This window comes from Chenopodium quinoa, unplaced genomic scaffold, assembly GCF_001683475.1.
Source record: "Chenopodium quinoa cultivar QQ74 unplaced genomic scaffold, ASM168347v1, whole genome shotgun sequence".
NCBI lineage: Eukaryota > Viridiplantae > Streptophyta > Magnoliopsida > Caryophyllales > Amaranthaceae > Chenopodium > Chenopodium quinoa.
In genome coordinates, this window is record NW_018742455.1 from 354,678 (window position 1) to 489,948 (window position 135,271).

A 135,271-nucleotide genomic window follows, 5' to 3' on the forward strand; every position below is an offset into this window, starting at 1 on the left:
GTTCAATTATTCATTTTTTAATTAATAATTAATTGGACCACAAATATTTTTGTTTCTTTTGGGAGTGACTAATGTCATTTTCTAACTTATATTATGTATTTATGGGCGAATTTTTAAGAGCAAGTTTGAAAAGATTATAAATAAGGGATTGTTCTCATACGTTTATTTTCAGTTCAATTCAGTTCAGCTTTTAATTTCCTTCTCTTATAAAATATTCATTTCACCTCAGTTCAGTTCAGTTCAGCTAAGTTCAGTCTATGAGAACAGACCCTAAGAGTAATGCTATTTGTAGCCATTAGGGTTGTGAATAAGCAATTCAAATCTTTTCTAATTTGGTATTCGTATTAAGTTAGGATTGCATGATGATGACAAAATCACGCCAAATCACTGTAATTAATGTTATATTTTTTCATTTTTTTCTTAAAAAATTCTTACATACAGCCCTAAGAAATATGTATAGCATTTTTCTATTAATTATTAGGAAAACGCGCGTGATTGAATACGGGTTGTTAATGGATTGAAGATTTTATAAATATTTGATAGTATAAGTTTACACCTTTTTTATTTAGGAGTGTCGACTTTATTTTCTAATTTTTTTGTCGATATCTTTAATGTTATCTTATGGTGTTGTACATTAATAAGAGTAAAAAGAAATTTTAATTAGGAAACGAGAGAATTTGATTTCTGGATCTCCATGTCAACAATCATCACTTCCATATTTAGAGCCTATTCTGTTCAGCTTAATTTCAACTTAGTTTAATTCAGCTCCAATCAGTTCAACTCAGTTCAGTTCAGTTCCTAATTTCCTTTTCTCATAAACAATTCATTTCAACTCTATTCACTTCAGTTCAACCCCAATCGGTTCAGTTCAGTCCAGTTCAGTCGTTTTCAGTTTATCGAAACAGACCTTTAATGTCACGAAAATTGTATAAAATTGTTATTCATAGGTTTTGGTTTTCGTTTAAACTTTCCTCTTCAATAAATGAACGAGTCTTTGTCAAAAATAAATAAATAAATAAATAAATAAATAAAAGAATGAGTCACTGCCCCATTTGTTTTTTTTTGAGGTGTCGAAAGGTGGAACACTTCATGACCAATAGCTTGGCTAATTAAACAACCCAATCCAATAGTTGTTGAGTGAGTAAACTCTTATGGAGTAATTATACTATGAGTAACCCAATCCAATCCAATACAATGGTTGTATATGTATCAGCTCTCCTCATAAATGAATTTTTTTTATTACTATCGTAGTTGAATTTTAATTATGATTATTAAAACGTTAAATCAATTTCAAATTCATCATTTAGTGTGTACTCCATATTTGTTAATGTATTTAATTTTAGGAAATTTTAGAAAATAACACCACAAAAAAACCCAAATTTTGATTAAAACACCACAACAACAAAAAAAAAAAAACTTTTGTAATAACACCACAAAAAACCTCGAATTTTTTATTTCACCACCTATTACTAACGCAATCCAGAAAACTGTTAATGGACCCCACATTATACACGTGGCAGTAATCTATTGGATTAAAAAAATGAAAAAATTAAAAAAAAAAATTAAAACCCAAAAACCCTAACCCAGCCACCACCTTCACCACCGGCGCCGATTCCCCCTATCCCACCACCGTCACCCTAACCCCCACTGCCGGCTCCCTCATACGACCACTCTCGACTGACGAAATCCGCCAAGCCGACCACCTGAACATAGACGCACCACACTGTACCCAACCCTAGCCTAGCCACCAAGCCCACCACTGACGTTCACCCCCATCCTCCTTAACCAACCCCAAAAGTCTATCGTCCACCAGACGTACCGATTAACCCAGCCCGCAACTCCCCTTACCCTAGCTACCACTGAAAACGACCACTTCCAGTTGAAATCGGCCGGTTTAGGGCCGAAGTGGTCAAAATCGACCCTAAAGTAGCCAATCTCAACCGCTAATAGCTATTCCGGTGGCTGGGAAGTGCGAATTCGACTTGGTGTTGTTGGAGCCGTGAGGCAAGGCGAAGCTACGGTGGTTTTTGGGGAGGGGCAGGAGAGGGTTTCGCCGGTTTAGGTGGGGCAGGGGTGCCGACGGCTGGTGTTAGGCTGTTGGTGGTGGGGGACGTACAGGTGCAGAGGTGCTGCCGATAGGGATGGCAATGGGGCGGGTCGGATGCGGATGATGGTACTTCCATACCCATACCCGCCTAAAAATCTTATACCCATCCCCACCCCAACACCCGTGGCGGGTACAATATCCACATCCATACTCGCCCCATCGGGTACAAGATAAGATCCATCCCCGCCCCATCACCCACTTGGATATTCTTACCCACCTCATACCCGCCCCAAAATCGTCCCAAACCCTTTGCCATGGTGCTCTATTGTATCACATTAATGACGATTATATCAAATTAGGTAGAGAAAATTGGGACTATCACTATTCAAGCTTATTGGGTTTTAGGGGATATCAAGTTTCATAAATTCTCAACTCTTGTAAAAGAAATATGGTGCGGGTATAAGGTGGGTACGGGGCGGGGTGGATATGGGGCGGGTCTACTCTAAAATCCATACCCGTCCCATCACTCATGGCGGGTACACATTTTATACCCATCCCCGCCCCATCACCCGCCAAACCTTCCTCTATCCCCGCCCCACTTGGGCGGGGATGGGGCGGGTCTCCCATTTAACCCGACCCACTGCCATCCCTAGCTGTCGGTGGTGCAGTGGGCTGGGTTAGGTTGTTTAGGGTTTTTTATTTTTAATTTTTCTTTATTTTTAATTATAATTTTTTAAAAACCAATAAGTTATTGACACGTGTCTGTTATGGGCTCCACTAACGGATTTCATCTACGAATCTGTTAAGTGGTGGTGAAATCAAATTTTAGGATTTTTATGTGGTGTTATAATTAAAAAAAAAAAATTTGTTGTGGTGTTATAATAATAAAAAAAAATTGTTGTGGTGTTATAATCAAAATTAAATTTGGGTTTTTTTGTGGTGTTATTTTCTAAAATTTCCTTAATTTTATTATAATGAACGCACAAGTAATTAAAGAAACAAGTAAGAATTCATAATTTATTAGTGTACTCCATATAATGAACCCACAAATAATTAAAGAAATCAACAAGTAAGAATTCTTATTAATCTTGAGGTAAATACATATTACAAGAGTGCATCTAGACGCATAGGGGCTATGTATTTGGCATGGACATAGGAAGACAATCTGGGGTTTTGTGGTACATTTTCTCTCTTGTTTTATTACAGTGGTACATTTTTGTGTATTACTATACATGTATAATATACTATTAAAATACAGGTTGTTTGAATAGTATTTTTAATGTACTATTATGCTTATAGTGATACTTTTTGTCATCATATTTTTCACCTTCAGGTTCCCATTATATACAAAAATGTCATCCTTTTTTTCATTTTTAATACATAGAGCCTATCCGCCAAGAGTTTTCCCATATTAGAATTTACTCCATCTTTGGGTTAAGGTCTAGCGCATAGCTCTTATATGCAAACATTGCATATTGGATGACAATGTAGTAATAAAGTTGAAGTAATAAAATCACCTAAGCTTATATCATACATATTTGAAGTTGCAGTGGAAGTATAAAGTACCATTTAATAGATAAACTAGTGTTTAGCCCGGGCGATGCCCCGGATCTATACGTTAAATATTTTTTACTTGGAATTATAGTTTTCTTGTATTATAATAATCTTAAATACTTTTATTATAGATTTAGATTAAGAAAATAATTTGTATAAAACAAAAATCTCATGCCATACACTAACTATATTCAAGAAGAATAAATAAAACAAAAGTATTAGATAGTAAAGATGGTATGACTTTTTATCTATTTTCTAATGAACTTGAGTTCACATAAGCATTTTCTAAGTTGATATGTTCCAATTCTCCTTGGTGACGTGGCATGTTCTTAGTATAAAATATTACTCTGTATACTACTGTGAGATATAATAGTATTATTAAGATATACATGGTACATTGGTACATTATACATGTATAAATGTATAATAGTTTAAAATTATACCACTGAAATAATAAAAAATATCATTCTGAATGCGCTTTTCCACTTTTGCCCTCCTATATGCAACAAATGCATATAGGGACTGCGACAAGATGCACTTGGAAAAATAGTATACTCACCAAAGTTATGCCACACTTTTGGAATAGGTTACATTGCATCCTATGAAGTTTCCATAGTGGGTGTACGACAGTATGAGAACAAAATGCGTCGGTTTAAGGGATTAATAATTGGTTTTCAATGCACATTTCGTGATCATAAGCTTTACTTCAATAATAAGGGTTGTAGTGTTGGTAAACAAATTGATAAGTGAAAGAACGATCGGAAATAAACCCAACATTTTAAGACTCACACATTGAATTACTAGAGTATAAACATTACATCATGTGACAAACAAAGTACAAAAATACTAGAATGCATTAAGAAAAAGTAAAAATTACTCATATTTTAAATATGTACGTAATCTATGCATATATATATATATATATATATATATATATATATATATATATATATATATATTCAAAGATAAGATGAAAGACCCTACTGAACCAGCATCTCTCATAGGTTTAGCCAGCCTAACTCCGGCGCTCCACAGGTCGATGCTTAAGATTAGAGGGGGCATGTAAAGGAAATCCCTCTACTTCCAAGCATTTAGTAGATAAATGGGTTTAAATTTATGACCTTAAATTCACAACGTGAGTTTTCCACGAAATCCGCCAAGCTTTGCTTGATATCTACGTATAATTTGAATGAAAACGGAACGTAAATACAACTTTAAACGCGCCTTCACTAAACTACACTGATATAATAATATAAGAAATGATAATCGTACTAACTTCCACGTAAACCAAACAATTCTCACACTTGAGTCTCTCCAGTCGGTACATTGTTTGCTGGTCTTCGTCATTTAGCACATTATACCCAAACCAAACCCTTCATTTTCTCTCTCCTCCACTTTCTGTAAAAAATTTAACTACACTATTCAACTCTTCTTCTTCTAGTTAAATTCAAATTTGTTTTTTTAAAAAAAAAACCCAGAAAACCACATGTACTTTAGCTCTCCCACAAGATCTGTCCCTCCTCTTATTCTCTCTTCAACTTTTTGTTTTTCTGTCTAATTTAACCGGATTTTCCCAGGTACCCTTTTTTTTTCAGTTTTATTTTCCATTTTCAGACACTTAAATTGCTGAAAACAATCCCAATTTTATTGGGTATCTTCCCAATTTGCTTATGAATTGAAATACTCTTTTTGGTTTTTGTTGAAGCATTTGAGTCTTTTCAATGAATTTAGCAAAAATACCCATTTCATGAATTTGAGTGATTTTGAATTTTTAGTAGCATTTCCTTTTTTGGGAGTTGAGTGTTTATTAGATCTGGGATTTTATCTTCAGTTGTTACCAATTTTAGAATTTGATTTTTTAATAAAATACCCAAAAAAATGAAGAAATTTATTTAAATTTTGTTTGAATTTGTTGCACTAACAATGCATTTATTTGATACCCATTTCAGTTTTTTTTGGCGGTGTTGATATCTAAACTTCTTCAAATCGTTGAAAAATGGATTATGTCACATTTCGAATTTTGCCAGAAAACAGGTCAGATTTGTTCATCAATTTTCTGCTTCAAATTTGATTGTTGTATATTGTAAATTAGTTGAATTAGTAGAAAAGTTAATCCATATGCTTAATTGGGTTTTTTTTTAATTAGTGTATTTTTTTAATTAGTGTATTTTTCATCATTACAATGATAAGATTATAGATTTTGGGTAGTGGGGTCACTGAATTTATTTGAATAAGTAGCTTTATGATCTGGAAAAACTTTGGTTTCAATCAAATGTTTGTCTTTGGTTCGAGTTAGTGGGTGTCAAAAAAGCTAATGTTGCATTCAAAATTCAAAAAAAATGAGGAAATTAAAGTGGATTGTTTATGATTAATTGATTATGTGTCGGCAGTTAAACTACTGTTTTAATGACTGTGACATTGATGATTAAGCCGAATGTTTTAATTCGAGTTTTTATGACTGCGAAACTGATCTTCGATTCGAGTCGAGTAGTGTTGTAGGTTGTGAGTTGATGGTACAAAATGTGCATAAATTTGTGAAGTGAACATTCATAGAATTAGATCTGTAGTTCTTACTTAATGATAAATTCATGAATAGAAGAGTAGATGGTTTGTGTTTGATTTTTCAGGCCATGTGTTAAGTATGAAACTTTGAAGCAATAGCTGGAATTTATTGACTTTGGTTTTTTTGGGTTATAATTATTGGCGATTTTGATCTGTGATTGACTGATAACTGCATTCAAATTCCAGTGAGATGTTTGACTTGGTCATTTGTTTGTTTTTTTGTTATTAATTGTTACTATAGTATTTATCTGACTACTTTGTAGATTTTCATCTAGTATTAGTTGCCTGTGCTTAGAGGGTGCTTCATGTTGTTGTCCTAAACTCTGAATTTAAAGTGCCTGAAAGCCGAATATATATCTTTCATTGCAGGTATGGTGCATGTGTATGTAGCGAAGAGGAAGAGGAAATGGTTGCAGATGGTCCTCTTGATCAACTCTTGGAACATCTACCCAGCATAAAGGATCAAATTGTGAAAGGATCTTGTGATAACTTCATACTAGAGTTGCCAAATTCCGTTGGTGACAGGGGTTGGTTCACAAAAACCACTTTAACCAGGTCTTGATCTATGAAGTTGCTTGTTTACCCTTTTTTGCGCTCTTTGCTCGTGCACTGAGTCCAGTCCAGGGGCTTTGTTTAAAGAATTTATTTTTGTGCAGGTTTCTTCAAATAATCAATTCACCTCATGCCCTTAAGAAATCAATCTCTATCTGTAATGAGTTGTCCCAGTTAGAGGAAACGAGGAAGTTTCATCTTTCATTATACACCCAGGTAATGTATACTGCTTACTTTTTGTCTTTTACCTTGTGGCTGCCACTTGATTCTGATATTAACGTGTGTTGCAATGGCATTGTTTGCCTACAGGCTGATCGGGTTACATCATCAGATAACTCAAAGTAATTAATCTTGACCCCTACTTTTTATTCAGTGTATAATTTTTGCAAATTTGAGTCTGGATTCGGATTATGTTTACTGAAGCATGTATGTGAATGCTACTGCTAGGAATGAATTACTTCGGGCAATGGACTCCAGAATTGCAGCTTTGACAGAAGAATTGGTTTCAACTTTTAATGTAGCAGCTGGAGCTGCATTATCCTATCAAGAGATGAATTGTCTCCAAGAATTTTGTCAATACTTTGGTGATGTAGATGTCAAGTATGTCATATCCCTCTTTAATTATTGCCTCAATAGTGAAAATGCATAAAAATATTTAATTCTCATTTTACTTTGTTTCTGAATATATATTTTTTCAGAACTCTGTTGTTAAAATTGTCAGAGAGAAGCCAAAAAGGTCAGAATGTCCCTGTGAACAATAAGAAGTCTCCTGTCCCAACGATATCAAAGAGTGATTATGAAAACAAGATTAATGCATTTATCCAAACAGCGGGACAAACAAATTCGTTGAAACCTGTACAGTACAATGCATCACCAGCCAAAGCTGCTGAACTTGAGAGGCAAAGTTCAACAGGGAGTGACGACTCGTCTTTCTCAAGTGAGGATGATCGGCCTTCTGCTACTGAAAGAAGTCGAACTCTTGTAAGATCTGCATCTCCGCGAAGATCAGCATCTCCGATGCGAAAGGTCCAAATAGGTAGATCAGGATCTCGTCGGACTCCTGCCCTAACTATTAAGAGCCTTACACACTTTCCTGCCAGAGATAAAACCTCATCTTACAGGGACACTTGTGAAGAGTCTGATGAACCAACTAAAAAGACTGAGATCAACGTGACTAGGATGAGTGTTCAAGATGCTATCAGTTTATTTGAAAGAAAACAGAGAGATCAAACAGATGAGAGTCAGAAAAAAACAGCAACTGATAACTCTACAAACCCAAACAAGGCAGTGTTGAGGAGATGGAGTTCTGGGATGAGTGAGTCTCAAAAGTCCACGACTCAGGACACAATGGAGCATAATGCTTCAGAGAATAATACTGAAGATGAGAATGTTCAAAGGAGTGCAGAAGTGGAATTGGATGCAGTTCTTGATACTGAGGATCAGAATTTGGAGGAGAATATGGGATTAGAGGGGGGCAAAACTATTGCTCTGAGTCCAAGTGAAGATGAAGGCCTAGTGTGTCAGACAGAGGAGACTTTTGAAAAAGTAGATTCAGCTGAATGGAATAGGCAAAAAGAGGAGGAATTGAACAGGATGCTGATGAAATTTGCAGAGTATAGCATGAGCAACCGTAAAATGACAGAGCCAGATAACAAAAAGAATCGTGTATCTCGCTTGGGGCAAAGCGATGGAGCTAACAGTGATCACAAGGGGAAAAAAGATGAAAAAATGACTAGGGAGAAGTCCGGAAAGAGAGTAGAGAAGCAGACTGGCATTAGACCTAAGCAAAGAGTTCCAGAGAAGCCTAAGCCAGAAAAATCCACTGCTAAGGCTAGTGATATAGGAAAGAAACTCCCTGCTAGCAGAACTCTGAGTGCTAACAAAAATTCGCCTGTTTCTTCGAATTCCAAAAAGGAGTCTATAAAACCAGCTGTGCCGAAGAAGGTTGCATCTAGATCATCTTCCTTGCCTGCCACTAGGAAATCATGGCCATCAACGCCGTCACCAAGAATGACTGAAACATTGCCAACTAAAAGTCCGACAATAACAACTTCAGTACCTCGTCAAAAATCCCAATCTCTAGCACCTCGTCAGAAACCCCAATCTCCTGTTCCAGTATCACGTCCTAGCCCAAAGTTGGAAAAGCCTCAATTGCAACAGAAAGATGTCAAGAAACAACAGATTGATACTAAAAAAAACTTGAAGAAAGTGGATGACAGTAAAAGCCGTATGGTGCCAAAAAGCGGGAGATCAATGATAAAAACAATGGCTCCTGAAGAGGATGCTGCTGCTGTCAATCCAGCTAAAGCAGTCGTGCGTAAGAAGGTGACCAAGAAGAGTAGTGTGGTCCCACTTGAGGTGAAGCCATCTGTTCGCAAAGTTTCGGAAAAAAGCCCTGCAAAAATTTTGGAAAAAAGTCCTGCAAAATTTTCGGAAAAAAGCCCTGCAAAATTTTCGGAAAAAAGTCCTACCAAAATTTTGGAAAAAAGCCCTGCAAAAAATTCAGCTAGTCGAAAGAGAGAGATTCTCCCTCAAGCAGAAGAAACTTTGAGCAAATCTGAAGATCCTCTTAATATTGCGGATAATGTTGGGAATGTTACTTTAGATACAGTTCATCTGGAGTCTGAAGATTTGCAGACTCAATATGATCATCTTGAACTTGAAATAGAAACAGAGGCAGAAAAACCTGAAGATGGCGACGAAAAAGAGATTATTGTTGAAGCCCCTCCTCAAGAAGATGGAGTTGTTGACAGAATGTCGGAGTCACCAGCTATAAGTCAGATTCCGTCTGCACAAGAATCACTAATTTCACCAGCTGCATGGGAGGAAAGCAACCCGTCAGATGCGGCTGGCCCAAGTACTGACAGCACTGCTTCATCTCTTCCCAATCCTGATACTGTGGATTCGGGAACCAGAGTTCGTCATTCACTCTCACAGATGCTTCTGGAAGAAACCAGTGAACCTGACATAATTGAGTGGGGAAATGCTGAACATCCACCTTCCATGGTTTACCAAAAAGATGCTCCTAAAGGCTTTAAGAGACTTTTGAAGTTTGCTCGAAAGAATAAAGAAGCTAATGGAGGTACTTGGGCAAGTCCATATACATCTGAAGGAGAGGATGATGGAGATGAATACAAAAACCTTGGTAAGAGAAACTCAGACAATTTGCTGAAGGTTGCTCTCCACTCAAAGAACTACGCAGAAGGATTTTTGTCTGATTCTGAACCACATTCTGGTAGGTCTGCAGTCAAATTATAATTGTCAACAATTTATTTCTCAGTTAAACCTCACAAATGATAGCAATCTCAGTATCTCATGCTTTTAATGGTTTATATCGACAACAAGCTTGGTATACTACTGTTTCTGAAACATTGCTGTTAGTAATTACAATTTTTTTTTTTCTTGTATGTAGCTCGATCAAACACAAGCAACAGCTCTGCTAGAAGTTCAAATAAGTTTCAAGACGGTCATGCCTCTTCGAGAGGTAAGTCATAATCATACTAAAATAATTACTGCTCCTAAGCTGCTTCAACTTTTTGCTAATTTGTCTTTGCTGTTATTTTATTAGGTACAAGATCTTTCTTCTCTCTGTCTGCATTCCGTGGAAAAAATTGAGACATTGCCTTGTGGACTCGAGGGAGACGCCTAATTTTGGGACAATCATTCATTGTGTGGTTTACTCCCCTTTGTATGCTAAATATTTACCTTGTGCAGTTTATTAATTTGTATCAAGCAATGCAGTGTAATGTTTTGATTCAGTGGCATTCTTTGGGGATCTGGATAGGTCCAGGATGTATATGTAAAATGTAGAGCAAGCAACAAGAGCGATTTTCTAGGACATAGAACAGTCTGTGTAGAAATTACATGTTTTCAGTTCAAAGTAACTACCTGAATAGTTTACCCCTTATTCTCATGCAAGGTAATATGTTGCATGTTACAGACCGTATTCTTCGTTTATTATTTTGACTACAACTGATGTTTTTTTAAACCGAAAAGTGTCCTGGCCGAACAGAACAATGCATTGCTCAATCTTGAAAGATGACAGTACTCAAGAGGTAATATGACTAATACCCTGACTTGTGAGGTGCTTGTCCCAGGGGTGGAGCAAGTCCTGAGAACACCATCAACTGGCTCAATCCTCATCCTCTTTATCCTCTCTTCATTTAGACAACTTTCATACCGTGATAATTTTATACTAGTACATAAAAAAGGAATAGCAAAAAAGGAAAAGGAGGAACTTTAATGGCCATTCAAATTTTATAAAATACGTTAAGAGGGATCCTACTAAAATTTATTAAGTGGGTTAATACTTTGTTGGTAATGATATTATTTGGTAGGATTCAAATCCCAAATCTCTACGGTTACTCGGTTAGAGGGTAAAAAACTTAAGTGAGCTAACACTTTGTTGGTAATGATATAAATAAAATAATTACTCCGTTTTTTAAGTGTTCCATAGTGACATGACACGCATGTCAATGCAAAACTTTAACTAATACGGAGTAATATAATATCTTTAACTATAATTAATTATAAATTATAACAATAGAATATTACTCATTGAGATAATTCTAACAAGTATTCATAAAACTGTATTATTCTTATGTATAATTCACAAATAGTCAAATATTGGTCATTATGTTTAGTAAATAGTGCAAAAATTCTCGATAAAACACTAAAAAAACGAAGGGAGTAATTTTGTCAATACTCTTCACAATCTATATTTTATTCTTTTTAGAAAAAAAAAAAAATACTCCTTGCACTATTTTTTCTAAGAATGACCCCACTAATGTACTTTCTCTATTTTTTTTTTTTATAACAATATATATATTTTTAGTTTCATAATCTAGTGGCTACCAACATGAAATTCCTTAATGGCTACCTTCGTAATTTTTGGTTCTATTGTGCCCACCCAAAATGGACATTGGCGCCTTGCTCTTATGCGCATCTTTTTCTGCCTGCCAGTCCTTTCCCTGTACTAGCAAGAAGCAACCCCCTCACCAACATATGTTTATTCTCATTATAAAAAATGTTCGAAAATTACGAATATACCGTGTTAGGGGAAATATATTCCATTCCACTATCAGGTATGTGCCTTAGCTTATCCCACCTTAGTGTAGCTCAAGTTAAAACACTTTGTTAACTCAAATTTTGGGAGATTTGTCTGTCAGATTGTGACAATCTATCACCATCCCGCATTCGATATTCCCAAACCATTTCCTCCCCCATTACCATAGCTGATGCGTTGTGTACTACAGAGTTAAACAATCATCCTACAGCAATTTTAGTTTGTCTGGTGCTTTACAGGCCTACGTAATTCATAGTGTACTATTCACAAATTTACACAAAACTTTAAGTATGCAGATTGCAGACTGCACCGCAATTTAAAAGAAACAGTTTGGATTACTCAACTGATATTCCCATATGAACTAAGGTCATATGCACCAATCTTATCCACGTCTCTCCCCATCTCCGCCCCCAGCATGGGAGAAAAAAAAAAAAAAAAAAAAAAAAAAAAAGATAGCAGGAGCATAAACTGAGTAATCCAGTACTTTCCTATGAGTATGCAATTTGATGTATCACGACTTTCTTCCATCAGCAAGCTTGTGAACCACCTCCCCTTTAAGGTATTTCAGATATGGAAACATCAGCACTGCCTGCTTCCCACAGTAGTTCGAGAATATTGTATCCATCTGACGTACAGTATCTACAGCAGCAGCAGCATCACCCAAAGCTAGCTGAAGTGATGATAGCTTTACAAGCTCATTTCCAACAGCAATGTGACCAGGACTGTAAAGCTTCTTTAGAATCTGTGGGAAGAAAAGTACAGAGGTCAGTTTATTAGAGCTTAGATGATATTCTGATGTCAGGAGCAATTTTATTTTTATGAACACAGTATGAAAAGTAATTTTCACATCGTTCACAAAAACCAAAACTGACAATTACCAAATAGGCCCTAAATCTGTTCCCTCTTGGTCCAATATATGCGCTTTACTTTGCTTAATATAAAATACAAAAACTTTCTACTCAGTATAACATATAGAGCTTCCCAAGGAATTTGCAAACTTCTCAATTGCTTTAGACTATAAAACATTTTGCGAGAAACCTAAGTGGAATAAAAGGTCAAACAAAGTGGCAAGGAAATGTTATATTTACTCTCCGCAGGAAGGAGATTGAGGAGTTATGCAAAAAATGACATTCATGATATTTTATGTTGCAAACCAAGTGATGATTGTCTGCTTGGCCACTAAGTTATTCAAACTCAAAATCACAAGCATGTAAAGGCGCATATAGCTATTCAGCAGAAACAAATACAATAAATACACGAGTGCGCATAGAAAAAGCCTGATAAAAGCAAATTCACCTGAATGGATATTGTACAGTGATCAATTGCTTGTTGCATCTCCCCAACTGAACAAAATGCCTCAGCAAGAATATCTTCAGCCTACAAAAAATCATTTATATAAATTATGTATGACTTTGATGCTGTTGTATTCGCAGCAAACTATATACAAGCAAATTTCCTATTTATCTGCAAATATCCTTATTGCACAAACTAAGCATGAGTTGTAATGGGCAAGAGGTGAAGTAAATGATTCTCTATTAATATTTAATCCTACCGTATCCCCCCTTTAATCAGGATTCCAAAACAGTAAGGTCAGGTCAGGCCAGAATGGTTTCTAAATCAAACCATGCAATTTAGTAGTAGAGAGACCCTTAGTACAAGGGCAGGATCAGTTGAGGCATTCTCTAGAGATAAAGCAGTAAATCTTACCTCCGCAAGTTTCTTGTTATATGAATGAAGCGCAGATTTCAGATCATTAAGGGAACTCAAAGCATTTGACAAGAGACCAGCAGAAACATCATTTGAATTAACAGCTTCCTGCAAACTAGAAACCCACACCCCAAAGATTACATTTGTGGATAGTCAGAAAAAAGCGGATAGTTTTAAAACTTGTACTACAAGCCTACAAGGCATCGCTTCCCTCTCACTTAAGGTTATACCTTCGAAAATATGTATCAGCTTCATCAGCTGTTGCACGCAGATACTTCAGGTCATTAGGGGAACCACATTTCAGGCAACATCCAGACTGAATCTCAGGGCAGTGATTACTATGTTCAAATATGAGGCAAGCAACGTTCTTAATCTCATCATGCATCAACTTTTCAACCTTCATATAAAGGTCAAACAAAAGAATTAGAAATTCTGCAAGCAACTAGTAATAGTAGCATGGTCCAATGTATAGCATATCAAACTGTCAGAGAAAGTGATGACAATATTCCCTAAGAAGTGAAGCACACTATACGACATTGGTATTTTGATCCATAAGATACCATTAAGTTACAATTTTACTAAATCTTGAAAAAAATTACACAAACTGTGAAGAAGTTGAAACTACAGGCTTTCCTACTTAAGAACTTAATTGGGCCCACAGGTGATGATGAACATATACTTGGTTAATTTGTTGAATGAGGACAGTTTTTTTGTCTCAGTTTCCAGAAATCTCCATGTTAAACAAAGGGCTAATTGTTTTTTTTTACGAAGTCAACATGATTCCAAGCCTTTGAGTTCAAATTCCAGACTAGTCCATTCTGTAACTTTGAACTACAAGTTTGGCAGTACATCAAGCTGGTCAACACCTTTTGGACATTTTTGTGTTTTATTCTCATCGACATTTAATTGCATAGATAATTTTCATCATTCAACAAGACAACATTCAATGTTTCATACTTTTATGGATCTTCCACATACCTCTCGTTGATGCTCCGTACTGTGATCTTTAGGCGTCTCTTGTAAATGATAATATTTATGTTTTTCATACTCCACCATAGTGTCATCAAGAACCACACCAAAGCAATTAACTTTAGCACACCGGAAAGCATTTAAGACAAGATCTGGAAGATTAGCTCTAGTACAACCATTGCATTGACACTTAAATGTATATCTGTCAAGTAAAAATTGCTGTCGGTTTCTGTAATCCCACTGCCCAACCTGCAAACATGTGTTGCAATCAGTTATTACAAAAAGAGGTAAATATTGAAAGAATATATATCTCTATAAGCAGAGAAACCACAAGCTTTTGCAATACTGCATGAAAGAAAACAAGAACCTAGAGTTTCTAAGAGGACATATAAATCAAAGCATAATGTCAACAAGCAGTCTGAGTGTATCCAAAAAAGGATGAGAAAAATAGTACCTGTGGTCCATAAGACATCTCCAATGGACATCCACTGGGCACATATTCTGTGGCCCTAATCAAAAGTGTACGAGAAATGAAGTACGCATGGACATTAGGCATGCAGGAATGGTTGAACACACTGCCAGATAGGTATATTCCTTGCCCAACTCTCGCCTAAGATTTAAGAACGAATGGTACAGCCAGATTAGTATCAAATTCATTAGTTTCATATAAATAAAGAATGAATTTGGTTTTGCGTGGATAGTGTACTCCAATATACACAAACGATAAAAAAAACACATAGAAAATGGTCTCTCCTCATACAACCCTCTTCCTCAAATATTTACCATTGTATGGGGAAGGTTATACATGATATACCCAGCCAAAAAAAAAAAAACCTGTTATTGATTTGTTAAGTGCTTTTATATGAAAAAATTCCTAAACTTCAAATTGGTGAAAGAAAATTAGACAAAAGATTGTGCCTATAAATACCTATGAACATTATTACCTATTCACAATAGTTATTCAACTATTTTAAAATTGTTGTACATTTGATCTATAAAATAACAGCGACTAAATGGGTCAAAGGAGAGTCAGATTCCAGCTATAAACTCGATTAGGATTAGGGTTTTAATTCCTACCTGTTAAATAAATGAAATTGGAGGCTTTCCATCCTTGTTTACTATTGACACGCACAGGAACACAAACCTCACTTAACAACTGACACAAGTTATTTGCCAGCTCTATCTTTCTGCTTTGCATAAATACTTTAACTCTACACGACTACAAGCCTACAGCCCTACATTACCAAAGTTGGCAATATAGTTACAGTCAAAAGAAAAATGCTTGACAGGTGGAAATGAAACTATGAAAGTAAGATGAGATTAGATGTAAAATAATATATAAGCCTCAAAATTTACATGATTGATCCTTGCAGCATTCAAAATATTGGCCACAACCCATAAAATTAAGTGTTGACACTTGACACCCCATTTTTAAATTTCTGAATCTTCCATAGTTATCAATATCTTCAATGTTCAAATCAAATGATGGAACATGTCAGGTAACTTAAAATATACTTGTGAAAATGAAAACAACACCTGCTCAAAATTGCTTGTCATGCTATCTCCAGGTAAGGACAAATTTCCTGATTGCTTCGATGGATTAGATACATCTGAAGATTTCATACGAACAATTGCCATGGAATTGACTTTTATTTGAGAAATAAGAATGATGACCTGCAAAAGCATTGGGGCTGTTAAAGTCTTTGACTACGCATACAACAAAGAAAATATAAAGAAATTCAAATCCGTTCAGACAAACAATTGACTTGCATTGATATTGCTATCATTCCATTATCACATTTCAAATTTTCCAAGTAAACAAAGATATGGCTTCAGTTCAAAGAGAAATTAAAATAAATTCCACTTTTATGTTCATTCAACTATTCAAGACAGAAAGCTTATGTTGTCAAATTTCAGAATTCTCATTCTCGGTATTCCAAGGATCAATGAAGGTTCAAAAACAAGGATAGAAATGGTGTTAATCCTAATTACAAGTAGACATGATCTTTCTCAGCAACTCGTAATTCTTGCCACATTCACAAAATAAGTAATCAACCGATACATAGAAGCTTATGCGTTAAGGCAACACACAACTTATATGGCTTTAAGTTCATGCATATACATAGTTTCTTAGCAGTTGGGGAAGGAAGGGGTGGGGTTGCTTTAAGAGATAGATACAGACCTTTGCAAAAATAGCTCCTTGCAGCTTGAATTTAGATCTATAATACGAGTGAAGGCAGTAAAGCAGCACGATTGAGTATACATGCAACTCCACTTTGCTTTCTGGAGGGAGATGTACATAATGATGAAAAAGGTCCTGTTTAAAAGGTGAGCTGACATCACATACCAAACCTTTTATCATGCAGGTTAAACAAGAATAAATCAAAGAAATAAAGCGTTTACAAGACAAGTTGAGTGGATACCAAATCTTTTGAATCCTCTTTTAGTTCTACCAACTTCATCATAATCCGACCAGCTAATACCACCTGGGTTGGCAACACAACAGGCCAATTCACACCACGACATTCATGTCCATGTTCAGTAAAGCACTCTATGCCTGGATCCAAATGACTATCTGAAGTCACCTTTAGGAAGTATTTGAAAGAGTCACCAGAAAGAATATCATCACTTTCATTGTTTGTTACACGTTTCCTTAATACCTGTCCTCCTGACTGAAGTTGGCAACGATCAGAGCAGTACAGTGGTATTGAGCATGATGTACAGGGAATATTGTCTGCTGGTAGTTCACTGAAACAAAAATGACAATGTGTCTCTGAAGTTCTTCAATATGATCTGTGAAACGTGCATATCAGACAATTTTTAACAGAATATAAACAGCAACCCCTTCCCATCGTACTCCAATCCTACATACATAAATAAGTGAAACGTTTTGACTTTTTGCGCTATACATCTAATTCACTTTGACGAATGTTTGTGATTTATACGTAAGAATAAATATAGTCTTGAGGGTAATTGTTGGAATCGTCACAATGAAAAATTTATTAATATTCAATTGTTATACTTTTTACTTATTGATAATTAAAGATATTATCAGCCAAAGTTTTGCATTCGCATACGTGCACAAGAGAAACATTCACTAATTTAGATACGGAGGGAGTATACATTAACAATTAAGTATTAAGTGGTAACAGGAATCAACAATGAAAAAATCTTAATGGTTATCTATTAGGATGAAAAAATTCTTCATCATTCCTTCTACTGATGATTTTGTATCAAACGAGACCTAGAGCCATGAGGAGTTGGATAGGTAAAAAATTTATTAAAAAAATAACAAGAAAAAAAAAAGAGCTTTGCATTTACACATGTCGCAATAAAAATGTTTGAGACATAACAAAAAAGGAGGCTAAAAGAACCTTCTAATGCAAAACAGATCTATACCGCAGCATAAGGCTCTTCCTTATGAACTAAAGTAGCCGGAGATATCTCAAACAGTGAAGTCATGCCTCTCCCTTTGGTTGGAGTAGATACACGTTGCAACTTCACCGGCGGCATCTCATCTATAGAGAAAAAAAATGGCCTCACAACTCAAGAGATGACAAATTCTAAATTGACAAATCAATAAAATGAAACATGCTAGCTTGAAGCAGTAAATTCAGAACAAAAAAATATGAGAAGCATAACTCGAAATTCCTAGCTCGAGAAGATCAAACTTTATAATCCCAAGAAAGTATGTTATGGGGTGTTAGGCTACTTTTATATTTTTAATAAGAAATTTATATTACACCTACTTTTATAGGACAAGAATACAAGATGTCCTACTAGACTAGCAAATAATTCTGGATAAACCTATTTCCTTAATATTTCAGATATTATAATTAGTCCCTATAAAGAACGAATACATTCAAAGAACTGAAAAAAGTCTCATGATAAAATACACAAATTCTGCTCTAACCAAGTGTGGAGCACATTATAAATTTACCAAGCTAATCTTGGTCTAGTGGAAAGGATAGCACCTTCCAACCTTGAGGCTGGAGGTTCAATCCCCACCAGGGGCACTTTGAAGGTGGGAATCCCTTACCTTTCCCAGTCACTTTCAAAGTGTAACCAGCAAATACTGGAGAAAAAAACACGTGAGGTTTGAGGCCTGGTCAGCTTAAAAAAAAAAAAAAAAAAAGGTACATGGGAAATGTAACATGAAAACTACCCGTCAACATTCCTTATCTTTGGACCCTAGTCCCTGCAATGGAAAAGAGGTATACCAAGACTCCTTACACAACCAGTGTCTGAAAAGGCACCAGGCACACTAAATCACTTAGGCAAAGGAGTGAAAATGTTTACTGGCTATACTTCGAATCACTTATCTATACAAGCTTTAATGTGCCAGTCATGCACAATACTGATTTCTGAAAGATAAATGCCAATTAAAAGCTTAAAAAACAGAAAACAGAAGTAAAACAAATGGAAATGTGAATGGCATTAGAAACCCTCACCAATAACAAGCTGCTCTTGCCTGCTGAGCTCTTGAAAGGGATTTTCAGCCTCCTTTTTGTTTTCCTTTTCCATTAACTTCAGATCATTTTGTATTTGTCTCTTTCCACTTAAAGTTCCTTCAAAGTCCAAGGCTACCTTCAAGTCACAGATCGCATCTTCATAATTTAACAAAGAAGTGTTGACCTTGCCTCTCCTGTACCAAGCCTACAAATATTCAGATATAACTATAATCAATGAAGTGAATCTGATTCCAGGTCCACCATTGATTAAGGCCTTCAAGCCTCATGCCTATGCAAATGAAGGACTAAAAGAAGAGTGCAAACACAGAAGAACACAAAACCAAATGCGATTTTGTCATAGATTTCCAGCTTATCATCATTTTGAAAAGTATATTAATTAAATGCTATCCATAAGCCTTAGGGCAACGATTAGAAAAATCCAATAAACAAAAAAAAAAAAAAACATAACTACAACTTCAGCAAACTTACAAAAGGTGTTGGGTAGGAGAGATAAGCAGTCTAGAATAACATCAGATCTTTGACCGCAGAGAGAAAGGATTGTTAATTATCAATTATTTCTTCTCATTTACATAGTCTAACATAAAAATATTTTTCACGAAATTATTCTAACCGCTAAATTGTAATATCTCTTGTCTAACAAAATTCAAGCAAAACACTTTGTAATATTAAAATTAGGGGGAAAGAACAGGCATCAATAAAAATAGGCTGAAAACTCCAGTAGCTATACAACAACAAAGCCTTAGTCCCAAAATGATTTGGGGTCGGCTAACATGAATCGTCATAAGGAATCGTATGATACAAAGAAAAAGACATAACAAAATCATCATTTAAAAGAGTTTGTAAAAAGTTGAGTAAAGTGAGTAAAAGAATGAGCATTTCAGAAAAAAAAATTAAGGGAGTTATAAAGAGAACCAAAAATAAAATTCAAGAAAGATTTAAAAGAGTGGTTTAAACGTTGAAGTAGAAAATATACAGGTTTGAGAAAACTTTAGTAAAGGAAAACAATACAGTTCATAAAACATTGGTGGGCTAAAAATAAAATTAAATACAAAAAAAAAATTAGAAAGTATATATAATCATGACACATCGTTGACGCAAACTTTCTCCCTCCACACCGCCATATCCAGCACCATATTTTCTTTAATCCCCAAAGCACTCATGTCACTCTCAATCACGCTCCTCCAAGTTTTCTTAGGTCTTCCCCTACCTCTCACGATCCCAACACTTTGCAATTATTCAAGCCTCCTTACAGAATCGTCACTTGGTCTTCTTTTTACATGGTCAAACCATCTTAAGCGATTCTCCCTAATCTTGTACTCAATCAATGTAACCCCTACTTTCTTCCTTATTATCTCATTACTGAACTGATCCTTTTTGTATGACCACACATCCATCGCAACATGCACATCTACGCCACATTCATCTTATGCACGTGGCAAGCTTTATAGCCCAACATTTTGTATCATATAGCAAAGCAGGCTTTATTGCCGTTCGATAGAATTTTTCCTTTAATCTATGGGGTACGCCTAGATCACATAAAAAACCCGTCATACTCTTCCACTTCAACTTACCTGCTTTGATCCTATGAGCTACATCTTTGTCCAATTCTCCATCCTTTTGAATAATAGATCCCAGATATATGAAGTACTCACAACTTTAAACACTCTTCCCATCCAAGGTGATCACCCCAACCTCATTGTTTCTCAGTTCTCACATCGCTAAACTTACATCCTAAATACTCCGTCTTACTTCTGCTCACCTTCAATCCACGAGACTCCAAAGTTCGTCTCCATAATTCCAACTTACTTTCCACGCTTATTTCGTCTCGTTAATCAACACAATATTATCAGCAAACATCATGCACCATGGTATATCATCTTGAATTGAACTCGTCAATTCATCCATGACTATAGCAAAAAGAAAATGACCAAGTGTAGAACCTTGATGAACTGCAATAGTAATTGGGAAGACTCACACTTGTGTTAACTCCCTCATACATGTCCTTAATGATGACAATATATTTCCGCGAAAAGCCTTTCTTTGTTAAAACCCACCAAAGAATCTCCCTTTGTAGTTTATCATAAGTCTTCTTCAAATCAATAAAAACCATATGTAAATCCTTCTTCTTATCATGATAAATCTCCATTAGATGTCTTATAAGATGGATTGCCTCTACAGTCAATCCAGGCATAAATCCAAATTGGTTTTCCAAGATCTTCACACTTTAAGGCATAAAAACTCTAATAGCTATATGAAAGCAAATTTATGCTCTACCCAAAAAGGAATTTATGTTTGCAAGGGAACACTTTTGAAGTTGCATAAGCAAGGCAAGAAACTAATTAGCAAGATGTAAAACATAAATCCAGGGGCATACATCTCATAGAAAATTAAACTTTATAACCATACACTTGCAAATAATAAAATATGGTAAGTGCAGACTCACTTCTCATAAACAAACAACTTCTCCCACCCTTTCTCTCCCCAAGGCCTTAACTCCAAAGTATACACAGGAAAAAATTATAAGAATAATCAAATAAGCACTCACTTCCATTTATAAGTAAACTTTGCAAACATGCTAATGCTAAATTGAAAGTATCCTCTTTCCATTTTGTTCTCTTATAAGTTTTGATTACTTACGTAACATGGAAGCAGAGGAGGATCATAGTCTAATTCATCGAGGATGATAATGACGAGGATTGTACGATCTTAGTATATATTCTATTCAGATAATGACAAGAATGTATCACAATCACTGCATAATTACTCATTTCACATTACAGCAAACTTCCTGTGAAGCACTACCTAGTTTGTGTTATGCCTGAACCTCACACTAAGCCAATAATTAATTCTAAATGAAGCAATTTCTCTGTTTAAGCAATCCATTAATTAACTTACTCTTTTATGTGTAGCAGATTAAGCAACTTGAATTAATGGATTGCTTAATCAGAGAAATTGCAAATTGAAGAATGTTAGCAATTCCAAACGGTACAGAATGAATTGAAGAATGTATAGCAATATATAACTTCATCTTTCACAACCATATAAAAGTAAAATTTAACTCTAAGTTAACATCCCAGAAAACATTCTATGAAGGTGTCTGTATGAAATATATACACAGAAAGAGAAGTTGTTCCTATTGAGATTATTTATAAAACAGAACTTGTGTAATTAATTACAGATGGCATAATTGCATCACTCATGTGCTACAAAATTGACAATAAACACTGAAATAAATTCGAAGTGAATAAACAGTCAATCATGCTGAACTCTTCAAAAACATGAGAAAAAAAACAAAGGCTTTCAAGTGAGATATCTAGAGACAGCAAGCATAACAAAGGTAAAAGTTTTCACCTTGGCGTATCTTTGACTAATTGAAAGAGCTCGATTGCAATCTCGTAGGGACTCCTCCAAAAGACTCATTTTCTGGGGATAACAGGCAAATTCAAAAAATTTATTGTTTGCATAATTGACAGTATTTTCAGAAATAAGAAAATATATATTGTAGAAGGAAAAGGAAGGGCAAAAATAGAGCAAGCAATGACGTTATGTTACATTAACCTTTCTCTATCTGGCTATTGAGACATCCTTGTCCCAATTCCATTAATTGTTTAACCACCTCCCTCGGCCTCCCACAAAAGAAAGGCATAGGAGTTTCTTACTGCAAAATAGATAAGCGTTGACTTAGTACCATGTTGCACACTCCTTCAGTCAAAAACAATTTTCTAAAATATTCCCCCTTAGTGGGAAACAGGGAAGCATAAGCTATATAGGTTCAGCAATTGATGATTCTGAACAAGACAGCTTAGACTCAACTAAACTACTTAGTTCTTCAATGCTGACGTGAAATTCTACCGATGAAGGGCCCATTGGTAGCCCAATTGGTATGATTGGTCATGGTTGCTGGAAGGGACAAGGTTAAAAATAGAAGTTTTGGGAGTTCTTTTCCTAATTTCTTTCAAAATTTCAATTTACCTTATTATCTTGTAGATATTCTATCTTAATTTGCTTTAGAATGGAGGCAATAATAATTCTTAAACTCCATTTCAAATGGTTCAAGTATCGCTTCTCACTAAAGCTGACTTAATACCACTAGAAACTTCTTCCGTTCCTTTAGCATTGCAACAATTAAGTTTTTATGCATCCCAACGCACAACTTTATTACCCGTTAATATCTTTGTTACCTATGAGTAATAAATATAAAAAAAATTAGATAAATTTAAGTGAATACATCAAAACAAATCCAAAAAACCTCACATGACTTTTTCTTCCCTGACGTTAATTTACAATCAATGATCAAAGAGTAGTAAGTAAATGTGTAAATACTCAATTTTTGCAATAATGTAAGAATGAAGGAAGCAGTTGCCAGGATTGAAATCAAATGTAATCTTTTGTAGGTAGTTCAAAGCAATGAACAATTAAACATAGTATATCCATCTTAAAAACATGATTAAGAGCACACTAACACTATCAGTAACTAAAAAACATCTTTTGTACGTAGCATATGCCAGGATTGAAATCAAATGTAAGCTCCAAGGAACTGCAATGCACTCAGTTCTCATGAAAATGATAACTTATCAAGGAATGAAACACGGAAAAGTATAATCAGTTACACTCACATGAAAAGAAGAAGCCCGATTCACAAACAAAGCTGCAACCAACTCGTTGCCTTTGTCTAAAACATCAACTGGAGCAACACGTAAAGCCTATAATTCACATTAACAAAAAAATTGAGTTAACAATACACAAACTATAGAAGCTATCAGCGATTTAAAAAAAAAAAAAAAAAAAAAAAACCTAGCTTTTCACTCAGATACTTTCTCCATATAAAGTATTAAATTTTCAAGAAAGAGGATTCCAGCATAATTACGCTTGGTTTAACTTCTGAAATACAATGTCGCATACTCATATTTAACCATACTGAATCCATACTCCTATTCATAAATAAGTAAATTTTTTTATTATCACGTCAATCTTTGACCACTAATCAAATGAAAAAAATTAACTCAATGAATGACATGAAAATATCAACAATGAAGTGTTTAACTTTTACGTACGCAATGTACATAAAAATAATGCATAACCAACAATCAATTTGACATTGTCATACAATTAAAAAGAGGGGCTAGTATAGTAGTAGCCACACACAAAACATTTTTGTCCAGTCAGTTCACTGATTTACAATTCAAAGTCTCACATAAATGCATATATGTAATCAATTCCAACATCAAGATCCAATCAATCTTGGGAGGGTTTGGCATGTCCATGGGTAGGGTCTAAAAACATTGGACCTAGATCTTTACCCAACCGAATACCACATAGACCCTTACCTTACCCAGATCCATTGGGTCTAAGACCCATATCCTTATTTTGGGGTAGAGTTCTAGGTCCACTGCCTTTTAGTCCCTTGTTTCTATAAATGTGAATTCATTTTTTTTTTCCCCACTATCTCCAAGATAAACCTTTGGTTATTTATATCTTTAATGATACATTAACAAAATAACTTTTAAAAAAATTTACTAAAATCCGAAAATCATTGATGCCCTTCTATAACATTTTGCATGTAAAATGCTACATACAAGTACTAATTAGAAACCCTCAATTTATAGCTTCTAGTTCATTTAAACTTTGCTAATGAAATAACTTCACTGCAATCTAAACTCAAGATCAAAGCTAGCTTCAACACTCATCAAAATCAAGCAATCAAGCACACCCCCAACTTAAATGTCTGAAAATTCTTATGCACACCCAAATGTATCTAAAAATAGGTGCACCCAAGAGTTTGTTTTTTCTATCTGATGATTTTTGCTCATACTAAAAATTTCAAATGAGCCTAGCAAAGTTAGTCATGGTTTATGGTGTATCTACTAGCTAGTGGCTACCTCTATGTGCACTACATAAGACAGATACTATAATAATTATGATCAAAGGGTATGATAAATTTAATTTCCTAAAAACAAAAACAAAAAGGGAAAAAAATTGTTACTTGAGAATAGAAATGAGCAGCTTGGGAGTAATCTGAGCAAGAAAAGCAAGCATTTCCCTTATTCTTCAACTCCAAAGCAGTCTCCTTGTTCTTGGCACAAAACCCCAGTTCAGGATTTGTCAAATCCTCAACCATCTTCAACAACATTTCAAACCCAATATAAATTTCGGTTATAAATGGCAGAAATAATAATGAATTTATATATTAAAATCAATTAACATTTCATAAGAAGCACTTAATAATACAGAAAAAAGAGGGATGAAGAATTCTTACTGAGTGAAAAAGGGAAGAATTAGCGAAGAAATCATGAAGGGATGAAGTAGTTGAAGGAAGATCTTTGGTAGTACTTTGTTCTATCTTTCTCTTAATCTCCAATGGTATTATTGACTTCAATTTTTCCATGGATTCTGCTCTCTTTCTCTCTGATTCCCTGAAAGTTACTACGGTTTTTTTTTTCTTGGTTTCAGTTATCAGGGGAGCAAAGAATTTCGGGGCCGGTGTGAATTTTTTAGGAAAAATTGTAGTATTTGTTACCTGCAGGAGAACTGTGTCACATGTGCTCTGTTTATTTTATTTTTTGTTTTTTATTTCATTTTTTTTAAAAAAAATTTGCCACCACCCAAATCTCTAAAGTATTTCACTACCAATTGACTTACATTGTTACTATTTTCGTTATTTGGGTTTAGTCACCGTTCAACCACCTTGCAGCCACCCCTCCCCCTCACTACCACCCACTCTCCCCCCTGCCGGCCTTCCCTTTCCCCCACCCTACGCAGCCAACCCCTCTTCCCTTTTCCCGTTCTTGCTGCCCCAACCCCCACCCCGAACCAAAACCACCCCCTTTCCCCTTCCCCCGACCAAAATCCGCCCCCCACCGAAATCGACCCCCCTCCCCTTCCCCTACCCTTTACAGCCTTCCCTAACCCTTAAACACCACCCCCAAAATCACCCAAAACAAATTTAGGGTTTCGCTTATGGTGATTTTGGGGTGGTGGTTTAGAATTAGGGATGGCCGAAAAGGGTAGGGGAATGGTAGGGGGTCTATTTCGGTGGGGGGAATGGGGTTGGGGGCGGATTTCGGTGGGGGAATGGGAAAGGGGAGTGGTTTTGGTACGGGGTGGGGGTTGGGGAAGCAAGAACGGGGAAAGGGAAGGGGGGGCTGCGTAGGGTGGGGGAAAGGGAGGGGGGTGGGTTCACGCCGATGCCGCCCAACGCTCTGGGCGTTGGCCGCCGGCAGGGGGAAGGGGTGGCTGGGTTACTTTTTTTTTTTTAATAAACTTAACGAATTCCGTTAAGTGGTAACGAAATTTTAATTATTTGATTTTAGGTGGTAGCAAAATAAAATAACAAAATTAAACAGGTAGCGAACAAATGTAACACAAGGTACTTTCGCCGGTAATTAATGTCAATTTTTTCATTTTTTTTAAATTGGACATTTTTTATTATTCAAAGATTTAAAAAATAAAATTAAATCTTCATATATCATTCTTCAAAAATAAAAAACTTGTCAATATATCATGAATCTCATTATACGTAATATGTAAGTATAAATTAACATATTTATTAATAAAAAAAAAGCTTCGCAAATTTAACATGTTTTGACCAAAATTCATCATTCAAAATGACTGGTAGTGTTTTTTTTTTTTTTTTTTGGGGCATAATGTTCCGTACTGAATTTTGGAAAATAGATATTGAATTATTTTGTGGAAGAAGAAAAAAAAAAGATTATATGAGGATGAAAAAAGAACTAGTACTTCTAATGTCCTACGCATGAGATTAAAGAGGAGAGAGAGACAAAGAATAAATTGAACTAAGCATTTATTATTAAAAAAAAAAAAAGTTTCATAACAAGAATTGAACTCCCGACTTTCTTTAAAAAGCCCAACTGTCTTTACCACTAAACCAGAGAAAAACTTACTTAATAACTTATTCACAGTAACTTTATTATATTTTGGGGCCCTGTTATTTTAGGGCCCCTGTGTAGTCGCCCAAGTTGCGCCGTGCCAGTGTTGCCCCTGTTGATTATCAATGAGAAAGTATTTCCTAGTTACTAACCAAATAGAGATTTTTCAAAGAACTTCACTTCTGCTAATAAAGAACTAATAGAAGTGAGTATGTTGCAATTAAAAGCTAACGGAATAATTATGTGACTTGACTGGCTGACTCTGAGTAGAAATAGGAGGGTATTGTACCATTTAATTATCAAGTAGATAAATCAAGTCTTTCTCGGATATTAAGGGTTTGTGTGGCTTGAAACAAAAATAAAAAATAAAAAGTTAGGGGAATTGGTTTAATGAATAATTTACTCAAAAAGAGCTAGTCATGGGTTAGGCCATGGCTAAAAAAGTTGGTCTATTGCCAAGGCTTTGTGTCGTATCTAAGTTCGGGTTAAAAACTGTGTTTAAACTTGCTATTTCGGGCCGAAATTCAGTCTAAACTATATTTTTAACTAAAAGTTAAATTTTGAGCGGCTCAAAACCCCAAAAAAAAAAATCGGAACTAGAAAGGCTGCCCAAAGTTACCAATTTTCAAGGAAGGCTACATTTGATCATGTTTGACTCAAAAAGTAATAATGGAGAAAGTAAATTACTAAGAGATAGGAAATAAATTACCAAAACCCCTTGATTAATCAAATTTCATTGTTGACTAAATAAGTTAAATAAATTCCTAAGAATTTTGTGATGGAAACCAAGCTACTTTCCTAAATACAGCTTCATAGGAATTTAATTTCCATATTAACCAAACAAGCATTGAAATAGATCTAGGGAAGAAGGGTTAATTGTGAATTTTTGAGTTATTTTGAATAATCTTCACGGCACATTTTATTTCGGTAAAAGAATAATTCTAACGTTCTTTGGGTTGATAGACAGAAAATTGATAATTGTGGAAAAGTAAACTATCGAACTATATTTAGTTAAGAAGTATGGAGTATGTGTTACTAGAAATTACTAAAATCCATTGTTTGGATGTTTTCAGAAGAGAGTTCAGTTTTTCTCGGGTTTAGGACCAACTTGGAAAGAAAACTATGAAAAATAAAGGTAACAATGTATGTATGTGGATATTCTTTGGGGAAAGAAAAATACTTTTCCCACTGTCTCCTCTATTAAATGAATGAACACAACAAAATTAAGGAATCCATGTGTATGGAATTAACCACTAGCATATGGCCGAATAAACATGATGGAATCCATTTGAATTGGCACTTTGGTTCTTACTCTCACTTCTCAATATATTTGACTAGATACTAACTGTAGGAAATAATTTCAAGCTTTAATCCCACTAGCTTAAACCCCACTGTGATCATAAACTAAAGTACGGTGGCGTCCAAAAGGGAAGAAGATAGAGCAAAAGAGTCGCCAACAAGATTTAGGAACTTGTAAACCGTTCACGAGGTGAAGGTTACACCCCTTAATGATCCAAGAGATCGTCAACTCCATAAGGTCTAGAACCAAATAAGGGTTCGGGGATGAAGGTACAAATCCAACCTAAAAGAGATTGAACCTGCCCTAATAATAGGTCTCTACTTTATTCTGATCGTATTCATGTGCGCTTTCTGACTAACATGCAATCAATAGGATTAACCCTAAACCTGTTTATCTATGTTGGTTGAATATAATGCACAAATAAATCTATTATTGGCGATCACTTGAAATTATAATCATAATTAACCCTAAATAAGATTATTAATTATCTTATTAAGCGTGATTACAAGTACAAATTCCCTTTAAGCATGCAATAAAAAGCGTGATCAAGCAATAAAAATAAATAGCATCAAGCAACATAATAATAAACAATATCATGAATAATTATAATAATCATAATAATAATAATAACATCATAGATAAAATAATCATCATCAAAATAATAATCATCATAAATTATAATCACGTTCATGTTAATATTAAAGCATAATAAAAATAGCACTAGTAGAAAAAAAGCATTAGGCACCCCCCATATGGCACCGGTTCAGCCTAAACCGGTGCCCAAAACCGGTCTAGAATTGGGCGGGTTTTTACCAAAAGAGAAAAGGCACCGGTTCAGCCTGAACCGGTGCCAAAAATAAAAAAGGCACCGGTTTGAACCGGTGCCATTCAAACCGGTGCCAAATTCAAAAAAAAAAAAAAACTGCGTCTTTTCCTCTTTTCTTCCTCTCTTTCTCTTTCCTTCCCTTCATTCATTCATCCCTTCTTTCGTTCTCACTTAGAGTATTTGAAGTCGTGCCTCCACCTTTTCCCTCCACCACAGCCGCCACCTTCACCGGCGCTTTCAGGTGTCGAAAACCACCGCCATGAATTCTCCCTGCCCTGCCCTTCTCTGTCTTCCACGGCCGGCCTCCACCGCCTTTCTCTGTGCGAAACAAATAACAACAGCAGCAGCGCGCACCGCCTCCACCTCCTGTCGACCTCCACCGGCGAGGGTCTTTTCATTCTCTCATCCCCTTAGCTTCTTCCACCTCCAACTAATTTAGGGTAAGTTCGTCTTTTCAAGTTAATGGGTTCATCTTATTTTAGATTAAAATTGTGCTTAGATTGTATATGAAATGCGAAGAAAATTAATGGGTTCATCTTATTTTAGATTAAAATTGTGCTACATTGTTGGGATTAAAATTGTATGTTTGTGCTACATTGTTGGCTGTGAAATTTGTTTATGATGCCTTGTTTTGGGGAGTTTGGTTTTTGATAATTGAATCAGTTTAAGGATTTATTACTGAATTTTGTTGCTTGGATTCGATTTCAGCTGAATTCTGGCAAAGTTCTTGCTGTTGGACCTGGCCTTCGTGACATGACGGGGAATCATATTCCTGTTGCTGTCAAAGAAGGGGATACCGTGAATACGGAGGAACTACAGTGAAGCTTGGTGAAAAAGAGTGAGTTTATTTTTCTCCATGCACTTTTCTTTTTGTTCCAGATGGTGATTTCTTAGTCAAATTATTGTGATTGAATGCTTTGACTCTTGATCCTCGATTGAATATATTAGTAATTTTGCATTACCTTGTTCCTTAGTTGAGTTTTTGTATGTTTTAATGTGTATATTAGTGACCTTGCTTCTAACTAGTTGTGAATAAATTAGAAAATTGTGAATAAATTAGAGAATTGTGATTACATTATAGATTTGTGAATAATTTAGAGAATTGTGATTAAATTAGAGAATTGTGCATAAATTAGAGAAATAGTGATATTGCCACTTAATTAGTTGTGAATAAATTAGAGAATTGCATATTACTTGCCTATTTTCTTCATTTCTCAACTTATAAACTCCTTGCATCTCAAAACAACTCATAATCACATATTTATAAGTGATTGTCATTTCAAATTACATAAAAATCGCCAAGTTCTAAGTTTTTGGGTCCAATTCATCAAAATAAAGCCATTTTGAGCCGAAATGGCTACTCACTTGACTATTTTCTTCATTTTTCAACTTATAAACTCCTTGCATCTCAAAACAACTCATAATCACATATTTATAAGTGTTTGTCATTTGAAATTACATAAAAATCGCCAAGTTCTAAGTTTTTGGGTCCAATTCATCAAAATAAAGCCATTTTGAGCCGAAATGGCTACTCACTCGACTATTTTCTTCATTTCTCAACTTATAAACTCCTAGCATCTCAAAAAAACTCATAATCACATATTTATAAGTGTTTGTCATTTGAAATTACATAAAAATCGCCAAGTTCTAAGTTTTTGGGTCCAATTCATGAAAATAAAGCCATTTTGAGCCGAAATGGCTACTCACTTGACTATTTTCTTCATTTCTCAACTTATAAACTCCTTGCATCTCAAAACAACTCATAATCACATATTTATAAGTGTTTGTCATTTGAAATTACATAAAAATCGCCAAGTTATAAGTTTTTGGGTCCAATTCATCAAAATAAAGCCATTTTGAGCCGAAATGGCTACTCACTTGACTATTTTCTTCATTTCTCAACTTATAAACTCCTTGCATCAAAATAAAATGCTCTCCTATACAATTTTAGGGCTTACTCACTTGACTATTTTCTTCATTTCTCAACTTATTTTCTTCAAGTTCTAAGTTTTTGGGTCCAATTCATCAAAATAAAATGCTCTCCTATACAATTTTAGGGCTTACACACATACAACTACCCAACATTGACATGTTATGAGAAAGAAATAGTTCATTTGATAAGTAATGTAGAAAATGAGCTACATAGAAGTCATATAAGCCCTATTTGGGCCATGTTGAGTAAAATGCGTTGTTAAACTTCTTGAAATGCTATATTGATGTGATTTCTAGCCTTAGACACCTAATATTATCCGATAATGACATGTTATGAGAAACAAAAAAGGCTATTTCACAAGAAAGGTAGAAAATGGGCTGAATAGAAGTCATATGGGCCATATTAGGGCCATTTTGTGTTAATATGCTCTTTTGATGTGATTTCTTTCCTTATACACCTATAACTAGATAATATTGACATGTTATGAGATAAATAAAGTTCATTTAATAAGAAATGTAGGAAATGGGCAAAGTAAGGTCATATAGGCCATATTCGGGCCATTTTGAGTAAAAAGCGTCATAAACCTTAACAAAATGCTTTCCTATACAATTTTAGGGCTTACACACATACAACTATCCAATATTGACATGTTATGAGAAAGAAATAGTTCATTTGATAAGTAATGTAGTAAATGGGCTATATAGAAGTCATATAGATAATATTTGATAAAATACATATTGTTTGCCTAATTAATTATTTTTAAAATAATGTTTTTGTATTTCAAGTTTTGCAAGGTCCAAAAGGATGGTCCGCTGACAATCAAGGAGCTTAATGAAATTCGTGACATGTTGGCGTCTTTTATCACCTTCAACATGTAAATGGCATTGTAATTGTAAATTATTTATGTTAACTTTTGAACTATATAACTTATTATTCATTATATATGCACTTACTATTATTTGTATATGTAAACAACTTTTTTTTTTTTTGTATTGCGTTTGGGAATATTTATATCTATATATATAATTGAATTCTTGTTTCTAATATTATTTTTGTATCTAGCTTATTGTAATAATTAATAATATTATTATTATTAGTTATTATAATAATAAAATTATTAATTATTATATTTAATATAATTGCTGGAATTACAGGTTATTATTATTGCAGGTTTTTTTTTAAAATATTATTGCACGATGGAAAAAAAACGAAAAAAAAAAAAATTGGTTAATAGGCACCGGTTAGGCAGCAACCGGTGCCTAAACTATCTACCACCAAAAAAAAATGGCGGGAGAGCAGTTTTAGGCACCGGTTAACCGGTGCCTATTTCACCCTATGGCACCGGTGCCAAAAACCATGTTTTTGGCACCCCTCACATAGGCAGCGGTTCAAACCGGTGCCTTAGACCGGGTTTGAACCGCTGCCAATTGCCTTTTTTCACCTAGTGTAGCAAGATCCTAGGCATGATACTAACAAGATTAATAACAAACCCTAACATGTCACTAAGCAATAAAAATCAAATCTTTAACCCTAACATGATACTAACAATCATAAATATTAGGAAGAATATAGGAAGCATCGCAACAATCATATCAAATGTTAAAATTACCCTAGACATGATAATAGGAATATCATAATAACAATATAAACATGATTTCTACATCATAATAAACATTAAAGCACTTACTTTGATGCCTCGTACCTCTTTCTAATAACAAAATACACACGTTAGTAACTTCAAGGAAAATAATAAACAAACAATTAAATTAAATAATTGAAATAGAGATTTGGGACCAAACCCTCAGAAATTAAAACCTTTCACGTCTAGGGCGAAGACAACTTCGAATATGGCTAGGTGTTTCTAGATCTTGTGAATGCGGAATTTTGTATGAAAAACAAAGTTTAGAAAAAGAGAGAGAGAGAGAGAGAGAATAATCAAGAAAATCTTGATGAGAGTTGGTGAATGATTAAGAGAGAATTAGAGAATTAATGATTGCGAATGAAAACTGATTGTTGGTGAAAATTCGTGAGAATTGGTGAATGAAAACGGAGTTTTTAATACGTTATTTATAAAGAAAATCAGCCAAAAAGATAAAATAAACAAAACAGAGTCTGACGCACAAAAAACAGAGCTGGCGCCAGGCATCAACACTAGCGCCAGGCGCCAGGCCTGGTTCCAGGCGCCAATGCCTGGAGTCAGGCGCCAAGCCTGGTTTTAACGCGTTTTCGAAAATCAGATAAGTTTGCCGTACTGGAGGATAAAATCATATAATTTCCTCGAAAATGCTATTTGATTTTGATTAAAACTCTGAAAAGTCAACAAAAGTCAATTTATCAATGCTAATTGCATTAGAAATGAAAAGAACCTTCTAGAAGAATCTAGAAGACTAAAACCATTCCTAATTGCATTAGGAATGATAAATCATATTAGGCCCTCCCCTACATCATTGGGCCGCATATAAGGCTCAAATCGGGCCCAGTTTAGTAAATTGGCCATAACTTCCTTAATATTCATCGGAATTGAGCTTATAATATATCGTTCGAAAGGTCTTTGCAAGCCCCATCCAACTACACTACTATTAAACCCATATCATGGACCAACCAAACTGGATTAGCTGTTTTTTTAAAATAAGTTTTCAAAAACAGAGAGAAGAGAAAAGAAATTAAAACTATCCGCAACACTAGACTTTCCATGCTTTCACTTCATTCGATTATGATTCGACGTGAAAGGTACTCATCACTGGGTTTGGTTTTGGGGAGACACAAATGGATGTCTACACTAACTTTAGCATCAAAGGGGATTTCCTCAATTTTAACCCTCGAGCAGGGGCGGATCATTGTAGGGGCTATACTAGGCTTGACCCCTAATAACTTTCAAAAAAAAAAAAAAAAAAAAAAAAAAAAAAAAAAAAAAAAATTGTAAAGACCCAATTTAATTTAATTTTTTTTTAAAAAAAAAAAAGCTAATTGCTTTATTATTTCTACCTAAGAAACTATGGAGTAAGGCAAAAGAAAAGCTTCTCAATTCCTAAAAAGTTAAAAAGTACTGACAATAGTCACAAACCCAAACCCTTTAATTTTCCCTCTACTTTTTTCAAGGTATCAATTCAATTGATACTTCCAAGAACAAATTACAATATCACTATATCAGGTACAAAGTATTGTACTCGTATTACTCGACTACTTTTTCAATTTTTTGTTTTAAAGTTTTTGGTTTTAATTTTTTTTTTTTATATTTTGCAATTAATTTTTTTTATGTTAATTACGTATTGATTAGTTTAAGCACTAACAAATAAATTAATAATAATTTTAGGCAACAAGACGTTATCAAAGTCAATAAATTACTTAGTGAAAAATATAGAGCACGTTTTGCTTTTGGTATGTCGTTCTTTATTTCTTTATTAATATTTATCAATTGGTAAGTTATTTTAAAATTTTGATTTATACTTGTGATTTGTGAGTTGTAATGCGTTGATAATAAACAAATTAGTCACTAATGAATGTATGCTTAAAGTTAATATCTTGTTTTCATTGATATTATATTTTTTAATTGGTTGCTACTTGTTAGAGTTATAGAATCAATTAAAACATAACAACTTTTTTCAAGAAATATGTAGATGTACAAATGTACAATTACAAAATAAATTAACTTTATAATTAATTTCGGGTAAACAAATATGAACAAACAAAATCTATTACCTCCTTTTTCAAAATAAAAGAGTTAGAAAATGACACAACACCCAACAAAAATAATCTAATTAATGAAAACATTTATTATAATTAGCTATATTCTTATACTCCGTGGTATTTATAATATAATCTCTCATTGATTTTTTAAATAATTTTCGTATGCTTATGTTATTATAATTTTTTTGACGTACACTTATACTAGAATTTATTGGCCCCTGAAAGAAAAGGTTTCAAAATCCGCCACTACCTGGAGAGCATCTAATATTTGTCCTTTGAGCATAGAGCATCCTAAACCTTCATCATAGAGTCTGAAACTAGAAAGAATTCATTTTCATACATACGTTAAAGATCAAAGGAAAATTATTCATCACATTTAGAAATATACATTTTTTCATGCATGTTTGATGCTCTTTACAATTGCTTTCCTTTTTTTGAATTTGGTACCCTAACATGTTCTATAGAAGTGGTTTCAAAAGATTGACTATCTTAAATTTAATAATTTTGTAATCTGTTACAATACTTCTCCAGGGAAAATTTATAATGCTTTGGGTCAATTATATTGAGATCTAATCATGCAAAGTGAAAAAAATCATTCATCAATACATTACACCTTCTTACTGTGGTAGATCCAGGAATTGTATCTAGGGGGTTCGAGCTTCATCAAACACCCGATATCCGAATACACGGATATAAATCGGGTACTCAAGTATAAAATAGAGTGTTCAAATAAATACCAATACACAAGCACACAACAAAATAAGTCCAAATTTCAGTAAAAATACAAAATAAAATGATCCAATACCAAGGTTACACGGTACGGAACGCGAAATGTAGGCTAAAGAATTTGCGGAACGTAGGCTAAAGAATTCCCGGAATGTATGACTGTAGAGTTCCCGATTTTTTCTAAATTGGAATTTTCTTTTTTTTTAATAGACTTTTAAATTTATTATAGTATTTACTTTCTTTGGACTTTAATTACAATTACCCATGTGTATCCTTTTCTCAATACAGAGAACTAAAGTTTTTAAGGTTTTTTTATAAAAAAAGAAAAATACACCGTTGTACACTACTTACTAATATATAGTAAATACTGGGCAGTAAGCACTTAAGTATTAAATAAAATAATAAAATATAGAAAAGGAAAGGTCCACCATTTTTTTTTAAAAAAAAAGGTTAGGATGTGTTGTTATTGGCAATTTACTTCTTCCTTCTACACACTAATTTCTTCATTTTCCCAATTAATGAAACTAGAAGCTTTAAGCCTTAAATTAAACCTAAAAAACTCGAGAAAATAGAAGATTCTTTCACTGCAAATAAGTACTCCATCAAACACAAACCAGATTTTTTCCATATCTAACGGGGTTCAATTGAACCCCTGAACCCCCGCTGGATCCGCCCCTGCCTTTTTGTACACATAAATATGTTTTTCCAAGCTCATTACTTCAATATGCTTGGTTATTTTAAATCTAATTGATTTTATTTAAAAGAGTAAATCTGATTGGTTTATTGAAATGTATTGAATTGATGACAAGACAAAAATCATCTACTCACATGTCTAATGTCAATATTATTATTCCTTTCCAAAAAAAAAAAAAAGAGAAAGAGAAAAAAAAAAAAAAACCAAACAAAAGCAGTTATGATTTGGATTGTACTTTAATGTAAGATTCCTCAGAGCATATATATCAAGGAAAATGGCTTACTCCTCCCATACGTTCTCTTTCCTTACCCTTTTTGTGACACCTCATACTCTATTTCATCCACCTCATTTTTCACTATCTCTTTTCTCTCTTCCATCCTTTTCATTTTATTTTCCCCACATCAAAGGGTATCCTCTTGATATATTTTATACTAACTTCGTTTCATATTTTTTGTAACTTTTACAAAAAATAAATGCTACATATTATTTGCAACTTACAAATTCTTAAATAAACCTGGTCCACATAAACTTATTGTGGACCAACTACCTCTCACGTGCGTGTGGAGGAGGCAACAAAATTTCAGACTTAATTCTATTTATTACTCCTCCTTCGTCCTTTTTACCCTTTTTTTCCCTCTTTTTAGGGCATCTTTAAGGGTGAACTATTTAATTGTTCACAATGAATAAACAAATAAAGTGGTGGCTTAATGACAAACCTTTAATGGTTCATGTTGAGTGGTCATGGGTTCGATTGCAGGAGCAAGCATTTCCATGAATTAATTCGCTGTGGGCCCCACCAATATTTTGGACTGGTATTATAGCAAAACGACGTCGTTTTGCTGTTTCATGGTGCAAAACGACGTCGTTTTGCTGTTGAAGCTCAGAAAAAAAAAATAGAAATCAGCGGCTGGGAGCGCGCCACTTGGCCCAGCCGCTGCTTGACACGTGTGCACTGTTTTAAATATATCCGTTGTAATTTTGCAACGGATATATTTTACAAAATACAAATCAAAAAAAAAAAAAAATTACCAACGACTCTATTTTTTCCCCCTCTATAAATAGACACCCATATTGATATATTTTTTTCAACTTTCAAAATTCATTTTTTTCTACTATATTTTTCTCTTCAAAAATCCCCTCTATAATTACCAATATTATTATTATTATTTATACCAATATTAATATTATTATTGTTATTATTATTTTTAATTATTATCATTAATATTATTATTAATATTATTATTATTATTATCATTATTGTTTTTATTATTATCGTTATTATTATTATTATTATTTTTATTATTATCGTTATTATTATTATTATCGTTATTATTATTATTATTATCGTTGTTATTATTATTATTATTATCATCGTTATTATTATTATTATTATTATTATTATCGTTATTATTATCGTTATTATTATTATTTCTATTATTATTATTGTTATTAATCACAAGAATTAATTTTTTAAAAAGCTGATAAAAAAACGCGATAATTTCTTAATTAGTAATCACGATTAAAATATTAAATACGTCAATTAATTAATTACATTGACATCGGTTAATAAATTATAATTATGAAACAAAAAGATTATATTTACAAAAATAAAATAAGGTGGGGTAGGGAGTATTGATGATGAACCATTGTTTAGTGTTTATTGTTAAGAGTGAATATTGTAAATGGTTTGTTGGGTTGATGTGGATGAGAGAGAAATGGTGATAGTGACCCATGAACCATTTTTTTTTTGTTCACCAATAATGGTGCTCTTAGCACCAACTAATTTCTCTCTCTTCAAACCTCCTCTTCTGCCACTTTCTCTCTCTTCATAGCTCAAATTCTCTTTCTTCAATTCACAACAATAGCTTCAATATTGCTCAATTTCTTCTTCAATGGCAAAAACAGAAGCGGTGGACCGTGTATGAGTAGAAGAGGCCTTCAATTATCAGACGCAATTCGCAATAATCAACCAACTCCTGGTACAATTTATGTTTCTGAGTTGATTTCTGTACTTTTATGCTGATTAATTGTTGTTTTTTTTTCAATTGAAGCTATTTGCATGATTTTTTGTTTGAATTTTGTTTCTTATTGAAGGTTTTGTGAAGATCTAGGGTTTCATTTTGTTCGATTTATGTGTTTATTTGTATTTAAGTTGAATTTTGTTACTCTTAGTTATGTCATTCTAATTTGATGTTGATTTCATAAATCAGTAATTGCTTACTCGTATTTGATTTCCAGATCTTCTATATGTGTGTGCATTTTGTTCAATTGTTGCTTAATTTCTTTTTAAGTTGATTTTTCGGCTTTTTTGAAGGTTTTTTTTTTTTTCCTTCAATTTCATTTAGTATATACAAATTGGGGTTTCAAAATTTTTTTTTTCAATTTGTGATTAAATGTAATTAATTTCAATTTCAATTTCAATGTTTATGAGAATTAGCTATATAATTAATTTATTTAAGATTTTGATTTCGTAGTTCAATGCATGCACTCTCGTATTTGGTTGAGGCAGAAAAAGGTGAAGAGAGGAAGGAAAAAGAAGTTGAGGAAAGAGGAAAAGGAAAGCTATAAAGGCACCTCAAGACAAGGCTACGTATGTGCATAAATGCTACGTTTCAGAACAAAAAATAGTAGTAAAAAGAGCTAGAGTTTTTTTTTTTTCTTTTTTTAAAAAAAAATAAAAATAAAAATAAAAGGTATCTATGTTATAAAAAAGGTGACTATGTTAAATTGTTAATAATAGGGTATCTATATTTACAGGTCATTATAATATCTTACAATTAAGGTCATTATGTTAATATCTTATGTTTCATTAGAAATGAATAATTGACAATAAGAAATTATTAAATATAGATTGTTATTTTGCATTTAAGATTTTATGATCAACATCGTTATAAAAAATAACAATAAAAATTAAGAAAAGGATATAGAGTAAATAAAGGTTATTATGTGATTATAAAGATAACTATATTAAATTAATCAGTTCTACTATGTAAAAAGGTAACCATGTACCATCTAAATTTTTGTTGAGAGAAGAGAGGAATTTTTTTTCGAAATTATGAAGATGATAATGCATTGTTCGTGATGTGTATAAAATTAAAAAAGATAAAGTCCCTAATTTCGTCAAGCAATATCAGGGGCAGAGGAGAGAGAAAATGCAGTGGTTGGTTTTTCATTTGATTTTTTTTTTGAGGAAATGCAGTAGGTGGGTTTGGGGTTTAGAAGGGGTTTATTTGCATGTGGGCTGTTTGTATGGGCTTTAGAGTGGGAATGGTTTTGTGAGCAAATTTTACCCTACACCCTAATGTATTTTGTAGCTAGTTAGGGTGCTAGGGGGTGTTCTACCTACACTCCCTCTTAAAATTAACAGCCTGATTTTTCCTTTTTTCTTCCGTTGTTAGTTTTCATTTTTTTTTCTTCCTTTTTTTTATTCTTTTCTTTACTTATCATTTATTTATCATATGTACTTCTTTTAGTGATATAATAATAGATTAATGTTCATTTTTAAAGTGACAAATGATCATTTGTGTATACAGTTTTGTTTTTGATAATATTATATTTTACAATTTTAAAATTTGATCATGTGCAGTTTTGTTATTTAATATTTTATGTATTGATGATTGTTCATTTTTAAACTTGTTTAAGTTCACTTACAATAATTGTAGATTATAAATTTATGCAGTAGAAATGATATGGTTTATGAAGAAGAAACTAATTAAGCCTGAAATTTACGGCAAAGAATTTAAATCTCAAGGAGAAGCTTATGAAATATATAGCGAATATTCTTTTAAGAAATATAATTGACAATTGTTTTAAAATGGTAATGCTCAATCACAACTTTAAGTTATTATGAACATTTAGTTTTTTGTTAATGAACAAATTTCTTTTTTGGTATGACCATTGTATATATAGTAGGCACTAGGTAGATCACTAGATATATATTTTTGAAGGATTTGGTTATAGTATGTAGTGCTCAAGGAAAAAGAAAAAGGATTGTTTCCTTCATTCTTAATAAAATCAAAGCTAAGTGAATTTGTATATCATCAAATATGATCATTATAGATATACTATCTACATGTTTTGTTTATGAACATCTTGTTTTTCTAATATGATCATTATATATATACTATCTAGATGTTTGCTTTTAAAGGATGTGATTTATATTAATACTCAATCAGGGAAAAAGAAAAGGTTTATTTCCTTCTTAATAAAATCAAAATAACATTGTATATCACCAAAGATTCAAAGATTAGATATTAAAATATATAATATAATTCCACACGTATAATCAAACAAAATAAATTAAACTTGCTTCACGATTCAAATTCGAATAATTCAAGCACGTATTGTTGTTTCATATTGCTTAGCCACTCCACGCCTTCTTGATTTTCTTAGTTATGTCGCCTTTCTTTTTTCCTTGCTATTGTGTGGTTTAACGAACTCACTATATCAATAGTTCATTGTTTAACTAATAGACAAAAATATATAAGTTACTGTATTAGATTTGAGCAAGAATAAGTATTAGAATAAACCAATTTTCATATGAATATGAACATGCATGAGTATAACGTACAATTGACATGATTGATATAGAAATGAACATCTATCAATATAAATGAACATATATATTAATATATAAATGAATTGAACATATATTAGTGTGGAAATGACCATCTAGTGATATGGAAATGAACAACTATTAATACATAAAAGAACATATTTACGTAATTCAACATAGAAATGAACAACTAGTAATACATAAATGAACATATTTACGTGATTCAACATGGAAATGAACAATTATTAATACATAATTAACATATTTACGTAATTCAACATGGAAATAAACATCTATTAATATATAATTGAACATTTATTAGTGTGAAAATGACCATGAAAGGTAATGATCAAAGAACATGAAATATATACATGAATAAACACTTGAAGCTATCAATATCTGATTTACCATACATCTACATAAAAAATGACATATATTGAAATTCAAAATTGAAATGAACATGAAATATCTGAAGAAAATGATTAAAATATGAATTTTATCAAAATTCTAAAAATCATATATTAATATGTGAAATTGTGAATGACCATATACTTTTATGTAAAAAATCATGTATTAATATCATAATGAACATCTATCAAAATGAAAATGAACATCTATCAAAATGAAAATGAACATTTCAAAGCGAAATAGCTGCGTTAAACTAAATTAAATCCTTATGATACGAGGAAATAGCTCAACGAATTAGAAAGTAGAGCCATTATATTCTTTATCAATTTTTTAAAGTAGCAACCAATTTAATTATGTGAAACTCTGAATACACATTATATATAATTTTATTTATTCAATACAAAACTAATTTAACTATATACACAACTCTAATCTAGCAGGCTATTTATTAATTTAGATTTCATTTGTAGATGCCGGATGGCTTTTTATTAATGAATTGATTTGTTTCAAAATATATATATATATATACACACACACAACTCTAATCTAGCAGGCTAGCACTAATATAACAACACACGAATCCCTTCTTTGCTTATTTCATACGAACTACAGAGTACTAAAATCCTCAACCAAATTATGCACACTTACAGTCAATTTGTAAATATGTACTGTCAAGTATGTATGAACACACAAATATTAATCATTGAATAATATTGCAAAATTTTAATGCAAAAACAGGAGATTAAAAAGACATCTTATAACATTGAATAATCAATACAATCCAAATTAAAATTGAATTATGACGGCGGTGTCTTTCGCAACGAAATTGTTTTCTATCGTCATCACCGAAATCTTCTTCGTCGTTTCGTCAGTGTTTAAAATTGAGAAACTAACAAATTAATTTTAGAAAAAGGATTTGAGATTTGTAGAGTGACGGAAGAGAAGATGTAGGTGAAAAAAGAAAAATGGCACTGTATTAAAACTCTAGTAGCAAATTTTTTTTAATAAAATAATAGAGGGGAACTGGGGTCTGGGGAATCAATCTAAACGTGTCGTTTAGATGGGGTGTAGGTACCCCTATCTACACTAGAGTTTAGGGCTCACTAACTAGGTTTTGTGGCACGTGAGACAGCTTGGTCCACAATAAATTTATTGTGGATCAAGTCCACCCAAGAATTTTAGTTTGCAACTAATGTTTTCTTTCCTTTTTAGGTTGTCATTTCTTTCTATCTTTCTCCTCATTACATGCATTCCTATTTTTCTCTATCTATCTTACACTTACAAACAAATTTGCCTATGAGTCTACACATCCTTCAAAGTTGCAAAATATGTAAAACAAAGGTAGTACTATAATATGACCCCACCTACAAATTTTATCTTTGTAAAATATTATTTTTTATCGATTCTCTTAATAATAAGGTCTAATAGTAATTATGTAACAAATACAACAAATAAAAAGGTGACACTTTGTCAAGCAATGGCAGGCCATTTCAAAAATGTGGTTATTGCAATAATCTTTTCCATTCCAATGTTTGTGACCTTTTGTCAAGTGCTTTTTATATATTTTTTTTATTTGACAAAATATTGTCGTTTTTCTTGCAAATTGCTGGAAACATTGAGTTTTTTGTTGCTTTGCTATATCCTCTTGGCACAAAAGACGAAGTGCTCAATCCTTCACCAGAAGAGGATTGTTCTTCTCCTTGATGATCCTCAACATTTCCCAACATCATAGGGGATGGGTCCATCTTAGCAAAAACCTCATATACGACTAATACGAGGGTAGATATCCTCCTTAATATTTATGGTCTTAGGGCATGAACAATAGAACAACTATCCTCTAAGAGGTTTGTGTACTTGCCACATCATCATCATACAAACCCCTCACTTAACAAACCTTTCTTCAACAATAGATAAACTCGTTCAAAGGCTTACAGGATACTGTCAATACAACTCATTAAAGTTATCCATGGGCCCTAACATTTTTTTTTTTTTTAAAAAAAAGGTGAAAGTGGGTCATTTGGAGCAAAATGAACCGGTTTGTGTAAGAGCTATCCCAACAATGAAAAAATTCTTCATACAAAGTTATTTTTTATCCAAAAATGTATTACAATAGTGAAAGTTCACCAAGAACCTCACAAACTTCTGAGAAAATAATCTCAGCGTGAGGAAGTTCATGGAAAACTTCATGTTGGCGTCACAACCAAAATGTTAGACAAATGTCAACTTTATTCCTTTTTGTTTTATTTTTTATTTTTAAAAGCTTTTATTTAATAAAATTAAAAAACAAAATAAGAGAGAGAAATATGGTGGGGTAGTGGGAAAAGTAAGAGAGAGATTGGTGAGGAAATTTTTGATTTATTGATTGATGGGATAAAAAAAATTCCCTCACAAAAAATCTAATGTGGAGGAGAGGGAAAGGTAGAGAGAGAGAGAGAGAGAGAGAGAGAGAGAGAGAGAGAGTGGTGAGGAAAAAAAAATTTCTCACCATTGTGTATGCTCTAAACAAATCTATTGCTCATTTTGCTCTTCCCACAATAAGAGGTTTGTCAACAAACCTTTAAACTCAACTGCTATTTGTCGCTCCCAAATTACCAGGTAACGCTCCCTTTTTGACTTGAATGGACCACTATGCCCTTTATGCAATTTGGGTTATAAAAAGGACCTTGTTCCCCATTTGGACACAATACATGAAACGGTCCCCTCACTTCACGACATTGCTGTCCCGAGCTTCCCAAAATCGGTCCCCATGACCTTGCAACCAAATCGGTCCCCACGACCACCTAAATTTTCTATTTTAAAAAATAGTTAAATTTTCCGACGGGTCTTGGGTCATGGACGGCGAGTGGAACATACGTACGCCGGAGAATGCGTCGGATCATTCTGTAAAATTTTTTTTATTTTTTTTATTTTCGGTAATTAGGACATCCGCCTAAAATTTCCGGATGTCCTAGGTACATCCGCCTAAAATTTCCGGATGTACCATGGAACATCTGGAAATTTCAAGCGGAAGATGGGATCCGCCTAAAAAATCCGGATGTTCCATGGTACATCCGGAAATTTCAGGCGGATGTACCTAGGGACATCCAAAAATTTTAGGCGGATGTCCCTATTAATTTTTTTTTTAAATGTTAAGTACGTTTATTTAATTTTTTTTTACGTTTATTAAGTTTTTTTTTATGTATTTTTTTTTCGTGGTCTTGTGATTATTGTTGTGATTTAGTATTTGATAATTAATGTAATTTTGTTGTATTAATATGATTATTAGTAATATGTTTATTTTTTGTTTCATTATTATTATTATTATTATTATTTATATTATTATTGTTATTATTAGTAATATGTTGATATTATTGTTGTTGTAGTTGATATTATTATTGTTGTTGTTGCTGTTATTTTTATTGTTGTTGTTGTTGTTGTTGATATTGTTATTATTAATTAGTAGAAATATAATTTTAATTTTAATATTAATATTATTATTATTATTATTATTGTTATTATTATTATTATTATTTATTAATTAATTAATGTTATGGTCTTATAAATTGTTTTGTAGTTGTTGTTATAATTTTTTATTATCAATAATATTGTTATTGTTTTGTATTTGTTGTTATTATTATTAGTATTATTATTAGTATTGTTATTATTATTATTATTATTATTATTATTATTATTATTATTATTAGTATTGTTTTTATTATTTTTATTATTTTAATTATAATTATTATTATTATTGTTTTTATTATTATTATTTTGACATAAAGCATGTTTTGTTTAATTTGTATAGGATATGGAATCTGAGGAAGGCGGTGACGGTGTGAATTATAGTGGGAATTTTGTCACCGATACGTTTTTTCCTACATTTGACGATGTTGTTACATGGGCTGATGGTGTTTCCATAAAATTGGGATTTATATTGGTGAAATCGTCTTATAACAAAACCAGAGATGGTCGGCCGTTTCGGTATTTGCGATGTGATCGGTCACGAAGGAGCAAGCCGAGAGATTTGGAGAACGCGATACAGAAGGACACCAAAACCAAAGCTAATGTTTGTCCATTCTACATCAAGATATATTATGATGTAAGCATCGAAAGTTGGAAGATCATTGCGAAAAATGATCACACCGGGACACATAACCACCCAATGATTGTGTACCCAGAGGGTCACCGTAAAGTGAGCGGATTGAGTCCGGGTGCAAAACAGGTTGTGCGGGACATGACAAAGTCCAAGGTTGCTCCCCGTAACATCATGTCCACTATTGCCGAGCAATTTCCTGATGATCATCCAAACATCCGACACATTTACAATTGCCGAAATGACTTCAGGATGGAGATGTCCGAAGGAAGAGGAGTTGTTCAACAATTTCTTCATCTGGCGAGAGAGAGTAAATACATTTACTGGTTCACGAACGATGATCACAACGTTTTGCAACATGCATTTATGGTGCACCCGATCATGGTCAACATACTCCGCACATACCCACATGTCATAGGTATGGATTCTACTTACAAGACCAATCGATATAACATGCCTTTCTTTGAGATAGTAGGCGTGACACCGACAAACCATAATTTTCTAGTTGGATATGTTTTCATGCGCGACGAGTGCACGGCTAGCTATCGGTGGGTGTTGCAGAGATTAAGGGAGTTGATTGGGTTTGATAAAGAGCCATCTGTATTTATTTCAGACCGTGATCTTGGGCTATGTGCGGCTTTGAGAGAAGTCTTTCCAGGGACGTCACATTTACTCTGTCTATGGCACATCAACAGAGATGTGGAGGCTAAGGTGACGAAGATGTTTGGAAACAAGACGGTTGGTGTCAGTTTTAGAGCTGGGAGATGGTTCAAAATCGTGAATGCAACAACACAGGCGGAGTATGATCGTGCTCTAACTGCCATGCAAGTGAGGTGGGGAAAATATCCGGAAGTGATTCAGTAAGTTCAGAGAACTTGGCTTTGTCATAAGGAGAAATTTGTGAAATTTTGGACGAACCAGGTTCTTCATTTTGGTAACACCACCAACTGCAGAGTTGAGAGCCAACATTCAGCAGTGAAAACTTGGTTAGAATCATCCACAGGTTAGTTGTATAATTTTATTAGTTGTTCTCGTTGTTACGTAATTGTAATTGTAATTGTATTAATTGTAATTGTATTTGAATTTACTCATTAGAATCATTGGCAGGTGCTTTGGATACCGTATGGGCCCGAGTCCATTGTCATATCGGTAATCGCATCATACAAATTCGTAATGACTTGGAGGCATCAAGGTCTAAAATTGGTCAGATGTACAGACAGTTGCCACTGTCACGTATAAATGGCAAAGTGTCTCAACATTGTTTGGAAGTTCTGGATAACGAGACGAAAAGGATGCGGGATTTGAGTTACCAGGTCCATGAACGGTGTGGATGTGCTATGCGTCTGACCCATGGTCTTCCATGTGCTTGCCAAATACATGATTCGATAGTTGCACAGACAGGATTGTATAGCAGCCAAGTTCATTCTTTCTGGAAGATACTGGTTATTGGTGATGGTGTTAACATTCCTGAAGTGGTAAATGATTCGACCGAGGAGGCTGCAAATTTTCGGTCCCTAATCGACGAAGTCATGGAAAGTGACCCGGCCGTACGTCGAAATGTAACGCGAATCATTGAAGAGGAGCTACATCCAGATCATTCACACCTTGAAGAACCACATATCAACCTTAACACTCGTGGTCGACCGAAAAGAAATAACACCAGGCGTGATCGTAGCTATTTCGAGCATGTGAACCGTCAACACACTCAACGTGGTGGTGACCCAGAACCAGGTAATACTAAAATTCCATATTTAATATAAAAATATGTAAACTTAATACTTGTAGCTTTACTAATAATTTATCTTTTAATTTTGTGTTGTAGATCCAAGTGACATTAGTCAATGCAGGTATTTGAACTTGCTTCCAGCCCCAATGTTGCCGTACATTTCGTCTTGGAAGGATGTCATTGGTGATGGGAACTATGGCTTTCGTTGTGTTGCCGACTTCTTCTTTGGCGATCAAAATAAGTGGTTTGACGCTCGGGAAACAATAGCGAACGAGGTCGCTGGTCAAGGTACCCTGCTGTGGCCGAAAGCACGGAAAGTACTCGTAAATCCACGCTTGCAGAAGCGTGAGACAACCAGCAATCGAATCAGCACCTTTCCGTGATGCCGTGCCCAGTTGCCGATACAAGTAGGCCAGTGCAGCTGTTCCCCAAGCATACTCGTTAATAGGGAAATCCGTGTGACATAGCTCGTGGAGGAAGGAAGGATGCGTACGGTTACCACTCTTGTCTACAAACAGTGTACCTCCAAGCACTAACCACAAGTATGCATCAAGCTGCTCACTAAAATCCCGGTCAACCGCCAATGTCGACTCAAAAATCTTATCAGTCAACACCCCACTACCCTACCAAATGGTCTTTGTGCCGCAAACCTCAGACAGATCATCTGGAGTCATATCCATGGTGACCGAGCACGCGTCCCGTAACACGTCCGTGCTAGGAGTAGTGGACACCATATTGCCTGCAACCCGTAACCCAAGTATGTTGTACACGTCGTGCAGCAAGATCGTAATCTCCCCAAATGGCATGTGAAAGGTGTTCGTATCTGGCTGCCACCTCTCAACAAAAGCAGAAATCAACGGCCAATCAAGTCTCTTAAACATCAGGCCGGGCAAGTGAGACAACCAACTAGCACCAATCGCCGCAATGTCCTCCACAGATTGACGACCTCGCCAAGTGAACAAGTCAGAACATAACTTTGTCCTACTCAAACAGCGCAAAACACTACGCTCCTGCTCCATCCAGATATACCGTGCCGCGTGACCGCCAAAACTAGGGATAACTGACCCATCCTCAGGCCCACTCGGCATCGGTTCCTGTACTAACCATGCCTCTGCAGAGCTGGAAGTAGGCTGACTCGACCCACTACCAACAAATCTCCCAAACTAACCCCTATATACCATATGGAAATCCTGAGGGTCCTGTTCTTCATCCCGGTCACCAGCATGACTAGCCGAACATTCGTCTTCCTCGTCAGATATGGGTGCTCCACTTGCAGAGTACAAGGGCCGACTACTACCAGACTGTTGGTCTCTCAACCAACCACTAGTAGACCCGTATTGCTGTTGCTCGGGCTGAACCGGTGAAGATCGAGATGTCTGTCTCCTAACAGACGCATTCAGACGTCGTGATATTGCATGTCGAGCACCAGAACCCTCGATCTACATAAAATAAAAAAATAATCCGATTTTAGTAATTACAATAACAATAACCATAATAACCATAATAACAATAACAACAATAATAACAACAACAACAACAACAACAACAAATACAAATTAACAATAACAAATAAACTTAACAACAACAATAACTAACAACAATAACAACAACAACAACAACAACAACAACAAATACAAATTAACAACAACAACAATAACCATAATAACAATAATAATAACACTAATATCAACAACTATAATACTAATCATAATTAAAAATATTAATAATAGTACTACTAATAACACTAATAATAATATTATTATAACAACAACAACAAAAAAAAAAAAAATTAAACAACAACATGCAATAACCATAAAAACCCTAATATCAAATTAGTTTAATAATAATACTAATCATATTTTTAAAAATAATAACACTAATAATAATAATAATAATAATAACAATAATAACAATAATAACAATAATAATAATAATAATAATAATAATAATAACAATAATAACAATAATAATAATAATAATAATATTAATAATAATAATAATAATAATAATAATATCAACAATAATAATAACAATAATAATAATAATAATAATACTAACCATAACACTTCAAAATAACAACAAAAATAACAAAATCCAAAAAAAAAAAACAAATTAACAACAACAACAATAACCTTAACATTAATAATAAAAACCTAATATCAACAAAATAATAAAAATTATCATATTTTTAAAAATAATTACATTACAAAATATAATAAGCACAAAAATAACAACAACAATAATAATAATATCAACAATAATCACCATAACACTTCAAAATAACAAAAAAAAAAATTAACAATTTTATTAACGCGCCAAAAAAAAATAAAAAAAATAAAAAAATTGGAACTTCCGCCCAAAATTTCCGGAAGTTCCATGGAGGATCTGGAAATTCCAGGCGGATCTTCCATGGAACTTCCGGAAATTTTGGGCGGAAGTTCCTGGGATCCGAAATTAAAAAAAAAAAATACCTCGTCTCCGCCATCGCCGCCGCCTCCGCCGCTGCCACCAGCGCCGCCAAAGGTCCTCCCTCCAAAACTCAACCTAATCCGCCTCGGATCACCCATTTTCTTTTGTGTTTATGATGATTGTTATTTTTTTAAAAAATGAAGAACAATTTTTGAATTTTTTTTCAAAAAAAAAAAAATTGTTTTAGAGAGTTAGAGAGTAAGAGAGTTAGAGAGAGAAGTAAAGAAGTGAGAAATGTTGGTCGGGAAGGAAAAAACCGTATTTATATATTAGGGGTAAAATTGGAATTTCAAGAAAAAAAGGGAGCGTTACCCGGTAAAATGGGAGCGACAAATAACAACACCCACCTTTAAATTGTTCCCACAAACCCAATGACAAACCTCTTATTGTGGATGCCCTTAAATACTTCTTTCTCTTATTTTACGTGATTGATTCCATATATAACTAACAAAGTAAAACGGAAAGAGTACCTAGAATTGATTTTTTTTTTTTTTACACAAAATACACTACATTATCTTGAATTGATTTGATCCATATTATAAAAACATCACAGTAGTAAATTCAGCTGTCCAAGCAGGCAAGCATGTAAATCAAGCAATTGACAGAAAGTTCCTCCTAATCAGTACCGCACCAGTAGTTTAAGACTTTGGTGTAACATTCATATATATGAAAAAAATACAGCAATCTACATACTTCGTATGTCACATAAGATCTTCTACAGAATTACAGAGTACAAAGTACTAAATAACAGAACAGAAGAAATCACTCCAATATGCCTTGCCTAGATCTGATGATGGTCATTCTGCTCAGAAACATATCACCACAGCGTATGTGGTATTACACCCACTGACGGCGAGAGATAGAGCTCCTGAGGGCTTGGAAAGGGTATAAATGATCAAAAGAGTTAGACATCTTCGTGATCTAACGGGGAAAAACTTTACCCTTTTACCTGTATTAAAAGACAAGAGAGAAAAAGTAACCGCATTGCAACCTTTTTGGATGTTGTCAGCTAACTAACTGTTAGATATCTAGCCTGAATCAAAGATTTAGCCAAGTCCAGTTATGTCTTACTGCATAATGAACTCTGAACTGAGCCCTATATATACTGGTGTCGGAGCTACTTGTCGATTTGGCAATGGTTTACTACAACAACCTTGTCATACACGGGTGCAAGCAAGTGTAGGAAATGCCGGAATGGTGGTCAACAAGTTCCACCGCCTTTGATTAGAAAAAACTGTTGCTGATTAACCTGCATCAGTATTACACACTAGTTAAGCTTAGCTTTAGAATGTGCAAAGTGCAAATCAAGCTCGCGCAAAAGAAAATATAAAAAATCAGAAAAAATATTTGACAAAGTAGAGGACTTCATAGTCATGGCTATTTTTCAGAATGTGTCCCAAAAAATCATATTTGACAGGCATGTTTGGAAATGTGACATTTATTTTGTACCAGTATTTTATTTGAAATGGTTACATTTCTAACTCTATAATAAGCAGCAAATTATATATATGTATATAGAGCTTATCTCATACTAGTTTAAGCTGTTTTTAGCTTCAGTGCCAATTGAAACTGCTAACTGTGCTCGTTCAGATATACTGTCGAAGTCTCCTCGAGCAACTGCTTCTTTTTGAAAAATGGCATCTGACAACACTACTGCTGATGCTCCTCGAGTGATGAAGTCTGCTACTAGACCTTCAGCATATGAACATTAAAATTTATTAATTAGGAAAGATAAGATTTTTACTATCATCCACTGATTATGTTGTAGTTTCAAAAACATACAGAAACAACAAAATACTACGGAGTACATACTGATCTTTGCAGGCCAAGAATACTACTCTCACAAATTAGTATAGCGATTATAAGATAATGAAATATGATTTTGGATGGATACCCATTTGAATTCCTTGAGAAGCAACCATTGGGATGTGATGAAAAGGCTTCTTAACTGCTGATATATACTCGACACCACCTAGTGCAGAAACAGGATAGACCTGATCAAGCCAAGAGCACAGCATCAGTTATGCGATTCTCCTACCCCATTCATTATTTAATACAAATGAATACAAAGAGAATGACAGAGACGCCAAGTAGATATATTCAGAACAAGAAACATGATAAACCCCACCTTGACAATCCTTGCACCGGCATTATAAGCAGACAATATCTGCAAATGGACAGCAGTGAAATTGGGTTTAATGTGGTAATGTTCAGAATCAGGAAGAATTATTTAGTGTTTCTAAGAAATGGAGACAGGATAATCATACTTCTGTTGGAGTCATGACACCAGGTATGTATAGAACTTCATGATCTTGGATTTCAGCAAGTATGTCCTGAAGATAGGAGGTCAGCTAATACAAACTTGAGTTAAGTGCTACATAAATTATCTTTTTAAATAAAAACAAACTTCTATAATCATGATTGGACGAATATTGTTTTGTGTCCTATGAGTCTATCTTGGACAGAACAAGCAAATATATTGACAAACAAAATGAAATTCAGAAAGTTGTTATAATCTATTAAAAATGTATGACAATGATATCTATCTCCCAAAAAAGAAAATGGTTATGGAGACTACTAAAGCTTTCAAATTAATACCTTGATCATTGCAGGACTCATAAGGAACTTAGCACCAACCTTCTTTGCAACTTTAGCATCTTCGACGTTTAGAACTGTTCCTACCTAAAAAAATAGATTTAAGTTTAATAATTACGCAACATAACTGTCAGAAATCTATGCATCAGAAAAACACTATCAAATTTTTTAAAGATATCTCTAAGAGCCAAGCAAATTAATCAGGAACACAATCCAAAGAGAGTGCAGACAAATAGACAATCTTGAACCAACCTCTAATGCTTACTTAAAGAAACAAACTTCAGTCAAGTTCGAAAATTAATTTACTGCAACATACATAAACACCCTAAAATAATGAGATAAGGAGATTGAAAGAAAAAGAGAAATAAGTTATCGAGGACATAATCTTACTCCTAAAGTCATTGTTGGATACTCCAGCACAAGCTGTTGCAAAACCTACAACAAAGAGGCATGAGCAATGAGAATGAAGTCAATTGGCAAGCTGAATTAGAGAAAGAAAAAAGAACTTTAACTGAACAACCTCAAACACACCTGGAGTGGACATCACAACCTCCAACTACACATTAGGAATTAAAACAAACGTGTCAGAAAAATCAAGAATTTACTTATAAAAGGTATAGGGTGATGTTCAAGCAAGGGGGGATCTGAATCAGAAGCGTTTAGAATTTGCCTAGATATCCGGCTGAATTCACACGCTTCCAGTAAGCATTAGCAGGAAAAAAATACAGTATGTATCTGTCAAACTGTTCATAGACATCTAGATTTATAGGAAAATAAGAAATCAAATTTTCTTGCTCCATGAGGGACAGATTTGTAGGCAGGTAATTCTTCGCAAATATTAAGAAGGCAAGTGACAATCAGATAGAAATGATGAATGCATTATCTTAGGGATCAGAATGGAGATCTTTTCATATTTTGTGTTTCTTCCAGGGTGTAAGAGAAAACGATGGAAGCTCAGACATATGAACAACAAGGACAGAAATCAAGGTATTCAATATGAAGGTCATGAATCCAATAACTAGAATTAGTTGCAATTAATAGAATGATATACTGTGTGTGATGGTAAAAAAAAAAACCACTTGACACAATATTTATGCTTGAAATCAAAAGCACTTACTACTTGGATACCACCACGTAGTGCAGCTCGTGCAGCTCCAAGCGCTAGCTCTGCACTGATATTTTCAAATATTCAGAATTGAAGACTGATTATAAGCTTCTTAAACTCTAGTACAGGCGTACAGCTACAGAAAGACAATGAAAACAAGACACTTGTTATCCAATCAGACTTGAACTCCCAAGCAATGTACTATGCAAAGATACTTGATCAGCTTGTTTACCAATTGGTAGACAAGAATATAGTTGTATTCAACTGTTTACATGAATATTGACTATACATAATAACATTAGCACAATTCGAGGTTTAACCATTATCCATGCAAGATTGCAAGTTAATTGTAACATTTCAGTGACGCGATATTCCATCCATGTAGCCATGACTTCATTTTATTAAGTACTACTCGTACATAGCTTCTACTTGGTCTAGGGACTTAGACTAGCTTAAGGGGTATAAGGAATCCTGTAGGGGGGGAAAAAATGATTCAAGAGATATAAGTCATACAACTCATATAAGTTGATTGGCTCAGTTCTAAACAGAAGCTGGAAACATAGGGAAAAGGGGAAACACAACTTCATACAATGATGAAACATGGAAACACAAAAATTAAAGCAACAAATTAGTAACTTTGCTTATATTGTTGTTCTTTATTATAAACAAAAATGCAAATAAATAGGATAATTAAGGATTTGTTCTGATTTACTGAACTGGACTGCGCTGAATTGAATTGTTTATGAGAGAAGGAAATTAGGAACTGAATTGATTGGAGCTGAACTGAACTGAACTAAAATTAAGCGGAAGAGGACAGACCCTAAGTTAGTTATGTTTATTTAAACAAATGCTAGAAAGAAAAGGTAAAATTGTATCACTAAAGTTCCTTAAGGAGGCATTGAAATATTTATCAAGTGGCAAGCTAAGTTCTTTATAAAATCGAAAAAAACATACCTTGAAATGATTTAATGAGAAAATGATAAAACCTCAAGTTGTTTTTTGACTATAAATTTGCATCTCTTGACTTCAATGCACAACTTTGACTAAAAATATCTTTAATTATACAAATATATGTTTTCATATATACTTTATCCAAAAATTAACAAAATAAAATAAAAGTGGAGTACGTCGATAATGCAAAAAGTCAAATTGATGCGACTAATCTAAGATGAGTAACTAACCACGTGAAAACCACCATATTCAATATTCAATAACAGGATAAGAATTCCTAGAGTTCCCAAGCAAATAACAAAATTCCAAGAACTAACTAAATCTTCAGAATTAAGCGATAACAAACACAATATCATTAAGAAATTCCAGAACAAAAAAAAAAAAAAATGTACCTAGGAGCACGAAGGCAAGCAATGATACCAGAACTATGAATGTCAGAAATGGTTTTGAGAAGTTGAGGAGAGAGAGAATTGCATGAAGATGATGATGATGAAGCTTTCAATTGAGATAAACATGGTGAACTCCTAAACATAGGAGAACTAGATAATAAGCCAATACTTCCAGCAGCTGCCATATCCACTCTACTCCTGAAACAGATTTTTTTTTTTTTAATTTTTTTCAAAGTTGCATTAACAAGCAGTCAAGCATTGTTGTGAAATTGTCCATTTACCGCATAGGCGGAGATTTCCTCCGGTTCTTTTTTATCGCTACGTTTAGAGTTGTGTTTATCAACTACTCCCTTATAAAGTGTATATAGGACAAGAAAAAACATATGTAAATATAGAAATGTTCTTAAACTAATAATTGTCATAATATTAGGGGAATAAATGAAATATTAATATAACATCACACTATGCAATAGATATCTATAATTCCAACTTCAAATGTTACTTTATCAAATTTGTGTTAACATGTTTCGCAATGCCTTTTTATTAGCTTTTTATATAATGACACAAATAGGTAGCCATGTATACACAGATCTTGTGCTAACTGACAAGTCCGCTGTTATAAGACCATATCAACCAAAAGCTTAAGCGGATGGTTAAAGCCCAAAAATATGTTTTTATATTGTATCACCTGATAATCCTGATATATATCATACATTAAGGTTGAACCTATAAATAAGGTTCAACTTCTTTTTAGATCGAGCCGAGCTTAAAGAATTGATTTCTAGCCGATATGAAATATTTAGTACGTCATTCATCAAGGGTAACGGACTGTAGTTGAGTTGACTTAGCATCAAGGGTAGAGCTGCAGGTTGACTGGCAAGGTCTCCCTTGGGCTAGTTAGCTTGTACTGAGGCTTTGGTGGGTGGAAGCCGAGCATCGATAAACTCCTTGATTCCTTCACAATGGCCAAGTTTTTCATTACATTCATACTAAACCGGCATTGTAATAAATGGTTAAATCAACCATCAAACATATTTAGTTAAAAGCCACTAGGATACCATAAAGCGAATGCTACAAGTATTCACTACCATTATTCGATTCAAGTAGCCCCCGGCAAACTTTTGCTTTTTATACAAATTTACTGAGTTTGGAGGCCGCTATCACAGGAGGATGGAAGAGAAATCCAACCCTAGAGTAATGAGACTCAAGCTCAGATCTTCCAGCAGTAGGATCTTGGATTTTGGGTAGTGTAACAATAGACAAATAAATACACTATATGAACAGTTATAGACTACCCTCAAAGGACTTGTTTGGCTTGCACATTCTATTCACAAACTTCAAGCTTTGGTCTAAGTCTCCTGCAACAAAATGATTTCCAAGTCTAGGGCTCTGGAAAATTTTAACCCAGGCTTGAACTTTGAAGGTATAGAAGATCAAGCAGCGCTTAAACAATTTTCCCAAGTTCCATACTTTGAACTGAAGGTCCCTCCACCATTCTGTTGTGCATACTCACAAATGACAGCCCGAGCACAATCATCCCATGTCCTTGCTATCGCCTTGAGAGACATTGGCTGAGAAAGACTACGAAGAGAGATGCTAAATCTTGACTTTGCCTTCACTGAAAGATCTTCATACTCATTACTACAAAACGACAATGGAACATTTTAATCTCAAATTACTGGATAACATTATTTTTTTTTTTTTTTTTTTTTTTTTTTTTTACCATAATGACTATTGAAAAGAGGTAAACATACCCAAAATGCATAATCTATTCACGAATTGTATTTCAGATAATTAGACCACAACTAAGTAGCTTGTCCACCACACAGGAACTATTATTGTCATTAAGGAGATATTAGTTACCGTCTTTTGTGCTTTATGCAATTGTTAATGGTGAAATAAATTGTTAAAAATCAAATACAAGACAACCGGCCAAGATGAATACGTTTAGTGAACCTATTGTATATTTGCCTCCTTAATTAATCCAATAGAAGAGATACTCATCAGCCTATATAGGTAAAGTGGTGAAAAGACACCAGAATACAAGAAAGTTAAGATCTGTTAAAGCTCACCTAACATCAACTGGTAACTTGTCCAACAAAATGGGGGAACAATTTGGATAATTTACAGGAACCAGCAATCTCAACGGTTGAATTGGTGACTGCATAAAAAATAAATAATAAAAAAAAGAGCAATAAAGTCACGAAGAGATAATGATAAAATTCCATAATGGTATATAATTGTTAAAAATGAGTTAAAAGAACTTACCATCTGGGCTGAAGTGTAGTGCGACTTCAAGTCTGGACTTAGAGATACAGCACTAAAAGAGCACCTGACAATGGTTCCTTCACTGCCTTCAGAAGCTGAAGCTGCTACCGAAGGATCCATATCTTCATCACTGACATCAACAATAGTATCTATAAGACGGTCATTAATTTCTCTGATTTCTTCCAAAAGGGCATGATTAACCTGCAAAACAAATCATAAATCTTAACTATAACAAATTGAAATAGCCATCGAGCTCTTAAATGGAGAGGCCTAAACAAATAGCCATATCAAAAATCTTCCAGTAGTCTCAATTTGCACTTTGCAGGTTAAACTATTAACGCAATCCTAATAACTCATATAAAAAGTCACAACTAACATAACAATAATTTACCAATCATTTATATCCAAAGAGACAGATGAATAGTGGGCATAACAGCATAAGTGCATCACACATGATCAGTTCATTAAGACAAAAAGAATGCACAGTTGGGAGGACTTGGTACTTCAATATACCATTTACCCACATAGCGTACTATCTTGAAACATTGTAGTCTCAAAATAAACATACTTGTTCAATTAGGAATCTACTCCACTCTGGATCCTGAAACTCTGAAAGCCTACATCACCTTTCCAACGAAAAATGTCCCAATGTTTAATACTTCCCTCATCCTTGGAAGAACGTCATATTTTCTTTTATAGAATGTCCCAAAATACTGGTCAATTATCTATACTCATAAAATTAAGCATTTAATTTAATTATGGTGGGAAACTGTGCTTTGTTGAAACACAAAAGAATACGGGGAAGCAATATAATAAATGATGTTTACTTAAAAATTTGGCTTTCACAGCAAATGACAAGTAAATAAAGATGGCGGAAGAATGATTAAGAAAGTGTGAAAAAACATCCCCATCCAATAACCATTTCGGCATATTTAGAACAAACAAAACCACACTATAATCGTCAATACAACACAAACATTACCTCAAGTCTGGCCTTCTTGACATTAGATGTTGCAGTTGACTCTAGATCAGATGTCTCAGATCCAGTGAATTGCTTGAAGTTATCATTCATGCTGCCAATAGTTGCTGTAACATTTAAGGGCATTGCACTAGTATAACGGCGCATTCTTTTTGTTCCCGTACTTCCTTCTTGGGTTTGAAAATTTCTAGCTTGCAAGCGACACTTTGTCATTGCCACTAAGTCCTCACCAACTGTAGCTCTAGAACCATTACCAGGAGCAGATCCAGCAATACGATCAATCATACTGACAACTGAACCAATGTCACAGACTGATGCATTTAATGCTTTAGGGGATATTGACTTTACCTGTTAAAAAAATTATAAACAAAAAATTAATTATCCATGAAAATCTTTTTTTTTCCTCCATAAACCAAGACATACTTCCTCCGCCTTTTTTTACTTGCAAAATAACACTTTGGCACGCACTTTAATGACGACATTAGACTAGGTAATCGGACAAATTAACTGAAATAAGTTTACCACCAATAAGAAGAAAGTGTAAAGTTGTTAAGGCTTAATTTTATTAATTTGTCCATTTACCTTTTCTAATCACTTTCTCAAATAGTGTGCCAAGGTCTGTTGCAAGTAATAAAAACAGAATAAGTATTTCCTTATTTGTGAGAAACAAATAAGCCATTCTACTTACAGCTTTCAACAAGCGATCAAGTGGTTGCTCTGTTAAACTGGATTTCCCAGAAACAACTGCAGAGTTATTACCATGAGCACCATCTGGCCCAGCACACTCGAACAAAGGAGACGGCGATATACCAGGAGTTCCAATTGAAAGAGATTGAGTAGCAGCAGGTGCACCACTTTGTTGATTTCCAATATTTGCAGCATTTGAGAGTGAGGAAACAGCAGGTTTCTCAGCATCACCAGGCATAGGAGATGGCGCCAAGGGGGTTGACGGCGAAGGAACATAGGGTGAGTTAGCTGATTGCAAAGGGGTTCCACCTTTAGAGATAGATTGCAGATTTTGCTGATCAATTTGCGGGGAATTCTGGTTGATTTGTGGCGACACTGCCTGAAACAATTGAGGTGAAGTAACAGAGAAAGAAGCCCCAGGCTTTAACTGCTGATGTGCAAACCGCTGAGCTGATGAGAGATGCTGAGGGAAAGCACCTGATCTTAACCCCTGTCTCATCTTGTCATTTACATCATTTTGATGCAGTAGAGGCATCTGATGAGCTGAAATTTGTGAAGCTTGTTGTTGTTGTTTTGCTTGTTGTAACTGCTGTTGCTGTTGGTACAGCTGCTGCTTTTGTATCAGCTGCTGTTGCATATGCCTATTCTGGAGCTGCTGTTTATATTGCTGGTTTTGCAGAATCTGCTGCTCCTGATGCTGCTTCAGTTGCTGGTTTTGGAGCATATTTGAATTTGATTGATGAGTGTTAATGTTCGGCTGTAACATACCGACTCCATTCTGTGATTGCAACGAATTAACATTCGCCTGCTGAGGAGCACTAACCGGATTCTGCTGCAAAGACACTATTGCAACTTGCTGCATAGAACTAGGAGCACTTCCCTGTCCAGAATCTATATTGGGATTGGCCTGTAATGAACTCGCCATGCTATGCAGCGAGGATGTGACACCAGATAAAGATGGGACTGAACCATGCTGCAAGCTCGGCACATTGTTCTGTTGCATTGTGGCAGCAGAACCTTGTAGATTCATAGACTGCATCTGTGGATTGACACCGACCCCATGTGATTGTGCTTGAGAAATTTGAGAATGAGGCTGCTGTGATGGTTGCAAATTCTGCATCTGAGGAGGGAGGATTTGCCCTGGTTGAATTGGCCTCCTAGGCCTGTTTGTACTAAGTAACCCAACAATCTGCTTCTCAAATGATGGCAATTTCTCTCTATGAGTTGGTAGAATACTGTTCTTTGCTACTTGTAAAACTTGCATTAACCTCTCCAACATATTTTTAAATATTCTAAGCTTCTCCACCTGGTCCATCTTTGGTTGTTGAGGGAGAGATTCATGCTGTTACAAGTGAAATGATTAGAATCAAATTAGCAAAAAGTAACAACAGCTGATAGACAATTCTTCGGCAAAAAAAGGAGAATATCCCTTAAAGTGCAATGCAACTTAATTTTGAAAAAAATAATAATACGTTAAGCAGAAAAAAGCCAAGAGTATAATGATCCTTAACAAGATGGGAAATGGACTAGTTAAATCTTGTGCACATATCATATCTTGATCAGGCTTTACATGGTAATAGGACACACATGGCAATAAGATTAGCAAAGATAAATTATATTAAAAAAACACACACACACACACACACACACACACACACACAACCTCAATTAGATTTCATAATTAGAAGGTCAGATACCTGTTGTAGTTTCATAGCAATTTTTTGGTGCATCTCATTAAGATCTGCAAAGTACATGTCCTTCATAGCTTTAATCTGTCGATCAAAACCCAAGAAGATAATGATCAGCACGTTATTTTAGTAACTATTCAAAAGCATCAGCCACAGAACAAACAAAGCAAGAAAAAAGTAAAAGCAAATACCAAGAAGAAACACTTTCATCATATTATCGTATATATTATGTTTTCGGCTTTTCGCACCTTCAAAAAATCATAAAAGCATATAGAACTCAGTGAGACAACCCTTTTTTTTTAATAAGGTTTTGCCAATCAAAAAAATATTACAAAACCACGGAGTAAAAATCTCTCATAACGAATTAACAAGGTAACTCCAACCCCACATTTTATAGACTTCCAAGTTTTAAGTATCGCCTCCATCCCAATATGAAATTCCAAATTATTTGTTGGGATGTCTTCTGTTTTTATTTAGGGTGCTTGCGGTAGGGATATTTGAAATGCAATGGCTTTCATTCCTTTATATTGTTAAGATGGAAAATTTGGCATTGGAATCTGATACTGTAGGGAGTCAAGCACTAAGCCCCCCACCACCATACTTCATTTCTAAGTAATTCCTACCAGTTCTTCTCAAGGTTCAAAACCCAATTTACTGCACAAGATAGGAAGAGAGAGGCAGAAAAGCAACGCAACACTCTTCTCTGATTCTGCTGACGCAAACTTAGGTGATGTACCTTTTTTTCCCAGCTCTATTATGGTTTTCTAGCATTAATATAGTATACAAGAGTTTGTAATTTCCAATGTTTTTTTTATTTCCTTCAACTTTAATTGGTTCCTGATTTTTCTAACATGGCATGCAACTTGATTTTAGTTCTGAGATTTTTTTTGTTCAACGTGCTTATGTAGAATTTTATAAGTGTCCTTGATGTTTTGGGTGTAACATCAACCCCCCCCCCCCTCTTCTGTCTACCTCCAATCGTAACACACAAACGTACACAGCTTTTCTATAATTGGACAATGGAATAATACATGACTTTTGCAAAGGCTATGTGAAGGGGAAATTGGTCCACTCACATCAAGTCACCTGACATTCTTAAAATCAGTGTAAACGTGAAGATGAACTTATTTCAGAATATAAGGAGTAAAGCATGCACAATATATATTTGAAAACCAAATTATAGCAGAAGATCAGCAGGGGGAGGTAAATAGTCACCTTTTGATAGACCTCTTCTTGCCAGTCACCAACACTTGTACTATCAGTCTGAGCAGTGGAATCCAAAGAACCTATTTAAAAGGCATTAGTGTTAGCTAATACACAAGAACTACAGAATTTAAATAAGTTGGATAGTGATGGAAAAGTGAAATTAATTAAACCCCAAAAACAGAGATATAGCATCAGAAGACAAGAACTATAAAAGATATGAAGCACTAATGTTTTCTCCTAAAGCATACATCCAAAGCATGGAAACATCAGCAAGTAAGGACCATTAAAATACTTACTAACCTACCTAACAACAGTGAGAACATTCAAAGACAACAACCAATACAACATGAAATTAAACTGTCTAGATGAAGAGGAAACACTAAAAGATTATTTGGTGAGAAACACTAAGATTATTTGGTAAGAAAACACTAAGATTATTTGGGTGAGAAAAAAGTATAGATACTATCCTTCAAAGTACTCAATGTAGAACAAAAATTAAATGCAGAAGAATATTGCACAAGCTGTAGAAGAGAAAATACAAGGCATTAATTTATCAATGCATAGTTCATGCATTAAAGCAAGAAGATAGCATATAGGGGAAAAAAATTACGATAAAAAACCATCACAGAAGATAATTAAGGTAAGAAGAAAAATACTTGATGGTGCCTCGGGAGGAGCTCTTTGTGGTTGGAACTGCTTTTGCTGATCAATGATATTTTGCTGCTGAAGCAAAGAATTTGGATTTTGCACCCGAGGCTGCATATTATGTTGAACGGAATTTGTCTGCTGCTGCAAACCCAGTTGCTGTTGTAGACCTGACTGAGATTGGAGCTGTGACATCAATTGCTGCTGTGACTGTGATTGTGGCTGTGCTGGCTGCCCACCACTTGGCAATAAAGGAGCATTTTGATTCTGTTGCGGAGCCGCAGCCTTGGGTTGTTGCATAATGTGAGCTGAGTGTTGATTTGACTGCATGTTAGCATTCCCCGACTGTGTTCCCATCAGTTGCTGCTGTGAAAGTCCCCCAGCATGACTTTGATGCCCTAATTGTTGCTGATGCATGTTTGAGAGATTGCTTTGTTGACTCATCATATGTTGCTGCTGCATGTTCTGATGTGATGGCATATTTTGAAGATTATTCTGCTGTCCCAACAGTCTCTGCTGTTGTTGCTGCTGCATATCAGAGATATTACTCTGTTGGCCAATCAGTTGATTTTGTTGCATATTGGCAGCGTTTGGCTGCTGTCCCATTAACTGCTGCTGCTGTTGGCCCTGGGATGTCATCATTGATTGCTGGGATAACTGCGTTTGCTGTTGCTGAATTATAGGAGTCTGTTGTGGCTGTTGCTGCGACTGTTGTTGCTGCCTGGCCACTGACTGTTGATGCTGCTGAAGCACAGACTGAGATGGCTGTTGAATAGAAGATTGTTGGTTTTGTTGTAACCCAGATATCATAGAAGGCTGCATAACAGATGAGGTTTGCATGATCGGTTGCTGATTAGCCTGTAGCAAGTTTTGCTGAGACTGTGATGGTGTTTGTTGTTGCTGTGATGGTGGTGGTTGTTGCTGTAATGATGTCTGCATGATTGGTTGTTGGATATTTCCCGGCTGTAACTTCTGCTTCATCATCTGTTGCTGCAATTGTTGCTGGTACATGTATTGTGAATTATTTTGGGACTGCTGCTGCTGCTGGGAAGCAACCTGTTGCTGTCGACCTTGCAACTGCCTTTGGGCATTTGTAAACATAGTGGATGAGACTGCCTGATTCATCGTATTTCCCATTGAGTTTTGTGAGATGCCAGAAATACTCTGCACGCTGGTATTCTGAGGAACATTTGGCATGTTCTGTGCCAATCCATTAACAGATGGCAAAGAATTTGGCAAGTTGGCAGTAGTTTGCATCCCTGTAGAACCTATGTTGTTTTGCATGTTCTGAGCTAAAATCTGCTGCCGGGCTTGAGACTGATTAGACGCCATCTGATGGGGAACAGATTGACTCTGATTCTGCACTTGGAACTGCATATTTTGAGAAGGTACTGAGAAAAGAAAAAAAAAAAACAGAAGTGGACAAGTGAGTGGGGTAAGTTATAAACACATTTGTCACTAATTTCAGAAGCTTTAGTGAGTTTGAATGACAAATTACAGAGAAGACAGTAACAGCCACAGTAGAGGATAACAGATTCCTACACTAGTAGCAGTAAGAATCAATGCAGCCATTATTCATTTATTCACTCTAGAATTTTTTGTTTTTTTTTTTTTTTGTAAATAGTAGAATTTAGTACAAACAAACACTAAGATATGATTTTAGCAGTGCGCAAACTACAAATATCCACTAGAATCACCTAAAACAGTCTAAACACTGTCATGACCTCACAAAAAGAACTTAGGTAGCATCAAGAATACATTGAACATTATCAGCTGGTAGTCTTATTACAGTTGCATATATGATACGATAAACCAGGGTATTACCAAATTACTCTGCAGACCACAAAAACAAGCAGATAATACAAGATTATGAAAGAATTAGCTTAACATTGAATATTATTGAATTACAGAAAGTATGGAACCCCTATGTTAGCCAAAGTAAGATATACTGAGTAACTGCATAGAGTGATTCTCAAATTCGTGAAGTGGCTTATGACCAGGTTTCACTGAAACAAAGAAGAGAAAGAGGACTTATATACATGGGAGACAGGGTAGAAAAGTTTAGGAGAACAAGACTATGAGTCTATTCTATAATATGCATGAAATTTTTGGCCATAGACGCATAACCTTGCTCTCCAAAACAAAGTAATCATGGCTTTCATAATTATTTCAACAGATGCTTGAGCCTTCAGAATTTTTTTTTTTTTTTTTTTTCAGAGGGGTGGGGGAATACCGGAACATGCTTAGTGTGGGAGGGCAATACACTAAGTTGTTCAGTTATCATTATTCAACGAGACATAAAAGGCCTTTGGTCTGATTTGAAAAGCAGAAGACAAGCCAAAAACAAGTTGAGTGAGTACAAGATTTACTTCATATGATCCACAGATGCAACTAATGAAATTATTGACTGTCAGTATATCCTTTTCCATCAATCGAAAAGCAACAAGTTCTGATCTTTATTATTCTACTAAGAAAAAAGAATTCAAAAAAAAAGTACATTAAAAGCTACCTTGGAGAAACTAAGCAAAAACCAGGAAAAGAAAAAAAGAAGGGGGGGGGGGGGGTTCAGGGGGGTCAATGATAAGCTTGCAAATATAGGCACCAATAAACAATATTTTGACTTAACACAATCTACACAAAAAAGAATAATTCTTCTAAATATGAATACCTGAATCCTGAGGATTTCTGCTCATACCAGAAGAGTTGGAAGGCAAAGCATTGGGGAGTGAATTCTGAGATTTTGACTCCATTGTGAGCATCTTCAATGATATCTTCCTCAGATAATCAGACTGAAATTGCAGTACAAGAAGAAATAAAAAGTGATACCCAAGGATCGTCAGCAATGTCTAAAATGTGAAGACCAAACGCAAAAAATTAACTATCAAGATTAAAAGATAAGCAACCAATTGAGATGCATAAGATACCTGGCTCGTAGCAGCACTATATATCTTTTCTTCAAATCTTATGGCAATCTGCCTAAGTTCTTGCAGTCCTTCTTGGCCAGAAAATGGGAGATGTCTCTTCAAAGTTTCCATTCTACAATTGCAAAGGATATCAATTAAATAGTATCACAACCAATTCTTAGTTGATTATAATACATAAACCTATAAGAAGTAGCCCTTTCAACTCTCAAATCAAAGTACGCTACTATACCACATGATTATAACATATACCACATTTGACTGTTTCCCCTCATGGCCAATCAAATATTAGAAAATAAAGTTAAAACTTCAATAAAGATCACGCTGACAATGAAGTAATTTACAGAAGCAACTTTAGCAGTAGAATAACTCAGAATCAGAGGTAGTTGCTACTACAATGTCAAGAATCTAGCATTCACCATGTATAAGTATCTACAATTATAAACCATGTTTAAGCACATTTCCTTTTCACAGAATTACTTAACGAAAAGAATTACATTCATCTATAAAATTTACAGCATTCCTCAAAAGGGCTCTAAAATTTTCAGGAAGCAAGTGTGATATGATGGCCTACATTGGTGAACCTGGTGGCTACAGCAAAGTGATTCAAAATTATATCCACCTATAAAAATAAATGGGGATAGTGTTCCTACAATGGCCTTTTAGCAGTTGATTCATTTGTCCGCAACAATATATTACAAGGTATTAAAACCAATAATAATGGTTCAGCTAGGACATTAAAGGTAGTGACCCTGTGCAAAAATCACAAGAATCTGGAGTATTGGTACTAACCAATAATAGTTCTGCATACGTTCTTGTATTACCATGATCTGTCAGCTTCAATTTCTTTCTTTTTATACTGGTCAACTATTGGCACTAGCCATAGTTATTTCATAAACAACTGCTAATACTTTAGTGATATAATTGTATTTTACGTTACATGGACTCGGCCACTCGGGTACCATGTCCGACACGGGTACGTGTCCAAGCGTCCGACTTGGCTATTATGTGAAAAATTCCATAATTTTGACCCAAAAATTCCAATTTTTTACATTACCCACTATCAAAGGAAATCATCCATAAAATACCCAGACCTGGTAGCTGCTATTTAAACCATTTTCCAAAATGTGGGCCCCAATTTTGCTACAGAGAAAAATTTCTTGGTTGAATCAATAAAGCAACAGTGTACCCATCTTGTCCAATGTAACAGTACTAACCAAATTTCACCTGATAAACACTAACTTCAACACAAAGCTGGTAAAGTTTAATCCATCATCACGGGTAGCTTCAAGTTCCCATCTAACCTCCGTTTGTACTCATATACATACATTTTGCCGATCCAGAACCAACTATACATATAACCCTAAAGCCATTATGGAATGTCTAAATATTCAAAGTTACAGAGCAATCACTTTAATGAATCGGATTTCTAATGAGAAGAACAGGTACCTAATATAGTGAGCTAAATGCAATCTAATTGCCTTGAAAATGTTTAAGGGCTGTAAATGACTCTATTAACTATTAAGAGCAGGCTATTGAGAAATCAAAGATGCTCTTATATATATATTCATTTTTATGGATAAGTATGCTTATACATTAATCAATTTGGAAGTCATGAACATCACTTGATCGATCATCTTCAATCAAATAAAAAAGAATATGCAACAAATTATGATTACTACACCACATGTTTCATATACAAAAAAATATTACTAGTCTAAATTTCACCACAAATATATTGCAAATACTACATGTTTTGTTGCTTTTTTATTCAGGAGGTGAACAAAGCCTTGATTCGAGCTACATCTAAAAAATCAATAAAGATAGAAAGGTGAGTCAGAAGCAAGGCAAGTTGAGAAGTCACGTGAGTAAATGGCTTTAAAGTTTATGAGCCAACAAGTAATCTCACTAAAAAAATAAAAACCACTTCCTCCCTCTACCCCCTCACCCCCTCCCTAGCTACATGCAACGCTAGCCGTTACGGTGAACATCCATTCATGCCGGCAAATATAATGGTGAATGTGCATCACGCCAGTGAGTAAAAGCCTTATGCTTTCAAGCTCCATAGCTGTCTCAAAGTACCTCAATTGCAAAATTAGGGGATTTTTGTTCTTTTCTCCTCTTTTAAAACTTCACTCGACACTTACTCCCTGGCGTGTCGGGTGTCATAACATAGACCATAGTCACCGTACTTATTCATGAAAATCGGAAAACACCCTTCGATATATTTTAACTCGCCTCAAAACACTTTCCACTCTCAATGCCCAAAAACAAAAACTAACCTTTCTCTTTTCCTAACAACTCAATTACACCCTAACTCATTTATAGCGGAGGGTTCTTTTGTGACACAATAAAAATAACATGGGCAGAGCAAGAGATTAAAATAAATACAAGGAACAATTTTTCAATCAATTACTGATGTATAAACGTTTCATCCATATATTTTTTATTAAATAAAAAAATTGAATTCGCCAAATTAATAACATTACTACCAATAGCATTGAAAGCCTCCATCACTCAGTAATGAAACAAAAAAAAAACACAGAGAATTTACTAGCTATAACATCAATCTCATTCAATAACCTAACACAGTTACATCAAAAATTCTGTTTATGAACCCCAATTCTCAAACAAATCGAATTCGCTAAATGACAAGAATTCATCAAAATTCATCAAAAAAATACATATTTACGAAGAATAATATAAAGTTTGGTAACAAAATAACTCACATCTTATTGACAATTCGTTGGCGGGACTCCGGCAGAAGTTGACTCCGCCAATCGCCGCCATCCATTGGAGGTGGAGCTTCATTTTGAGCAGGTCGCCAATTATTCGAATCCATTGCTATAAATCAGATATAAATTATTAATTAATATAAATGATTGATTAATTGCACCTCTAATTGAATTCAATCAGCTGAAATCCCCAAATTCTGGGAAGAAACATATGAAAATGATGATCGGAAATCGGAAAGGAAACCCTAGAAGAAGAAAGGTGGTGTTGAAGTTCTTGGAAGAAGAGGAGAGAGAAAATTGGTTTTAAATTATGGTCAAATAAAGGAAAAACAAGAAGAACAGCTTCTCAAGTCTTGCTACTTCGTATTTAATACGATTGCTGGGTAAGACCTTGTCAAGTTGTTAGCCTACACTAGCATTAGGATGTTATATCAGGTTTTAAAAATGAGAACCGAAACCGGAGACGGAACCAGTTCCAAAAAATTGGAATCCGGTTGTGGCATTATGGGTTCTAAGTCCGGACTCGGCAGGTCCATACCTGGGTCCGAAATTGGTTAATGAATTTTTTTATGCTCTTCCATAAAAGATTCCTATCAATTCCTTTTTTTTTTTTTTAATTACAGCATTTTAATTGGTAAGAAATTAATTAAATTTGGTAAAATATTATGTAACTAGGGTTTGTTGGAAATCAAAAAGTGATACTATGTGAATATTTCACATAAATTAAATGCGAGAAGAACTGTGAGAAAAGGGATTATTAAAATTAAAATAATAAAAAGTTGGGAACGCCCGGTGGCGTTGGATAAGATAATTTATAGTACAAATATTGAATTAAAATGAACATTAATTACACTTATCGACGCGTGATTTTGTCATGAATTCCTAAATTAATACCACTTTAGGAAGTATTATAAATGTTAATCTAACGCTCCGAGGGCATCTATTAGCAAGATCCTAAAGGTATTAGGGCATGTTCTCATACGTTGAAATTCAGTTCAATTCAATTCAGTTCAGCTCAGCTCAGTTCAGTTCAGTTCAGCTCCTAATTTCCTTCTCTTATAAAATATTCATTTCATTTCACTTCAGTTCAGCTCAGTTCAGGTTCAGCTGAGTTCAATCAATGAGAACAGACCCTTATTGTATTATCAATCTAAAATATTTGGTTGTAAAAAAAACAATTTTAAATATGCATGGATAAGTGTGACACAAAAATGGGATGATGTATATAGTAATAGTGAACTGTATTATCCTTAAAATAAAATTCAAATAAGGTGTGACTTGCGAATAATGTTGCAAATTTTCGATGCCATTTACGAATTTTGCAACCAACAGTTTGGCAAATCAAATTGATTTTTTTATTCGTGTCATGATACTTTTTTTTTACAAAAATTAGCACTGCTTTTTTTTTTTTCTTTTTTAACTAGATTATTCCCGTGCAATGCACAGTTTTAACAAAAAAAAATTGTAGTGTAACACTTGTATATACAATTAATCTTTCAATTTTGATATAAGCTCATTGGAAGGAGATTTCTTGAAATGAATATACGACTATACATAGTAGTTTAGATATTTCATGAATTTTTTGGACGTTTGAATATTAGTGATAAGGAATTGAGGAGAGGAAATTATACGGGGTAGATCTTTAAATCAAAAGAAAGGTATAAAGTTGCTATTCAATTTACTATACTCCGATTTTCTAGATTAAAGTTGTTGATTTTTTTATTTTTTTTTCTGATGAAAAAAGTTGTTGAAAGCATTTACTTAGCTTGTTTATGAAATATCACAAAAAAAATAAAATAAATAAAATTAAATAAAAATAAATATCAAAATTAAAAGTATCACAAATAAATAATGACATCATCAATGGTTTTAGGCGGGAAAATATTTCATAAGAAAACGACACGTATCCAGTTTTGAGGAGAATTGATGTGAGCAATGTTTTGTTTTAGTATTAGATAATAGAATAGATTTTGGTTATGAAAGCCCGAAACATATAAGGGTGTAGCTACGGAGTATATTGAAAAATGTCATCGGTAATTTGAATTCAAAGCAATGTTTTAGTTTTTTGTATATTTAAAGTAAAGTAAATTATGCATATTTAGCTTTTAAGTTTTTTGGGTAATGAATTTTTTATTTTTTATTTTTGACAATTTTTATTTTTTTAAAGGGTAATGAAGTTATTGTGTTGGAATTTTTTTTCTTTTTTTACAAGAGTGAAGTTTTTATTTATTATTATTATAATAAGCAAATGTTGGTTTTTATTCACAAAAGATTGTTATGGGAAGTGCAAAAATCTTATTTGGTTTTGTGTTAGTCCGCAACATTTTGAGTAGTTGGGTGATTGAGTGATTCAAAGTTGCTATTTTAAGTGATTCAATAAGATTTTTAAGCTCACAAGTCATTTTGGAATAATGATATTCGTTTAGAATGATTCATTACATCAGTATCTTTTCATCTAACTCAGGATGATTTATAATTAGAAGGTTGGATGAAACACTCTATTAGATAAATTATCTTAGATTAGATCAAAAGATCATTATTTCCAAAGTGGCTTGTGAACCTTAAAACTAAACTCACAGAATCACTTACTATTACAATAACAACTTTGAATCACCCACCTACCCAAATTCTTAAGAAGTTGCAAACTAATACAAAAACAAATAAGATACTCAAACTTCCCAAAACAATCTAAGCAAATAATAATGAAAAAGAAATAAACAACATTTACTTATTCATAATCAAATAATTTCAACACAAGAACTCCAACAATTTAGTACCCTAATAATTTGAAAACTAACACAATCTATCAATACGAGTGATTGGTAATACTACTAGTCTACTACCCAAATTATTCACCTTTGTTGGAAATTGTTGAACACAGTACCAACACTAAAAAATGTCTAGGTATGATTTTCACATTTGTTGGAAATTGTTGAACACAGTACCAACACTAAAAAATGTCTAGGTATGATTTTCACAGCGTTGCAATAGACGCAATTGAGTCGCGGCTCACAAATGACTCAACAAGCAAGAACACTAATAAAGGGAAAGTGTGTGTGCGTGTGTTTTTTTTTTTTTTTTTGACGGGAATAAAGGGAAAGTTTAATTTTTTGCATAAACTAAAAGAAGCCTTTAACACAAGGGTAGTACATTTAGCCTACCAATCTCCATAAGTGCTTTAGGCGATTAATCTCCTAGGGCATAAAGTACAAAATAATTGAATGCCCTCTTTAATTCACTCCTCTTGGTTATATACAAAGTAATTACAAAATAATTTTGTTATCTTCCTAATTGTTCGCTGTCAGTTCTCCTCGTTAATTGGTGTAGTGTGTTGCGGCTGCTGGCTTTGTGGTGGCTGCTCTGCCTCATCAATTGACAAATCTTCAAATGGGCAAATAATGCACAGATAATTGACAGTCAGTATAGAGTAGAAAAGATCTTATTCCTTATCATATACGAAGTACAAAACAGTATATAAATATATCAAGAAAACACACTATATGCAACTCAATCCAAGTAGAAGAGATTCATAGAACACAAACAAAGTACAAAACAGTATATAACTTTATCAAGAAAACACACTATATGCAACTCAATCCAAGTAGAAGAGATTCATAGAACACGTAGACATGAACAACACAAATAAAGAAATTAGTTCCTCTGTATTTTGTAGTAGTTTTTTTTTAATCCTTACCTTCGAGAATCTAGGCAATATATCAATGACAAGCTTGCCTATATTAGACATCCATTACCAATGTTTTGATTTAAACACAATCTACACAAAGAGAATAATCCTACTAAATATGAATACCTTCCAGGGGATTTCTGCTCGAAGAGTTAGAGGGCGAAGCATTGGGGACTGAATTATGAGATCGTGCCTCCATTGTGAGCATCTTCAATGATATCTTCCTCAGATAATCAGACTGAAATTGCAGTACAATAAGAAACGAGCAATGATACCCAAGAATTTTCAACAATGTCTAAAATATGAAGAACCAAACGCCGAAAATAAAATATCAAGATTAAGATATAAGCAACCACTTGAGAAGCATAAGATACCTGGCTCGTAGCAGCATTATATATCTTTTCTTCAAATCTTACGGCGATCTGCTTGAGTTCTTGCAGCCCTTCTTGGCCAGAATATGGGAGATGTCTCTTCAAAGTTTCCAGTCTACAATTGCAAAGGATTTTATATTAATAGCTTCACAACCAATTCTTAGTTGATTATAATACATAAACTTATAAGAAGCAGCCCTTCCACTCAAGAATCAAAAATCAAAGCACAATAGTATTTAGTATATCGAAGTTTCAATATTTGGTTTAATGTAGAAAGCTCTTGTTAGTCACTAGAGTTGTCAAAAGCACACCGACCTGACCCAATCCGATTCAGATTTGGACTCGCGTAGAGTGGTAGACATAATTTAGCATACTCAACTTTAAAAATTAATCCGATCCGAAATCAGACCCGATTCGGTCATCCAAATTGACACCTCTATTAGTCACTACTCTTTAAATCAATGATTTAACATCACTAACTATCAAAGGAAAACATCCAACATTACTACCAATAGCATTGATTCACTCAGCAAAGAAACAATAAAAACACATAATTTATCAGCCATAACATCAACTAATATCATTCAATAACCAAACACAGTTAAATAAAAAATTCTGTATATAAATCCAAATTTTCAAACACACTGAATTTGCCGAATTGCAAGAATTCATCACAAAAATATACACATATACGAAGTATAATATAAATTTTGGTAACAAAATAACTCACATCTTATTGACAATTCGTTGGCGGGACTCCGGCAGAAGTTGACTCCGCCAATCGTGACCATTCATTAGAGGTGGAGCTCCATTTTGAGCAGGTGGCAAATTATTCGGATCCATCGCAAATGAAATGAATTAGCTCTAAAATAATGCAAATAGTTGATTAATTTGAACTCTGGTTGAATTCAATTAGCTGAAATACCCGAATTCTGAGAGGAAATAGATGATCGAAAATACAAAAAGAAACCCTAGAAGAAGAACAGTGACTATTAAACAAAAAAAATAAGTTAGCATAAAAGTTCTGGAAAGAAAGGAAATATGGAATGGTTTATATATATATATATATATATATATTTTTTTAATTCATTTTTTTTTTTTTTTGGGAAAGTTCACGTTTTTTTTTTCTTTTTTTTCAAGGAAATATACAATTGCAAATTAATTTTCTTTTGTGTTGGTTGGATAAAATACATATTTATATCCTATTTTAACATTTGTTGTTAATATAAGGGTTTGTTCGTCATTTTCATTTGTTTGCTAGGGGTATCATTGTAAATTCAGTAATAAACTATGTAAATAGAGTTATCGAGAGTTAAGTTGGTTCTCATTATTGGGCATCAACGACGTTTGACAAGAAGACAAAACTAAGGATCTTCTCTCTCCTCTTCCAAGCTCACAATTTCTCTCTTTGTATGTTAACTCCATTGTTGAAAATCTTCCTTTGCAAAAAACACCTATCTAACTATTCCAAGTTTAACTTTTCCCTTAATTTTACATTTGTTTACTTAGGGTTTTCTTTAAATTCGACGGTGAAGCGGCTAGAAGGAAAGAGAAGGTGGAGAATAGAAGCTCAATTCTAGAGGTGATCAAAGTTAGCCCGGTCGGTTGGCCCGGCCTAAAAAACCCGCACGGCCCGATGATAACTTGTTATTTGGCATGATTTTAGGGTACTTTTGAACCTTGTTTTCGTTATTAATCGACATCAAAGTTCATTTTTTATCCTATTTTTATGCAAATTTTGTACCATCCATGTTTCACCGGTTGTTTGTGTTTTTGATGTAATGTAGCTATTTTTAGCACTATGGACATGATCAAGCATGAGTGAGCAAGGATAAGGGAAAGCTTGGTTGATAGAGCCATGGAGGAAGAAGGAGGAATGCCTTAAAGGGAAATGAAAAGCTTTTGGAGAACCTTGAAAGGTCGTTTGCGTAAGCGTCAACTTCAACCAACCATAACTTTGATCTTATCAACCTTTTGAAGCGATTCAAATTGGAGATTAAAGTTCGTCTCAAGAGCTTTCCAACGACTGGTCACAAGTCCATTTCCGACAAGAAACGTAGAAGTTACAGCTTCCCAAAGTTAAGCAGTCTAGGCAGGGCATCCTGCACGGACGTGCAAGATGATAGCACGTCCGTGCAAGTCTGCACGTCCGTGCCAAAAGCTGCACGTCCGTGCAGACCTTGGCAGAAGCTTCTGCCTCCATTTTGGCCCTCCTGCACGTCCATGCCAAACTTGGCACGGCCGTGCTTAGCCTTGCACGTCCGTGCCAAATCTGGCACGTTCGTGCAGACCTGCAGTCGAACTCCTTCCTTATTTTCTCCGTCCTTCTTATTTGGGGGTCATATAAATACCCCTTTAGAGCTCATTTGTACGGGGATGCAGTTTTTTTAGAGCTTTCCTCTTAGTTTGTAGTCTTAGAACATTAAATTCTCAAATCATTAGTTAGTTCTTAATTTTTAGCTTGGAAGCATTCAAATTCAATCATTGTAGAAGACAAAATCCACCATTGTTGCTCACTTTGAAGCTTCATAGTAACCATTTCTTACTCATCTTTTCTACTTCTCTTTACTTTGTTGTTGATTACTTGCTTAATTCTTGCATGCTTAGATTGTTAATTAGCTTAATCCTTAGTTTGAACTTGTTCATGAATTGCTTGAAACCTCTAATTGCTTTAACCTCCATGGATTGTGAGTAGTCTAAATTCTAGGGTTTGGGTAAAACCCTCAATGTAGTCACTAATTACTTGTTGCATGTGCTAATTTGGTTGTTGTGGGATGATGATTAGTTGAGCTTAAGTGGTTTAATTGCTTAGTTCTTGTATATGGCCATTGCTAGAACTATTTATCCAAGCTTTCTCAACGAAGGATCGAGAGATGAACTTGAGTTAGCTCCCTTATGCTTAATTGACCCGAAATGCCATGAGAATAGGGATTACCGGTCAAGGGAATGTTTATGTCATCGTGATTATGCTTTAACACTTGTTTTATGCTATGTAACCACGAGAGTAGGTTGTATTCACGATTCAAGTAATCCCTCTAGCTTGAGAGAGTAGTTGGGTGCTTTAGATGACTTCCCCTAATTTGTCCCATTAATTTACCTTGATTGTAGCATGCTAATTGTGATTTGTGATGAAGTTGAGTGGTATAACCCGAGCCCTAGATTCCTCTTAATATTGTTAATCTCCTCTTAGCTTTAGTTGAGTTGAATTAGAAGAAGTTACTCAAAACCAACCCAATTTAGAATTCATTTAGCTTATTTAAACGGTAGTACTCGGTGGTTGATTCAACGCCTCTCTTGGGTTCGACCCTTTCTTACCCTTACTATTGTTAGTGAGACCAAGATAGGAATCATTATCTTTGGTAGGCTCGACGACGGCCTATCACCCGACCATTTTAGGCAGATTTGGGCACAAAAATTCCGGCCCGAAGCTTAGCCCGACTCGAGAAGCGGGCTTAATTTTTTAGCTATCCGCCCAAATGCCCAATGATCACCTCTACTCAATTCATAAAAGGCGAGAAGGTGGAGTAATATCTAACAAGATCGTTGCGCATGGTTAATAGCAGATGAGATAATCACTGGCCGCAAGTTCATCCTCTTTTCACTTTCTTTAGTTATGAAATGCACTTGATGGTGAATGAATGAAAAGTACAGTGTTGCTAACATCGTCACTGAGCGTTACTAACGAATAAAAATAAAGAACTAAGTCCACGTGGGCAAGAACATAAAGTTGTAATATTTGAATAATATAATGTGATTTCCTAGGTAATTATTTTCAGAATTGTCACTATATAAACAAAAGTTGTTAATACAAGATATTAATGGGAGCTTACTCGTTTGGTTGCATAAAAAAAAAAAAAATAGGAGTGGGAATGTGAGGATAGATGAGAGGGAATAGGGAAGTAAAAAAGGTAGGTATGGAGGAGGGAAGAAAATGTGGCTTCTCTATTTTTGTAATTGTAAAGGAAAATGTTTTCCATTTTTAAGGACGTAATTTTCTACCCTTGGGAAAATTGTTTTTCGATCGTTCCCAAACCAAACAAAAGGAAAATGGAAAAAAAAGGAAAATCATTTTCCATTAAACATTTTACATCAAACTATACGAGGCCAAAGAGTAATTGATTAACCAGTTATTTAAAACTAATAATCTTAATTACCATTGTACCATTTTGAGAAACAATTTTGTTAATTAATAGAAGAAACTAGGGCAGCCTTCGAACGCTTGACTCCTTTATATCCTCGTTGCCTATTTGGCCTCGTTTTGGATGAGCACACTCAATGTTTAGAAAATGGCCAAAGTAGAATTAGTACGTTCGTATTAATTTGTAGTTAATTTATGTTATTTTTTTGGTTAATTTTGAGCTCAATTTGGACTCTTGTGAGCTAAAATGAACAATAAAACCTTAGCAATAAAAAAAGAATAATTGCACGCAAATCCATACATTTTTTGATAAAGCAAAACAAGACACTTAGGGGCCGTTTGGTTCGCACAGGGTAATCGGAATGGAATGAACTAAGGGAATGAAGGAGAATGGAATGAAACCCTTTCCACATGGTATGTTGTTTGGTTTACAAAAATCACCACCACCACCCAACAACCCATCTTCCTACTTTTTTAGCCACTCCACCGCCCAGCCACGACCTCCCCCACCCCTTGCCGCCCGTCGTCGATCCTCCCCCACCCCTCGCCGCCACGCAAAACTTTCCCCCGCCCACGTGAAACCCTAGAAAACGATCTCCTCCCTCTAAAATCGCCGGTCGTCCCTTCCCCTAGCCACCAAGTGTCGAGAAAACTCAATCTTGCTTTGTCTTGAGGTTCGATTTCGGGGTCTAGATGCGAGTGTGTTCAAGTGAGTGAGCTGCTGCGAATTCCGGCGAAGTCAAAGATGCGAGTGTCTTGAGGTTCAATTTCAGGGTCTAGGCGAATTCCAGCGAGGGATGGGGAGCTACTGCGTGTCTCGGCGAGGAGTTGGGTAGCTGCGGCGAATTCCGGTGAGGATTTGGGAAGCCGCGGTGAATTCCGGTGAAGAGTGGGGAAGCCACGCGAATTCCGGCGAAGGATAGGGAGTTCCGACAAGGTGGCTGGGTGGTGGGGGTAACTAGTTGTTGGTGTATGTATGGTGGTGTGGTGGTGGCTTAGGAAAGGGAATGGAAAAGTCGGGGGGGTGGGGAATCAACGTGGACTGATTTTGGGTAAACTTAACAATAAAAAAGGGTAATGGGAATGAAAAAATTGACAAACAAACAACAACAAAGGGAATGAGACATGTTCATTCCCTTTCCCTTTGATTATTAACCCCAACCAAACGGCCCCTTACTTTAATTTATTATTGATTCTGAGCTCAATTTGGGTTCTTAAGGGATAAAATGATCCCTTAAAACCTTTGTAAAGCATTTTTCGACATGCAACTCAAAACCTCAAAACCTCTTCTCACAAGGGGTAAGAAAATTACTTAATAACTGACCACTAACGAAGCTCCAAGTCATAATACGGAGTATTTTTTAGTGGTAATAAAAGTCAAAATTTTCTAAAACATAAATAACTACGTAGTAAATAAAATAAAATAGAGCGAGTAACTTTTAATTTTAAGACCATATAGGTCGTTTCTATATTTCCATCTGATTTAAATCACCGTACAAATGAATGAATGATACAATTAACAATTTCGTTCATCAAATGACCGGTTACCCAACCTGAAGAACATTCCTCAAAAATAAATCCCGACTTTTTCCGGCGAGATCGATCGGAATCTCGTCGGATCTCCCGATCACTCCCTTAGGTAAACTTTTCTCTCTCCTCAAATGGCGTCCCAAATTCGATCATCAACTTCGAATTCAAAAATTCAGATGTTTTTTTTTTGCAGGTAATTTGAGCTACAAAAATGGAGTGGTCTACGATACAACATCTAGATCTTCGACATGTCGGTCGAGAAGCGAAGCCATTGCAGCCTCATGCCGCTGCATTTCATCCCAGTCAAGCCCTAATTGCTACTGCTGTCGGAAAATACATTATTGGTAAAATTGCTAAAACCTCAATTTGTAATTCTTAAAATTAAGATGATCTTTGTTGTGTTTTTGATTTTAATCGATTGTTACTATGTAATTGAGTTGGTATGTGATGTTATTGAATCTTGCTTGGTGTGTTGTAGAATTTGATGTACTTACTGGGAGTAAGATCTCTACCATTGACATTAGTTCGCCTGTTGTTCGGATGTCGTATAGTCCTACCAGTGGTCATGTTGTGATTGCTATACTAGAGGTAATGTTGCGGAATTATTGAATTATGCTGCCTTGTTGTAAATTGTACGCCGTAATTATTGAATTATACTGCCTTGTTGTTGCTATACTCAAGATAATGTTGCGGAATTATTGAATTATACTGACTTGTTGTTCTTAGAAAAGCAAGGTTTTCCGACTACTGAGTAGTAACTATAGATATATCTTGCTCGAACATGTCACATAGCTTGATTTATGCTTGTTTCTACCTGATCATTCCCTCTAAATCATCCTTTTTGACAAAACGATGTTCCTAAAGTCTCGGTCTACTTCTCTATTACAAGGCTGTCTAAAACCATAAGTATCTTACGTTACGAGGGCTTAAATCCATGGGGTGAATCATCCTTTTCTCATAAGACTAGTTGAGGCTTAATATCCAAGCTAAGTCCTCACAAAAGGCAGCTAAAGGATGAAAAAACTTCTATGATTCATGGCGAAAGTTCTTTATAAGACTATAACTTCCATATTTAATATTAGATTTCAAGTCCCATAATTTTCAATACGAGTTCATTCTTTCGTGTATATACCAGAGATTTTGGTTTGGCTTGTTGCTCTTGGGATGGACCAAGTTCAACTCCATATTTTTCAGGTTATTAACACAGTCATCGGGATCCTTAGTAGCAAAACTCAAAATTTACATGACCTTGTGGTTGAGAAGGTTCACTAGTTGTGGTTTGCAAGATCTACATTAGTTAGTAATTCTTTTCAATTTACTTAATTTCCTTAACTCTGGAGTTTGGAGTAATAACCATCTACTTATAAGGATCTAACAATATAAGGACATGTTTCCCCTTTTATAAACTACCTAGGTACTCTTTGAGATATATTCTTGTAATCTTTTACCATTTAGGTTGTAATGCCCCTCTTGCCTCTCATCTCTCGCCTTTTACCTCTTTCTTACTGTTTTTCTCCCCCATGTTATGATATACTTCCTCTATTTTTATTACTCGTAACATTTTAATAGTACTCTCTCCGTTTTTTTAAATGCATCACTTGGTGACGCGCAGAGTTTTAAGAAAGTAATATAATATTATGAGTGGATGAATAATTTAATATAGTAAAAGTAAGATGGGGACCATGAAAGAGAAAATATGTGAGAGAGTAAATATTTTTATTATTTGAGTGAGTACCATGGAAGAGAGAGAAATGATAAAATAATTTGAGTAGGGTTTAAAGGAAGAGAGAGAAATAATATAATATAGTATAAAGTTACCAAATATAGAAGTTATGCATTTTAAAAAAACATCCATAAAAGGGAATTGATGCATTTGAAAAAAAAAACGGAGGGAGTATACAGACTATACACTATTCACATACTTCACTTCATTGCATTTTGTGATTTATGTGGGATTTTGTTAGATTTGTCTCAATGTTTACTTTATTAAAATTTGATTTTTATAATTGTTACGGATGTATAATTTAAGATAAAAACGATAGAAGTAATACATTGGCAAACGTGAAACAAGAATTGTTGCAAGTAAAAAAAACAGAGGAAGTATATGCTGTTGATGGTTCAATTGACATACTCCTGTCTACAGACTCTACACCAGTTTCTTTACATCTTTTCAAGGTTCTGTTTTTGGGGAAGGATATTGGTATGCATAAGTTTTCGTAGCCACAATGTTGTGATGAGTCAAATTTCTAAGCTGTACGAGAATTGTGAGTGATTACCTGTGGGTAGTTTTCCTCCTTTTTTCCGTTGTAAAAATCGGTTTCTAAGGACTTTTGAATGGACAATTGCTGATACTTCCGTAGCTTGTGAATGAATGGCAGAAAGGGTACAAAGTCTCTTTAGATTATTTTTTAATTTTTAAGTTATCTTATTAACTTAAAGGGTGCTTTTGCATCATAGGGAGATATATTTAAGGACTATGGGCACTGATGATCATGTCTTTCTTCTTGAATTCCAGTTAGTATTTTGGTATGCTCTTCATAGAACTTCGTTGTGGTGTTCTTGTCTCAAAAATTCGCTGTGGTGAATGAAATATATTTAAGGAATATGGGCACTGATGATCATGGGATTAAGGCTTTGATTGATTGATTGATCTCTCTTCATCTCTTGCACTCATGTTGTTGAAACTTCAATAGTTAGATTAATTAATTTTAAGTGGATGCTGCCTTCTGGTACCACATACCGCCATGATCAGCCCCGAACTAGCATTTGGGGAAAGTATAGTAAACCTGAGATCCTTAATTTGTGCACAGCTTAAAATCTTTTAATGACATGTCAAATGTTGATTGAGTGTTTTGCTATTTAGGACTGTACCATTCGCTCCTGTGATTTTGATGCGGAGCAAACTTGTGTTCTTCACTCACCAGAGAGGAAAATGGAACCAATTTCTTCTGATGCTGAAGTTCATATGGCCTTGACTCCTCTCCAACCTGTTGTTTTTTTTGGTTTTCACAAGAAGATGAGTGTAACAGGTTTGTTTGGCTCTATTATTATGTAAATAATGAATTTCTATTAGAGGTGCCTGCAGCTCAACTTGTTTAGCTGTATCAAATATTTTTAGTGTTTGTTAGGAAGAAAATGGTCTTATATTGGCAAATGTAACTTTATGAGGGGAAGTTGGTTGAAGCCCTTATCAAGGGCTTCAATTAGTTGTTGCTATTCCATCGGAAAAACTAAAACTCATCTTGCTATAAAACTTACAACATTAATATCAAGTTGATGAAGCATTCCAAAGGTGAGTGATCCTCATATTTCTATGGGCAGGAATAGCAATAGCTTTTACTTAATCTGGAATTTATCCAATGGTTTCCTTTTGCTATCATGAACATTACTGCCTTCAATAAAGATTAGAATAATTGTTTATGTCAGTATTAAGAATTAAGATCATGAACAATTGTGTATTGTTCCTATATTGTTTTTGCTGCTTGTAGAACAACTATTATTACTATCCATTGTTTTCACGACTCCCTCCGCCCTAGATTTTTCTTTACACCTTCCTTTTTCACTTTTATTTTAAGAATGACCCCATCTTTGTAACAATACCTCCCTCTTCCTAAGACTGAAAAGTTTGGTCCCCCCCTATGCTTTCTCATTCAATCAAAAATAAAATAAAATTATACCCCACTATTTCTTGGCACATCTGCTTTTTCAATGATATTACAATGTATAACCACTTATTGCCTAAAAATTATTGCAAAAGTGTTGAGGGATTTTTATTTTTGTAGTTGTAATTGTGGTTGTGGCAGTAACTAGCTTTGGATAACTGGAGTTTGAGAAAAAAAATTGTTATCTACAGCTAGGAGGGGAGATGAGGGCATCCGTGTTTGATTTAATTATTGTGTGCATGATGTGAACTTTCTGCCTTAATGGCTCAGTTTATTTTTAGCAATTCCATTTAATTTTACTCTTTAAGCAGTTGTCGGAACTGTTGAGGGAGGCAGGGCTCCCACAAAAATAAAGACAGATTTGAAGAAACCTATTGTGAATCTTGCTTGTCATCCCCGACTTCCAGTTTTGGTAATTCCACTGCTTGATGTCTTGCTCACTTTTTCTTTGCTGCTCATAATCTGTTTGACCATCAATTCTGAGCTTTATGAGGCTGTGATTTCAGTATGTAGCTTATGCAGAAGGGTTAATTAGAGCTTACAACATTCATACGTATGCGGTTCTCTACACATTACAACGTAAGACTGGAGTATCATTCTTGCCTTCCTATTTTGATTGCTTTGCAGCAGCATGGATACTTATGCATATGCCTCACTTTAACCTGATGTTGCAGTTGATAATACTATAAAGCTACTTGGTGCTGGTGCCTTTGCTTTTCATCCAACACTAGAGTGGATGTTTGTTGGTGACAGACGGGGTACACTTTTGGCATGGGATGTGTCTACAGAGAGACCAAGTATGATTGGAATGTAAGAACCTTTTTAATTACCTTTAATAAGTGTCTCACTATGACTTGTTCTTGAGTACGCTGTTTGTCAGTTATGACTCATTATCTGTCCTTTAAACTTGGGTCCTTCCTCCTTACCATTTTGTTATTACAATATCTGCATATAAAAGTTGTGACATAAGTCATGTACAATGTAACACTCTTTAAAATTTATTTCAGAACACAAGTGGGTTCCCAACCTATCACATCAGTTGCTTGGCTGCCAGCATTGCGGTTGATAGCCACTTTGTCAAAAGATGGTTCCCTTCAAGTCTGGAAAACACGGGTGGTACTAAATCCCAATAGAGCGCCTATGCAAGCAAATTTCTTTGAGCCTGCTGGTTAGAAAATTCTTGAACTCTTTCCATTGCTGACAAATTTGTGTAATTAATCTTATTTTTAGTAAGATTATTAGTTTATCAAGCTGAACTCTAGAGGATTCAGGGTCATGTTCTCTGCTTCTAGATATGTTTTAACTGAATCCTGGGTATGAAACTTATCTCACATTAACCTGTCATTGCTGTGCGAGAAAGAATTAGTTGCTGTAATCTGGATAATGTTCACCCTTTGAATTTTTTTATTAAATAATCATATATCGTTAAATGCTCTGTAAATAATTATTGAGTGTTTTTATGCAGATTAACAGAATCCCGTAAAAGACACCTCTTGGTTTCTTGTTAGAAATAACAGTTATTATTTATAAATTTTAATATAAAGGACTTAATAATTTTGAAAAGCGTGCAAGACGCATTCAGGCTCGAGAGCTGGCGCCTTAGCTCTGCCAGGCGCAAGGATCTAAAAAAGGTGCATGCCTATGTGCCTTTTGCGCTTTATATTGTGGCCTTTGTAGGGCGTCAATTTCTGCTGTGTATTATAAGTTTTTAAAAACATTACGTGACTTTGCAACAGTCAGTTTTACTTGAATACTAAAGGAGAGAGAAGGCGGCCATATGCCCATATCCATCCATTTAATTCAAGAAGCCTAGCTATCATGGGGGCTCTTTCTCAAAGTTCTTTTATAGACTTATTTGATAGAATATAATTAATTTATACGAATAAATAAAGTACACCTCACCTACAAAAGGCGAGTGCCTTCACCTTGTGCCTGTGTTCCATGGTCTTTTGCGCCTTGCTGCACCTCGCGCCCTTAAAAAGTAAGTAAAGGAATGACAAAGAAGATCGGTTAATTACGAAGCCATTTTTCAAAATAGGAATGTTTGAACCGAATTGTTAATTAAGAAAGTAATTAATTGAAATGTTTTTTTAGTCTTATGGACCTACTGTTTTTTAGTTAAACTGAAATTTAATATCACTGGGTAATCACATTGAAGTTGGTAGCTTGCTGAAATACTTTTCAGCAGCATGTTTTTCTATTATTTTTACATTATTGAATATTTCAGTATGCACCCTTCAAATTTCTTGGCTTCCTACAGGAAACTGGAAGGCTGACATGATTACATCTAATAACACAAGTCCTAATCCATGAGCACCCATAATTAAGCTATAACTGCTAATTTAATGTTGAATTTCCTAGAAAAACCCTTTGATGGACCTCTGTAAGGAGTCCAATTCTTCCCACATCCTAGATTTTTGAGATCCCCTCGCTACTAAGTAATCTGTGGTTGGAAGAGCAAGGAGTATAACCTGTGTATGAAAGGAGATACAAGACAGACACAAAGTCCAGCTGCTTTCAGAGAAAAGATTAATTGATGATGGCATCCTGATTTTCTCACCCTAGGATAGATAAGTGATCATTAGTTTATTACTAATGGATGCTTTTCTCTTATAAACCCACTGATTATGCTCCTTTGTACTCCAGAATTATACAGAACTGGAAACTGCAGTATCTATTCAGTTTTCATATCCAACCATAGAGCCATTTTTGGCTGAATTAAGTTGAGCTATTGTAACAGACTAGACAAACTCTAGTAACAGAGCAATAAGCTTGAGGGAAGTGTTATTAGCTGCTTCGCCTATAGGCTGTGGTGGTTGTTGTTGGTCTACTGCCCTTCTTTTCAGCATATTCTTTGTAGATATCTTCCTGTAGCTGCTTCTTACACCAATAAAGTAGCCTAATAAGAAGCGTATCAAATTTGAAAATCTTCAGTCATAAATCTTAATCCCTTCATGTGCATTGCAGAGACTCTGTGTAAAGCATTCTATGCCGAAGTGTAATTTTTTAAAGATTTTTTAAGATTTTATTTTTATATTTTTATTTGTTATTTTTACTATGTAAACAAATCTAGTACACTTGTTGAACAATCAATCGTAGAGCTGGGCTCTTATTTTGCAAATACTCTACTGACTACTTCAGGGAGAGTATAAAGACATCATTCATTGTACTTTGAATAACTACTATATTATAAATGCTTGGCATGTGTGTTCTAGCTCCCTCTCTCTCTATGTATGTATATGTTTGAACGTTTGTGTCATCAATGAGACAATTTCTGGTGGTGCATGTACTTTAGTCTACAGAAATCCAGGAGAAGTTATACTTTTTAGCCAAGTATAAACAATTCATTTTGTAAGAGTTTGTTGTGGTTGGACCTTGATGTAAGCTGTTCTTTGAAGCTGCTTTCATTTTCTTTTCTCTCATGTCTACAAATTATCTCTCTCTTGTGTAGCAATCGAATCTCTCGACATTCCAAAGATTCTATCTCAGCAGGGCGGAGAAGTTGCTTATCCATTGCCACGTGTCAGAGCTCTGGAAGTTCACACTAAACTGAATATGGCCTCATTACTATTTGCAGTTGAGTATATTCGTCTGAATGAATTTTCTTGGCTTTTAACTTAATTTTTGAAGGTTTTATATATTTCTTTTTATCTATTAGAAAATGGCAAATGTAGACAATGTTAAAAACAAGGCGTTCACTAGAGAAGGAAGGAAACAACTCTTTGCTGTTCTCCAAAGTGCAAGGGGATCTTCAGGTGATAAGAAATTGTTTTTAGCTTCTTAATGCATTGCCATCATGTTTTTTTGAGATGCTTCAATGCCTGTTTCCTTTGAAGATGTGCTAAAAGCTGGGCATACAAGTGCACCAAGACTCTCTCTCTCTCTCTCTTTTTTAGACTTCAAGTCTTTCTGACAATGTGATTTAACTATTGTTTAGTGACAAAGAAATAGGCTTTGGTATCTTATACTGCTAGTCAAATAGAGTACATTTGTAGCTTCCATGCTGTTTGTTTATCACCCCACTTGTATTCTTAGAGATTTGATTGTTCCCTCCTTGCTAAACTTTGAGTTGCAACGAAATCTTGGGCTAGGACTGTGTTTGACGTTGTTTCTAAGACTGGATCAATACCAATTATACACTCTTTTGTTTTTTCAAAGGAGACCATTAAGTTGGGATAAAACCTAGCAAACATATGTTTATGCTAGTGTGATAGACAGAGCAAAAATTCTAGAAATGTTGGTTTGACTTAACTTATAATTTGCTCTGCCAGCTTATAGTCAGTATTTTCTTATGAAGCATAAAATGTTTGTTTGATTTTTTTTTTTTTTTTTTCATGTTGTTATCTATCCATCGATTAGCCCCTTTCTCATTCTAGAAAATATCTTATTTTAAGAATATTGTATGTCGTTCCAAGTTTCTACAATGTTTACATTCCACATACTTTGGTATGTATTAAAGCAATGAGACAATTTCTCATGTTAGATATTGCTTTATCTTGCCGTTCAGTACTGATAACTTTACTTTCTAGGGCAGTTGTTCATTTTTATTGATGTAATCTTTGATTGCAGCATCTGTTTTGAAGGAAAAACTTGCTGCTTTGGGCTCTTCTGGAGTACTGGCTGACCACCAGTTGCAAGCACAATTGCAAGAGCATCATTTGAAAGGGTAGGCTGAGATGCTGTTTTAATTTTAATTTTTATCCCTATTGTTTTCGTATGGAAGGAGCAATGTTATTAAAATTGCGATTCAGATCGTAGAATCGTACGATTCTACGATCCTAATCCACCTAAACGATGTAAATCGCTGGTAGAATCGTTATGTTGTAGAATCCCTCATAGAATCGGTGGAATCGGTACCGATTCTACGATTCTATACCGATTCTACTCCTGCAAAAAACCTGATTTTTGGAAACCCATAACTTTTGATTACGAAGTCGGAATTAGGCTTATAATATATCATTGGAAAGCTCTTGAAGTCTACTTTATGATAAAATTGGTTTCGTACCTATATCATTTATATATTTTATGTTATAGAGTAAAGAGTGTAAGGGTGTCATAGTTGAACCTAACTTTAGTCAATGACTTACATATTATTCAATCTAAATCATAATAAAGCTTATGAAACATCAATTTAAATAGCTTTTAAGATTCTATCCAACCATTTAAATTTTATGGGCATAAGAATGTATTCATGAGTCTCATGCACTCAACTTTGGGCATATAAAAAACACTTTTATAACATGAGTTTGTTGTACTTGTCATTCTTTAGCTATCTCGTTAAATGAACTAACTTGACACTTAGTTTTCTATCTTTATTGGATTTTTTTTTTATAATTCATGGGTCTAGGGAAAATAATTTTACGAGTCAACAACATTATTTTTTTCATAATTTAACAACAACTGTCGTGTACTCTCATGGTTAAGAATGTGTATCAATAATCCGACTTTATAGTTTATAGTGTATTGTTTGAGTTATGCACGTGCAAAATTACTTTAAAAACTATTTTATATTTGTATGTCAATATTATGTTATTAACAATATATATTATTATCATTCTCACTGCTATAAAATTATGTATGTAGTCATTTGTTACATTTTGAAGCCCAATTTTACTTTTTGGTAGAATCGTACGATTCTACGATTCGATTTTACCGATTCGATTCTACCCCACTCACCGATTCAAAGTAGAATCCCGATTCTAATAACTTTGGGAAGGAGAACTTTTTTTTAGCGACATTTACAGTTGCTTTTCCTATTTAAGAATCAATGCCAACACAGTTAATATTCATTCGGCTACTGGGTTTAGTGTGAGTCTAATAGATGGATTTTGAGCAAAGAGCACCTTTTGATGAGAGACTAGAACAAAAGGCTTCAAGGAAACTAATCTTTACTGATCTGTATGAAGCCAGTAGGTGAACAATGGTATTTGTGGGTATTTGTACCTGAGATTCTAGGTAAGGGTCAATATATTGAGTGGAATAGGAGATCCTTTGAACATGGTATATTAGAAATCCTGGCAAATTCAAAACTTAAAATATGAAAGAGTAATGTAACCTTTAAAAAACTACAGATAAACAGAAGGCCTTAAAACTTCTTACCCATGATTGTCTTTCTTTAATCCTTATGTCATTTTGTGAGCTGTTAGACCTATTTAAACGTTCCGTTGCTCACTTGGTTTATAGCACTGCTGGAGACACTAAACATTGGTGTTGGCCCTCTTGTGCCTGCTATGCGCACACAAGTGCCGCGACTAACCCCTCACTCTTGTAGCCAATTGGAAAAAGTGCTCCTTATGAATCAAACGCTTACTTGTGCTTCAATAAGTATTCATCTCTTTCTGCACAAGACTTGCACCCTTGCTGCTTGGTTGGCAAGGGCGTGTTTTGCTATTCGTTATCAAAACACTCGAACCTTCTAAAAGGATTGATAAATTGATATGGTGTCAGTTACACCATGATTTGATATGCTACTGTAGAAATCTGTCTCAAGTTCAGGCATCTTACATTTTATTCAAGTACAATATCCTTGCATTGGCATTTTTTTTGCTTTGCATATCAAATTATCAATACATGATCGATAATTTTTTTATTTATTTTTTATATCAATATTATGGTATTAAATGCTGATTGAAGTTGATAGCTCTAGTTAAACCTTTTATAAGGCTATGTTCAGTTCAACTTATTTAAGTTTGGTATCAGCATACTTCTCAGTCCACATCAGATCTTATCTTATCTTTTTATTTGCGTTTATTTATCGTTGAAAATCTTTATTTTCATCAATTAAATTATTTGAAAATTTCATTTTTGGAAATCACATAATAATACGAATTTAATGACTTCTCATTTGATAATTTTTTATCTTACGAATAGTGTTTAGATTAGGTCAAAGTTTGGTCAAATCTAGAAATCAGATCAGATCAAATCAGAAAAATTCATACCAGATTAGATCATGTGAATTGAACATAGCCTGATAAGAAATGTGAAATTAGTCATTGTTCTGGCTAAATGACAATTGTTGGACACTTGCACTTTAAAGTAGTAAAATTAGGAAAAGCCTGGTACCTCCTCTGTTAAAAAACAACCTTTTCATTTGTTTTTTCAATAAAATTTATTTAGTTTCTTCATATCTGATTAAAATTTTCTTTATTATGCCAGACAAAATCAGCTTACAATTGCTGACATTGCGCGGAAGGCTTTCCTGTACAGTGTATGTTGCTGCATTTTCTTATACTTGTAAATTCATTGTAGGCCTTTATGCTGTAGGGGAAGTTCCATCTTATGACTATGATGCACAACTACACATTTGATACTGTTGTAATGAATGTTGAGGCATTTCTGTATAATTTTTTTTTCTTTTTCTTTCCTAAGGCTTATCTGATTAGTAACTGTGGAACCTTTGTTCTCACTTTGGCCTGAAAACATGTTTTCTTATCTTTTGTATGGAACTATGGATGTGCCACAGTTAGATGCTATTACAGTATATTATAAGTTGGTGACATTCTATGATCAGCAACTGCTTGGCATTATGTTTGCTATTGCTGTAGATAAAATATAATTCATGGAATTGGTTATGTTAAAGAAATTGCTTACATCAATAGATAATATTTACATCAGTGTTTACATATTTCTATCAATCTCATTAATACCATTGAGTTAAAGGTTTTCCAGTTCTTTGTTCAACACACTTGTTTCTGTGTTAAAATTCCAGTTGGGAAACTACTATTCCTTTCGAAGTAATTTGCTCTTGATACTTAATTCCTTCATTTATTGTTCTGTATTCTATTTTGTTTCACAGCATTTTTTGGAGGGGCATGCTAAAAGTGCTCCAGTTGCTCGTTTGCCTCTCATCACCTTACTGGATACTAGCAACCATCTTAGACATCTTCCTGTTTGTCAGGTACATCTTTCACTGGTCCCAGTAAACTGTAATTTTATATCTTTTTGATTTCATTAACTTATCTGCCTTGAAATTTGTACTCCATTTCAGCCATTTCATTTGGAGCTTAATTTTTTCAATAAAGCAAATCGGGTTCTGCATTATCCTGTCAGAGCTTTCTACATGGAAGGTGTAAATCTCATGGCCTATAATCTATGTTCTGGAGCAGACAGTATTTACAAAAAGCTTTACAGCTCGGTACTAAGGCTAACTTCTGTTTTTTTTTTTTTTTTTTTTTTTTTTTCCTTTTTCTATTTTCACGAGTGTTGTGATGTTTTTGTGTATCTGCTTCCATGATCATGTCTTAAACTCTTCCCTTTTTTGCTGTTGCTTTCAGATGCCTGGAAATGTTGAATATCAACCAAAGAGTGTTGTATATAGTAGGAAGCAGAATTTATTTCTTGTTATTTTTGAGTTAAGTGGTGCAGCAAATGAAGTTGTTCTCTACAAAGAAAATACGGATACCCGATTGGCGAATAGTAAAGACAGTACAGTCAAAGGTTGGTACATATAGAAACCAATTTCAGGTCTTCACGTGGAAAAATATTTACACTGGATTTTGTATTGATGTAGGTCAAGATGCAGCGTTCATTGGTCTTGATGATAGCCAGTTTGCTATTCTTGACAGTGATAAGATTGGACTTGCTTTGTATATACTTCCTGGAATGTCATCTAAAGAACTTGATGACAAGAACAAAGCAGCACTTGAAGAAAATCCTACAGCAGATCTGGCTGCTGATCCTGCTCCAACAAGTTCTGTCAAGGGTCCAGTGCATTTTATGTTCGAATCTGAAGTTGACCGTATCTTCTCTACTCCATTAGGTAATTACAAATGAAAATTTATGTCTTTGATTTTCACTTTTATTTTTGAATATTTTGCTGATCCATTTTTTTTTTTTTTTTTTCTAATTGCAGAATCAACCTTGATGTTTGCTTCTCATGGAAATCAGATTGCTTTGGCAAAGATTGTGCAAGGATATCGTCTATCAAGCAGTGATGGCCGTGGCCATTATATACCAACAACAGCTGAAGGGAGGAAGTCAATCAAGCTGAAAGCAAATGAGATAGTACTCCAGGTAATATTTGATACAGTGATGAGAGATATTTTTCGTTACAATCACATTTATGCACAGATTACTTACCTCTTAAGAGGCATTTGGTTAATGTTGTTTGTTGGTTGATTACCTTTGTAGGTTCACTGGCAGGAGACTCTTAGAGGTCAAGTTGCTGGGATAATGACTACTCATAGAGTTATTATTGCTTCAGCAGATTTGGAGATTTTTGCTAGTAGCTTAGCAAAATTTGATAGAGGACTTCCTTCGATATCCTTTGTCAATTGGGCACCATTTTTCAGTTTTTGGATCTCATAATTAAGAATATTTACAGAACTTGTTGAACTTGACTTTTTTAATACTTTAGATCTCTTTTGTGGATTGGTCCTGCTCTCCTTTTTTCTACTGCTACAGCAATCAGTGTGCTTGGATGGGATGGAAAAGTGAGGACTATCTTGTCAACTAGCTTGCCAAATGCAGGTATAGTGACCTTAACATTTTATGTATTGCCTAATATCACTCTTTTGTCTACAATATGTTATAGTTTATCCATCCCTAAGAGAATGCCTAACAATTCTGTTTTGGCATTTGCCAAAATTGATATTTTACTGTTTTGTATAGTATGCATCAACTTCTGCCACCTCCATTGCTGCACTAGCGTCTAGTATATGTATATTATGTGTTTTTAAATTATTTAATGAAAACACTTTCCAAAACTTTCTATTATGTCGAAGTGGACTTTAGGACAGAGGTTATCTGAGCAATAAGCTGCTGCTTAATGACCTTTATTTTATCTGTTGAAATTTCTTACTTTTCAAGTGGCATAAATTACTTTTTTCTAACTGCAGTTCTTGTGGGAGCGTTAAATGATCGCTTGTTGCTAGCAAACCCAACAGACATAAGCCCCAGGCAAAAGAAGAAAATTGAGATAAAAAGCTGTCTTGTTGGACTTCTTGAGCCTCTTCTTATCGGATTTGGAACAATGCAGCAATACTTTGAGCAGAAGCTTGACCTTCCTGAAACATTATATCAGATCACATCAAGGTATTCTTAGAAGTATTATGACCGGAATGCTTATTTTGGGACTTTTGTCCATTTGTGATTTGTATAGGGTGCCCTGTGTCTTATTTCCTTTTCATTGTGACCTTCCATCTGACTTGTTCATAATAATTCTGGTGAAGGTTTGACAGCCTTCGCATTACGCCTAGATCACTTGATATATTAGCTAGGGGCTCTCCAGTTTGTGGAGATCTTGCCGTGTCATTATCCCAAGCAGGTCCACAGTTTACTCAGGTGACTATTGAGTTATATTTCAAGGATTATGATACAATTATATCTTTACAATTATTGTTTTCCTCACTTGCAATTTTGGAAATATACCTAGGTGCTGCGAGGAAGTTATGCCATCAAGGCCCTTCGTTTCTCTACTGCTTTGTCCGTGTTGAAAGATGAATATCTGCGTTCAAGAGATTACCCTCGATGTCCCCCGACATCTCATTTGTTTCATCGTTTCCGGGAGTTAGGATATGCCTGTATCAAGTATGTTGGTAGTCCAAATAATTTTGAAGCTTTCTTTCTCATATGACCTTGATGATTTTTTTTTTACTTGTTTTTACAGAGGAGAATTATTAGTAATCATCTTCATTTACACACATGCTTCCAAAATATGTAACATTATTCATAGTGACTTTATTTTGTGTTGGTGCCTCCCGTATTGCTGATCTGTGAATGTTTCTTGTTTTCAGAAGTCACTAATGGATGTTTCTGTATGAAATGTTTTCCCTTTTTGCCCCCCCCCCCCCCCCCCCCCCCCCCGAAAAAAAAAAAAAAAAGCTAAGTTTTATACATCCAAATTCCTATCCAACGCACTTGCCAAATGCTCCACTCACTAGTTTGGCTTGTTTGCCAATTCCATTCAGGAAGAGCTAATTGAAAAAAATAATACAGAGGGAGTTATATATATGGAATGAGAAATCATGCATTGCTCTTTTTTTTTTTTGGTTATTAATTTCATATGTGAAGATGGTTTTGAATAGCAGCCGCCCGTAGCTTTTTTTTGTGCAAATGATTTTACCCTTCTTTTTCCTAGATAACAGATAAGTTGTAAATGAAATTGCAGGTATGGACAGTTTGACAGTGCAAAGGAAACATTTGAAGTTATTTCAGACTATGAAAGCTTGCTTGATCTATTTATATGCCACCTCAATCCAAGTGCAATGCGACGTCTTGCACAGAAACTGGAAGAAGATGGTGCTGATCCAGAGTTGAGGAGATGTTGTGAAAGAATTTTACGAATTCGTTCCACCGGGTGGACACAAGGCATTTTTGCTAACTTTGCTGCTGAAAGTGTGGTTCCTAAAGGACCTGAATGGGGAGGTGGAAACTGGGAAATTAAAACACCAACAAATATGAAGGATATACCTCAATGGGAATTAGCTGCTGAGGTAATGCCATACATGAAAACTGATGATGGGCCTATCCCTGCAATTGTGACAGATCATGTTGGTGTTTATCTTGGCTGTATAAAAGGAAGAGGAAATGTTGTTGAAGTGAGAGAAGATAGTTTGGTGAAAGCTATTACATCTGCGGCTTCTGATGGTAAGCCAAACGGGATCTCTACTTTGGCTGATTCGATATTGAGCAAGGGAACTACGGCAACTGATTCGAAGGGTGCTTCATTGATGGGTCTAGAAACACTTACCAAACAGTCTTCAGGATCTGCTGCTGCAGATGAACAAGCAAAAGCTGAGGAAGAATTTAAGAGGTCACTGTATGGTACTTCTGGTGGTGATAGTAGTGATGATGAAGAGGGTGAGTCAAAAACTAAGAAATTTCAAATCAGAATTCGAGATAAACCGCTTTCATCTGCTACTGTGGATGTCAATAAAATCAAAGAAGCCACGAGGCAGTTCAGTTTGGTCCCGCCAATGGGCAGGACCAAGTCATCAGCTGGTGGATCTCAGGACCTTGGCCACACATTCCAACCCGCTGTTACAGCAACCAGCATGGGCTCAGTTCCCCCTATTTATGCTACTCCCGGGGATTTCTTTGGTTCTGATGCACTAGCTCAACCACCTGCTGGTTCACAGCCATCACCAGTGGTTAAGGGAGGTGGGGCAGCTGTTGGGCCTATTCCCGAAGACTTTTTCCAAAATACTATCTCTTCTCTTCAAGTTGCAGCTTCACTTGCTCCTCCAGGGACTGTAATTTCTAAACTGGATCAAAACTTTCAAGGTGTTGGAAGCCATCAGGTTGCAACTAGTCAACCTAGTTCATCTGCAAATAACGTTGGTTTTGCAGATGGTGGCGTACCCCCTGAAGTGACTCAACAAACTGCATATTCAACTGAATCAATTGGGCTTCCAGATGGAGGGATTCCACCGCAATTTGTGGGTCAGAATGTTGTCCCGCCACAGCCTCAGATTCAAGCCACTCAGCTGTCTAGTTCCTCTCAACCTCTGGATCTGAGTGTATTAGGAGTGCCTCCTGGTGCGGCAGACTCTGAAAAGCCTCCTGCACAACCCATTCCAACTTCTGTACGTCCAGGACAGGTGAATTTCCCCGTCTTTTCATGTTTGCATTTTGTATATCTTTGCCAGCTATCTTGAATTTCCTTTTGCTCTAGTGCTTAAGATTTCATTTTGTCCTTTATTATGTTACTCTCTTATGAATCTTCATAGTTTTTTTTTTTTTTTTTTTTTTTTTTTTTTTTTTTTTTCTCTACCTAGTCACTTTGCTCCATGGTTTTTGTAGTTTTTTGTAGGAAGTCCAAATATATTAACAAAAATAAAGTTAACTTCTTCACATGTTGTTCATGTAGTTTTCTGTAGGAAGTCCAAATATATAAACAAAAATATTTTCAGTGGGCAAATTCTTGAGTCTTCTCTAATTGTGATTACACTCACTTTGAAGCAGGTTCCTCGTGGGGCAGCTGCTCCAGTATGCTTTAAGACTGGACTGGCACACCTTGAGCAGAATCAGCTACCAGATGCATTATCCTGTTTTGATGAATCTTTCCTTGCTTTAGCCAAAGATCACTCACGCGGTTCTGATATTAAGGCCCAAGCCACTATCTGTGCTCAGTATAAGATTGCAGTTACTCTGCTTCAGGTATTATTTCTATAAACAACCATTTTGAAGATGGGGAACTTCCCTTTAGCACCAATATTTCCTTCTGTTGTCTTATTAGAGGTTATTATGACCCAAGTTGTTTTCCTGCATTCTTGGTGTGCTACTATGCTGGATTGCTGCTATTGGTATTTTGCTTTGTGGTTAGGGACTTCCTTGACCTTGTGCCCTTAGCCAAATGTATATCTGGCTGAACTGCTGAATAGAAGTTGCAGTCTGTGTGAAGTAGACCAGAAAACCTAATGGTTTTATTAATTTGTATACAGTTTTGCTGTATGCTGTGTTTTTTTTGCTTAAGCCTACATGTTGTTAGGCTCTATATCTATCTGTTGTCATAAAAAAATTCCACCTATAAATGTAAACCATTTACCCAACCCACATTAATTTTCAGGAAATTGGACGGCTACAGAGAGTTCAAGGCCCTCGTGCTATTAGTGCAAAAGATGAGATGGCCCGATTGTCCAGGCATCTTGGTTCATTGCCTCTTCTTGCAAAACATCGCATAAGCTGCATAAGAACTGCCATAAAACGGAACATGGAAGTCCAAAACTATGCTTATTCGAAACAGATGCTTGATCTCTTATTCTCTAAAGCACCTCCGGGCAAACAAGAGGAGTTGAGGAGCCTGATTGACTTATGTGTCCAAAGGGGCTTAACCAACAAATCAATTGATCCCATGGAAGACCCATCACAATTCTGTGCTGCCACCCTCAGCCGTTTATCCACAATTGGTTACGATGCTTGTGATCTCTGTGGTGCTAAATTTGCTGCATTATCAGCACCTGGTTGCATTATATGTGGTATGGGAAGCATCAAAAGGTCAGACTCTTTAGCAGGTCCTGTTCCCTCACCATTTGGCTAAGGTTAATGAATTGATTGGATTTTAAAATGAGACGAAACCATTGCTTCTGTCTCACTATTTTCGGGCAAATTATGATGTTTTTGACTGGCTGATTGCTGTGCAAGAAGTAGTTGATATCTTTTAATTTCTATTACACCAACATTCTTTTCCTCCTTTCCTGTTTCCTTTTTGCCTTTAGAGGTTGGGAAAAGAGGAAGGGGTGGTTTTACCAGGTTTTATCCCGAGCATATGTGTGTATGTGTATGTATAACGAGATTTTTTTTTTCTTGGGAAGGAATGTGCATATAGTATGTAGCTGTTATTACCCTCTGTATACTACTGAGTAGTTCAAACTATCCATTAATTATCAGTTCTTGGATATTTTGACACTTTAGTTGAAAATGGTTGCTCCTGTAAATGTCATGCCAGTTTTGACATTGAGAATGCGCCTTTTCAGTTTGAGGAGAAACGAGTGTGGGGAACTTGGGAAGGTTTATGGAAAATTTTCGTTTGTGTGCTTGATGTTTATCTAATTTGGATAATTGATGTTTACAAACTAATACTCGTAGAAAACATAACAAGTGGAATAAGTTTGCAAATATCAGGCACTCAAAGCAAAGAAATATAAACGAGAGAGACGTTAAGTAAAATTTTGCCAAATCTCAGGCAACTAAAATGGAGATATCCTTGAAAAAAAAAGGTTCTAGTAGGGTTGTAAGATTTGTAACCATTGAATTAATTCTTGTGGAAATAATGGATTATTAACGGAGTTAAGAACCTTTTCTCTCTCTAGGAAACCCAAGTCCATCCTCACATACCTTCCACCGCCTCTACTTCTCTTGAGGCTTGCTCGCAAGCGATTGGCGTTTCTCCTCTTGTCATGGCTGGCGAGTCCAGTTTTTTGCTTTTCTTAATTTTGCTTTTTTTTTTGGGGGGTGTTTCACGGTAAAGTAGACAGGGAAGATTGGAGAGTCACTTTCCGTTCTTCACATCCATTGGTGGCTGAGTCAAGTTTCGATATGTCATCTAGTGTTTTAGGTTTCAATAATCCAACGAAACAAGAGACCAAGACTATTCTTAGCGTCGCCGTTGAAAGGAGTTTTGTTAATTGTTTTTGTGACGGTAAAGATGAAGTTAAGATCAAGGTTTTCAATTTTCTCCATTAATCTAAGGCTAAGGGGAAGTGGTTTTCTTGCGTTGGTCCAAGCTAGAAGACTGTTCTTTAAGTTAGGTACCGATTCTGTTGGTGAAGTTTGTATGGGTTCTTTTTGCTTCTTCCAGTTGGCTCACGATCGGTTTTGTGAGTGTCTGTCTGTTTTTACTTTGTTTAATAGATTTAATTAGTTGTTCTTGATTTAATTTTATCTATTTATGTTTTTCTTGCTTAGTTTGCCTATTATGTTGCTTGAGTTTTTGTTGTTTAATAATTATGTTGTTGTTCATGAGTTGGAGCTCTGTCGGGTAGCTCTAGTTTTGGAGGTTGTCGAAGTGTTGTTTTCTTTGGAGTCTTGTTGGTTGATTTTGACTATGGATTTAGGGGTTATTAGGTTAAAAAATCCCTTGTTTGTTGGGTTTGTGATCCTTTTGGTTGCCTTTCAGGGTGGTGACTTTGTTCCTCTTGGAGCTATATATAAGAATTCAGGTGCGGGGAAGTCTTCACTTTGGATTAGTGGTTCCTTCGCTAGTAGTATAGGTGGTTTCCTTTGTTATGTTCTCCAGGGGTATTCCTTTGTTTCCTGTTGTGTGATGATATGGTCATTTAGTTTCTATCATCCCTTTGCAAGATTTGGTGATGACAAAGTCAGTCATCGTTGTTAATCCCAATCTTGAAGGAGGCTTTCCATTTTAATGGTTTGGGTAAGCAAAATCCTCCATCTTGCACTCTCTCTTGGTAGAGTTGCAAGAAGGGAACCTGCATTTGAGTGTCAGGTTTCTCATGTTTGGGTCGTTACAAATTACGACTCTCTTTGTTTTGTTATGAGTCTCCTAGGAAGTAGCTTTGCTTTTCAATCCCTAGGAGTTGGAGTTGTGTCAAATGTCCTTTTGTCGGCAGTAGGGTGCTTACGATTTTTGGTTGTTTCGTCTCTCTTCAACTTCCACGAACTGGTTTCTGGTCAGTGCAAGTTCCAGTTTCCTTCTTTGAGTTCAACTCGAGCTTATGGTCCATCTCGGGTTTTTCAATTAATATGACATTTATTGGTCCACTTAATGGTTTTGGCAGGATTTCTTTGGTTGTCCAGGCTTTACTGTTTAAGGTATAGTGTAAGGCACTTGTGGTATCTTCATTCACTTTGATCCTCTACTGGTAGTGGCAGTGGCAAGGCGTGTATGGGGGTTTGTTTCGGTGCGCTACCTCGGTTTCAATACTCATAGTTTCTTTGGTTGTTTGTGTGTTTAGGTGTGTTTTGTTGTTTTTTTAGTTCTCTTAGGTTCTAATTTGCTTTTATTTAAATAGTTTTCATTGTTAAAAAAAAAACTCGCGGAACTAAGATCGATTTAGGAAGAGTTTAGGCACGTCAAGAAATGAGGAGTATTTAATTACTTAAGTCATGTGCAAAAAAGGAAAAGGTGCTTGCACTCTTACAGTGAATCAACAAATTTAAAAGACCATGTCGATTTTGTTTGTCAATCATCATAAATTTTCCTTTCTTTTTTTAATTGTAGTGTTTGAATTTTAATTTGGAAAAATTGTCAAAAATCATACTACCTCCATTTTTTATTAGTTGACACGTTTTGACCATTCACACACATTCCTTTGACCATATTTTGTGATAAATATGTAAAGAAAAATATAGTCAAGTGGTATCTTGTTAGATTCGTCACAATGTATATTTTTAAAATGGAAATTTTGTGAAAAACTACCTATTATAGTCCAGAATTTGCGAGAAACTACCTATTAAAAAAATGTTGTAATTGACTACCTAATTTTCGAAAAATGTTGTAATTTACTACCTTACGCCGGATTATGAAGGAGTTTGACCAAAGTTCTCCGGTGTTGACTTGGTCACGTGACACTTAATGACCCTTTTCTTTCACAAGTGTCACGTGACCAAGTCTAACGCCGGAGAATTTTGGTCAAAGTCATTCATAATCCGGCGTAAAGGTAGTAAATTACAACATTTTTAAAAAATTAGGTAGTCAATTACAACATTTTTTTTAATAGGTAATTTCCCGCAAATTCTGGATTATAATAGGTAGTTTTTCACAAAATTTCCTTTTAAAATATCAACTTTTTATATTTTTTGCTTATCGGTAATTAAAGATATTAACGATTGAAGTACAAACTTTCACTAATCCACTAAAAACAAGTCGTTCTTTTAATTATTTCTAAATAATACAAATTTTGAGGGGCATCTGCTATAAACAAGTTATGACCGGTTGGTGACTTGATTAATAGGTGTATGGGGCACGTGTTTTAATTATTTCTAAATAATACAAACTTTGAGGGGCATCTGCTATAAACAAGTTATGACCGGTTGGTGACTTGATTAATAGGTGTATGGAACACGTGTCATTGTTTGATTGGTTTGTCAATTTAATATGATTTATTAAATTTTTTTTTAAAAAAAATATTTTTAATTTTTTAAAAATATAAAGTTATATTTATTATTATTAGTAGTATTAATTTTGTTTTAAAAAGAAACCCCAGCCACACCTTCCCCTCCCTGCCGGTATCAAATTTCTCGGTGCGCGGCTCTCCAGCAACCTCCAGTAGACACATCAACCACCTCCCTTGCGCCTAGCTGTACGCCGGGGGCAGGGGGTTGGTGGAGGCCCGACCTCCCTGGCCCAGATTTGCAATTCATGTTTTCTATACTATGGTCCCAAAATTATTACATATATTATTAATGAGACATAAATTTTTGTAAACAAGGCTTGTTATGTTGGTTAAGGGGTGTTTCTTCATGAGGGAGTTAGGATCGAATCTTATCCTAAATATATTTTTTTTATTAAGGCTTTGTTTATTCAACTTGGGCATGGGTTATTTTAAAATAAAGATTTATATATTTATATTATTTAATAAATTTGGCTAATTTTTTATCAATTGAGTGGCACTTTAGGTTACCTGCTTACATTTAATATGAAATATCAAACTTTTAGGGTTATATGCTAGTTAATTTGATAATTATTGTTTTTGTATTAATATCATGAAATCAAAAACACTAGATTTTTTTTCTTATAGAAAAGTTAATAAGAGATTGCGATAAATATTAGTGTTAAATCTTTATTGATGATTTTGCTATTATGGAAAGTCATATAGTAAAATTTAACTTTTTTTTTTTTTTTTTTTTTTTTTTTTTTTTTTTTTTTTAGTAACAATAAAATATTAGTATATTTTAATTTTTTCTATGTATTGACCTGACCTTCGCATCCCTACCTCCTCCCTCTCACCTCCCGATTCCCACCCATCACGAATAACCCACAAAATCCACAAAATCTGGAGCCAATTCATCTCTATGAGGGGGATAAAGAAGTATGATATAGGTATTAGTAGATGAGTTCCATATCATAATCTCAAACAAACGAGGATTATCAACATTTCTACAACTTAAAGCTACTAATCCATTAGAAGACCCAAAAATTAAAAACTCGTAACACAAAAAATGAAGTGGGTAGATCAAAACTGGAGTAAGTAGTAGTGTTAGGTGTAGGATCAAGCTCAGAGTTCAGCTTTAATGGCATCTATTCCAAGACTCCAAGTGAATGCCATAGTTGAGAATAAGGAGACGATTGTTGGAGAGAGATTGAGCAAGGTGAAGTTTGAGGAAATGGGATGTTTTGAGTAGAGAATTCCAACCTTTGGAAACGCATTTAAAGCGAGCTAGTGATTTTACAGGTAATCGGGTAAGAATGGAGGTGATTAACTCCATTGGAAGCCATTGTTGTGGGTTTAGTGAGAAGCAGAGCACAAAAATAGGAAAATGGAAAAAACTTTTCACAGAGATGAAGGCTGTTTCGTGGGGAGAGAAAGGATTTCGTTATTGGTGGTTTGGGGATTAGGTGGCGAGGGCCGGCAGGATGGCGTCGTTGAGTTTGGGGGAGAGAATGAAGCTGGTGGTGAGGGAAGAGGGGTTGTTGCGTGCTGGTGGTGAGGGATATGGTTTTTTTTTTTTTTTTAATTATAATTATTTTTTGAATGGTTTTTAAAAATATTTTAATTGTTAATTAACTATGGTTAAAATTTTAATTAGCTTTTAATTGAATGAATTTATCAACAAAAAAAAATGTAACCAACCATTTAAGTTGTAGGTAAAATATCTCGTTTAAAGCGGATACCCCTCAAAGTCTGCATTATTTTGAAAAAATCGAAAATTCGAATTGCTTTTAGCGAATGGTTGAAAGTTTGTATTATTTTTGACAATTTTTCATTTTTACATTATTCTTTTTGACCAATTTTTGTGAGTATGTTCAAGAAAATAAATCATTGCATAAGATCTTTTTGGATTTAATTCGTCACGAAATATATAGATATTATCAAAATATCAAATCTATGTAATTTTGGAAAAATTATCAAGAATAATACTTGTATGAAGTTTGTCCAGTTTTCCAAAAATAAAATGAGCTCTTGTTTATTTCAGAGTAATACCACCTTTGAGGGGCATCTAGTAGCGGGCTCAGCCTAATACCTACTAGTGGGTCATGTTGATGCAGGATGTTACATGTATTCAATTCACTTCCTTTTTAGTACTATGAAGTGATTAGTGAATTATCTCTACAAGGTGATGTGCTTTAGATTATATATTGGGCAATACGTGTCAGTACTCGGAAAACTCTCACGGGATGCATGGTCAACACTTTAGGGCAAACACTAATAATTGTTTGGAAGACGAAGAAAAAAGTAGTAGCATGATTATCAGCTCGTAGGGTATCGTCGTGATTACTTGTGAGTTAAAGTGCTTAAAGGGCTTTTTGTTGAGATTGTTTTTCATGCTCCAAAGGTGATTCCCTTGTTTTGTGATTGTTCATCTAGATTACATGTGAAATTCAGGGATTTATGAGCATATAAAGCATATCAAGGTTGATTGACATGTTATGCGTCACATTATCCAGGATTTTCTACATATTTTTCCCCCTTTTACGTAGTCTACTACAACTTAATCTGCTAATATGTTTACCAAAATGGGAGTGTAAAAGAATTTGATCATTTTCTAGCTAGGCAAGTTGCATTCGGAATCGATCTATAATCCTCATTTTAAAGAAAGAAGAGACCCATTGTTAAAGAAATGGGGTATGTTATCCTAGTAATTTTTAGTAGTAATTTACATGGGAAGAGACCCGTAATTAAAGAAATAGGGTCTCACTACTGTGTATATAAGAGACCCAAAATTAAAGATATGGGGTCTCTTTGATCAATGTTTTAAGATATAGGGTCTCTTGAGCTCCTTTAGCTACGACCACTTGATCAACTTGTTTAGACAAACTTAGCTGCTCACCATTAAGGACAAATTCCAAAATAGATCGTCGCAGGGCCACCATAAGAAAAAGACATGGCCGCAAACACAAGTAGCACAACAAAACAATACACACGTCAGCAAAGAGCTGAGTAATCACCACATATCAGAATACAGAGTATAATAGGATAATCAACATTACTAGCTCAATTAAATAATGTAGTTCAAAACTACATCACACATTGTACTCTGAAAATAACCTTTGTCAACTCAACCTCAAATAATAATAATCCTTTACTCAACTCATAACCTATAGTGTGCCATGCTCTTTGTTCTATACCTAGCCTTGGACATGGGTAATTCGAATAAAACCAACAAGTATAAAAACTTGAATACTCCCAATAACCAGAAAACACCTTGAACCAGACCACATACGGGTCAATTCCCACTATAGGGGACCATAGAAAAATAAATAAAGATTGTACCTCATTCTTAACTCATGATCATTATCTCATTACCAACATACCAAGGACTAGGTCTATAACGCTGAGCCTCAAACCAAGAACAAAATAAATAATTCTCAACCTTTTGATCTCATACTTGATCAAATAATTCTTCACAAATTAATTTATAATATCTCAATAATGGCACAGGTTCCCAAATAACATAACAATTCGATTCAAAAACTTCCTAACTCTTAGGAAAATAAAACTAGTTCCCAAAATTAATCAAATCTTAATCCAAGAATAATACTCTGCATTAAAAACCCTAAAACCTCGATAAAACAATACTCCCTATAATAACAACATTAAAAACCCTAGAAATAATACAATCAATCAATGCAACAATTAAATCATATAATACTACACACTAATCATATACATATAAATCATGATCATATATAACTCACAAATTATAAAATTTACACATAACAATACGGAGTACAATTAATACTAACATTTTATAATCAAACAAATAAAAAAAAATTAATTAAGATAGGGTGATTATTACCTTCCGACTAGTTACAATCGGACCACAACATTCAAGACAAAATATGTGCACTAACGTTGCAATTTGTGGGCTTTGATTTTGCAAATCCAATGGAGTTTGGAGAATTAAATATTGAATGGAGATTGGAGAATAATAATGAAAGAAAGACTTTAATGAAAAATCAAGTTTTGGGGTTGGATCATGGAAGTCATCACGCACAAAAGAGATTCGTACGGATTTTTTTTTTAATAAAATATCTTTTGAGAGTTAAGAATATTTTTAGGGTTTAAAATAGTTTATATACGTTTTGAATTGTACAGTGCTATTTAAACAAGATAGGGTTTTAATACTTTATGAACTCTAAATAAAAATGAGACTAGAAAAGTTATATAATAAATAAAAATAAACTATATTTTTATAAAATATATTATATAAAATCATAAAATATTCGGGTATTACAATCGGCCGGCAGGTGGGGAAAGCAGTGAGTTAATTCTCACGTAGGAAGAGGAGGAAGAAAGAAGAAAAAGAAAAGAGAAAAAAGAATAATAAAATAAAAAATATAGGAAGAATAAAGGAAAAGGAAAATGAAAATGAAATAAAATAAAATAAAATAATATAAAGGAGAAGGAAAAATAGAACTAACCTTTTGTGTGGCAAAATTTTGGGGATTAACGAGGTATTTATAGGAGAGAATGTTGTAGGGTAAGTAAGAAGATTGGGCCTCATAAAATTAATGGGCCAATTAGGTAAATGAAATGGTAGGCTTTGTTTTTATGATCATGAATTGTAGATATATATTCATAAAATAGTTTGTGCTAAAATAATATTCGACATATATATTAATAATTTGAAATTTTTGAAATTAAATACCGAAAAAGTACAATTAAATATTATAAATAAAATAAATTTTCATTTATAAAATATTTAAAAATACGGGGGGTTTACAATCTACCCCTCTTAAAAGAAGTTCCGCCCTCGAAACTTAACCCAAAAACCATAAATTTTCCAAAATCATTCAAACTTTTGTGTTTTATATTGCTGTAAATTGATTGATCCTCAACATGTATACTCAACAAACTGAACTTTATACTTTATAAACTCGTCTTTGGCTAAAGTTTACATACTTTAATAGCATGCAAACACAATACTATTAAGCAATAAAATAAAAATCATGCAAAATTAAGCAATAAATAGCATGAATTAGGTAAAAAAAACGCGAAATTATATCGCAATCTACCCCTCTTAGAAAAGAGTTACGCCCCCGTAACTTACCTTCATTAATAAGCAACTCATTAGGCACTTCCTTACCATCTCATATTTCTTCAATAATCTATCCTCAACTTGCTTTTCTCCAATTTCCTCAAATATGGACGGTTCAATTAATAAGACACTTAATAATCTCTCTAGCTCTCCTTGATTGTCAACCTCCAGAGTCCATCATAAACAAATGTTTCATCACTTCTCCAAGTATATCAACAATAATTTCACATTGGTCAACCCAAAAGGCATGACTGTAAACTCATAGTGCCCATATCTAGTCCTAAAAGCAGTCTTATGTATATCCTTATCTGCCACTCTTAAGTGATGATACCCCGAACGTAAATCAAATTTGGAAAACACACTAGCTCCCTTCAATTGATCAAACAAATCATCGATCCTGGGTATGGGTACTTATTCTTTATCGTCACATTATTCAACTACCTATTGTCAATGCACAACCTCATGCTCCCATCTTTTTTCTTCGTAAAACACATCCAAAAACCCATTCACAATTGGAACATCTTCCACATCCACCTTACTACTCATTTCCAAGTCTTTCACACAACAAAAGAACAAAGGACACCCCTTACTTACAAGTTTCGACAATTTCATCGCAGAAATAATCCCAATACCATTTGGGTTCCCAAAATGTCTGTAAGACATAGCCTCCCCCAAAGGACTCCTTAAATAAACCTTCTGTATCTCACAATCAAATAAAGTTTTAATAGAAATAGAATGAATAGAAAAGTTACCAGAGACAACATCAGAAGAATTTTTAGCTTCCTTCTTGCTCATCACAGACAAACGACCTGGAGTGACATTCTTTCCTTGATTCCCGGAGTTGTTGTTGTTAACATTTCCGTTCTCTGCATTCCCATTTTGACCATTCGAATTCCCTCCTTGATTGCTTGTTTGAGTAAACTTGTTCCCATTCCCTTGTTGCTTCAGTTTTGAGAAACACTCAAACTCCCTATGGCCCTTCTTGTTACAGAACCTACACACCACCAAGTTCCCATCACAATCCTTTCCAGGATGATCCTTGCCACATCTCTTGCAGTTGTAATGCCTCTCAGCTTGGCAATTAGTTCTAGATGATCCTCCATTATTTTGAACATTCCTATTCTGAAAATTCTCGTTCCTTGGCTTCTTAAAGTTACCTTGGTCACTCGAATTCCCAAAACCCTTACGCTTTTCTCCAACACTCCCACTCTCAGGTGTACTCCTGACATTCAAGTTGTACAGGTGCGATGCTCTCCCATACACCTTATCAAGAGTCTTAAAAGTCTTTCCATCCAAGTCCTTTTGTAACTGCTTAGTCAAACCTTTCTCAAATCTTTGAGCTTTTAACTCCTAAGTAGGCACTACTCCAGGAGCAAACCTCGACAAGTTCATAAACTTGTTATAGTACTCAGTAATCGACATATTGTTCATTTGCAGATTGATAAACTCTTGAGCCTTTTGTTTCCTTAAGAATGGTGGATAGAACTTCTCCCTAAGTTTGGTTTTGAAAGTATCCCAACCAAAATTAGCCTCGGCGCGAAGCACGTTTCCATTATCCCTCCACCAAATATCTGCCTCTTCCTTCAAATACATGGCAGCTTGATCCAATCTCATATTCACAGGACAATTCAAAGCAGTAAAGATCTTATCAAACTCCCTAATCCAATTCTCCAGAAAAGTTGGGTCTACATCTCCCTCAAAGTATGGTGGCTTGACTTGGGCAAGCTCCTTAAACATCTCACCCGCAGGATCAGGATTATCATTGCGGTTTTGGTTCAAGTTCTGAGCTAGTAGCCTAATAGCATCAGCTAGAGAATCGTTGTTAGCCATCCTCCTTCTCTGCCTAGAAACGTAACACGCTCTTAGGCCGACATCAACACAAAAGAACTCACATGCTCAATAAATCACATGCATAATCATCAATATATATATATATTAAGGTAGAAAGGTGGACACGGCCACACAATCGCCCTTAATAAGTCACTTTTAAAGGAAATGATTATTTAATTTTAATCATTCCTACGCATAAGAAAATAAATAAAATAATTCCCTATTATATCCCTTCCAAAATCCAAGCATTAAGTAAATAATATAATTAAATAAACACATTATAGTAATCACATAATTACATGCTTCACGTAAAGTTAATTTACACAAATCATATAGCACAAATCATCACATATGGTTCCATATTACATGCTACAAATGGATCACTCAAGTTTGCACCATTACATAAAACATACATAAATTAAATACCTTGCATGATCACTTCATACATAAATAAAATAAAGCATAAAAATAAATTAGTTACTATGCATAAAGAAATAAATAATCTATTTTATACGCCCTTCCTAATGCTACCCAAATCTCACAGATAAATAAAATAAGCACACAAGTTAGGAATAAAATAAATAATTAAATTCATTATATTTTAAAATAACTAAATTATTCAAAAATAAATCTAACAATAACTACACTTTTATTTTTATAAATATATATATATAAACTCCAAATAAATATATTAGAATAGAATAATTTTTGAAAACTTAACTTTAAATAAGGTAGTTAAATAAAACTCATTAGATTTAAAACGTTATGCGTCTAATTAAAAACATTAAAATTGGCTTTAGTGGTAATAAAATCTAACCAAAGCTCTGATACCACTTTGTAACACCCCAATAATTCTCCCTTTTTCAAACCACTTACTTTAAATAAAAATAGAGGAGAACCATTGGCATGTTACCGCCACGTGTTAAAATGTTAAGGCTTTATCAAAGTTTGCAGCGGAAATCCAAGTTAAATCTTAAAATAATATAATTTAGAAAACCAATAAGCCAAAACTTACAAATTGGAACCATAAAGGCCCTTATTTAAAACCAAACCAATAATCAAAATCCCAAAACATTATTAAAGTAGTAAAACATAAATAAGTTCAACACAAAGAACGAATACTCTCAATCAATCACACCAATCCCTTGCAATGCGTATGTCAAATCCCCGGACTTCACATCATCAAGCTAACCTGTGCAATACTGCTCCCCAATAATAAAAGTGTAATAATTGGATCATCACAGGGTCATTGAAAGGCAAAGGCCATGACCAAAAGAAAACACACAAAAGCACGCAATCAGCAAAGCTGAGTACATACAAGCTACAATGCACAAAACCTGTCATGCTCAACTAATTAAAGTAAATAAACATACAACTCGAATTCATTAATCAAGACTCCACACTTAAACAATTTAATTGACCCAACATACTTACTAACCAATTCCAAACACTTGACTCTTTATATTTAATTTAATTAATTTAGTTTGGAGTAAGAAATAGACGAGGTTGTCCAATCCACCAAATTATTTTGGTCCCAAATGACCATTTGAAATAAAAGTTTAGCGCGATGCAAGAATGGGCGCGACTCTATTCTCACAAAGTTAGTCTAGGATCCCATCTAACTTTCATTATAAAATAAAATGTAAATACCAAAAGAAAAGAGGACAAGTGGATCAAACAAGCCTCGGAAAGCCACGGGCTACCACCGTGTACCCCAACCCATAATTGTCAATACATAGAAGTGCACGCTTTCCAGAGTTTTATTGCTCATCTATGTTTCACTTTACGTGATTACAATTTTAATTAATATCCGACTCATTCAAGAAGACCATAAATAACAATCATACATCAATTCACTTTTAATCTTATTTAGGACAATGGTGATCACATCACAAGTTGACCTTTAATTCCATTAAACAACCAAATTATCGAAAATTGTTGAACATAGTCAACCCACCTAGCCATTTCGGCTTAATAATCCACCTTTACTCAACATACTAACAAGTAATGATTGAGTAATAAATAAATAAATAAATAAATAATAACCTTGTGGAATAATTAATAAATTCATTCCACTTAAACCATTCAATTCCAATCCTTTAATAATCCAAACATGGTTAATAAACCAATCCAATAAAAATATGCTTGTATCAACATTCCATACAACCAATTAATATAATATAATATAACATTCTTGCATCCATAATTCCATACAAACATAATCAATTCACCCAAACATGCCTCATAAACATAAGCACATGAATTAAATCAATGTATAACCAAACAATTTCCATACAAGTATTCCCTAAACATGAAACTAAGCTCTTTTATTTTGGTACCTAAACATGATACTACTTACAACGAAGTAGACATGTACGTACCTGTAGACACCTAAAAATGTCTCCCCAAAACCAAACTCGATGATGAACAACCTTTCACCGCCACTATTGGTCGGGTTCGGTATTTAATCCCGAGAGTGCTTAAAAAATCGTATTTGATTAAATTCGTATTTTTGAACAGTCCATGGACTAGTCTTGATATTTGGAAAAAGCATAGTTTTTATTTTAGCCCAAACTTATTATTTAATTTTAGCCTAAACCCTTTTTTTATTTTATTGTTTAGCCCAAACCTTTTGTTTATTTTTATTTAATTATTTTCTTATTTTAGCCCAAATAATAATAAGTCAGAAAAGGCCCGAAATTATCAATCGGCACTTAAAATGCCGAATGAAATTAGGGTTAAAAATGTATTTAGACGGAAAAGTCGGCTGGAAATTCCCGCGCCACGGTAGACAGCCACCGTGTCACTGGAATCCTTCCCGTTTGACGGTGGGATTTCCCGTGACATGGGAAGTCTGCCGTGACACGGGACATTCCGTGTTTTTTCCGCGTAAACCCTTAACGCGTTTTCTTTCCCGTTTTCTAAAAATTTCCCGCGTCACACCAAAATTGCACCGTGCCACGGGAATGTTTCCTGCCTGACGGTGGGACTTCCCGTGTCACGGTACAGTTTGCCGTGTCATAGGATACTTTTTTAGGGTTTTTATCATTTTAGGGTTCCGTGTGCTCCCTCAGCACATTTTCCCTATAAATACCCCCTCATTTCTGATGTACGGGGCAGGAACCAATTCTCTGGTTTATTTTTCTCTCTTCTATGCTTTAGCTTAAACACTAGCCTACCCTTGTTATTTCAAAATTCCTTCTTCAAGTGCTCAAAGGAGTCCATACTTTACTCGTGGTTCTGTCCTTAAGTCAAGGCGTGAAAGGTAGAACTGTTTGAGGGTTTGGCCCCAAATCAACTCTACTTTATTTAATTTAATTTAATTTTTGTTTTATTATTATTTCCTTGAAGTTACTAAATCGTTATTATTTTGTAGTTGCAAACAAACAGAATCAAAGTAAGAATTATGTTCCTTTTATTTCTATTATTTTCCTAACGATTTTATATTGTTGGAATTATGATTAAATTGCTTCCAATATTAATGTTTATTCTATTATTTTTTGTGATCACAATATTGCATGTTTAAAGGGAATATGTAATTGAAAAGCACGCCTAATAAGATAATTTGGACAACCGGTTTAGGATCCTTTTTAATCTTGTTATTAATTGAAGTGGTCACCAATATTTTAGAATAATGTGTGCATTAATATTCAACCAATTTAGTTAAATAATAGTTTGGAGCGAATTGAATATTTTGATTGTATGCCTTTGAGATCACAGGAATGCTTTTCAATATAAGAATCGAGTTGAGGCCAATACGGGCGAATGTGACTCCATGACTCACTTCGTACCATCATCCCCGATCCTCCTTTCGTGGTTCCGAACCTTATGGAGTTAGTAATCTCATGGATTATGAATGGGGTGTAACCTTCACGGGTCAATCGTTGTTGCCTTCGTTGTCCCTTTATTCGTGGTTGCCTTTTATGATCCGTGAACGGTTTACAAGTTTCTTAAAAACTTGTTGGCGGCTCCCTACTTTATTTGTCCCTAATCGTATTATGTCAAATCCCACTTCCTATGAGTTCCAAGCATATTCACCACATGCTTTTACGTAGGCGCACTTCGAACGACGCCTACAATTTGGCGACTCCACTGGGGAGGATTCTTGATTATTTATCGATTTGAGTGATCAGTATTTAATTAAGATGAGTGGATAAGACTTGAAAGATTCTTGAAAAAATATTCCTGTGATTAATTTGGCATTTTTGCATCTGCATAGACGTTTTAACGTCGCATTCAGGTCTGTCCCGTAGGAAAAATTGGATAACTTGGTTGCGCACGAAGGAAAACAGGGCACCAGTCAGATCTTCTGACTGTCGTGCCACGGCAAAGTCTGCCGTGTCACGGTACAGTGTACCGTCTGAAGGTGCACAGTACCGTGGCACGGGAGTTTTTGCCGTGTTACGGCAGTCCTAAAATCAGTCCGGTGGCTTATTTTCTCTTCTCACAGTCAACTTCCTCCGATTCTTCTGAAAAAACGTATGTGTTCTACATGCGTCTTAGCTCCGGGGAATTTAAGCTCTATTAACCCAAAAACGCTCAAGGAAATAAGGGTTCATCCGAGTTATTAAATTCACCCAAACCATGGAGTCGAGTTCGATTTCATCACGAACTCGCGGAGCCGCCTGTTGGCATACACCCTCAAGGGAGGCTGCCTTGCTAACGCGTCCAAACTCTTAACCATGGTACCCTTTTGACACCCAAAGTTAGACCAATAGTTGAACATAGTTCTTAACTCTAGGTTGCGAACTTTTTTTTTACATCATCGTGCCTAAATGCTATGTGGTTGTTTGGTGCTAACCTTCATGTGTTTACTCTTTTGTTTAACCCATAGTAATTAGTACGAACCTAAAATCGGTTAAAATCTGGAAAATAAAAAAACTAACCTGGAACTGCGCACCGTGTCACGGCTTGTTCTGCCGCGCCACGGTGAACAGTGCCGTGACACGGGGCTCTCCACCGTCTGACGGTAGACTGCATCGTGTCACGATAGTCTGCACCGTGACACGGTGCCCAGGAAAAGTGTCCTGTTAGTCTTTTTTTGATTTTTGTGCGTACGTATGTGGATGCTGTGCTATACGGTCAAAACACGCATCCATAACCCCACCTAATCACTCTCATATCGTGTTCACGCACTTTTTTTTCTTTAAGTCGTGCACTACTTTTTGACCGTATTTTTAGGGTAGTCTTGTTTTGTGTCGTTTTTTTTTTATTATCTTTATTTATTTATTTATTCATTACTTTAATATTTTATTTTTTATTTTTCTCTTTATCAGTATCATCTCCACCCTGTGAATATGGGAACGGTGAGCCAAAGAGTCCCTCCATCATCCGAGTACGGGGAGTAGTGTCCCTACTAATCCCTGTGACCCCAGCAGTAGTCAAACTCAAGGCAGGACCCGTCCAACCGGAAAACGGTGTAGACTGACTCAAAGACGCAGGAATCGTCGGTGAAGGCATCGTCCCATACATCGGAACTGAGAACAAGCCCGACACCGGTGGAGGAATCCCAGACAACGGAGCTGAAAATGAACCAGGATCCACGGGAGTCAAAACAGACCCAAGCTCAGGATGTGAAAGCTGTGAAAACGACTGCCGCTGCCCCTGACTCTGGCCCGGAAAGCGCTGGGAAGACTGAGGCTGCTGCCACTGAGCCTCCTAAAACGGCTGAGTAATCTGAGGCTCTCGCTGAGAATGAGAACGCCGGTGAATCTCAGGAGATCGTCTACCACGACCAAGCTCCTCCTCGTCCGAGCCTCTATGCCTCGAGCGCGAGCGGGACCTCCGTTGCTCCTGAAAGATACAAAATCAAAAGGTGTCAACAGTGCAAAATAAAACAGATGGTAGAAGTAAAAAAAAAATGAATGATACCTCAAGAACGTCGCTAGAACTGCTCCGACAACTCGCACCACACCGAAGCTTGATGATGCAATACTTCAGGGCGTCAACCAGCTTCATGAATCCCATCATCTCCGGGCGGTTAGGCTGGGGATAAAACAAAGAAAAGTCAGTAACAAGCGATGTTAAAAGGATGAATAATGCATCAAAAAACTTACCGGCTCAAAGACCTCGGGCAGAGACTCCTGCGCCTGTATGTAACCCTCTGGCGCGTCAGCAATATGGTCCTCGGTAATACCAATTGGCCCCGGGTAGCAGACAGACTGAGGCGGAATCTCGATCCTCCCCACAAGGCGAATAGTCGTCTGAAAATATGATCGGATAATAAAGTTATTCGACTATTTAAAACAGAGACTAGTAACAAAGATCCTCAAAAGAAATCATACCTCAGGAAGACGGGGTGGAGGAGCTAGAAAGGGAATCAAGTCCTGCGCATAATCACCCTCCATGTGCACAAGCTCCTGCCAAGGAAAAGTGTAGCGCTCTCCCCTGTTTATCAACTCCCTAATCAAGCGCGAGTCCAGCATCGACTCTGGTGGAGACGAGGGCACCACAAAGCGATCGCCGCTATGCTGACGAACGACACGCTCCCCCAAATACCAGACAAAGCGTCCGGTACCAACCAAAATGGTGCGGTGCGCTGAAAGACGCAAGGCCTCAGGAAGATCAGTCATCTCGGCCCAAGGACAATACTGGACATCAATGGCAACCTGAAAACCATAAAAAGTTGGCATGAAACACCGAAAACAACGTCAGAAGGAAATAACAGGCAACAAAACTAATTCTTACGCCAACAGAAGAGGTGCCTCGGCGTAGCAGCCCACGCAGCGCAGGGACAGACTCCACCCGTGATTCTCCTCGATCACGCCAGCTGGCCCCGACAGGGAAATCATGAACCGCTCCACGACGCTGGCGAGGAGCCAAGCCTGGGAAGTACTCGTGGAACCATAGCTGCAATGAAAAGTAATCTTTGAGCACATGAGTCGAACAAATTAAAGTGAAACAAGAAGAGGAAAAGATCACCACCTTTACGACTCTCCACAGACCATAGACAGTGATGGGAGACTCGTCGTTCAGCTGCCGGCATCTATGACGTAGCGATAAGAGAAGGTCGGCGTACCCGAGGCTGGCCCAGCTATAGGATCCTATCTCATGGATCCTGACCAAAGAAGGGAGGTAGCAAAGGAGTACGCGTGAACTCCTATCAGGAGAAAGAGTCATAGAGATCAGAATCAGAATAAAGATCCGCACTCTCTGCTCAGCCGATGTCTCCTCCATGTCGAAGCCACGAGCTAGAACTGAAGCCAGCTCCGATCGCCTGCTCCTAGGACCACCTCGAGACACGGGTCGGGTCCTGATATGCTGAACGATCGGACCTAACAAATCTGCTGCCTCAGCCGATCCCCAAGATAGATCAGACATCTGAGCTACGACCCGGTCAGTGAAGTGCAGCCCGCTAATCATACTGAAGTCCGGAGGGGTCATTGTCATCTCCCCCCAAGAAAAATGAAAAGTGTTGGTAATATCCCAAAAATACTCCAACAATGCGCGAACGACCGTCGCACCACAACCCCGGGGGCTGCGAAATCCTACAACTGCCGTATAGAAATCTACTAAACCAGCCGATTCCCATAGGGCGTTCGTAGCAGGATCCCTCGTAATGATCTGGTGAAGTCGAGGAATCAAATCGCCGGCTCCAGAACCGTGGTGGCGTAGCGTGCCGTCGACTATGCCAGAGAGTGGGCGATGAGAAACATGGTTTTCACGGCAGAAAACCAACTGGTCTGGAGTCCACAGAGGTGGGACCCACCTACCTCTACTCGTAGAAGCCCGAGGCTCGGACTCTAAGGCATCGTCGTCCATACCCTCAGGAATAGTGGGAGTGTCCACCCGAAAAGCCTGACGTCGGCCGTGGGTGGAAAGATCGCGATCCCGTCGCCTAGGCATGCTATTATAAAAATAAAGATCTAAATGCTTAGCATCATTTCCTAAGACATTTAATTCGAGTTGCATTTTAATAAAAAATCTAAATGCTTAGCATCATTTCCTAAGTTATTTAGTTGTTTATCGCATTATACGCTAAATTTTTACCTCAAGGCTAAAAATTGGCAAAATTATGGCATTTAGTTTCTCCATGACAAACTAATACTACAAATCTCCTAGCCGCATGATACTATGTTCTCCATGACAATATAGTACATACACGAAATATGTTTCTATCATCAATATTTCACCATTTCAAGTGCAAAGAAGTAACATGAACAATGAGAACATCATTTCACAAAAGTAGTACCCAAAAAATGGTGATTTGCTCAATTCTCCATCAAATCATGCAATTTTTGTCTCAAATTTCTCACAAACACACATACATACATATACAAGTAAAATCATGGCAAGAATTTCAACATAAAACCTCAAAATCAAAAATCCCCAAATTGATTTTTAAGGGTTTTTCATGAAATTACTCATTTGAAGCAAATTCGAGACAAAAATTAAGAGGAACTTACATAGATCCTTGTAGAGGTTCGAATATGAGGAGTATGGAAAAAATTTGGAGTGAATTTGGTGAAAAATCGAGCAACAAAAGCTCGAAAAAAAACTCCGGCAACCCAACAAACCACCGCGACACGGTCAGTCGATGTCGTGACACGGTGAGTGTGTCCCGTGTCACGGTGAGCCTGAGAAGAGACGGAGCTCCGGCGACAACAACAGCAGTAAGCAGCAACGATCAATGATAAGTTTTTCAGCGAAAAAAAAGGAAAACAGAGAGATTTCGCCGTGACACGGGAGGAAATCATCGTCCGACGGGAAAGCTGTTCCGGGCGACGGTGAAGCTCGGCGTGGCTCGGTGGTTTGAGCTGAAGGAAAAAAGAAAATGAAGAAAGAGGAATGGTGGATGAGTAAAATGGGAAAAATGGTTGATATTTAAAACCAAAAAATCCCGTGCAACGGACCCCGTTCCCATGTAACGGTAATATATTGTGTGGTGCACGTGGTCTGACTGGTCAAAGATGCCAGTTGACCGATTTTCAGCCAACCAATTCCCGCGCCACGGGAATCTGTTCCGCGTGACGGGACCCCCCCTGCCGCGTCACGGGAAACTGCTCCGCGTGACGGGGACCCGTGCCATGTCACGGGAATAGTTTTCGTGACACGGTGGCTTTGTGCCTGCCCTACACAGTTATTTGCAAATATTCCTGACATTTTGACTAAGATTGCACGATTTTTTTGCGTAAATTGGACAGTTATTTTTCGCTGGAATTACGCGGAAAATTCTAACTGATACTTAAAGAGGACTAAAATTACCATTTTACCCCTAGCAAGCATCAAAGTCTATTTTTCGGCATTTTAAACACCTAATGTGGTCGGATAATCGATTTGAAGGTGTGAATCATCTGTGACCCACGTTCAGGGATAATCGAACCATCATACACTTGCAAATTTCAGTGATACAGTAGTCGTCGGCTTTCCTCAAGCATGGAAAGCGTTATCGGTGGATTTTTCTTCAAGTATAAAAAACCGCCAAGTCGGCTTTCCTCAAGCATGGAAAGCGTTATCGGTGGATTTTTCTTCAAGTATAAAAAACCGCCAAGTCGGCTTTCCTCAAGCATGGAAAGCGTTATCGGTGGATTTTTCTTCAAGTATAGAAAACCGCCTAGTCGGCTTTCCTCAAGCATGGAAAGCGTTATCGGTGGATTTTTCTTCAAGTATAGAAAATCGCCAAGTCGGCTTTCCTCAAGCATGGAAAGCGTTATCGGTGGATTTTTCTTTAAGTATAGAAAACCGCCAAGTCGGCTTTCCTCGAGCATGGAAAGCGTTATCGGTGGATTTTTCTTCAAGTATAGAAAACCGCCAAGTCGGCTTTCCTCAAGCATGGAAAGCGTTATCGGTGGATTTTTCTTCAAGTATAGAAAACCGCCAAGTCGGCTTTCCTCAAGCATGGAAAGCGTTATCGGTGGATTTTTCTTCAAGTATAGAAAACCGCCAAGTCGGCTTTCCTCGAGCATGGAAAGCGTTATCGGTGGATTTTTCTTCAAGTATAGAAAACCGCCAAGTCGGCTTTCCTCAAGCATGGAAAGCGTTATCGGTGGATTTTTCTTCAAGTATAGAAAACCACCAAGTCGGCTTTCCTCAAGCATGGAAAGCGTTATCGGTGGATTTTTTCTTCAAGTATAGAAAACCGCCAAGTCGGATTTCCTCAAGCATGGAAAGCGTTATCGGTGGATTTTTCTTCAAGTATAGAAAATCTCCAAGTCGGCTTTCCTCAAGCATGGAAAGCGTTATCGGTGGATTTTTTCTTCAAGTATAGAAAACCGCCAAGTCGGCTTTCCTCAAGCATGGAAAGCGTTATCGGTGGAATTTTTCGTCAAGTATAGAAAACCGCCAAGTCGGCTTTCCTCAAGCATGGAAAGCGCTATTGGTGGATTTTTTCTTCAAGTATAGAAAACCGCCAAATTCCTTTGTCGGCTTTCCTCAAGCATGGAAGGCATTATCGGTGGATTTCTTCTAGCATAGAATGACACCAAATTCATACGTCGACTTTCCTCAGGCATGGAAAGTATCATCCGGTAGGTTTCTTCAGGCTTAGAAAACTACCAAACTCCTCAGTCGGCTTTCCTCAGGCATGGAAAGCGTTTCAACAAATGTCACCCGGTGGATTCCTTCAAGCATAGGAAGCTGCCAAATTCGTTTGTCACCGATACACTGGTGCCAGATACGTATTTTATCCTTTTACTCTTTTATCTGTAGAATTAACATTTTTCTGCAGGTATCGGCGTATACAGAGTGATTTAGGATCGCAGAACGTCTTAAATCATTCTCCTTCCCTATCGGCTACTTTGACTATCGTTTTCGAAACTGACGTTTCTACAAACTCAGTCAAAGTGGGGGCTTCTGTAGACACCTAAAAATGTCTCCCCAAAACCAAACCCGATGATGAACAACCTTTCACCGCCACTATTGGTCGGGTTCGGTATTTAATCCCGAGAGTGCTTAAAAATCGTATTTGATTAAATTCGTATTTTTGAACAGTCCATGGACTAGTCTTGATGTTTGGTAAAAGCATAGTTTTTATTTCAGCCCAAACTTATTATTTAATTTTAGCCCAAACCCTCTTTTTATTTTATTTTTTGGCCCAAACCTTTTGTTTATTTTTATTTAATTATTTTCTTATTTTAGCCCAAATAATAATAAGTCAGAAAAGGCCCGAAATTATCAATCAGCACTTAAAATGCCGAATGAAATTAGGGTTAAAAATGTATTTAGACGGAAAAGTGGGCTGGAAATTCCCGCGCCACGGTAGACAGCCACCGTGTCACGGGAATCCTTCCCGTTTGACGGTGGGATTTCCCGTGACACGGGACATTCCGTCTCTTTTCCGCGTAAACCCTTAACGCGTTTTCTTTCCCGTTTTCTGAAAATTTCCCGCGTCACACCAAAATTGCACCGTGTCACGGGAATGTTTCCCGCCTGACGGTGGGACTTCCCGTGTCACGGGACACTTTTTTAGGGTTTTTATCATTTTAGGGTTTCGTGTGCTCCCTCAGCACATTTTCCTATAAATACCCCCTCATTTCTGATGTACGGGGCAGGAACCAATTCTCTGGTTTATTTTTCTCTCTTCTATGCTTTAGCCTAAACACTAGCCTACCCTTCTTATTTCAAAATTCCTTCTTCAAGTGCTCAAAGGATTCCATACTTTACTCGTGGTTCTGTCCTTAAGCCAAGGCGTGAAAGGTAGAACTGTTTGAGGGTTTGGCCCCAAATCAACTCTACTTTATTTAATTTAATTTAATTGTTGTTTTATTATTATTTCCTTGAAGTTACTAAATCGTTATTATTTTGTAGTTGCAAACAAACAGAATCAAAGTAAGAATTATGTTCCTTTTATTTCTATTATTTTCCTAACGATTTTATATTGTTGGAATTATGATTAAATTGCTTCCAATATTAATGTTTATTCTATTATTTTTTGTGATCACTATATTGCATGTTTAAAGGGAATATGTAATTGAAAATCACGCCTAATAAGATAATTTGGACAACCGGTTTAGGATTCTTTTTAATCTTGTTATTAATTGAAGTGGTCACCAATATTTTAGAATAATGTGTGCATTAATATTCAACCAATTTAGTTAAATAATAGTTTGGAGCGAATTGAATATTTTGTTTGTATGCCTTTGAGATCACAGGAATGCTTTTCAATATAAGAATCGAGTAGAGGCCAATACGGGCGAATGTGACTCCCTGACTCACTTCGTACCATCATCCCCGATCCTCCTTTCGTGGTTCCGAACCATATGGAGTTAGTAATCTCATGGATTATGAATGGGGTGTAACCTTCACGGGTCAATCGTTGTTGCCTTCGTTGTCCCTTTATTCGTGGTTGCCTTTTATGATCCGTGAACGGTTTACAAGTTCCTTAAAAACTTGTTGGCGGCTCCCTACTTTATTTGTCCCTAATCGTATTATGTCAAATCCCACTTCCTATGAGTGCCAAGCATATTCACCACATGCTTTTATGTAGGCGCACTTCGAACGACGCCTACAGTACCTCGTGTAAACAATCCTTTGTGCCACTTTAGTTACTTAAAAGTCTCATAGGTAATAATCACTTCCTTGAAAACAACCAACAACAATAAATTAATACTTAACCAAATTTCCAGCAATATAATTAGATTAAAAACTCCTTAAAAATGTTTTTATGGTTAATTAATAATTATAAATACAATACAATAAAAAGCCCCAAACTAATTGATAATTAGAACCCTAAAATCCCAATTTAAATAAATTAGAACCCTAGGTTTTAAAATTTTAAAATCTGAAAATTATAATAACATTTATAATCTGAAATTTATAATCTTTTACCATAAAAATATAGATTTGATACTAATTTAATCAATATCAAACAATTAAAACTAAAACCCAAAACAATTAGATTAATAAACAAGATAGTATAACAAAAATTATGGAGAAATAAGGTAAGGGAGGCATCCATGGTGGCCGGCCGGGCTGCTGGTGGTTCGCCGGCGACCAAGGGGCGGCGCCGGAGTCCGGCGGACGGAAGGTGGCTGGCGGGCTTAGGTGGCAGCAGAATTAGTGAGCATGGCTCACGTATAAAAGGGGGAAAGGGGAAAGAAAAGAAAAGAAAAGAAAAAAAAGAAAAAAAAAAAAAAAAAAAAAGAAAAGGAAAAGAAAGGGAAAAAAAATAAAACAAAAGAAAAATAAAGGGAAAATAAGAGAAATAAAATAAAGAGAAGAGAGTTTACTAACCTTTTTGTGTGGGGAAAAATTTGGAGATGTATGGGGTATTTATAGGAGAGAGAGTTGTAGGGTAAGTAGGAGTAATGGGCTTCATAAAAATAATGGGCTAAAAGAATGAAAGGGGCTTGGCTTATTTGTATTGACATAAGCTAATGATGGTTCATAAAAACCATATTGTAATAAAAATAATTTTCCACCCAAAATAATTTAAAACTTTTTTAAAAATAAAATCTGAAAAAATAAAAATAAATATTATAAATAAAATAAACTTTCATTTATAAAATATTTAAAAATACGGGGGATTATAGGTTGGTGGTGGCGTTCATGGAGTGAAAAAGAAGCAAGTGTGGTGAGATTTTCATTCTAGTTTCTCTTCTTCATCCGAGTTTTTCTCTCTCAACCTTTATGTTTTTCTCAGTATAAAAAAAAAAAAAAAAGAACACTAACGACGTTTAATTGAGTGTTGATAAAAGTACCGTTGTAACTTTTTATTAAAATAATTGGGCAAACAGTGTCCAAGTCACCATACTTTACTATTACTTTTCAAAGTTCCAACCAAGTATTTACAAAACTGCCAAAATATTAACAAACTTGGTTCATATCGGATACCAATGGGGACAACCTCATAGAGGAAAGATCTAGAATGAAATAAATGAATCAAGGGTTAGTAAATAAAGTTAAAAAAAATCAAGGTAAGAGGTCGCCCAAGTCCAACAACGGGTTTGTTATATTTTTCATTTTTATTCTCACCTAAGTATTGGGCCCTACTACACATTAGAGATCGGTTGGGTTTGACAACGGATCTCTTACTTCTTGTTTTTTTTTTTCTATCACCGTAGTGGTGGGGCCTAATACACATTAAAGACTTGTCATTTATAATGTTAGATCTCTTACATAAAACAGACCTTTTGGTTGATATGACGGGTCTTTTAGTTGCGGTTTCCTTTTCAAATTTTGTAGTAGTGAAGGAAAGCTAGAAACAATAAAATAAGTTATTCCTCCCTTAGTACGCGTTAGGAATGTTTTCTTGTTTCCTAATAGTTGTTTTACTCTAGAAGTTTAAGATTATGTGACTTCCTAGTATTGTCGTGCTATATATTTCTTCAATAACATAAAGGCAATTAAGAATTTACCCTAACTTTGCCATGGTACGTATCTTTGAATTTATTTAAAGAGTCTAACTAGTCAAAGCACTTCTCTTACTTTCCTACCTATTATTATTTCATTATTATTGTTAAACTTAGATAACTTAAACAAATCTACACATGCAATAATACATTTACGTTACTTTATTTTCTTTTACGATATCAAGAAACAATTAATTATATTCAATTAAAAATATTAGTACAATTGGTTTTCAAAAAAAAAAAAAAAAAATTATTACAATTCACGTTTGATATCTAATTAGTCTTAACTATTTCAACACCGACAATAATGTTTCAAAAGATTGAATAAAAGTACATTGTGAGCGCAAACGGACTTAAAAAGTATGATAAATCATCGTTGCCTTTTTTTAAAAAAAAAATTTCCTCTAAACCTACCGTACATTTGATTATTTAGAGTTTTTCATCACAGCTGAAGTAAACATTTGTCGATGTTCTTTCTTGAAAAAGGTGCTAAGGTTTACTTGGCTGTAATAAAAAAAAAAAAGAGGATATCCAACCTAGCATATCAAAACAACAAAAAAGTATTATCTCCCTATCAAACCGTTGCTAGAATTGAGATCTCATTGAAAAAGATTTGAAAAATATCCAATATCTAGGTTTTCTCTTTATGTATTACATAAATAATTCAATCCGACATTTGGTTGTTGGTGCCAATGGGTACGGAGGTGCTCCAAAACTCTCTGTGTATCTTTGTGCAGACCAATTTTATCAATAATGAACAACAAACACTCAATAGCTAACCTTGGCCTTTTAAGGCAAGGTTTGGGGAAGTTGATGTCCGTACATATCTTGTATGATTGCCTGAATACATATCACCTTTAATAATCGAAGAAAGTGTTTAAGAAAATATTTCAAAAAGAACAAACCACTTAATTTTTTAAATTAAAGACAAATTAAAATGATTTTCACAATAATTAAGCATAAAACAGTGAACTCAAATTTCATAATTTTCACCTTATAAGGAATTCCACTTGTTTTTCACTTTTAAGACTACTTTGTTGTTAAAAAAAATAGACTACTTATGATAATTTTGGGATATTTAATTTAACGAATTCACCTTTAACTCACCTAAATATTTTTAAATGGTAGTTCCTATATCAGCATTATTGAAATTGATCTGATTACAAACACTTGGTCCCTTTTTATGATTAACTTTACATTATACATAGATAATTAAATGAAGTGAGCATAGGGAATGCATGAATTCACCAATGATAGATGAATGAAAGGTGAAAAGAATTCACCAATGAAGGGATGTACGTGGATGGATAAAACATTATTGTATGTGGCAATGATAGATTAATGAAAGGTAAATTGAAAGAATTTACATCTCATGTTACTTTGCTCTAGGCTAAACATTGGAAAGCGAGGGAATTTATAACACCCACGGGAAACGGCAAGAATCATGCTTGACTTAGTTCTTGGTTTAAGTTTAAAGACGAGTCATTAATAGTGAATACATAGTTGCCCATGAAAGACTCTGAAGATTGTACGTATGTATTGGTGGTTTCATAAATTGGGTCGTTTCACAGTCAAATCTTGATATGCTTTCTTAAAACAATCTACATGGGATTTAGTTATTATTGAAATGACAAGTTTTTTTTTAAAAAAAAAAACAGGTTCCCCTCTAGATTTTCTCCTCGGGACGGTTTTTTGGTTCCCTCTAAAGTTTTTCTTAGGAGGGTTTTTCTAGCCTCCATTGCTAGATTTTTTTCTACTTTTTTTTTTAAGGTTTTCCTTCACACTTTTCTTTTCTCTCTTTCTCTTTCTCTTTCATCTTTTTTCTTCTAATCTCCATTGTAAATTTTTGTAACCGGTGGTAAGCCCTAAAAAACTTTTTATTTGCTTTCAATAAATGGATTTCACCTTTATGATGATGCTTACTTTATCAGGTTTAATTTCTTTGTTTATTTGTCTGCTAAAGATTGAAGATCTAGGGTTTCACAGTTTTCAAAAGTATCTAGCTTAGAAGGCCATATGAGTTTTTTCACCCAAACAACTACTCATCTGTGGATCTCAAGCCGTATTAGTGCTAACTCACATATTGTGTTGCTTCATATGAAGTTTTTTTAATTAAGCCAATCGTCTATTGAATCTGCGATGTAACTAGTTCCAAGGTGATTTGTACTTGTGTTGGAATTTTAGATTTCCTAGGAATTGTTTGTAAGTGCCGTTTGGCTATCTTTCATTAATGTAATCCTTTTTTCTTCTCGTAAAAAAAAATGACAAGTTTTTAGGAATATGTGGTCTCTAAACATCCTCCCACAATGGAAGATTTTATGTGGAAATTGTAGCGTAATGGCATTGCTACGTAAGGAAACTTGGGGAGAAACGTTTACATCACATTGATATTAACTTTGATCTTTGTGGGAATTACAAGGAAGATCTACAACATCTTTTCAGATTTTACACGGCTACTCACGACACATGAAAGGGTAGAACTCTTAATATTGACTAGGAAGTAAATACAAACCAGTTATTTGCACTGTTGACTAGATTCTGTACTATATTCGACTGTTTTAAAGCCAGGATGGAAAGAATTGTCATATCAGGACCACCTTTTAAAAACCTATGATTTAGGGATCGGCTTATAAGCGGGTATTTTAAGATGTTTAGGATTATGGGCACGCACTGCATGTGAACTCTACAGAGCCGTTATTTTAAGGACTTATAACAACACAGTCTTTTTACAAAAAAATATATGGCCCAGGGTAGGGTTTATGTAGGCCGTTTTAAAGAAAAGAGGGGGAGGAGGCCTTACTTCAATAGTTATACTAGTTGAAGGTTTCTTAAATACAGACACAAATATATCGCGAATGGGTTGGTGCCCTGAAAAAACAAAAATAGGTATTGATCCACAAGGTTTAGAGGATTCACACGGCGCATATCCTTGCTACTATAACAAATTATAGTTTAATGTCGTCTTTCAATAATATTTTCTAGTTTTGTTTTCCTTAAGCTCATGTAAAATAAATAATTAATGCTACATACCTACATGTGACATAAAAAATGCAAAGCTCCATATTATCTACATCTAGAGTTTTTTTTGCTTATCCCTTTGAGTTATACATTTAATTTCGTATTTGTAAAAGACTCTATTAAAAGTTACGTGACGTAAATTCTTTATATACATATGATCATCTTATTTATCTCTTTGAGAAAGAATGTTGAATTTTGTTTTTTCACCTTTCTTTTGGTGATGGAAATGAAGCCAATTTGTATGCAAACACAATGCACCTGAATAGTTGATAACAAGGTGTATTTGGTGTTACATATATTCATCACTATAATCGTATTCCTTAAAATTTTGTTTGCTGACAGCTAGTTTTATTGTATAAAATGATCAATGAAGATATGCATTAGGGGAAAAAATCGTTTATAATTTATAACTACATAGCTTTTTTTCAAAAGGCTCATACAATAACATGCTTTCTTTTTTTTTTTTTTTTTGATTCAAACCTTTATTCTAAACCATTCATGCCTAAGGTTTGGAGTAGTCAAACATCTCTCTTTGCTCCAAAAAATTCGTAGTTTTAGTGATTTTGATCGAATATTTGTGTCGTTGTGGCACAAAGTTGGAATCATATACGTAGTATATGAAGTATATACATTGTACTCATAATGTTTATAAGTCATCAATCACTTGGCAAAGTACATGACATATCTCATAATTTTGCACTACAAGAAACATATACTTGTATATAGTTTTTATTTACAGTCTAAAACGATTGAACTAGATTGAAATCATCTTATGCATTTCGTTTTAATATTGTCTAATAATCGATAATCATAACTACAAAATGTTATATTCCTCGGACAATTTGTTTAGGATAAGCGTACTAGCTAGTGGCTAGTGATGTTATTATTACATAAATTGTTAAACAATTTTTAAGGAAATTTATCATCTTTGGGTTTTTTTTCATCTAAGATTGTAAGAAATTATTGATTAAATAAAAAAGATTCAAATAATAATTTACATTTTTGTATTTTTTTTGAGAAAATTTACATTTTTTATATAATACTAGTATATTTTACAATTTTTTTTTCTTGGGGTATATTGTACGTTTTATTAAAACTTGTTTAAACTAATGGGTTTTTTTTTTGGGTGAAATGTTTAAAGTAGACGAGTCCATTTTTATTAAGCTTGTTTAATGTAAAAATAAAGTTGTGGATTAACATTAATGTTGTTGATTTATTAGTATAATAATGTGATTAGGATCCTAGAGATAATAATATCATCATAATTATATCCTACCATTTAAAGCAAATCACATAATAAACGATCTTAATCTCCACTCTAATAATTCATCACCAATTATGACAAGATTACATAGGAAAGAAGATAATGCTATGATAAAGAAAAACAAAACATTCAAATAAATAAACGCTTACATTCTGAATTGTAAAAATTAAACATACTATGATGAAATATTAAAAAGACATTATAGTTGCAATTAAACATTCATATTAATACATGAAGGATCAAAGCTTAAGGGACAAATCAATCTTTGAACCCTTAGTCTTGTCATGATGATTTGAACCACCTTCATTAAGAAGAAGCAAACTTTCATTAGCCGGAAGAGCATTGCCATTAGTAACATTATTGTTGGATAATAATGTTGTTTCTCTACTAACACTCGAAGTAGCCGTTGGATTAGACTTGAATGGTCCTAAATTTGGGATTGCATGGTCCACATTCCGAGCCTTAAACCAGGATATTGGAGTGCGATTAATTGATTCGAAAGGTATTTTAGAATTATTTTCCATCCTTGGTCTATCATATGATGCCATTGATCTATCATTTGATGCCATTGGTGGTCTATCATATGATGACATTGGCCTATCATGTGATGCCATTGGTCGGTCAAGTGGTACCATTGGTGGTCTATCATATGATGCCATTGGCCTATCATGTGATGCCATTGGTCGGTCAAGTGGTGCCATTGGTGGTCTATCATATGATGCCATTGGCCTATCATGTGATGCCATTGGTCGATCATATGATGCCATCAATTCCCTTAGAGATTGTTTAGGCCACCCTGCATGCCCAATTTGAGGACTAGGCATCGACCCTGTGGGCTTTTGAGTCATAGATGACCCTGGATTGATCCCTAAAGGTGATCGATTATAGTATGAACCATAATAAGGCATGTTTTGCATACCTGAATATGGATAGTATGGAGGAGGATAATGACTATAATCCGCTCCTTGACTTAAGCCTCCATTTTTTCTCCTTTTCGCGAGTGCCCTCTCTTGCTTATGGGCATTTTGGTGGCCTCCTAAAGCTTGAGAGGTGGGGAAATCCTTCTTGCAAAAGTTACAAGTGAAAACCCTTGATCTTGAAGACTTTTCTCTATTCTTGGGTTTACTAGGTGAACTACTTGGCCTTAATTGATTTTGGATGATATTAGGGCTAAGGTTTGGTTCTACTCTAGATCTCATGCTAGAGCCTTCATTTGAAAGCCTTAGATCAAGCCTGACAGCTTGAGGATTAAAGCTTGAAGGCTTGGGCTCAGATTGGTTCATGGTGACAATATCTTTCATTTTGTCTAAATTTTGATTTGAATCTTTTTTGAAATGAGATGTATTTGATACAACAAAGAAATTTGAAGCATCTTTAGGAGATGGATTATTGGGGTTTTCACCAAAATTCATGGTTATTTTAAGTTATTTTCTTTGATATGAAACATTAGTAATTATATACAAGGGTATTTATTGAGATGAAATTGAAAAGGATATCTTGCATATATAGAAATGGTGATTCTAGAGTAATTATGATATATGATGTTATCAAAGTGAATCTCTTAAAAAGACTAACAAAACCTAAGATTAAGTGGTCAACTTGTCATTACTTACTAATGCTTAGATGTAAAATAATTTATTTCAATAATTATCTTGATTTTGAAATTATTGAGAACAATAATTAAGACAAGTTCATGAACTAGGTGCGATTTACATATTTAGGTCTTATGTCTTTTTTCGTACGAGGCGACATTTTTATAGTACACTAGAAATATAAGTATGTTTGTGATTAATTAACTTTCTTCAATTATCTTATCGGAATGAAGTAATAAATGTTTTGCTAGTTACCACTATTACTGATGACTTTTAATTGAGAACTGAACATATCGTGAACTCGAGTATATATAATATCTTCTAGTGGTATAATTGAAGTTTGATTTACAGTCTATCTTAATCAATATTATATTATTATTGTTCTCTATATATGATTTTAGTATTTAAATTTCAAGAAATATTTACAGATGATGATATCCAATCAACGAAGCGAGATGATTAATTATTGATGATTAAGAATGTCACAGGTAGTATTGCTGATTACATACCAAAATACCCTTATTGCATATTCAATGTGCATTAGGCAAGATTCATTATTGATGATTTTGAATCCACAATTACCTTATATCCATGATTTATGCTGAAGATTGAGTTCATATTATATCTTCTAATGTCATGATTTACTTAAAGGAAATTTTAATAATTTTGGTTTTACATTTGGATTGGATAGTACACACATTTAATTATGAGCTGTTATGTGCTGTGTTGTCCCCACTTTTTCTTTTTTTTTTTTTTAGAAATTAAAATTATTCAATAAATTAGAACAAATACTTATAAAACTTACCTATCTTAAGATTAGATCGTTGTATATCAAATTTGATATTTTTTTCATACTCAATCTCTTTCCTACATTGTTTCATATATATACATACAACCTTTCATTGTATTAATTACCCTAGGAATCAATGCACAGAGTTTGATTACTTTTTCATCTTTCCAATTTATATACCCCGTAATTCTAAAAGTAATGTAACTATGTAACCTCTTGAATTCCATTCAACTTATTTTCTTATTTTATCATACCATAGTATACTGTATTTTCTTGTTAAAAACAAATTTATGAATTATTAGCAACGATGAAGATTTTTTTTTTTCTTATTCCTTTAATAAACTTTACTTTTATTTACTTTTAAGAATCCTTGAATTACCATCAACCGAAGAGATTCTCAATTATCTGTTTTAGAGGGAATAAAAATCTGCTTTATATCATCATACATATCATTCTTGATTCATTACACCTATTCTACAATTCTCCAATAATTTTTTTTATTAACATTCTGCTTTTGGGTTGCTGGGAAAAGGAAATCCACCCCTAAGTCCACTATACATGCGAAAATTCAGATTGCATTTTATGTCAATCTTTTCAAGGTCAAGATTAATTGCAGATTTGCAGGGCATTATCATGTTATTTGATTTCTATTTTTTTTACAAAAGTAAATTCCAGAAAAAGTTATTTAAGTTATTGATTAGAGCTTAATTTGGTAAGCAAGTATGTATTTTTAAAATTTAGGGCCTCATCTAGAAGAATAGAACAGGGCCTCCGAAATGTTTAAGACAGCCCTGGTTATTACATGTTCAAATCCCCTGGCCCGACTCCATTTGTAATTTGTATTGTCCTTGTGTGACCATTCGTATCAAAAAATTAAACGTAATAATCAAACAAAGAAAAGGTGTTGAAGCCAACCAAAACCACGCAAAGTGTTTAACAATTTGTTGCCTAAGATGACCATAATAGTACAATGAACTCTGAAAAAGATGGGGGCATTCAATTATTTTTTTCACATACCACAAAGTTATGTAAGGCCTTGCTATATGTTCTCTTTTACTTATTCAAATAATATTCAATAAGATAATTAATGTTCACTAAATATAATTTCAGTTTACTACATATAAATTAAGTTCCGTAAATAAAATTAAGTTCAGTTCAGCAAATATCGATAAGTGAAGGAATTATGTCTTTGATAAATGCAATTACTAGATATATCAAGGATCACTATTATGGAGATAATAAGTTCGTTCTTTTGGATCGTCATTGTTTGGTACTAGATACGACAAATTATCTTTGGTCTAGTTAAATAGTCCAAAGTCCAATAGAATGGATCCTATAAGGTCACACAACAAGGGTATTGGGTTAAATAAGTATAAGAGACCCAAATAAGTAAGAGGCCCATTAATGGGCCTTATGAGATCATGACATACTACATGGAGTGTTGGGCTAAAGTAGTTTGATTAGGCTTAGGAGTTTGGGATTAACATGGACTCTTATTTAGAGATATGATCTATAAATAAGATTCATGCCTAGGGTTGACATAAGTCACCATTAACAGTCAGTGAATTGTGAAACAAGGCAACCAGTATTCCAAACCCTAATTCATCTCTCTCTCCTCACATACACGGCTTTCTCTCCTCCCCTGCACGTCCGTACAACCAGCCACCCTAGGTGGTTCGTGGTGTTAGTTCGTCTTTCTCTTCTCCGTTGAAGGTTGATTGAAGCGTTCAAACACGACTAGCTAACTAGCATTAGTGGAGGTTTAACCTGTGCCCGTGGACCAAGTAGAGGAATCACGCTTGAAATTCTTTATCTCCCATTGTTCTTGCTCGATCGCACATGGAATCACGCTTCAAAGGTACACTTACTTGTTCTTTATGTGTTATGCAATGAGATCTTGAAATTAGGTGCTTTATGAATACGATTCATGTTTTTCCGCAATTAGTACCTATAAACTCCTACAGTGGTATCAGTTAGCCTATTGCATTTACGCATATTGAATTTTAATTCTTTGATAGTCCACAATATTAATTCAATTAGGAGGGAGAATAATTTAATTATGGTTCAATCTTTATATTAACTGAGATTTAATGTTTGGAATTGTTTAAATGTGATTTAAATTGCTCAATTTTTCTAAAAAATCCGAATTATGCCCTAGAATTTTCAAAAATTGTGATTGAAATAAAGACCTAAATTATGATTTTTTTTTTTGCTTAATTTTGATGATTTTCGAATATATATGCTTCATAAATTTAATTGGGTTGATTTGATATATAAAATATGATTTTTGTATAATCAATAATTTTATCTAAGTGTTAGATTAAATTTGAATTAATTTTGTGAAGAACCCTAGATTTGAAATTGAATTATGAATTTGATTTCAAAATTGAATTAGGAATAAATGTTATGTTTTAAGTCAAAAGACCTAATTTAATTTAATTTTACAAAAGTTGTTTAATTATTAAATCTAAAAAAAACGATTAATTTTTGGGAGGGGGTAGCCGCAGCTCGGTGGACGAACCACCGTCAGGTGGCCACGGCGGCTGCCTAGGTGGTCGAAAAGGGTGTAGCAAGGAGGGCGGCGAGTCGCGGACAGGTGACAGCAAGAAGTGCAACTGTTGCATTGCCGCAAGCTGCTGCCTACTGCAGCCAACAGACGTAGGTGGCTGGGCTCCGGCCTAGCTGCGACGCGAAACAGCAACCCTCAGACGATGGCGGCGAATTTTGACCAAGATTCAAGTGCCCGACTAGAACAGTATCAGCTAGTGTAGACACCCAAATGTGTCTCCCCAAAACCAAACCCAGTGATGAATACCTTTCATGTCATTTGATTATCGAACAAAGCGAAAGTGTGAAAATTCTAGTGATGAGGATGTTTTTATTAAAATATCTCTTCTTTCTGTTTTTGAAAATATTTCTTTTCTTACCTTATTTATAAAAAACGTCATTCCAGTTTAGTTTGGTCCATGATAAGGGTCCAATAATAGTGTATTTGGATGGGGCTTGAAAAGACATTTCCAACGATACATTATAAGCCAAATTCCGATGAATAATGAGGAAGTTATGGCCAAAATACTAAATTGGGCCCGATTTGGTTTTTATATGCGGCCCAATGATCTAGAGGAGGGTCTATTATTAATTATCATTCCTAAAGCTATTAGGATTTATTATAGTCTTCTAGAATACTCTAGAAGGTTCTTTTAAATCCTAATGGAGTTAGGATTGATATTTATGTTTCAAAGAGTTTGAAATTAAATAAAACTACTCCTTTTTAGAATCCTTGTTTTGTACGAAGTAGAATATGTTCAGATTTTATTTCTGTGCCTCGTAATCTTTATCCAAATTTTATATGGTTGGATAGATCTTGAAATTATTTTTCCAATGATATATTATAATATTAAATCCGAGTTATAACGAAAAAGATATGAATGAGATATGAAACTCTATCCAAAACTGACACCGTTCCACTATTTCGGCCATATCTTTTTATCTACAAAAGATTTTAATCTGATTCCAATTGGGTTGGAAAGTAGACTTCAAGAGATTTCCAACGACATATTATATGATAAAAACAAAAAACGCGTGAAACTGATTATCAGCGCCTGACGACAAGGCTTGGCGCCTGGCGCTAAGGCTTGGCGCCTGGCGCTAATGACCAGCGTCTGGCGCTAATCGTGTTTTATTCTCGTTAAATCTCTGATTCGTTTTTTTATCCATCCGACTGATTTTCTCTATAAGTAGCCTCTTAAAATTCTGTTTTCAATCATCACTTTTCATCAATTCTCAACAATAATCAATTCTTCTCACCAACTCTCATAAAGAAATTCTTGATTTCTCTCTCTCTCTCTCTTTCTAAACCAACCCTTTGCATACAAAATTCCGCATTCACAAGATCAAGAAACACCTAGCCAAGTTCGAAGTTGCCTTCGCCTTGACGTGAAAAGTTTTAATTTCTGAGGGTTTGGTCCCAAATCTCTATTTCAATTATTTAATTTAATTATTTGTTTTATTATTTTCCTTGAAGTTACTAACGTGTGTATTTTGTTATTAGAAAGGGATACGAGGCATCCAAGTAATTACTTTAATGGTTTAATTGATATTATGATATAGAAATCATGCTTAGATTGTTATTTTGATTCCTAGTATCATGTTAGGATGTTTTATTGCTTCATAGTATCATGTTTAGGGTAATATTAGGGTTAAAGCTTTGATCTTTATTGCTTAGTAACATGCTAGGGTTTGTTATTAATCTTGTTAGTATCATGCCAAGGATCTAGCTATTATTATGCTTTAACATGATTTATTATTATAATTTTATGATTATGATTATTATTATGAATATTATTATTATGTTTCTTGATTATATTTTATTGTTATTGCTTGATCACACCTTTTATGCATGTTTAAAGGGAATTGGTACTTGTAATCATGTTTAATAAGATAATTAATAATCTTTTTTAGGGTTAATATGATTATAATTCAAGTGATCGCCAATAATAGATTTATTTGTGCATTAATATTCAACCAACATAGATTAAACAGGTTTAGGGTTAACCTATTGATTGCATGTTAGTCAGAAAGCGCACATGAATACGATCAGAATAAAGTAGAGGCCTATTATTAGGGCAGGTTCAATCTCTTTTAGGTTGGATTTGTACCTTCATCCCCGAACTTCCAGTCATGGTTCCAGACCTATTGGAGTTAACGATCTTCTGGATCGTTAAGGGATGTAACCTTCACCTCGAGAACGGTTTACAAGTTCCTAAAACTTGTTGGCGACTCTTTTGCTCTATCTTCTTTCCCTTTGAATGCCACCATACTTTAGTGTATGATCACAGTGGGGTTCAAGCTAGGGATAATGCTTGAAATATTCCCTACAGCTAGGTGTAGGTGGCGTCGTGGCTGGGCCTTGTCCTTAGATACGGTGTGCGTTGGTTGGGGTTCTCCCTGATGTACAAGGTGGTTCTTGTTGCTGCTTTGGCTGGGGTTCTCCCTTGCTGACGTGGCAGCAGAATAAAAAAAAATTGTTTTATTAAAAAAATTTTGTTTTAAAATATTTTCAAAATAAAATCTGATTTTATTTTTGGTATAAGATCAAATTTCAAAAGTAGATTTTGGATAGGATTTGTTAGGATATTTTGAGCATATTCCAAAAAGATAGAGATTAATTTAAATAATGTGATTATCCCATAATTATTTTAGGGTATAATTGATTTAAAATTTTGTGATTGGCTAGTAATTAGGATAGAATCTCCTAAGTTAGTTAGGATAATCTTTGAGGATAAATATAATTAATCTTTTAAGATTAAAATAAGATTTGATTCTATCTCATGATTAATTTAAAATATACGATATTTTATTGATGGTTATGGATAATATATGATATTATCTAATTGCAGTAATTTAAATATGAGATATTTAAATACCATGTTTCCTTAATTGTGAACATTCGATGTTGTAGTTTACGAAAGCATGATGAGTGATTTATTATATGGCACTTCATAATATGTGATGTTATTTATTGCTATATAATGACTAGTATGGCCTAGTAGATTACTAAATACAATATGCGCATCGTGATGTATTTTTGTAATCTTAGTACGGTCTACAAACCGATAAAGTATTTTTGTAATTTTATTTTATTTTATTTAAGTAGTATATAGAATAGAGTAAAATTACAGGTTGCGGTTAATCCAAGAAGCCCATGAAGTGAAGGCCCAAAGGAGCAAAGTGGATGAGATCCATGATGATTCAAGTGGGAGTATTTACTTTATTAGTTTTCTTAGGATTAGGGGTCATGATATGTCTTGTTTATGCATTAGAAGATTATGCATGTCGTTGGATTTAATTTATGTTGATTGATGATGCGATAGAGTTCACTAAATAATCACAACATAATAAATCTAGATCCTAGTAATATTGAGGTTGCTTTTCCAATTGGATACCCAACAATTCTTAGATGGTGAGTGATGGGTCGGCCTCCGTAGAGTGTCACTTGTTATTTTAGGATTGTGGGGTAGATCACGTTCTACATATTTAATTGGTTATGCTCAACAAGGTTACGTAAAGCGTTTAGAACCTTGAAGCAAAGAGTAATAATTAAACATGTGATGGTTAATTATTCAACCAAGAGCTGCAGGAATCGCAATCAGTAAAAGTTTACTCACCTTGAAAATGTAATGCTTGATGGTAGGGCCTCAGTCCGGTAAACTATTACACGAATAAAGGGTCTTGGAATCATTTAATTCAATAGGGATCAATTAAAATTGAATAAATGCTTTAAAGTTACCAAACTTAATTCGCTTATGGTACTTTAAATTTTATTAAACATAATTGAATTTTGCGTTTACTTACAAGTAACATGTCGCTTTAATTTTATTATTATATATAATCTCCTCGATTGAAAATAAAGTTGAGAAACGTTCTTAAAAGGTTAAAAGATAATCCATAAACCTGTATTCCAATTTTGCTAAGATGGTTCTAAAAGGCAAGTTTTAAAAACCCATGTCAAATGTCTAAGGTTGGTTTTATTCAAAACGTTTGAGTAAAATGCCAACACATCTTCATTTTGAAAAGTGTTTCAAGGGATATAATGAGATGGGATGTACAAACCCTCTAAAAGACAAGTATAGAAGTCCAATAAAATCTCTTATCTTCAATATGATTGAATATAAGAAAGTGATTGGAAATTTTTATGATCAAACGTTGATTAAATGACATTATTCTTCATCCATTTCATAAAGAGTTTGATAGTTGATTAAACTCTAGTATGAATAATGATTGAATAGACTTAACAAAATCATGAAAAGTGCTTAAAGTAGTTAAGCAAAGCATCATTTTGAACCTAAGAGAAATGTTCTAAGTGGCTCAAATGGGAAAGGTTTAGGAATATATGAGGATTGCATTAAGAAGTTATAGGCCAAGAAATTCAAACAAGTTGCTACTTCCCAAACCTAAAACTACTTATATGCTAAAAGTTGTTATTACCAACAAATGTTTCCAATTAAATGGACTAATTCCAATTGATTAGAAACTACCTCATATAGTTGGGAGATTGAAGGAACTATGTCTTCGATAAGTGCAATTACTAGGTATATCAATTATCACTATTATGGAGATAATAAGTTCGTTCTTTTGGGTCGTCATTGTTTGGTGCTAGATATGACAAATGATCTTTGGAATAGTTAAATAGTCCAAAGCCCAATAGAATGGATCCTATAAGGTCACACAACAAGGGTATTGAATTGGGTTAAACAAGTAAGAGGCCCATTAATGGGCCTCATGAGATCATGACATCCACATGGAGTGTTGGGCTAGAGTAGATTGATTAGCCTTAGGAGTTTGGGATTGACATGGACTTTTATTTAGAGATATGATCTATAAATAAGGTCCATGAATAGGGTTGATATAAGTCACAATTAATAGTAAGTGAATTGTGAAACAAGGCAACCAGTTTTTCAAACCCTTATTCATCTCTCTCTCTCATCACATACACGACTCTCTCTCCTCCCCTTCACGTCAGTACAACCGGCCACCCTATGTGGTTCGTGGTGTTGGTTCGTCTCTCTCTTCTCCGTTGAAGGTTGATTAAAGCGTTCAACCACGACTAACTAGCATTAGTGGAGGTTTAACCTGTGCCCGTGGACCAAGTAGAGGAATCACGCTTGAGGTTCTTTATCTCCCATTAATCTTGCTCGATCGCACGTGGAATCATGCTTCAAAGGTACAATTACTTGTTCTTTATGTGTTATGCAATGGGATCTTGGGATTAGGTGCTTTATGAATATGATTCATGTTTTTCTGCAATTAGTACCTATAAACTCCTACAGTAAGCTTTAGAAATAAATATTATAGAGAATCAATAATAATGATAATAATAATTTAAGTTGTATAAAAATAATTTATGTTTAGCAAAAATAATTTATGTTTAGCAAAAATAATTTAATTTTAATAATAATAATTTCAACTCGACAACAATAAGTTGAAAACACCTAACTTATGATGAAAATACATTGATTTAATCTATAAATACATTGATTTTAGTTGTGGAGATTCTACATAAAATTAGTATCTACTATTTAAAAAAAAAAAAAACACTTGTTTCACTAACTAGTCTTTTACGAGAAAAGATTAGTTTGATAATTGTATATGCGGAGTTTTTTTTTTTTTTGCTAGAAAGTAATAATAATATTCAGGCAAAATAATTTCACAATGTAATAGTTGGCTTTATATATAATTTATGTATTAATACTAAAATTAATTGTGCTCAATAAACTCTCGGCGTACCAAAAATAATTTATTGGAATGAACTTAGGCCCTATTTACATCACCTTATATTTGCCGAGCCAAAATTATTTTTATTGAAATAAAATCATTTTTGCTGAACTTAAATTATTTTTATTGAACTGAAACTATTTTTGCTGAATTGAAATTATTTTTACTAAATTGAAATTATTTCCACTATATATATCCATCAAAAAAATATCCACTCACTATAGAAAACCAACCAAGAACAAACCCTCCCTAATATTCGTGAAAATTGCCTACGGCCTATTTTGTGAATAAAGCTCACCTACTAAAAAAAACAACTCTGACCACTCAAAAACCACATCGATCACCTACCCGAAAAAAGTTATATCTACCATAATCATCAAGAAATCGAACAAAGCAAGACCATAGATAAAGGGGAAGAGCTAGAAAGAGAGCGACAGGGCAGGAGAAGGAGAGAGATGGGGCATCAATGGGGAAGAAAGAGGAGGAAAAGTAGCGACAAAGTGCCAATATCTTCCAATATTGAGGTTAAAGGTTCAAACCCCACTAGAGACATTTTTAGGTTAGAATACCTTAACCTTCAATTCTCTCTCACTTTCAAAGTGTTTGATCTCGTATTTTAAACGAAAAAAGTACGATGCAAAAGTCTTTTTCCTTACGATTAAAAGAAACACATTGGATGCGGCAAGCCGCACCCAATGTTTCGTCATTCAGTGAAGATAATAGCAGCATATCATCGTCATCTTCTTGCGTTGAACAACTTTCCACCCGATGACAAGTTGGTGGTTGTTATGACGAAGGAGAGGAGTGAGGCATCCATAGCAGAAGAGAGAGAAAGTTTAATTGCTTGA

The 135,271-nt window shown here is 34.8% G+C and overlaps 8 protein-coding genes across 17 annotated transcripts; 3 read left to right on the top strand and 5 right to left on the bottom strand.

Annotated features, from left to right (window-relative positions):
* Positions 1 to 4,874: 4,874 nt before the first annotated feature.
* Positions 4,875 to 10,661, top strand: LOC110717984 (serine/arginine repetitive matrix protein 1-like). 2 transcript variants are annotated; one of them, XM_021896793.1, is made up of 10 exons: positions 4,875 to 5,178; positions 5,433 to 5,434; positions 5,551 to 5,635; positions 6,533 to 6,718; positions 6,820 to 6,931; positions 7,025 to 7,056; positions 7,163 to 7,315; positions 7,414 to 9,950; positions 10,128 to 10,199; positions 10,284 to 10,661. In XM_021896793.1, the coding sequence occupies exons 3-10, from the start codon at positions 5,598 to 5,600 to the stop codon at positions 10,328 to 10,330; spliced, it is 3,177 nt and encodes a 1,058-aa protein (XP_021752485.1). In that variant the 5' UTR covers positions 4,875 to 5,178; positions 5,433 to 5,434; positions 5,551 to 5,597; the 3' UTR covers positions 10,331 to 10,661. The 2 variants fall into 2 exon arrangements, with proteins under 2 accessions (XP_021752485.1, XP_021752480.1); XM_021896788.1 differs by lacking the exon at positions 5,433 to 5,434.
* A 1,256-nt stretch (positions 10,662 to 11,917) lies between these two features.
* LOC110717997 (histone-lysine N-methyltransferase ASHR1-like) lies at positions 11,918 to 17,945 on the bottom strand. 3 transcript variants are annotated; one of them, XM_021896801.1, is made up of 10 exons: positions 17,856 to 17,945; positions 16,880 to 17,204; positions 16,639 to 16,773; positions 15,993 to 16,130; positions 14,911 to 15,066; positions 14,466 to 14,705; positions 13,718 to 13,884; positions 13,488 to 13,602; positions 13,077 to 13,157; positions 11,918 to 12,522 (listed from the first exon to the last, which is right to left on the bottom strand). In XM_021896801.1, exons 1-10 carry the CDS (start codon positions 17,861 to 17,863, stop codon positions 12,292 to 12,294), a joined length of 1,596 nt encoding a protein of 531 aa, XP_021752493.1. In that variant the 5' UTR covers positions 17,864 to 17,945; the 3' UTR covers positions 11,918 to 12,291. The 3 variants fall into 3 exon arrangements, with proteins under 3 accessions (XP_021752493.1, XP_021752506.1, XP_021752500.1); XM_021896814.1 differs by lacking the exon at positions 17,856 to 17,945 and having other exon boundaries at positions 16,880 to 17,031; positions 17,117 to 17,206; XM_021896808.1 differs by lacking the exon at positions 17,856 to 17,945 and having other exon boundaries at positions 16,880 to 17,013; positions 17,117 to 17,204.
* Positions 17,946 to 18,996: 1,051 nt separating this feature from the next.
* Positions 18,997 to 25,720, bottom strand: LOC110718017 (small glutamine-rich tetratricopeptide repeat-containing protein alpha-like). 3 transcript variants are annotated; one of them, XR_002510827.1, is made up of 6 exons: positions 25,185 to 25,717; positions 24,912 to 25,046; positions 23,545 to 23,631; positions 22,481 to 22,586; positions 22,280 to 22,351; positions 18,997 to 19,101 (listed from the first exon to the last, which is right to left on the bottom strand). XR_002510827.1 is itself a non-coding variant. In XM_021896822.1 (5 exons), the coding sequence occupies exons 1-5, from the start codon at positions 25,311 to 25,313 to the stop codon at positions 19,066 to 19,068; spliced, it is 459 nt and encodes a 152-aa protein (XP_021752514.1). In that variant the 5' UTR covers positions 25,314 to 25,720; the 3' UTR covers positions 18,997 to 19,065. The 3 variants fall into 3 exon arrangements, 1 of the variants encoding a protein (XP_021752514.1); XR_002510826.1 differs by having other exon boundaries at positions 22,487 to 22,586; positions 25,185 to 25,716; XM_021896822.1 differs by lacking the exon at positions 22,481 to 22,586 and having other exon boundaries at positions 25,185 to 25,720.
* Positions 25,721 to 44,677: 18,957 nt separating this feature from the next.
* Positions 44,678 to 46,926, top strand: LOC110718032 (protein FAR1-RELATED SEQUENCE 5-like). The gene is made up of 3 exons (XM_021896835.1): positions 44,678 to 46,018; positions 46,123 to 46,746; positions 46,838 to 46,926. Exon 1 carries the CDS (start codon positions 44,731 to 44,733, stop codon positions 45,877 to 45,879), a length of 1,149 nt encoding a protein of 382 aa, XP_021752527.1. The 5' UTR covers positions 44,678 to 44,730; the 3' UTR covers positions 45,880 to 46,018; positions 46,123 to 46,746; positions 46,838 to 46,926.
* A 2,455-nt stretch (positions 46,927 to 49,381) lies between these two features.
* On the bottom strand, positions 49,382 to 55,077 carry LOC110718054 (putative KHG/KDPG aldolase). 3 transcript variants are annotated; one of them, XR_002510828.1, is made up of 11 exons: positions 54,254 to 55,077; positions 52,923 to 52,977; positions 52,326 to 52,361; positions 52,196 to 52,240; positions 51,809 to 51,892; positions 51,478 to 51,561; positions 51,339 to 51,377; positions 51,105 to 51,204; positions 50,743 to 50,902; positions 50,282 to 50,459; positions 49,382 to 50,159 (listed from the first exon to the last, which is right to left on the bottom strand). XR_002510828.1 is itself a non-coding variant. In XM_021896869.1 (10 exons), coding segments are annotated over exons 1-10 (768 nt in total). In that variant the 5' UTR covers positions 54,436 to 55,077; the 3' UTR covers positions 49,382 to 50,458. The 3 variants fall into 3 exon arrangements, 2 of the variants coding, with proteins under 2 accessions (XP_021752561.1, XP_021752551.1); XM_021896869.1 differs by having other exon boundaries at positions 49,382 to 50,459; positions 51,478 to 51,543; XM_021896859.1 differs by having other exon boundaries at positions 49,382 to 50,459.
* A 207-nt stretch (positions 55,078 to 55,284) lies between these two features.
* Positions 55,285 to 67,735, bottom strand: LOC110718040 (mediator of RNA polymerase II transcription subunit 15a-like). 2 transcript variants are annotated; one of them, XM_021896850.1, is made up of 11 exons: positions 67,374 to 67,735; positions 64,648 to 64,759; positions 64,419 to 64,512; positions 61,735 to 63,114; positions 61,088 to 61,158; positions 59,882 to 59,956; positions 58,186 to 59,526; positions 57,501 to 57,845; positions 56,519 to 56,719; positions 56,323 to 56,411; positions 55,285 to 55,891 (listed from the first exon to the last, which is right to left on the bottom strand). In XM_021896850.1, exons 1-11 carry the CDS (start codon positions 67,484 to 67,486, stop codon positions 55,684 to 55,686), a joined length of 4,029 nt encoding a protein of 1,342 aa, XP_021752542.1. In that variant the 5' UTR covers positions 67,487 to 67,735; the 3' UTR covers positions 55,285 to 55,683. The 2 variants fall into 2 exon arrangements, with proteins under 2 accessions (XP_021752542.1, XP_021752537.1); XM_021896845.1 differs by having other exon boundaries at positions 64,392 to 64,512; positions 67,374 to 67,486.
* Positions 67,736 to 70,469: 2,734 nt separating this feature from the next.
* LOC110718071 (mediator of RNA polymerase II transcription subunit 15a-like) lies at positions 70,470 to 72,484 on the bottom strand. 2 transcript variants are annotated; one of them, XR_002510829.1, is made up of 4 exons: positions 72,166 to 72,484; positions 71,439 to 71,550; positions 71,074 to 71,302; positions 70,470 to 70,760 (listed from the first exon to the last, which is right to left on the bottom strand). XR_002510829.1 is itself a non-coding variant. In XM_021896873.1 (4 exons), the coding sequence occupies exons 1-4, from the start codon at positions 72,276 to 72,278 to the stop codon at positions 70,681 to 70,683; spliced, it is 417 nt and encodes a 138-aa protein (XP_021752565.1). In that variant the 5' UTR covers positions 72,279 to 72,484; the 3' UTR covers positions 70,470 to 70,680. The 2 variants fall into 2 exon arrangements, 1 of the variants encoding a protein (XP_021752565.1); XM_021896873.1 differs by having other exon boundaries at positions 71,191 to 71,302.
* Positions 72,485 to 77,063: 4,579 nt separating this feature from the next.
* Positions 77,064 to 95,241, top strand: LOC110718079. The gene is made up of 25 exons (XM_021896883.1): positions 77,064 to 77,212; positions 77,297 to 77,447; positions 77,582 to 77,691; positions 79,967 to 80,132; positions 81,077 to 81,177; positions 81,272 to 81,344; positions 81,440 to 81,575; positions 81,773 to 81,933; positions 84,217 to 84,341; positions 84,424 to 84,520; positions 85,335 to 85,431; positions 87,921 to 87,972; positions 88,561 to 88,662; positions 88,753 to 88,899; positions 89,039 to 89,201; positions 89,275 to 89,523; positions 89,617 to 89,777; positions 89,895 to 90,023; positions 90,116 to 90,233; positions 90,602 to 90,797; positions 90,935 to 91,046; positions 91,138 to 91,292; positions 91,873 to 93,304; positions 93,669 to 93,863; positions 94,273 to 95,241. Exons 2-25 carry the CDS (start codon positions 77,315 to 77,317, stop codon positions 94,741 to 94,743), a joined length of 4,881 nt encoding a protein of 1,626 aa, XP_021752575.1. The 5' UTR covers positions 77,064 to 77,212; positions 77,297 to 77,314; the 3' UTR covers positions 94,744 to 95,241.
* The last annotated feature ends 40,030 nt before the right edge of the window (positions 95,242 to 135,271 follow it).

What these genes read in the sequence shown, in the direction of transcription:
- LOC110717984 (XM_021896793.1), top strand. Translation starts at nt 5,598, where the DNA reads ATGGATTATGTCACATTTCGAATTTTGCCAGAAAACAG. An exon ending in ATCTTTCATTATACACCCAG is followed by an intron (nt 6,932 to 7,024) that starts GTAATGTATACT and finishes GTTTGCCTACAG; the next exon opens with GCTGATCGGGTTACATCATC. An exon ending in CGGTCATGCCTCTTCGAGAG is followed by an intron (nt 10,200 to 10,283) that starts GTAAGTCATAAT and finishes TTATTTTATTAG; the next exon opens with GTACAAGATCTTTCTTCTCT.
- LOC110718032 (XM_021896835.1), top strand. Translation starts at nt 44,731, where the DNA reads ATGGAATCTGAGGAAGGCGGTGACGGTGTGAATTATAGTGGGAATTTT.
- LOC110718071 (XM_021896873.1), bottom strand. Translation starts at nt 72,278, where the DNA reads ATGGATCCGAATAATTTGCCACCTGCTCAAAATGGAGCTCCACCTCTA. An exon ending in CAACGAATTGTCAATAAGAT is followed by an intron (nt 71,551 to 72,165) that starts GTGAGTTATTTT and finishes TTGCAATTGTAG; the next exon opens with ACTGGAAACTTTGAAGAGAC. An exon ending in GAGCAGAAATCCCCTGGAAG is followed by an intron (nt 70,761 to 71,190) that starts GTATTCATATTT and finishes GCCCATTTGAAG; the next exon opens with ATTTGTCAATTGATGAGGCA.
- LOC110718040 (XM_021896845.1), bottom strand. Translation starts at nt 67,486, where the DNA reads ATGGATTCGAATAATTGGCGACCTGCTCAAAATGAAGCTCCACCTCCA. An exon ending in AAGAAGAGGTCTATCAAAAG is followed by an intron (nt 59,957 to 61,087) that starts GTGACTATTTAC and finishes TTTGATCGACAG; the next exon opens with ATTAAAGCTATGAAGGACAT. An exon ending in ACTACACTTCAGCCCAGATG is followed by an intron (nt 56,412 to 56,518) that starts GTAAGTTCTTTT and finishes TTTTTTATGCAG; the next exon opens with TCACCAATTCAACCGTTGAG.
- LOC110717997 (XM_021896801.1), bottom strand. An exon ending in AGATGTCTTATGGACCACAG is followed by an intron (nt 14,706 to 14,910) that starts GTACTATTTTTC and finishes ACATGTTTGCAG; the next exon opens with GTTGGGCAGTGGGATTACAG. An exon ending in GTACGGAGCATCAACGAGAG is followed by an intron (nt 13,885 to 14,465) that starts GTATGTGGAAGA and finishes CTTTATATGAAG; the next exon opens with GTTGAAAAGTTGATGCATGA.
- LOC110718017 (XM_021896822.1), bottom strand. Translation starts at nt 25,313, where the DNA reads ATGGAAAAATTGAAGTCAATAATACCATTGGAGATTAAGAGAAAGATA. An exon ending in CTGCTCATTTCTATTCTCAA is followed by an intron (nt 23,632 to 24,911) that starts GTAACAATTTTT and finishes TGTGAATTATAG; the next exon opens with GCTTTACGTGTTGCTCCAGT. An exon ending in ATCGGGCTTCTTCTTTTCAT is followed by an intron (nt 22,352 to 23,544) that starts GTGAGTGTAACT and finishes TGTTATCCCCAG; the next exon opens with AAAATGAGTCTTTTGGAGGA.
- LOC110718054 (XM_021896859.1), bottom strand. Translation starts at nt 54,435, where the DNA reads ATGGCAGCTGCTGGAAGTATTGGCTTATTATCTAGTTCTCCTATGTTT. An exon ending in GCTTGCCTTCGTGCTCCTAG is followed by an intron (nt 52,978 to 54,253) that starts GTACATTTTTTT and finishes TGAAAATATCAG; the next exon opens with TGCAGAGCTAGCGCTTGGAG. An exon ending in GTGTCATGACTCCAACAGAA is followed by an intron (nt 51,378 to 51,477) that starts GTATGATTATCC and finishes GTCCATTTGCAG; the next exon opens with ATATTGTCTGCTTATAATGC.
- LOC110718079 (XM_021896883.1), top strand. Translation starts at nt 77,315, where the DNA reads ATGGAGTGGTCTACGATACAACATCTAGATCTTCGACATGTCGGTCGA. An exon ending in GGAAGGCTTTCCTGTACAGT is followed by an intron (nt 87,973 to 88,560) that starts GTATGTTGCTGC and finishes TTTGTTTCACAG; the next exon opens with CATTTTTTGGAGGGGCATGC. An exon ending in TTATATCAGATCACATCAAG is followed by an intron (nt 90,798 to 90,934) that starts GTATTCTTAGAA and finishes ATTCTGGTGAAG; the next exon opens with GTTTGACAGCCTTCGCATTA.